The sequence below is a fragment of the Antechinus flavipes genome, chromosome 4 (genome assembly GCF_016432865.1).
Source record: "Antechinus flavipes isolate AdamAnt ecotype Samford, QLD, Australia chromosome 4, AdamAnt_v2, whole genome shotgun sequence".
NCBI lineage: Eukaryota > Metazoa > Chordata > Mammalia > Dasyuromorphia > Dasyuridae > Antechinus > Antechinus flavipes.
This window is the reverse complement of record NC_067401.1, coordinates 49,845,427-49,966,540: the sequence shown is the minus strand read 5'-3', so window position 1 is coordinate 49,966,540 and position 121,114 is coordinate 49,845,427. Positions and strand designations below refer to the sequence as shown.

The 121,114-nt window shown below is 36.9% G+C and overlaps 2 protein-coding genes across 6 annotated transcripts; both read right to left on the bottom strand.

The window, feature by feature from the left end:
* Positions 1 to 16,662: 16,662 nt before the first annotated feature.
* Positions 16,663 to 67,343, bottom strand: PHTF1 (putative homeodomain transcription factor 1). Of its 5 annotated transcripts, none has more exons than XM_051992992.1 (18): positions 67,220 to 67,343; positions 66,138 to 66,194; positions 57,790 to 57,859; positions 55,608 to 55,766; positions 53,585 to 53,741; positions 51,950 to 52,087; positions 49,235 to 49,394; positions 48,458 to 48,634; positions 48,102 to 48,194; positions 45,830 to 46,045; positions 38,246 to 38,374; positions 35,766 to 36,038; positions 34,456 to 34,587; positions 33,444 to 33,530; positions 32,123 to 32,278; positions 27,447 to 27,542; positions 18,207 to 18,332; positions 16,663 to 17,199 (listed from the first exon to the last, which is right to left on the bottom strand). In XM_051992992.1, the coding sequence occupies exons 1-18, from the start codon at positions 67,301 to 67,303 to the stop codon at positions 17,179 to 17,181; spliced, it is 2,331 nt and encodes a 776-aa protein (XP_051848952.1). In that variant the 5' UTR covers positions 67,304 to 67,343; the 3' UTR covers positions 16,663 to 17,178. The 5 variants fall into 5 exon arrangements, with proteins under 5 accessions (XP_051848952.1, XP_051848954.1, XP_051848953.1 ...); XM_051992994.1 differs by having other exon boundaries at positions 45,893 to 46,045; XM_051992993.1 differs by having other exon boundaries at positions 66,866 to 67,312.
* Positions 67,344 to 69,573: 2,230 nt separating this feature from the next.
* Positions 69,574 to 120,786, bottom strand: RSBN1 (round spermatid basic protein 1). The gene is made up of 7 exons (XM_051992988.1): positions 119,260 to 120,786; positions 111,698 to 112,371; positions 79,522 to 79,659; positions 79,067 to 79,209; positions 77,718 to 77,885; positions 76,752 to 76,860; positions 69,574 to 74,518 (listed from the first exon to the last, which is right to left on the bottom strand). The coding sequence occupies exons 1-7, from the start codon at positions 120,152 to 120,154 to the stop codon at positions 74,048 to 74,050; spliced, it is 2,598 nt and encodes an 865-aa protein (XP_051848948.1). The 5' UTR covers positions 120,155 to 120,786; the 3' UTR covers positions 69,574 to 74,047.
* Between the last annotated feature and the right edge of the window lie 328 nt (positions 120,787 to 121,114).

Sequence of the window (121,114 nt, the reverse complement as noted above, 5' to 3'; positions counted from 1 at the left end):
TGAATCAGTCTACATTCTGATGCCCAATGGAAGCCTCTGTTGCATTTTGAACACAGGGCATTGGGTCTTGTTCTTCCACCCTGTTTTCTCACTCTGTCTCTATGCCAACATTGAGCTTTCAGATGCCCTACTTTACCACACTGAAAGCATTGATGAGTTTGTCTGGAAGTCCCTTGCCAAAAGGGACCCTGTCTTCCCATGTTCAGATCTTGAGAAGTCCGCATCATAGCCAGGCTATAAAAAGCATTTGTGCCCACTATGGCACAATGTCTTATGATCTCCTCTAAAGGAGCATCCTTGCGTAGTCCTAGTATAATTCTTCTACAAACCTTATTAGCATTGTCTTTAGCCAGCTGCCTTATCATAATTTCTGTTGCTGCATTTTCACCATTAGTTCGTATGACATCTGTCTGCAAACATCCCATAAAGTCAGCAAAGGGTTCATTTGGTCCTTGTGCAATTTTTGTGAAGGCTTCTCCCTTGTCATTATTATTGCGGAGAAAAGCCCATGCTTTGATAGCAGCAGCAGCAATTTGCTCATATGCTGCTATGGGGTAATTAATCTACCCCTGCATAAGAAATTTCTGCATAAGAACCTACACCTGTTAGTTGGTCACAGGTGATTGGAGCATTAACTCCACGTTGACTATTTTGTTGGGCTTGTATCTACAGATCTCACTATATTCAGAAAGCCACAACAAGTTTTGGTCAGGTTCTAAGCAAATCTTTGCTATAGATTTCTAGTCCCTAGGGGTAAGACTTAATAAGCCAAATTCTGTAATAACATCTTAACGTAAGTTGATGTAGCCCCATAAAAAGTGCAAGCCTTTTTCAGGTCTTTGAGGATTTCTATATCAAAAGGAGCATATCTTCTACTTTCTTGACTGAAGAGTTCAACTGTTGAATCACAGGATACATTCCTATTTTCAAATCAGCTAAATCCTGCCCTTCTTCTGAGGCTTTAAGTACTGCCTTTTGCAATCTACTCATAGGAGGGGGTAATTGCTGGGGGGTGGGGGGGGGAGGGGAGGAAGGTGCTGGTGGTATCACTGCCCCTCGCACTACCCCTCCTCCCTCTGTCCCAGAAGGTGGAGTTGATGGGAGCGTGTCAATGACCTGCTCCATAGGCAGGATTGAAGCTGCCTTGTGAGAGTGAGAATCACCACACCCTTCACCACGCCCTTCAACATCACTTAAGTCCTCATGCCCTCTGGTGATATTGCTATTGATCTGTTCTTTGTCTTCCTTTTTTTCCTCACACTTCCTCATCTCGCTGTTCTGAAAACTTTTCTTTTTTCTATAACTTGCAGGATTTTTTAAGGCCAGTTGTATTATATTGTATATATAGAATGTTTCCTTGAAAACTGAACCAGAACCTTTATCTTTGTAGTATTCACATAGTTGATATTCTACTAGTTTCCAATTATCTGCCCCTATATCTTCTTCCTTTAAGAACCAAAGGGACATGAGTTCTAATGTACCCAAGAGTCCAGCAACCTGCTCCCAAGTTACAATTAAGCCTTGTCCCTTGATCAACTTGAGTATCTTTCTATAGTGCCCCCTCAGGGTGGGAGTGGGGGTGGAGCAGGGGATGGGGGAGAATCTTTTCCTAACATCTGCCCCATTCCAGCTAGAAAAGGTTACTAATTTAGCCCTTAGCAAAGTAAGTTCCCTGTTTGTCTATTAAAATATTCACCCTATTTCCTGGTCACCAGGGGCTTCTTTAGTGAAATTAGGGTCCTTGGTCCACACCTTGGGCACCAAATGTGAAGTCTGGGCTATCACCCTGGATGCCTTAGAATCAGCCTCAGGATAAGCAAAAGTCCTTGGTCTTTAGGGGGAGAAGTGAAGAGGATGGAAACAATCTCTCCACAACCTCCTTTCTCTTCGTCCACTGCCAAAGTGATTCTGGCTTGTCTTACTCCACCCCCTAATCCTTCCCACAATTCTCTGTACACACCAATTATCGAGCCAGCACAGAATAGTGGCAAGGGCCATTTCCCAAGTATATGCTTATAGAGTATTGTCCAGTCAGTAATTAGCCTTAAGTGCTCAGTTGTCTGATTCCAGTGCACCTACTCAGAGTTTCAGCCCTTTACATAGCTCCATCACCAATAGCCCAGTTCAGTTACTTCTATCTTCTTCCAACCTTCTCAAGAATAGAAAGAGAAATACTATTTCACCTTCTGAACAGAATAGACAAAGCACAATGTGGCTTCAGTTCCTTAACACAATAATTTCCAGAAAAGCTAGAGACCCCAGCTCGGTATGTACAAAAATGACCCAGGAACCAGATGAAACCTGGAACTCTGAATCTTGTGGAACAGTGGTGGGCAGAGATCTCAGAACCCTCCATCTTCTTCCTCTTGAGTCCAGGGTATGAGAGGGTTCAGACTGGTGATCCTCAGGGTCAGCACCCCAATGGGAAGGGCACCAACAACAACACTCTCCCAGTTCCACATGGCAATTACAGTTACAATAATAGTCATTATAGTATAGTAGCAGTATCCTTTTCTCATTATGACATATGATTGAGTTATAAAACACCAGTCTATGAAAAATTAAACTTGAAGGTCATTCAAAGAACAACACTGAATGGGTATGAATAGATTGCAGCATATTCCTAAAAATTGTGAAAGAGAAACAAAATAAGTGACATCATCAAAGACATGTATGATTGAAAAAGGTACCCATCCCATCATGTAGTGAGAGTAAGAGAAAATCCCGCAACTGTTCCTCATCATCCATACAAAGAGATTTAGAGGAGAGGATTTGTGGGAGAACATGGATTGTAATCTGTACCACTGATGGGCATAGCTGCATTAATGAGCTTATGGAACCTAAGAAGTATCAGAATAAGTTTCTACTGAATAAAATAGTTGTGTGTGTGTGTGTGTGTGTGTGTGTGTGTGTGTGTGTTTTCAAAACTCCAGTCAGAATTAGTAGTTTGGAATCTGGACAGCACCCATTTGGCCATTGTGGATTACTACATATGGGCCATGATATATGTTTAAAAAAAAAAACACACATATGAGGCATATGAGGCATTTCCTTAAAACAAAGTATCATGAAGTAGGGTAATACAGGTATTTCCCCATTTCCCCCATTTTATCAGGAAGGAAATTGAAGATAGACACACGACTCTGTTTACACAGCTAGTAAGTGATACAAACAAATTCAAAGTTATATCTTCCTTCAGTGATTTAAATAAAGTTATCAATGACATGCTCATTACATATGCAGATAATACAAAGTTGGGAGGGATAGCCAACACAATTAATCGATAATCACGAAGTGCCTACCATACCATGGGCTGGGAGGTGTGCTAAGAGCTGGGGATACAAAAAGAGGCAAAAGGCAGTCCTGCCCTCAAGTGGCTCATGATCTAACTGGATAAACAACATGCAAAAAAATATAAACATAGCAATACAGGATAAAAAGGAATCCTTGTCAAAGAGAAGGAATTGGAATTAAGAACAGGAAAGACTTCCTGTAGAAGGTGAAATTTCATTTCTAAGGAATCCAGTAATTGGATCGAAGGAGGGAGAGCATTTCAGGCATTGGAGATGGACAATGAGGTCCAGAGCCAAGAGGGACTTCTTTGTAGAACAACCAAGACACCAGTGTCATTGGGTTGAAGAGCATGTGTAAGAGGTAGCCTGGAAAGGGGTTAGGTTATGAAAGTCTCTGAATCCCAGAATAATTTGTATTTGCTCCTGGAGGAAAGCTCTTGGAGTTTATTATATAAAGGGATGATATGATCAGATTTGCATTTTAGGAAAATCACTTTAGCGGCTGAATGAAGGACAGATTACGGTAGGGAGAGAATTGTGGCAGGCAGACCCACCAGCGAGCTATTGCAATAATCTTGACCGATTACAACATTTTAGCTTAATAGAATTAAGATGAAATTTAACAAAGATACATGTAAAATCTTATACTTGGGTTCAAAAAGATCAACTTCATGAGTATGAGAGGTGAGATAGTTTTTACATGGCAATTTAATTGAAAAAGATATAGGGGTTTTAGTGGAATATGTACAAACAACATGATATATAACATACAAAAAAGGCTGTTAGGTTACACTAAGAAATATCTTCTCAACATGAAGGATAGTCCTGATATCATCTGCCCCGGGGCATAAAACATCTGGCTAATTTATGTTCACTTATTTAAAGAATGACATTTATGTTAGCATAGAGAGGTCAACTCAGACGGTAAAGGGGCCTTCACTTCATGCTCTATGAGGTAAAGAATTAGGGATGGTTAGCCTAAAGAAGGAGTGATTTAGGGGTCAATGATACCAGAATTGAGATGCCTGAAGGGATTTCACTTGTTCGGCTCCTGGGGGCAGAATAAAAAACAACTGGAAGTTGCAAGAGGAAATTTTCAAACTTCTAAAGATCAGATCCAGCCCAAAGTGGAGTGAATGTCTGGCTGCCTTGAGGACGGAAGATCTCCAATATCTCTCGACTTTCAACTTCCCAACCTTCAAATGCTCCCGCTCTGTCACCTGCCTCCTCAGTTTGTTGCCAAATCTAAGACATCTTTCGCATCTGACCCCTGCTCACCACTCTGGTCCAGTCCAGGTGAGCCACAATTCCCCTACCGGTCCTCCTGCTCTGTCTCCTCTCACTCCAAATCTCGCTTCATGCAGCTGGCAAAGGGACTTTTCCTGACCATGTCATTCAAACTCTGGTGACTTCCCCTGACCTTCAAGAGAAAACAGAATCCTCTGGATCCCTCAAACCCGGCCCCAAGGCCCTTTCTTTCCTAGCATCCTATGAACTCCATAGTCAAGCTGGACTAGCTCCTAGCCTTCCTCCCCATAGCACTGCATCCTGGCCATCCCCTCTCCCCTCTTCCTCAAAGAACCCCCCCTTACTGCTTTTAAGGCTCAAGGGCCATCTTTTCTATGAAGTCTTTGCTCCCCTCCCTCCCCAACCCTCCCAGATGCTGCTGCTTCCCCTCCCCAAATTACTTCGCATTTGTTTTGTATTGATTCTATTTATATTGTTTCTCCCCCAACAGGTCCCTGAGAGACAACGTGGGATGGGAGAAAGAGGCCTTATAGAGTGATGACCTGGACTGAAATGTCCAGCTCCTCTGCTGAATAAGCTGTGACAGACAGTTGGCTCATCTGTAAAATGAAGGCTGGAACTAAAATCAGGGGTCTCTAAACTTAATTTGTGTCACTGATCTTTTTTTTTCCCTTCACTGAGGCAGTTGGAATTAAATAACTTGCCCAGGGTCACACACAAGGAAGTGTTAAGTGTCTGAGATCACATTTGAACTCAGGGTCTCCTGACTTCAGCTCCACTGCACTATCTAGCTACCCCTGTGTCACTGAGCTTTTTGCCAGTGGATTAAGCCAAAGAGAAGTTAAAATGACGGTTCCAGGTTCACACAACTATGAGTATCTGAGACTGGATTTGAACTTGAGACTTTGCCCCTCCAAGTCATAAACTCCATCTGATACTCCATTTACCTGCCTTAACAAATGGTTAAGGTCTGTGTCAGATGGCCACTGACATGCCAACTCTGAAATTCTGTATATTCTGTATTTTAAAGTTGAGTGATTTTTCCCATTCTCCCCAGAAGTGTACTGGAGCCAGCTTGTACGTGATGGCCAATGGTTATATTTTCAGGAATTCTGGGTGCTAGCTATTACACACAAGCAATATGTAATTCAATAAGCTCCTCTGTTTCATTACATTAAAAGAGTTGCTGACAGCCACAGCAGGGTATTCTTTTCAAAATGTTAGTCGAAGCTAAATGACTGTGGTTTTAATAATGAATATCTGAAAGAGAACTTAATTGCATTATATTCTAATAGTGCTGATGCAGAGCTGGGAAGAAAGTCTGGAATAGCTAGCAAGCTGTTAGAAAATTTTCCTAAAATCACCATTTGATGCTGTTTAAATTGTTAATTGTAATTATTATTTGATGATTCAATATAAGCAATAAAACAAGTTAATCATTTTTAAATTTCAGGATAAAATGCATTCTACTTATAATTAATCTAATAAAAATCCAACTGAACTAGAAAATGCAACTAAAGAACTCAAAAATGAAATAATGAAAATCGGCAAATTCTTGGGGCTTAGGTAGGTAGCGTGTAGTTTACAAAATGCTACTTTTTTATAATTTGTCTATATCCTGCATTATATATGCATTTTTCTCATTCTAGTTTGGCAGAGATTTGTTAATATTAATTTCTTGCAAGGTCTTGGAAAATTGACCAATTTAATAATTGACATTCTTAAAGAATTTTCATTCTTTTCAACTGCATTGCAATCAAGGTCATCTAACATTCAGAAAGCACAAAAATTAATGAAAACATCACAAAAACTTTGGAAAATTTAGACAGCTATTGAAAAGCATGAATCTCAAGGTGAAGATTTGATTACAATATATATGTTTAAAAACATTACAGTGAATAAAAATAATAAATTTAAAACCATTCCTAGAAATATATTATTAGAAAATGGGATTCAATCCATGAATTTGTCTATCAGTCAGAAACAACAATGAAAGCATGTTAAGTTATTTTGAATAGAACTCTGTTTTTATGAAGAAATTCACTCTCATGGAGAGCTAGTAAAAATAATGTATCAGGGGGGCAGTTAGTTGGTATAGTAGACAGAGCACCAGTCCTGAAGTCAGGAGGACCTGAGTTCAAATCTGATCTCAGACACTTTATACTGCTGGCTGTGTGACCCTGGGCAAGTCACTTAGCCCCAACTGCTTCAGGGGGAAAAAAAGTGTCATTTAAGCAAAATTTTAAAACCTGATAATGATTTAAATGCTATTTGTAATTTTTGTAGATAATAATGTGGAACCAAATAATATTCCAATCCTGCAACTCTACAAAAAAATCTAAAAGATTTCACCATCGTGCTAAGTAGTGCTAAAACTGCAGAAGGTTTCACATTAATGAATATAATTTTGTCAGGGCTGAGGGGATGCTAAGTGGTGAAGTGGACTATATGATCCTGGCCAAGTCACTTCACCTTATTTGCCTCAGTTTCTTCGTCTGTCAAATGAGCTGGAGAAGGAAATGGCGAAGCCCTCCAGGATCTCTGCCAAAAAACTCCAAATGGGATCAGGAAAAGTCGGAAAAGGAGAAGTAGTTTAACAAGGTTTAGCACAACACATTTAATGATAAATTTATTGGAGAAAGCGTAGCAGATGGAACTCCATTTGTCAAAACAGGGTTGAACCGGGTTGCCCGTTGGCTACAGATACAAGAATTCAGCAAAAATCATTAAGTGCATCCTGTGAGGATCAAATGGTTATGTGGAATTTATAATAGTGATGCATTTAATGTCTGTAAATATATGATGTGAATCCTTTCTATCCGAATTTACACTAAACGTATGTAAATTATACATATGTGTCCTTCATCCCCTCCCGAGAACCAGCTATTACCCATTTCTCACCACACCGCTGACTGTACCATGTTGTCTACAGTTCCCTAAGAATTTTAGAAAGCCTTCATTTGTCAAGGGAACACAGTGTGGCTTCACACGAGCATGTAATGAGAGGGAGCGGGGAAGTGTCATAAAGGAGGGAACTTGGGGGCTGAGTCAGTTAGAAAACCGGGGGAGAGAAGAGGCTGGGAGGACGTTCATAGGTAGGAACAGTGTGACTACAGGGAAAGGGGAGTGTGGTTCTGTGTAGACTTGAACATCCACGAGTGGGGGGAAGAGAAAGAAAATGGGAAATTCACTTGATTTTGTACAAAACTCTCGAGGCGCTCAGCGAGCTCTAGGATTAAACACCGTCGCTCAGGACACGTTCTAACGACTCTTCGGTTTTCAGCAGTCCGACCTCTAATAGGGAGAGACACATCTGGGGGGGTGGCAGCGGGGCGAGGAAGTATCTGGAGAGCCACAGTAAGGACTGGAGCTGTAGTCAACATCAAAGAGCCAGAGGTGGAAAGGCGGCTGCTCCGCCACCAGTCCCGGCATTCTTACTTGGCACCTCTTTTGTTGGGCTTTTTCTAAATACACGCGGATCGTTCTGGACCTTGATGCTGCCAAACTTGGTGTTCCAAATTTTTGCCTCCCCCTCTCCCTCTGCCCCCTTCCCTTTAGATGGCAAGTGATCCAATAGATGTTAAACACGGGCGATTCTTCTGCACACATTTCTACAGCTTACCTTGCTGCACGAGAAGTCGGGTAACAAGGGAAAAAATGAGAAAGAAAACAATGCAAGCAAACAGCCACAAACACAGCCTGGTGACCCACCCCCACCCACGTTCTCGCCCTCTGGGTCCCAAGGGCCGCCTCACTCACTGCGGCCAAGGTTGGCAGCTGTTTTTACACAAAGGCAGCGTGGACAGAGATGGGCTGGCGGCCGGTTCGAGGCTGGCCGGGGGCACGCACTGCGTCAGTGCTGTCGGAAGCCTCCGGGCGACCAAGCCCTTCCCTGCTGGGGTGGGGGAGGGGTTCTTTATTGGCAGCCCCTCCCCCGGCTGCGGTCCATATTTTGTGTACCTGTCATCTTCCTCCCGGTTCGGCAGCTTTTTGGCGGCAGCGGCTCTTTCACTTTTGACGCCCGAAACCCAGGCCGCCTCTAAAGCCGCCCCTTGTGGAGGAGGAGCCCAGCTGATGCGGGGTGGTCCCTTTAAGAATTGATCATTCCTTTCTTTGGGATTCCCATCCCCTCCGGGTTGATGCATTATCAGTCCAGGACCTTTTGATTCACAAATGCTGGTCCCTTAGAATTCCAGTAGAGGATGGGGGCCTGTCCCAGCCCCAGCCGGATCTGAGCCAACCTGGGACTCCACCCACAGGCCCCTTGAGCTAAATCTCCCATTATAAAAGAGTTAAACTGGAACCCTCTCTTTGCAGAGGTCCCAAACATGGCAGCCTTAGGTCCGGCATGCCAGGACCCTCTGTCCACTGGAACCCTGTTTCCGGTGTTCTCTTATCTCTACCTTAACTAGACTTTAACCTTACTTCCAAACCCCATAATAAATCTTTTTTATCTTTCTCTTTTATCAATCTAGCTTTTCGGGCCAATAAATTCCTTTCTTGGGAACTCTCATGTGGTTTCTAGACCTCATTTAACTCGAGTCCAAAGGGGTTGCAGGGGAACTGTTTGACTCCCTGTATCCCAACTAGACCTCAATTAGACCCTAATTTCATTTAGGTACCCCATATTTAGACCTCATCGGATCTGCATTAAGATTGAGGGAAAGGGAGAAAGGAATAAGCCTTTCAGAGCACCTACTGTGTGCCAGCCGCCATGCTAATTCAGTTATCTCATTTGATTCTCCCACCAACCCTAGAAGGTAGGTACTATTGTTACCCCCATTTTAGAGGTCAGGAAACTGAGTCAGAAATTAAGTGATTTTGTCACGGGTCAGTCAGTAAAGGTTCTGAGGCTGAATTAGAACTCGGTCTTCCAGCCTTCTGGCCCAGCCTCCGGTTCTGGCAAAGTCCCTTTCCTCACTTGGGAATTGCTAAACTGGTCCCTAAGCCCGTTATTCCAGATTAATGAAATCTGTGCAGTTTCCCCCAATAAATAAAAGGTCTCTGAGGGCCCAGATCTTTGGGTTCTGGTGTGCCGGGGCGCCCAGAACATGCAGAGCACGGCACTTCGTATATAGTGTTCAATTGTCAAATGCCTGAGTAAAATCTGAATTCCTCTAGGCATTCCTCTGAAAGGAGATGAGGTCGATCTGGAATGATCCGGTTTTGATAAAGACTCCTTGGGGTTCCCACATCCTAGTGAGCTCTGAATCTGGAGGCCATGATGGACCAGACTCTAGGCCGGAGACCAGCTTATTATGAATATCACAAACATAAACATAGGAATGTTAAGTGATTTTTAGACACTTTTCGTTAGTAATTTTCATAAGCTGGTCTCCGGCCCAGGGTCAGGGCCTGCTGGTGTTCTCCACTAACACATTCTAGAATTTTACCAGGAATCAGTCAATTTCATTGATTTTTTTCAGACTTTATTGTCTTCCCTTTTTTGAAAATTGACCTAATATTTGTCCTTTCCCCATCTTGTGTTTCCCCTCTTTTGTCCTCCATGATTGGGGGGAGGGGAAACACACTGGGAAAAACTGACATGGCAACTGTCAGCATGTCCATTAGGGTGGTGGGTGAGACTGGATTCTCCTGGACTTTCCTATTTTTCACTTAAAACCAACTTACCTTCTCTCCCTCCCACTCTCAGTTTAACATAAAAAAGATAAAACCACACCCTGGTAACATACAAGTCTACACAAATTCCCACACTGACCACGCCCAACGGGGTCTCCTGAACTCACCCCATCGTCCGAAGGAAAGCCTGGCGGAGGCTGGAGCTGAGGAAAGGCCTTCCAAAGCTGTCTTCACCAGGCTGTTCTGCTCTCCCTCTGCCTCTTTACCATGATACCGTCCTCCTGATGGGCACCCTCTGGTTTTCAGGTCTTGCTGTTTTCCGAGATCTTTCAAAGATTGCTGTGACATCCCCCCTCTGAATTTCCATAATCGGTTGTATTTTTGTTTCAGATCTCATTTCCCCAACCACTAACTCGGCCATCATGTTCCCTGGTTCCTTAATTGCCCAGCGCTGACGTTAAACTGGACCTCCTGGCACAAATACATCCAAGGCAGCCGGATGGTCTCTTCAGGGATAATATCGCATCTCTCTATGCAATTTTTATTTTGTCCTGTCTGATTTAAAAATAATTTAGCTCGGCAGGGAAAACAGAAGTAAAATAAGAGAACAAGCGCTTTTTCTCCTTTGAAGGAGACATTTGAAAAGAGTTTAGCAGAGTGACCAGCACACAGTCGGCACTTAATAAATGCTTGTTCCCTTCTCCTTCCTCCATCCACTATCCTGTTCACAACAAGCACGTGGGGCCGCCAGGTGGCGCCATAGCACACAGTGCCAAGAAGATCCCTTCTTGTTAGCGTCTATAAAGGGAACCAGACCAGGATCTTTGCGAAGAAAACCTCAAACTGGGTCAATTACAGCGAGCCCTAACTAGCCAACTGATCCTCTCCCACAACAGAGCCAAAATAAGGAGGGTTAGACACACCCACTCTGGTGCTTACCGCCTACCCTTGCGCGTCATTTCCGGTCCCGTCATTTCCGGTTCCGGCGTTCTGGCTTGGCGCAGTTCCTTTTCCCGCCTTCGCTGTCTCTGACAGAGCTGGCTGGAGAGTTCCTTCCGCGGCCATGTTGGTCTCTTTGAAGCTGTAGACTTTCCGTCCCTACTGGACAGACTTCCTCCTGAGAGTTGGAGGTTCCGGGATCTCCTCCTTTCTCAAAACCTTTTGAAATCGCGGAAACCTGGCGAGCATGTTCAGTTGGCTCCAGCTTTTCTCCACTCTCCTGTGTCCTTCCGGACGGAATGAGCATTTCTCCAAGCTGCTGCCATTCCCAATCCCAGCGAGTAGTTTCTCTTGTTGGAGAGAACCAAATCCGGAAGCCCATTTTCCCCATTATTGGTTTCCTCACTTTTTAAAGAACTACATTAAGGCAAGTCAGTAATGTTTATCTAGTCTGCTTTTAGAATAGAGAGAGCTTCCGCAAATTCACGGCATCATTTAAGATGACATTAAAAACATTTTGTAGTTCTATGCTAGGCTTGTGCTCTTTCCTCCTATACCTAATCATTTTAATTTCAACAACAATATCACCCATCTTTTTTACTCTCCATCTATCTTCATCCAAAAGCTTTGGCCCTGGATCCAATTTCTGATTTTGTCTTTTTAAATATTTATTTTGGGGGGATTACATTTGAGTTCCAAGTCTCTTTTCCAACCCCATACTAGAGAAGGCTAACATTTGACCCAGATATATTTATGAAACTATATAATATATAGTTCCTAATATCAATTCTTCCTTCATAGGTCCTTTGTAGCTAATTTGAATATTCATACAATTCAATGGCTTAAGTCATTCAAATTTACTCTTTCTTTGAGCAAAATATTGTTCTTGTTTGTAATGTTCTCTGGTTCTGCTCATATCACTATTATTTCATGTTAAGACTTTCCATGTTTTCATAAAATCAACCTGCTTTTCATTTCTTACACCATAGGGGCATTCCACCACAACCAAGTCCCACAAAACGGGTTCAGCTATTCCCCAGTTGAAAGGCATTGCCTCAGTTTCCAGTTCTGTGCCATCAAAAAAAAAGCTGCAATAGAAACTAGGCATGGACCCACACCTTCACTGAACAACAAGATCAAAATGGGTTCATGATCTAGGCGTAAAGAACAAGATTATAAATAAAAGAACATAGGATAGTTTACCGCTCAGACTTGTGGAGGAGGAAGGAATTTATGACCAAAGAAGAACTAGAGATCATTATTGAACACAAAATAGAAAATTTTGATTATATCAAATTAAAAAGTTTTTGTACAAGTAAAACTAATGCAGACAAGATTAGAAGGGAAGCAACAAACTGGGAAAACATTTTTACCGTTAAAGGTTCTGATAAAGGCCTCATTTCCAAAATATATAGAGAATTGACTCCAATTTATAAGAAATCAAGCCATTCTCCAATTGATAAATGGTCAAAGGATATGAACAGACAATTTTCAGATGATGAAACTGAAACTATCACCACTCATATGAAAGAGTGTTCCAGATCATTATTAATCAGAGAAATGCAAATTAAGACAATTCTGAGATACCACTACACACCTGTCAGATTGGCTAAGATGACAGGAAAAGATAATGATGAATGTTGGAGGGGATGCGGGAAAACTGGGACACTGATACATTGTTGGTGGAGAGCAATTTGAAATTATGCTCAAAAAGTTATCAAACTGTGCATACCCTTTGACCCAGCAGTGTTTCTACTGGGCTTATACTCCAAAGAGATACTAAAGAAGGGAAAAGGACCTGTATGTGCCAACATGTTTGTGGCAGCCCTGTTTGTAGTGGGGCTAGATACCAGAAACTGAGTGATGCCCATCAATTGGAGAATGGCTGGATAAGTTGTGGTATATGAATATTATGGAATATTATTGTTCTGTAAGAAATGACCAGCAGGATGAATACAGAGAGGCCTGGAGAGACTTACATGAACTGATGCTGAGTGAAATGAGCAGAACCAGGAGAGCATTATACATGGCAACAAGAAGACCAAACCACGATCAATTCTGATGGAAGTGGATTTCTTTGACAAAGAGAAGATCCGATTCAGTTCCAATTGATCAGTGATGAACAGAACCAGCTACACCCAGCTACACTGAGAAATGAATGTGGAGTGCTTGCATTTTTGTTTTTTCTTCCCAGGTTATTTTTACCTTTCTAAATTCGATCTTTCTTGTGCAACAAGAGAACTGTATAAATATGTACACATATATTCTATTTAAAATAGACTTTAACATGTTTAACATGTTAAACTGCCATCTGGGGTGGGGGTGGAGGGAAGGAAGGGAAAAATTGGAACAGAAGTGATGGCAAGGGTCAATGTTGAAAAATTACCCATGCATATGTTCTGTCCATAAAAAGCTGTAATAAAAAAAAAAGAAAGCTGCTGTAAACATTTTAGAACATATATGTATATATTTTTTCTTTTTCTTTGATCACCTTGGGAAACAGGATTAATAATGATATTGCTGGGGTAGCTAGGTGGCACAGTGGGTAGAGCACCAGCCCTGAAGTCAGGAGGACCTGAATTCAAATGTGGTTTCAGACACTTAACACATCCTAGCTGTGTGATCTGGGCAAGTCACTTAACTACAATTGCCTTGGCACAAAATAATAATAATGATATGATGAGTCAAAGAATAGATAGTTTTATGGCCTTTTGCCCTTAATTCCAGATTGCTTTCCACAATGGTTAGACAATTCTACCAAGTCTATTAGTGTCTCAATTTTCCCACATTCCCTCCAACATTTATCGTTTACCCTTTTATCATTTTAGCCAATCTGATAGATGTGAGATGGTATTTCAAAGTCATTTTAATTTGCATTTCTCTAAATCAGTAATGACATAGAGCATTTTTCATGTGTCTACATATAGCTTTGATTTCTTCCAAAACTGCCAGTTCTCATCTATCAAATGGGGAATGACTTAGATAGTCTTAAAAATTTGACAAAGTTCTCTATACATTTAAGTTATGAGATCTTTATCTGAAAAACTTAAGTTTATAAAAATGTCCCCCAATCGTCTGTTTTCTTTCTAATCTTAGCTAAATTGGTTTCATTTGTACAAAATCTTTTTAATTAAATGTAATCAAAATTATCCAGTTAACATTTTACAATCCTCCATTTATTCATAAAATCTTCTATCCATAAATCTGATATTTATATGTTTCATGTTCTATTTTACTCCTATCTTTATGTCTAAATCACGTATCCATTTTGACTATCTTAGCAAATGGTGTAAGATATTAGTCTTTACCTCATTTCTGCCCAGTTTTCCAAATATTTTTATCAGAGTGAATTTTTTCCCCCAAAGCTTAAATCTTTATATGTTCTACTTTCCATTGCATAAACTACTCCTTTCCACTGATGCATCATTTTATTTCCTAGCCAGCACCAAGTAGTATTAATTAATAATTACAGCTTTAGAATATAGTTTTTAAGATCTAGCACTGCTAGGCCTCCTTTTACATTTTTTTTCATGAATTCCTTTGATATTCTTGTTTTTTTGTTCTTCCAAATGAGTTGTTACTATTTTTTCTAGTTCAATAAAGTAATATTTTTGGTCATTTCACTGGGCTAGAATTGAACTGAGTAGATTAACTTAGGTGGAATTCTCATTTTTATTACATTGGTTCAGCCACTTTATGATCAATGAATATTTCTCCAATTATTTAAATCTGATTTTATTTATATAAATAATATTTTACAATTAGGTTTACAGAGTTCCTAGGTTTGTCTTGGCAGGCATTATATATTTTTTGCCATTATTTTAAATGAACTATCCTTTACTATTCTTGCAGAGCTCTGTTGGTGATATATAGTTGATCTTTTATGTGCATGTACTTTATATCCTGCTATTTTCTAAAATTATTGTTTCAATTAGCTTTTTAGTTGAACCTCTAGGATTTTTCAAGTAAAAACTATTATACTGTCTGCAAAGAGATAGTTTTATTGCCACAATTTCTTTTTATTCTCTTATTGCTACTGCTAGCATCTCTAAAGTAAGATTGAATATGATAGCACTCTTTCTTTCAAAGGCAACTATGTGACACAATGGAGAGATTGCCAAGCGTGAAGTCAGGAAGACTCATCCTTCTGAGTTCAAATCTGACCTCCAACACTTACTAGCTGTGTGATCTTGAGCAAATCATTTAACCTTTTCTCAGTTCCTCAACTGCAAAATGAGCTGAGAAGGTAATAGCCATTTCAGTATCTTCCCTAAGATGACCTCCAAAAGGGTCACAGACATGATTGAAAAATGACTGAACATGATACTGAGTATGATATATCATTTGATTATTAATTTGTAATATGCCCTTTCCACCAATCTTGACCTCTACCTTTTTTTGGGGGGAGGGGATCTATCCACTGTACCCTCTCGCTGTCCTCAAATCCCATCTTTTAGACTATAAGAGAATCCTCTTCCAGTCTGGAACTAGCTAAAGAGGAAGACAGCTACAGACTAGTCCAAAGGCAGCTGCTTTGCTGGTCCCATAAACAGAAGTCAGTTGGGGTTAAGATCACCACTCAGGGGGTCGTTCTCATTAAGATTTGGAATGACCTGGTTTCTCTGGCATTCTCAGAGAGGGCATGAACAGTCATATCTGAAGGTCTTGTCCACCTCCGACCAGGATTGCCTTACATTTGCCAGGGCAAGTCGAAATGATGTATTCTTAGGCCAATCAGAAGGAAGACACACTCAGCTCTGGATCTGTGCATGAAGCTGCCATAAAGACTTGACCTCCTGTTATTGCTACTCCACCATGATCATAATGCCCTCTCCGTTTCTACAGCATCCATCATCAGCAGGATCAGCATCTCTAATTGTTTCATTTATGCATGCACATACGTACAAATGGCTTATTTTCCCAACCAAACTGCAAAGGACAAAGACCACATCATACTTCTTCTGTAATCTATCTCTGTGAGGTACCAAGTACAAACAGGTGTTTAATAAATGCTTTCCTTGAGTGATGGCACAAGCCTTTCTTTATAATACAGACAAGATTCTGCTCAATCTCAAATCTTAATACCTGTTTAAATGGTTTGGGCTTCCAGTTCACCCCGATTTGGCTTTTCAAAACACAACAAAATGAGCTACATAGTTAGAGCCTGAGATTAGTCACTTTTTCTTAATTCTATTGCTGTGGGAGGTACTTACTACGCAGTAGTATTTGAGTCACGAGAGATATTAAGAGCTGTTTGGCAGATGAAATGGCGAAGACCTGGAATAACTCTTGCAAGGACTCAGCTTGTTAGCTGCCAGAGACAAGCCACCATTTCCTTACAAACTCAGAGACATCACAGGAACAAATTTTTAATGCTCCTATATTTTACACTAAGACCATGTTTCATGTAAAAAGATATGAATAAATACTACCTGGTGTTTCATTCTCTCAACAATAGCCACGATGATTGTTAGGATTAACTCTAAAAGCATACAGGCTCTATAAACTCAGTCTTTCTTATAGTCTATCAGAAACTTGAAGTTAAAAGTGTCAGTTTTGTTTTATTTATTTATTTTTCATAAGAAAAGCCAAGAAACTGAAATTCTCCGATAAGGTTCTTTTATTGGATTCAACCTAAAATAGTTTCAATTTGATCTCTTTGCTATAGAATGGAAATCTCCAATTCCATAGATTATAATGGAAGAGAACTGAATTCACATTTTTTCAGGAAATCAAATGTGCTTCACACTTTGGGCATTTACCAGTCACTTAGAAGGCTACTTCCATGTAAAAATTGTAACTGTCAAAGCATTGAAATGCCCAGAATAAATTTCCTAACCTGGGAAATTATTCAGTGTAATATGGTAACACAGGAGAGGCATTAGTTTTCCAACGCTTCACATTGTTTCAAAACTGTAAAAATGAAGTCTTTAGCATACACACGGTTGTGTGCCAACTCTTGATTCCCAGGAAAAAAATCATTCACAGATCTGTCATAGATGAGAGCACCTCTGCATGCAAAAAAGTGGAAGGCTGTCTCACTTGTTCCTGCAGTTGTTCATCAAATGGTTAAGTACCGATACCAGCAAGGATTTATGGTCCAAATCCACCACTCAGCTCATGGCTTAATTTTCCACAGCTAAGGAAAGAAAACATCCACCAGAATGACTTTAGCATTAAAAAAATCAGCTTTGATGTAATTCAATTAGTGATCTGAAGGCACACCTACATAACAGCAAACTAGGGAAACATTTTTTTGCTTTGTACATGGACACAGGAATGAATTATGGGCTATAAGCTTGACCCATCCTGGGCAAAGTGTCTAATGAAACTTTCTAGTATTAAATATTGACAACCTCCCTGTTTATTTTTTTTGTTTGTTTTAGTCATGCAGTATTTATGCCATTGTCTAAAAGGGAAGAGGCAACTACTGTGGAAGAGAGGGTCTTGGATTGAGAATCAAATCCGGATTCAAGAGCAGGTTTTGCAACTTACTAGCTATATGACATTATTAGCTGCATGATCTTGGCCAAGTCCTTTAACCCTGCCTGCCTCAGTTTCCTCATATGTAAAATGAGCTGGAGAAGGAAACAGCAAATCCCTCCAATATCTTTGCCAAGAAACACCACGTAGGGTCACAAAGAGTCAGACATGACTGAAAAACGAATGCTATGTGACCTGAAGAAAATTATTTAACTTCTCCAAATCTCAGTCTGTTTGCCTATAAAATGAGGATTGTAATTCCTATACTGTAACCCATCCTCATAGGGCTGTTAATATGGAAAAGCAATTGATCAACTTTAAAATGCTCAAGAAATAAGATCGTATCTTTCCATTCTGTTAAAGTGAAATGAAATCTTGAAACTTGCTTGGGCCTACTTTATCTAGTCTTCAAAATAGGAAAGGAATGGAATAGACTGATACTGTCAGATTTAGAGTTAGTAATGTTAGCCATATATAGTGAACAATAAGGGATGAGAACCCAGAAGCCTGACACTGTACTGACAACAAGAGCAAACAATTATTTTCATCGGAATCACTCCCTCTTCACACAGAAAAGTATAAAGAGAAAATATAAAGCATTTTGATAAAGAAACGACCTCAAAGAGGGCAACACAAATGAAAGACATTTTCAGACATACTTACTCTTATATTAAATCCTAGTAGATCACTTATAACCCCCGAGACAGCTGAAAGGATAACCACTCGAGTTATATTGTAGATTAGGGGATTCATGGTAAGGCCATAGAGTCTAAATGGTGTGTCCAGCTCCTATGACAAACATAAGGAAATTGAAAAAAGAAGAAATCAGGCATTCAGAATGGCATCAATGGAGGGCATAATTAGCTTTCTGAAGGCCTATGTCACAGTGACTTATGTCTACTTGAGGAGAATGTGATTCAGTTCCCTAAAATACTCAGGAATTAATAGTGTTAAAAGCCACCTTCCAAAAACCTATAATGAACATCATCACTACTTTCCCCAGCTGGATTGTGTAAACTATCTCATCTTCCTCAAGTTAAAATGGAGGGTTAAAAAATTCAAACTATATATAGAACCAATCTAAAGAAATAAGGGTTCAAGATGACTTGACCAAGATGACCTGCTGATAATGCAAATTCTGCCCCTCCACTAGGCTCCAGGGCAGAAATTCTTAACTTAAGAGCCACAGAATGGATCCATTTCAGAGTTGGTGAATTTTAATGAGAAAAAATTACATCTTCATTTTCACTAACCTCTGAAATTTATTACTTCTTCAATTATGAATTTTTTTTTAAAGGGAAAGAAATATTCTGAGGAATCTCCAGCCTTCACCCAATTGCCAAAAGCGATCCATGACACAAAACAAGAGTTAAAAACTCTTTGTCTAAAAAAATTGTTGGGAAAACTAGAAAACAATATAGCAAAAACTAGGCATATATCAACATCCTACTCCCTCTACCAAGATAAGGTCAAAATGGATTCATGATTTAGATAAAGGGTGATACTGTAAACAAATTAGGAGAGCACGTATATTTTACCCGTCAGATCTTTGGAGAAAGGAGGAATTTATGACCAAACAAGAAAAAGCTAACATTACAAAATGCAAAAGGGATCACTTTGATTACATCACAATAAAAAGTTATTGTACCAAAAAACCATGCAGCCAAGATTAGAAGGGAAGCAGGAAGATGGGAAACAGTTTTTTCACAGTTAGTGTTTCTGATAAAGATCTCATTTTTTAAATATAGAGAGAATAAATCAAATTTATAAGAATACAAGGATATGAACAATTTTCAGACAGAAACTTAAAGCCATCTACAGTCATGAAAAAAAATGCTCTTAATCATTATTGATTAGAAAAATGCAAATTAAAACACTCTTGAGATATCACCTCATATCTCTCAAATTGGCTAAGATGATAGGAAAAGATAAATGTTGGAGGGGATGTGGGAAAACTGGGGCACTATTGCATTGTTGGGAGAGTTGTGAACTGATCCAGCTATCCTGGAGTTGCTGGAGAGCAACTCAGAACTGTGCCCAAAGGGCCATCAAACTCTACATACTCTTTGATCCAGCAGTGTTTCCTGGGCCTGAATCCAAAAGAGATCATAAAAGAGAGGAAAAGACCCACATTTTGTAACAATTCTTTTTGTGGTGGCAATAAACTGAAAATTGAGTGCATGACCATCAACTGGGGAATGACTGAATAAGTTAGGATATATAAAGGTAATGGAATATTATTGTTCTCTAAGAAATGATGAGCAGGCTGATTTCACAAAAGCTTGAAGAAAATTACATGAAACAATGCTAAATGAAGTGAAGAGAATTAAGAGATCATTGTACACAGTAACATCAAGATTATGTGATGACCAACTATGACAGACTTAATCATACAATGATCCAAGAAAATTCCAATAGACTTGGGACAGAAAATGCCATCCGCATTCAGAGAGAGAACTCTAAGAACTCTAGAGACTGAATGTATATTGAAGCATACTATTTTCACCTTTGTTTTTTGTTGGTTTGTTTGCCGATTTTTCTTTCATAATATGACTAATATGGAAATATGTTTAATATGATTGCTCATGGATAACCTATATTAGACACTTACTGTCTTGAAGAAGTTAGAAATAAAGGAGGAAGAAAAAATTGGAACTCAAAATTTTACAAAACTGAATGTCAAAAGCTATCTTAACATGTAATTTGAAAAAAAAAAAATTACAGGGAAAAAAAGAATTCTTGGTCTAGTCTAGCACCATGCTTCTTAAACTGTGGAGTCTTCTTAAACACCATATGGAGTCATGTAACTGAATGTGCAGGGAGGCAATGAAAAAATTGACAATAAAAAGTATCAAATATTCCATCAAGATTTAATTGGTTATGTAAAAATAAACGATAGCACATCCATTTCATTAGTATGCAAATTTGCTTTCAACTTTAATAAATGGCAAAATTATATGCACAACAAAGAATTATTTTAAAATAAATTTTTTCATGATTTGTTATCAGTAAATGTTTGGTTTGTATACCTACTTTTATATACCTATATACCCAGAGATATGTCAAGATTTCTTGGGTGAAAGCGGGTCACAAGTAGAAAAAGTTAAAAAATCCCTGTTCTAGGAGAACCAGGTGTCTTCCTGAAGCAGTGGGCCGTAATTCCAGCCATGTAAATTCCTCTCACAGAGTGTGGGTGGGAGCATGGGGGGAGGGGGACCCACAGTCTGTAGGATCACTTAACCTTCCACCCTCCCTTCCAGCACCGGTTCATGGTAAAGAAGCTCTGAAACAGAAGAGGAGGGGACCTGAGAACACCCACAGAAAAACCACATGCTCAGGTCCCCCTTTAAGCTCCTGGGCCTCCCTGGGCTGACTCTACACTGCCTCTCACTCTTTTCTTTCTCACTCCCAACACCTAAACTCCAGACTCACCTACCATTAACCTTAAGAGAGCAGAGGGATTTGAATGTGGAAAAGGAGAGCAGTATGGCGGAAGAAGGAAAAGTCGATGGAGACCTTCTTCCCTTCCCCCACTGGCATCTGCAGAATTCAGTGGCCCCTGGTTGTCAAGAACAGCTCTTTTAAAATAGGAGGCAGTTTGCCTATCTCCTTGCCTATTTGCCTCTCCTCCTTTTCACTGTCAAATTTCCAGGAAGTTTTCCACATTGCCTGCTTCATTTCCTCTCCTCCTATTCACTTCTTAACAATCTACAGTTTGGTTCTGGATCTCACCACAACTAAAACTACTTCTCAGTTATTCAAGCCCTCAAGTACCGAGTTCAAGCCTTTCCTCACTTTTTTTTCCCTTCTTGATACTCTGCAGCTATGGACCCCAGTAACTTACCTTTTCATCTGGACAAGCCTCCCTTCCCTGGGTTTTGGCCATGGTGCTCCCTCTTGGGCCTGCTCCTCAGTTACCAGCCATGGCCTACTAGTGGGTGTACCTCAAGCTTTTGTCCTATACCCTAGTCTCTTCTGCCTGAATTCCCTCTCTCAACAGCTCCCATGGGCTTAATTATCATCTCTATACAAGTGACTCCTATTTCTGTGCATCCCTACCTAATTTTTCTTCTTCTATGCTACAATGACTAGTTCAATTGTGCCCTGATGTCTAACTGTGTAGACATTTCCACGGCCTTCCCAAATTTAAGAATCCAAAAGAGCATTCCTAACTCCCTTACCCTTCCCACCTTTCCATTTCTGTCAGGGTTCCTTCAAGCACTCGTGGCTTGCAGCTTCAGCAGCAACCAGGAATGCTTCCCTTTTTCCCAACCCTCTATCCAATTAGTTGTCAAGGCTGATGATTCTCCCTCTGTGAGGTGTCTCATCTGTGTCTCTTCTTCATTCAGTCACCGTGCTAATTATCACTTCTCATTCTAATTATTAATGCAGCTTCTAATTCAAAACCATCTCCCCACACAGCTGCCCAAGGAAGCACAAGTCTATCCAGCTCTCTCCCCAATTCAATAACTCTCTGTGGGTCATTATTAACAACAGTTCCTCAATCTGGCATTTGAAGCCGATTCCTGGGCTTGCTCCAGTCTTCCCACTATACTTAATAACCAGTCAACAACCCAGCCAGACTGTGCCCTTGCACAGCCCATCATTAAGCTGGGAATGCCTCCCCTTCCCCTTTGCTTTGTAGGATCTTCAGCTTCCTTCAAAGTTCAGCTCATATACTTCCTGCCATAAAAAACACTTCCTGACTCCCCTATTGTTAGCATTCTCTCCCTCCTCAAGTACTACCGTATTTACATAGTTAAATATCATAATCCCTTTATAAATTAGACAAGATAACAAAATTAATTTGGAATAGTTCTAAATTCTCAAGAGAAATAATCAAAAGAAGCAGAAATAGAGTGGGAATAGCATTGCCATAGGAATCATGAAAACTGTTTAGTATTGATTAAAATACAAAGTTTGCAAAGTAGAACACAAGAAATAAGGAAAAATCTGTATCAAATACACTCAACTGACTTGTTCAATAAATCCAAGAATGTAAATTACTTACAGAGGAACTCTCTATTTGAAAAGAACTGCTGAAAAAACCAAACTAGTTTGGAAGAAATGATTTTAAACCATACTACCAATAATTTCAAAATGGATATACAACTTGAATATCAAATTAGGACAAACCATAAAAAATTTACAAGAGAGCCAGATTGGGTACTTTTCACAAGTATGGTTATTGACAGAATTCTTAACCAAATGAGAGGCAATGACAAATGATAAGATACAATTACAATTACACAAACCTGAAGAATTTATGCACTGACAGAATTGAGACAGTGGGATAAAAAGGGAAGCAGTCAAATGGAAGAAAAAACAATTTGCATCAAATATCTCCAATAGGGGTCTCATATCCAAGATATATAGAGAATTAACAAAACTTTACAAAACCAAAACCCAATTCCCCATGGGAACAAATGGTTCTCAAAATAATAACAATGTACTATTAATAACCTCGTGAAAGATTGTCCTGAGTCATTAATAGGGAAAATGAAAATCAAAACAATATAGAAATTTCACTCCATATATTTAGAAAATTAACAGAAATGAGAAATGTTAATGTTGGAGAGTCTTATGGAAAGACAAACGGGTACATACCACATTGGCAGTAGAGTCTATCACAGTGGTTCAACCACTCTGAAAAGCAATGTGTTTCTTTCCCTCCTTTGTAAAAGGAAGAATAAGAGGAGAAGCGGACAACTATAGATGTGGGAACAAGCCAAATACCAGAGCTGATATCCTGATCGGCTTTCTCCCTCTTTTATTTTTATTCTTTATTGTAAAGAATTGCTCTCTGGGTGGAGAAAAGGAAGGGATAGATTGGGAAATGAAAGTGATGTAAAACACCAGCTATCAATAAACAATTAGCTTTTAAAATTGAATTTTATTTTTTTAATTAAGCAAAATTCTTTTTTCCCCTTCCTATCTTCCTCAATTGAGAATGAAAAAAAAAACAAAATCCTCGTTGCAAACATGTAAAGTCAAGCAAAATCATATATACATGTAACGTGTATATATTACACAATATACAGGAGCATTTGTATTGCACACACATGTATGTACACGTACATATGTTCATACACACATGTATGTACACGTACATATGTTCGTGCATACATGTACTGTTTTCACTGAGTCTTTCGCCTTTGTCAGGAAGTTGAGTAGTATATTTCATCATTCATTAGTCCTCTATAATTATGGCTGGTCATTGTGCTGGATCAGAATTCCTAATTCATTAAATATATAAATGACTCTCTCAGTTCTGTTCATTTTCCTCTGCATCATACAAATCTCCCCAAATTTCTCTGAACCTATTATCATCATTTTGTATAGCAAAACAGTATTCCATAACATAATTATAACTTAACTTGTAGGTATATCTTCAAATTCCCTTCTTTTCTGCCTTAAAAAACTATGTATTTTTGTTCTTATATTTGAGTTTGCTTAGAACAAAACTTCCCTTTTTTTCTATCTACCCTCCTTTTCCTTCTTTCTTCTCTTTCCCTCTTCAATGAAATGTATTCCTTGTGTCCTACAGTATGTGTATTCTTCCCTCCTTTGACCAGGTCAGATGAAAATAAGATTCAAAGAGCTGTTTGTCTGCTCTTCCTTATTGTCTCTAAAAACTTCTCCTTGTACACTTTAATGATGTGAGATACTTTCTCCTAATCTTTCTTTTCTTTCCCCTCCTAGTGTACTTTTCTTCCCCCCTCTTAGCATTACTCTTTTAAGATCATCAAGACATAACAGAACCACTCCTCAGACCTTGTAACTCCCTCTAGAGCCTTGATTGATTAGCGTTTGGAGGGGACACAATTATCATCTTCCTATATTAGAATATAAACAGCTTATCCTTGTTTAGTCCTTTATGAGAGTTCTAGATAATCTTTTAATGTTTCCCTTCACTCTTCTGTTTGTACTGCAAAGTTTCTCTGCAGCTCTAGTTTTTTCATCAGAATGCTTGAAGTTTTCTCTTTTTTCAATAGAGGTTCATTTTTTCCCAATAGGATTATTTTTAATTCTGCTGAGTAAATTATTCTTGATTGCAAGCTCCCATACTTTGTCTTCTGGAATATCATATATCATGCTCTCTACTTCCTCAAAATAATAGTTGCTTAATTTTGTGTGATTCTGACTCCTCCGTTTGTAAATTCTTACTTTCTGGATGCTTGCAGTATTTTTTCTTGGATGTGGACATTCTGGACTTTGGCTATATAAATTGTTCCTGAAAATTTCCTCTTTGCATTTTCTTTCAGGAGGTGACTAATGGATTATTTCTATTTCTACTTTGCTCTCTGGTTATAACAGATCTGAGAAGTTTTAATATTTCTTGAAATATGTAGAACTCTTTTTCTTTTTTGGTCATAGCTTTCAGATAGTCCAATGATTCTTAATTTTTTTGTTTCCCATCTGTTTTCAAAGTCAGTTGGTTTTGCTGAGATACTTTAAACATCCAATCTTTTGATTGTTTTTTTTTTTTTATTAAAGCTTTTTATTTACAAAACATATGCATGGGTAATTTTTCAATACTGACCCACGCGAAACCTTCTGTTCCAAATTTTCCCCTTCTTCCCCCGACTCCCTCTCCTAAATAAAAGGTAGTCCAACACATGTTAAATATGTTAAAAATATGTATACATATTTATACAGTTATCTTGCTGCACAAGAAAAATCGAATCAAGAAGGAAAAAAAAACTAAGAAAACAAAAAGCAAACAACAACAGAAAGAGTGAAAATGCTATGTTGTGGTCCACAGTCCTCTCTCTGGGTGTAGATGACTCTCTTTATCACTGAACAATTGGAACTGGTTTGAATCATCGCATTATTGAAGAGAGCCACAACCATCAGAATTGATCATCATATAGTCTTATTGTTGTTGTGTATAATGATTTCCTGGTTCTGCTCATTTCACTCAGTATCAATTCATGTAAATCTTTCCAGACCTCTCTGAAATCATATTGATGGTCCTTTCTTACAGAACTTGATTCTGTTTTAATATTTTTTTCTCATGTAGTTAATTGGCTTCTAGTCTAGTTTTCTGGAATCTTGTGGTTTCAACAAGGATTTGTATTTCTTATGCAAACTTAATTTCCTTTCTAATCTCTTCTTTCATAGTTGCCATTTTATTTGAATTTTTTTCAAGCACTCATTTCATTTACAAAAACATTTTAAACTCTTAAAAAAAAAAAAACCCAACAAACTCTCACTTCATGTCTTCTAAGGATTTTAGTTGAATTTGTGCCCAATCTGCATTTTCCTTTGATGCTTTGTTTGTGAATATTTCAGTCACTCTTTTTCTATGTGTTTTAATTTACTTTTGTCTTGAGCATCCATTACCTAATTATTTTTTTATTGCTGGAATTCTTTTTTTTGCCCATTCTTCCAGCCTACTTCTGACTTCAGACTTGATAAGAAAGCCAGACTCCACACATGTCTGGAGGAAAGGTCTGGGTTAGTTCCACTAATGCTTCATTTACATATTAAGTGTTATGTTATTCAAGGTTTTCAGGGACAGTTCAGGCTAAGGACCAGTAAACTTCCAATCCTCCAGCAGGATAAAATTTTTAGGGCAAAATTGCTGCTCTTCTGGTCTGCAGATTCTTGACCTGGATTTGGGTCTAAATAACACTAGACTTCTGGTATCAATCCCTAGCAGCCATCTGGGAAACTCTGATGGTTCAGGGGACAGAACTATGGGCTTCTCTGTGGTCTGGGATTCCTGCCCTAGTTATTCATCTGCCATTCTTCAGAAATTTGACCTAAGACCCCACTCTGCTCAGAGCTACCCTGCTGCTGTTGGCTTCTCAACCTGCTCCCTTCTCAATACACTGTTCAGGACCTGCAACTATGCCTTCTCTTGGAAAGCTAAACCTAGATGCAGGATCCTCCTCTCTGGTCCTGGATGTGTGACTCAGAACTTGACAGGGAGTGACAAAGCTCCCATACCATGCCCAAGGCTGAGGGTCCGGGTCTGGGTCTGTGACCTTGTCTTGATCCAGTGCACAGCTCCGCAAGGCACACTGTCGGTCTCTCACACTGCCACTCCCAGTCTCTACAGACTTCTCTTTCTTCCTTTAGTTACCTGGCTCGAAAAATGACTCACTGTGACTTTTTCTTCAATTTTCCTTTCAGGAGTCAACCTGAGATGCTTTTTAGATCAATTTGGAAGACTTTTGTTGGGGGAGGATTTCCCTGTATTTCTTCCAACTACTACTCTGCCACTTTTACAAAGTTGTATTCTTTGGTATAGCTTAAGCTCCTTGAGTGCATGAAGTTTTTCTTGTTATTTTCTCCCCAGTGGCTAGACAGGTGGCCACTTACATTTATTAAGTTCATACTGTGGGTCAAGCATTATAATATGTGCTAGGGATAGAAATATAATGAAAAATAAGAACAACTCCGGCCTTCAACAAGTTTACTTTCTAATGAGGGAAGAAACATGGCAAGAAGTTGGAAGGGAAAGTGACCAAGGAGTTGAGAGAAGTTCCAGGGGACAAAGAAAAGGATTAGTGCCTGCACAGAATAAGTGTTGAATCAATACGCACTGGATAGAATTGAAAGTCACCACAGATATTCCACAGATGTGAGCTTCTTCCCCTGTCCCCTCAGGTCCTTTCCATTCCTCCCACATACCTCCAACGATGCCCTTCCTCTCTTTGCCTCAGGTGCAAAAATTTTCTGCAAAAAACAGCAGTAACAAAGCCCATGCTCCTCAATTTGCAACATGATATTGGCTTAGAAATGACAAACCCAGAATGTTCCCTCCCCAAGTTTTCAGGTGTCATGGGCAGTAGATGCTCTAAAAATTTCATACTCTCTGTACTCGTTCTCTAGGACAAACTTGCTGATTTTGTTTTAACAAAGGTAATAGAAACATTGTCAGATAACACTCACTTTTAATAACTTGGTTGACAGCTTTAGCACGTTGTTAACTAGAGTAAGCTGTTCTTTTTTATTTGGCTTCTTTTCCATTTTGAGATATAAGTTGATCTAAGGGAAAAAAATAAGTTAACTGAATAAATACCACAATAAAATGATTCCCATTAGAAAAATTGGCAGATTCTCTAAAACATTTGTAGAGAAAAAAATACTCATAAGCAATTTTTATAAAACTACTACTAAGTCACATAATTAATTCCCAACCTAGGGAACAAATTCTGCCTTTAGGAAGGGAAGTACTTGAGAGGAAAAATGTATTTTTTATCTGTCAATGAAGCTATATTCAATAACAACAAAGTTTGTTAAAAGGTAATAATTACAACTATATTAATGATAAAATAACATTCAGGTGTTGTCATTCTGAGTATTGAACAAAACCATATTTATATTAAACTAGAGGAATGTATTAAACTCTCATTCATAAAATTCAATCTAGTTACACTATAGGTTTCAATTTAATCCTAAATTGGTAACTTTAATTTACCAAAAAATCCCATACTTCCATACAATTAACAAATTATTAAACATTTATTAAGCACCTATTATGTGGCAGGGTAGGTGGCAAGTGATAGATAGTGCCAGGCTTGGAGTCAAGACCACCCAAATTCAAATCTGCCCTTCATTTGGCTTTTAACTCCACTACTCAACTGCTCCCTCCAAAGTTAGAAATGATCTTTATAACCTTTTATCCTTCAACTTGTCTGCAGCTTTGAGTGTTTCTGGCCCAGTCCCTCATTATCAGCTCTCCTCTTACCTGACTGGCCTCTTCCTTTGTTATGCTGGAATATCACTTTCCTCCTGCACTCTCAGCAGGTGTCCCTGGGGACATCTCCCCTTCTCTCTATACATACTTTTTAAACATTAGCTTTTAAAAAATAGCTCCAAGTTTATTTATTAACTCAATGGTTATTTTGCTTTTAATTTATTAATCTATTCTTTAATTTTCAAAATTACTGTTTTGTTGCTTATGTGGAGGCAAAACTGCATTTTTCTTTGAGACTTTGGCTTACACATGTTGTAGTGGTATTCTCTTCGGCGGCTCTACATAGTTCTGGAGGGAAGATTAGAGCCTTATTTGGACCCAAGCTGTATTCTGTGAAGTCCCAACCCTGCTTCTCCAGGCATTTTTCAAGGATGCTAAAACAAACTAAGACCAGACAACTTTCAGGTCTCCCTACGTGTTCTCCTCTGAACAACACAACTTCAGGCTTGCCTCTCACTGAAGCTCCAATAGACAGCTGCTAGCCCCAGCCCTCAAGTAGCTGGAAAAATGTGCAGATTCTGAGAAATACAACAGCAAGTTGGTCCCTGGTGTTTCTGTCGCCATTGGGCTTAGTCGGCTGCAGGCTTACGAACTCGATCATAATCTTGCTCCAGGCTAGACTCCTCTTGGTCCCCACAGCCTGTCCTGGTACACAGATTCAGGGCCTAGTCGTCTTCTCTCCATACTGCTCAGTGGTCACAGGGACACAGCTTCAGGCCCCAAATGCACTCCATCTGTGGACTTCTACTGTCTCCAGCTATCTCCCCGTGTAGGGAAAAACGGCCTTCTGCAAGGTAGTGCCCAAAACACTTCCTTGTCCTTGTTGGAAAAATTGTGGGAGAGAGTAGAGTTCTATGTTTCTTTTTATACTGCCATCTTTGCTAGTCGTCTTATTTTTATTATTTTGATGAAAATCTAAAACTTAATTCTAAAATTAAGCTAGCAGAGGATTTGTGTGCAAACAGAAGATTTCAAATGGAATTGAATTTTTTCCTAAGAATAACAAATTTTTTATTTGATATTTGATAAAGTTCTATGGACTGTCTTCCTGACACCCCTGAGGCAGCACTGTCATCCTTATTTAATAAGTTAGGGAACTGAGGTACCAAGGACCTTAAGTGACTTGGTCAGAGTCACATAGTTCAAAGGTGGGACAGCCAGAATCCAAACCCACGGCTCTCTGGACTCCCAGAGCCACTGTTCTTTTTTGTCACTCCAGGCTGTGTTGAATCACACAATCAGAGGCCACTGTGACATATAATTGTCTTGGTTAAATGGGGCTTTGGGAAAGTCCTTTTTTGGTTTTTGTATCTTTTGGTATATTTAGTTTTTTCTCTCCTCTCTGCTTTTTGGTATGTTTATTTTTCTGTCTCCTTTCTGCTCTTATAAAGCTGTTCACATTTTGTTTCAAATGTCTATAAAATAAACATTTTAGGATGTGACCTGAGTGACATCTATTTTGACTGCTCTCAGACCCTTCTGTATTTTCTTTTTCTTGGTTAGGGTCTGGATAGCTTAAGGTTATTGACTAAAGTCAATAAGCAAGGTACTTTACTACAGGAATCTACTGTTTGGAATTGTACTGGCTATTCCCCATGCCCCACTAGTCCAGCAGCGCCATTACTGAGTCTGTTTTTCAAGGTAATCATAGAGAAATGGACCAAAATGTACAAAAATGTTTGTAGCAGCTCTCTTTGTGGAGTAAAGAGAAGGAAAATGAGTAGAGGCCCATCAACTGGGGAATGGCTAAATAATTTGTGGTATATGAAGGTAATGGAATTTTACTGTTTTATAAAAAAATGATGGACAAGCTGATTTTAGAAAGGCCTGAAAAGATTTACACAAACTGATGCTGAGCAAAAGAAGCAAAACCAGAAATACATTGTGCACAGTAACACAGTAATAGTGTGCGATGATCAACTATGCAAGACTTGGTTCTTGTCAGTGGTTCAGTGATCCAAAGCAATCCCAATAAACTCTGAATAGAAAACATCTGCATCCAGAGAGAGAACTGCAGAGACTCAATCTAGATCAACACACGCTATTGTTTTTTTCTTTTTCTTCTTTGTTTTTCCTTTTGTGGTTTTTCTTTTTTGTTCTGATTTTTTCTCTCCCAACATGATTCATTAAGAAATATGTATCTTAAAAAAATTAATGTACATATATAACCAGAGAAATAAAGAATATTAAAAAAAAAAAAAAGCTGTTTCTCTTCACAAGTTTGGAGTGGCATCCATACACCCATGGAAGCAAGAGACATATGGACACACACCTTTCTCAGCTCCTGGATAATGGGAAAAAGGCGATCATTTTCTGTGGATGTATTGGTCACAAGAAATCTCATTTGTTCAATGTTGTTCTGCAACTTCTCAATTCTCTCCATCAGCTTTGCCTCCTTGGAAATGGTTTCTAGCAGAAAGCAATCTTCTCTGTTCTCTCCATCAAATGTGGCCCACTTACTTTGCTATGACATTCTGCTAATGCCTCTTTTGGTTGATACAGTTCCACCCCATGAGACTCCCATTCTGTTTCCAAAGCCCCATAACTTCTTTTTCACATCAGCATTTTCTTTGAACACTGCCAGGCCATAGGTTGGGGACTTTCTCCTGGATTGTCTTCTGCAGCTCGCTAGATAACCATTCCACTTCTGCTCTCAGATCCTTTCCTGTTCCAGAGGGGTTGAGCTGGGCCCCTGCCTTTTCACAAGAGCCTCTGAACGTCAGACCAAAAGGAACTGCATGGATGCTTTTTTCTGGGGTTAAGATTTCCAACTTGCACCCAGACAGATATGGATGGACCAACGGGACAGTCACAGGCACAGCCACCTGGACCCAGTCTCCCATACTTTTTCTTAAAGATCTTACTGGATTCAAGTTAACACCTCTGTGCAAATAACTACTAATCAATAGTCAGCTCCCATAGCTCTCTTGAGCTCATCAGACATTTCTCCCTGGAATGTCCAGGAGATATCTCAAACTCAACATGGCCATGAAAGAACTCATTATGTTCCATGCAAACCTGCCTCTTCTTCACATTTTACTGCTCCTTCTGGTATTTTGTAACCTCAGTCATCTCCTTTCCCTCCCCTCTAACAGCCCATCCTATTGTTCCTCCCTTTACTACACCTCTCCTGTCCCCCTTCCCTTCTGTCCACCTTTGGCCACAAAATACTCATTCTGGCCCTCCTCCTCTCTTGCCTAAACCACCCTGAGAGCTTCTAAATTAGTTCTCCTGTTCCCCTCTCCTATCTAACCCTCCACATGGCTGCCAAGAAGATCTTCCTGTGTCCACTGTGCTCAAAAACTTTCAGTGACTCAGCCACTGTATCTGTATCTATATGGTAAAATTCCAAATTCCTTGACTTGGCATTGAAAGCTTTCCACAATCCTTTCCATCTACCTGGCCTTTCTTATTTATATGCAACTTGCCTTTGTGCACTCTGTTGTTTTAGCCAAATTACACTATAAACTATTTTATGAACCTGATAACTCTGTATGCCATCTCTAGAATCACACATTTCATGCCTGAAAATCGGGTTAGCTCCTCCATAAACTCTTCTTTAAAATCTTACACCCACTACCCCCTTGAAAAAATTATCAGTCTCTCACCTCCCTTTTCTTCATATTGGAGGAACTTAATTCAAGTAAATGTTGAATCCCTCTAATAGAATGTAGGTTCCTTAAGGAACGTGTTCCTCTTGCTCCATTTTTGTCTCTGTATGCCCAAGGCCTAGTACACAGTAGGTGCTTAACAAATATTTGCTGAATTGAATGACACTCTGCACAGTAGCAGAGATTAAAAGCAGCAACATCATCCCTAAAGTACATCATCAACTGTAAGCCAGATGAGTCAAGTACACATGTGTTACCTGCTCCGTAAGCAGTACTGAAATATTACTGTATTTCTTATTGGTTTCAGACCCCAGCGAGGCAAGGCGCAATAAGAAGAGCAGTAGAGCTGTTTCCCAAATCAGGAACTCCCAATTGTAAGCGTCATCCAGAAAAGTTTTATGACCTTGGAGAACCTACAGAAATGACACACAGAGATTTTAAAATCATGGCAGCTCAGAAGATTCCCTTAGTCTTCACATTAGTCTGTTTCCCACAGTGCCCCAAAAAACAAGGGTTTCACATGTCCCCAGCATCTCTGGAAGGTTCCTTCTCCCCAGAAAAGTTACTGAGCAGGGATAAGGTGAGCAGCCTTGTGCTGTAGGACAATTACTGACAGCTGAATGGAGGACAGAGTAGAGTGGGGAGAGATTTAAGCCCAACTTAAAGGCTCCTGACAGGAGAGGAAGGCCTGACTAGATAGGCAAGTGTGAGAGCTGAGAGGGGGATGTCTGAGAGATGCTACAAAGGTGGGAATGACCAGGCGTGACTGGAGTGATACAGAGAAGTGGAGGAGAAGAATTGAGAAAAGACCTTTATAGATTTGTCAATTTACAGATCATATAAGAATAACATGACTGTATGATTTTGCTAAAATGTTGGTAACTATGTTTATATCTATTAAGCTGTGAGCTCCTTGAGCTCAGAGGATGTCTTTTGCCTTTCTTTGTATTCTCAGAGCTTAGCACAATGCCTGGCACATAGGAGGAGCTTAATAAGATGCTCGTTGAGTGACATTCTGTGACATTTCCATAGCAATATAGTAACCCTGTCCAAAAAGGAAATGGGGTTAGTCTGGCATTATATGTTTTTGATGAAACCATTGTGAAACTGTGATTCCCATTGCCTTTTCTAGATGTTCTACTAACTATCCCTTTAATAACTTTCTTGATTAGGACTCATATTTTCACTGATGCAGAGAATGAGGAAATTTCCTCTATCAATGTAGATGAGCAATATAGAGGTTCTATAACTTTCAGTTTTAGAGAAGTGCCTGGGATACTAAGAGGTTAAGTGACTTGCCCAGGATCACAGACTAGTACAAGTCAAAGGCTGAACTGGAAGCCAATTCTTTTTAAATATAAGGCCTGTCTATGCATGGCATCACAATGGGAAAAAATTAGACTTCAAAATTTTAAATTTCAGATCACAAAGGATTCAAAAACAGTAACAAATAAATACAAAGACATTTTTCAAATGTAACATACCTTAAAATTAAAACAGTAAGGCACAGAGGATAAACCTGGGATTTTAAATAGGCAACATACAATAGCATTTTCAATTCTTCTGTGAAATTCTTACCTGAGCACAGCAAATAAAAGCAATTGAAAGTGTCAGTAAAAATACTGAGGACACAACCACATCAACTGAGCGCTGTGGACCCCGTCTCTGTAGAATGAGATATAATAAGCTAATTTATCAGACTGGAAAGTTTAAAATATTCAATTCTAGATATTACAAAAAACTAATGCTTTTAAAAGCTAAAGGTTTCAAAATATAGGAAGTTAATGGTGTAGGACCTGAAATAAACAAAACAAAACAAAAAACAACAACAAAAAACTTCAACCCCCAATTCAAAGTTACTAGTTTATTGAGAAGGAGGGCATTCTAAAATCTACCCCCTTTCTAAATAAGGCAGTAATTTGCCTGGGGTAGGGCGTGTGTGTGTGTGTGTGTGTATGCAAGTATGTCCCAGAAGCAAAGGAAAATCATAGTATTCTAATAATATATTATTCACACTCTAAGAAATTTAATTTTCTTTTTTCCTATCTAAATTCATCTCTCAGAGTCTTAAATTTCTATGAGTAAGTAATGGCACCTATCTATAAACTTCATTCTTGTTGGCTACTGAAGTCTCTTCTTTGCTGGAATCCAGCAACAATGTGTAAGCATTTATGATAATAAACATTGATACAGCACTTTAAAGTTTACAAAGGGCTTTCCTCACAACAACCCTGTATAGTGTGGGTAGATCAAATTTTACTTGAAAAGGAAATTGAGGAATAAAAGAAGATGAGATCATAGATTTAGGGATTTTAAAGACTGACTCCATCATTTTATAGATGAGGAAATTTTTTTTTTGATTTGGTTTTTGTTTTTTCAGAAGGTTAAGAAGCTTGTTCAAGGGGAACAGGAAGTAAGTGGAAGAGTAAGGACTAATTTTCAGGTCTTCTGCTTCTAAAACCAACCCTCATTCCAATACATTTTGCTATCTTCCCAAAATAAATACATGCAAACTACATTTTGGTGGTAAAGTATCATAATGTCTCTGTAAATTCTAAGTCTCTCCATATAATGTTAAGTTAAAGTTTACCTTTAAATAAGAACGTAGTGATAGCCATATCTTAATGTTCTCCACCTTTTTGAGTCTGAAATGGGGGATTTCATATTTTCTAGCTTTTCTGGCAGAAGTAATATGACTAAAAAGTTTTGCAAATAAAAATCGCTAAGGAAAAGAAAAACATAAAAAGAGAAACAATGTAAATCATCTGTCAACCTCTGTTACTGCCAATTCCCCCTGGGGTGGGGGGAAAAAGAAAGAAACAGCATGAAATTTTACTCTACACTATGACATGACTAAATTTGTTTAAATGAAATTACCTTGGTAAAACAAATTCAAAATGATATATACAACTAGTTGCAATCACTCTTATTAAGTGGTTTTGCTTAATTGTTCTAAAGGAATATATTTGGTCAGGGAAAGGCTGATTAAGATTTTTGTTGGAAAATATCTGTTATGTCAAAAACAAGTATCACAAAATAATTTATTACTCAAAACTGAAAAGAGATAAAGACAAAATTGATCAAATGAAAACCTATTCCATTTCTCAACAGGGTGATCAGAGAGGATTCCCTGTCTGTCCCAAAGAGCAGGCCCTACCGGGCAATGCTTGCTCATCTAGAAATAAAAACAAATTCACCTTCCACCAAAGACTTTCTAGTACTTTTAGAGTTCTTTAATCTCCTTTTTCTTCACTATCTAAAGTGAAGATAGAGAACTAATTCTGTGCCATAGAATGCTAAAGAAATGTTCAAAAAAAAGACATTAGCTAAGTACAGAATATTTATTCTTATGAAGTAGAGAAACCCAGTTCAATAAGGGCAGAATAGGTTTCTAAACTCTTTTTTATACACAAGAATTCTTACGCTAAGAAAAGCCATGGATAGAATATTATCTCCTATTTCTCCAGTTAATTTTACAGATACATGATAAATTCATTTCCAATTAAAATTTTTCAAAACCTCAAGAATATGTTAAGAACTAAGCTATATAATGAAATACACTCTCCCAAATTTTTAAAAAATGTCTTAGAATTCATATGGTATTGTGAAAGAAACATTATCTTTTCCATGGCCAGAAAGAACTTGATCTATGCAGCTGAAAAGGTACACAATTCACTGAATACACTAAAAATAAAAGGAATGATGTTTAAAATTTACGTAATTTTTCAGATTTACAGCAGAAGTTCCTTGGTCATCCCACATTCTTAAATAATAACACACATGTGGGTTACACATGTACTAACAATGTTTCAGAGATATTAACTTTTGTACAGAGGAGAAATGATGAGAGCGGTCCTGCTGCAACAAGACACAGGAAGACTCGGTGAGGCTGCCACTGACCTGCTTGTATGTTCTCTCTGCCACACACATCATAAAAAAGAACATCCAGGTCAGACACAAGCGCTCAAGAAAACTGATCATTGCCAGAATGATGACTGATATCGAAGGCGGTGCTCCACAAAAGAGAGTCAGGAGCTCCTCAGCCGAGATAGATCGTATTTGGTCGAGGTTCTTCTCGTGAAAAAGTCGGTGTAAGAAAGGGAAAAAGGCTAAACCGGCAGTTACAATATTTCCCAGCATCTGGTAACCTACGCCCTGCTGATATGCATTAACCTGGAGATTAATGGAAAGTCACCATCAAATAAGGATTTACAAAGGTCTTATTTATCAAAAAAATCTTTGAAAAACATATTACACCTGTTTTCCACAAATGGATCTAGCGATAGAACAATGTAACATTTCATATACACTCTGCTGAGCTTTTTTTTTTTTAGTTGGAAATTTGAATAAACATTTAGTAAGCATCTATATATTATGTGTTAGGGATATAAAGGGAAAAAGGCTTTGTCCTTAAGATCACATTCTAATACAGGGACAGATTAAATATAGAAACACAATTCAAGGGAAATTGAGAAAAAGAGAATTAACTGGGCAATCATTGACTGCTTCACTAAGCTTATTCATAAAGTAGTCCAGGATCCTGAGAACTGGAGATGAGGAAGTGCATGTCAAACCCAGGGGAAATGACGTGTAAAGATATAGAGGTGGGAGACAAGTTTCTTAATAGCTACTAGTCTAGTCTGGCTGAAATATAGACTTCATGAAGGGGATGAATATGAAATAAGGCCAGAAGCATAAGTACAAGTCCAATGCACAAGGCCTTAGATGTTAGCAGTGGGAGTTTATATTTTATAGTTTTCTTTTTTCCCCAGCACATTTAGGTTGCATTAAACCTTTGTGTAACTTATTTTTGATATATTTTTCTCCTTTCAAAAAGTTCTTCTATCAACTCATATTGAAATCCAGACAGGCAGCCTGGGGCATGAGCTCTGCCTTGTGACTAGGAAGATCCAGGACCAAGTCCTGTCCCTGACATTCTGAACAAGACTCTTTCTAAACCTTTGAGGCTGCAAAGAATGTACTGACTTCCTTAAGCACAGGAAGTTTTCTCACCCTGAAGTTCTCCAATGAACTCTAATGATATCAAAGACCTAATCTCAATCCATTTAAGTCTAATGCTCAAATCCATGGACATTCAACAATGAATTTGGGAGCATAAAATATAGGAAAAAGAGAGCTAGGAAAATTTTGACAAAAAAGAGAGGAAATTATGCTGTTAGTCTTCCAGACTAAACACACTTTCCTCTAATTGTAATACTTCAAAAGAGTTTTAGTTACACTGTCACAGGTATTCCCTCCACTGACACAGATCACAATAGTTCCATGTTTTAGTTTTGGGGTTTTAGCAGCCAAAATGACATTCCATCAATTGGAGACCAATTTTATTTCTAAAGACCTTCCTGGGGAAATTGAAGAATTAGTTTGATTTCCAACTTTGATTATCAGGGAAGCTTTCATAGAAGGGATGACATTTGGAAGGACAGGTCTTTCTTTCAAGATAAATCCCACTTCCTCCATGATGCCCTCCCTGACACTCCATTCCCCTCCCAATCCAATCTAAGTGGTTTATGGTAGATCTTTGGAATTATATTTTTTAATATACAAGTTCCTAGGAATAGGGACAGTTAAATTTGTAGACAACATTTTAAAGTTTAAATGCACATGGCAGAAGCAATAGATAGCCACAATAAAATTAGATGACTGTGACCTTGCAAATAAATAAAATAGATTTTTTTAAAAAGACCTAGGTCCTCAGATATAAAATCTGTGGTTGGGTTTATGCTTGAAGATTTTTGATCTTTTAAAAAACCAAACAGAGCTTATATTCTAAACTGGTCTTCAAGAACTCAGTCATCCCAAGCCATTACGAAGTAGAGCAAGGGAAGCATTTTTATAACAAATTTCATATTTAACATTTAGAAGGAAAAAGATCACTAATACCAAGATTATCACATAACTCTTACTTCACACAAAACTCTAGGGTCCCAAGGACCACAATTTGGGAAATATTGGAATAAAAAAATTGGAAAAAATTGGAATAAAAAATGGAAAATTTGACTTAAGATTATTAAACCTTTCTCATTAAAGATTAATCTTAAAGTTGGAAATAAATATACATAAATAATAACAGCATTAGTTGTTCATATACAACATATAAGGCATAGGCAAACACCAGCAGCCCTCCCCTGGAAGCTGCCCTCGTTGGTGACACAGGACAAACCGGGGGAGGAAGGACACAAAGCACTGAGAGATAACTCTTCTTCCAGACTGCACAGTATCAGAAAATCAATAAAATATGAACATTTTGAAAAATGAATTTCTGAAAACAGATACAGGACTATTTCAAAATAGCAAACAGAGCCTACCATGTGGAATGTGTGTGAATAATTTCAAGATTAAAAAAAAAAAGACAAACTTACCCTACTCATGATGATGCCACTGATTTCCAAAACAGACATATCCATTTTTTTGCATTCATTACCTTCCCAAATTATTGCACTCACTCGTTCAGAGGCAGGGCTTGTATTTTGAAGCCAAAACAAATGGTTCTAAAAGTAAAAATAAAGCAAGGTTTCTTACCAAGTTTTCTCAGTCTCCTCTGCTAGCACTTCTTCCTCACTCTGTCCCGAGGACATTTACCAATGCACAGGACTCACCTTCAGTAAATATCTCTCTACAAATCCTTCCCCAGAACTGGAATTGGGGTTGGAGAACCACCGTGGATAATAAAGAAAAGATTCCTGAACACTGGGTGACAAAGCATGCTTGCTGATTTTTAAGATGTTGGATTTCTAGCTGACTCTTAGATGATTCTACCTAGATTCCCTACCACCATTTCAAACGTAAAGGAGAAAGGAAAATGATACATTAAATTAGGAGATGGGAAACCTAAATGTTGCCCATGATTTTGCTATCATATAATAAACTTGACAAGTCACAATCTTTCTGGCTATCAGTTTCCTCATATGTGGAACTGCACAAGATCTAAAGTTATTTAAGTATATAATTCTATGAATAAAATTAAACTTTAATCATAGCCACCACTCTCATCAAGGATATCCCAACCTCTAATTTCTATCTCCTCTTCCAATTCAGCCTATTTACTGCAGTCAAACTGATTTTCCCCAAATACACTTCCCTCATACCATTCTCCTCATCAAGGAACTTTCAATATTCTTGACAATACAATTTAGACTACAAGTTTAAATTAAGTGTGATTTTCAAGGTCCTTCATAATGTAACCTTACTAAATCTAAGTTATTAATCTCACTTGCAATATTCTTTAACACAAATAAAGCAATCCTTGAAAACATACTATATATATATATATATTTTAACAACTCCAAAACTTCACCCGTGTTACTTTTCCTGTAACAGAAATACATTCTGGTTCCCATCTCCTAATTATTCCCATTCCCTAAGGTTCAGCTCAGATCTTGTGTACTAAAGTCATCCTTGACAATTCTAGTTCTTATTCAATTCTCTTCAGTTTTTTAACCAAAGAAAGCAAAATTTCATTACACAAAATCTTTAAATATCTTCTACCATCACAATAAAGAGTTTTCACAATAAACAAAATAATATACATAAAATATATTAAAATAAATAAAATAAAACGCTGACAAAGGAAACATGTATAGGAAGTAACAAAATTCCAAGGGTCCAAGGTATACATTCTCAAGATATCTGAAAGAGGGAGGAAGACACTGAAATTGGAAGGAGGGGGACGACCTTGATGATATTAGAATAACCAACGCATCTCTACTTTCTCACCTCTACAAAATTTTTATGAGCACAATCTATATATCCAATGAACATTATCCTTGATGAAAATAAAACTGTTGTTTTTGCAAATAATTTTATCCATCAAATCTTTAATTATACCAACTGATGTTACTTTTCAAAAAGCAAAATGAATCCTTAAAAGCATTAAGGTTTCATCTCCCAAAAAGCGTCTTTCTCTTGCAATTATTAATATCATGCATGATTCCTTTATAGATGTAACAAAAGACAAAACTGTTAGCACTATCAAGTAAATCATCAAACCAAGAAATATTTGGCAAAGGTACTTTCCACACATGAAAAGCAAGCTCAAATGGAAGAGAAATTTCCTAAAAATGGAGCATTACTGCAAATGTTTCTGTTTATAGATGAACTTTGTTGATTGCACCAATCCTTGGAAAAACATAATATCTCTTTAATGATACTCATGGCCACTTAAGGAAAAGTAAAGTGGTTTAAGAATGCTTAAAAATTGGACAAAATATGATATACAGATGAATGGGAAAATTTATTGCACATTCATATGTACAATTTCCATAGGTACTGTAGATGAACAGTGAGTTGAGCCCAGAAATTAAACCAAAAAAAAAATGGATTGGATTATATCTGTGGCCTCCAAGAACATCGTTACACAAGAGGCTGGGGAGTTGAAGACTATATCAAAACTTAAAGCAGTGGTTCTTAACCTGGAGTCCATGGACAGATTTCAGGGGGTCCAAGTATTGAACTTGGATGGCAAATACACACACACACACACACACACACACACACACACACACACACTTGCACTGAAACAAAAAAAGTTAAGAATTCCCAATTTTAATTGGGTCAATTTTAAAGCTTCCAATCATCTACTTCATTAGTGAACTCATGTTTCAATGTCTGGACATATTTCCCATTAATCAACTACCCAAATACAAAGCCTTCTCCCCAATCTCAGTTGGCTGCTCTCTTATTCCCACTGATCTCAATCCCATTCCAGATCCTCCTGTCCTTCCTACTGGATCCTCTGTAACACTTGCTTTATTAATTAGCAAATTTCCTCTCATTTTTTACATCACTTCCACTCTTGTTCCTTCCTTCTTCTGGTACTTGTTGAGTTTTGGACCTTCCTGATGATGACTCCCTGGCTATATTTGCCAGTACTGGTACTTTCACTCTTCATGCACTCACTGCTTATGATGGACTCTCCCTATGCCGTCATCATTCAAGAGACCTTTCTTCCCTTGTGGTTCATAAAATCTAAATTTGTCACCTAATCTGGATTTGGGTAGCTATTATCTACTAGCCCCCAAATATTCTCCCTTATTTCTAAATTTAGAAGTCAGAGCCCAGCCCACAAAATTTCTCTTAGAACTCTAACCTAACTTCATTTTGGAAGCTTCAGTATGTGTGTTGAGATTTCCTCAAATATTCTAACTTCCCAGTTCCTGAATATATTTAACTCCTTGGTCCAGTTTTCCATGCCACTTCCATGACAATCACCAATGATACCTTTCACTCTCCCTGCCCCTTACACTTCTTCCTCTACTTAATCTTCATTCTCTGAGTATGACTCACACACAGCATGACTGTCCCCTGACTGACTACACAGAACTTTCTGCCCTATTTTGATCCTTTGATAAGCCAACTAAACATTACATATTATCCTTTCTCCTTCTGACTTGGTCTCCTTCTCTTGCTCAGACTAAAAACACAAAAGCTATTCCCAGGACTGATCCTACTACTAACACAGAGCTCTGGCCTACTCCTGGTCTAGTAGGTCCCTTCTTAGGTAACCCTGCCTCCAGCTGCTAAAATACTGATGCCAGACTTAGACCTGATTCCCAACTGGTTTAAGAAACAGCAGCCCGGCTTCCCTAGCTTAGGGGATCCACCATCCTCAGCCTCCCCAACTACCACGGTCACAGCCATAGCCATATTTTGAATCCTTTGTTCCCCTCCATCACCATCCACTCTTCTTCGCCAAATCCCTCCACCATCTCCATTGTGATTATACCACAGACTCCTTAACAGAAGGGGAGGAAATCCTGAAGGCAGGCTGGCCATAATTAGGTTAACATTCATTCAGAGAACACACCACGTGTGGCAGCCAATGCTCCTTCCCTTTCCTCCCCTCCCTTCCTCCTATTCTCTGCAGTTTGGCTTCTGAGCTCATCGCTCCTGAAACTGCTCCCTCCAAAATTACCAATAGCTACCAAATCTGAAGGCTTTGTTTCACCCTCACACTCCTCAGCCTACCTGCAGATCACCTTTTCTCCTGGATAATCTCCTCTCTGGGTTTTCCTCCTACCTGACTAATTGCTCTACCTCAGTCTCCTTGGTTAAATCTAACATCCATGTCATACTATATTGTACCACAGCATATTTTTTTTTCTATTTTTGATCTTTTTGTTTTCTGATCAGCTCCCAGAAGCCTTTCATTGGATCTCCAGGACTTAATATAGTGCCTAGCACATAGTAAGTGTTTAATAAACATTTTTCATTGACTGAAGGAAACCAGGGATTTCAAGAAGTAGATAAGGAGAGAGAGAAAACAAGCCAAATACAGGAATCAGCTAGTACAAAAGAGAAAGAAATTGGAGGGTCACCTGTGGAAAATAACAAGACGGCCCAAACCTGTACCCCAAATGGATTTGAAGCTGAAATTTTAGAAACAGGGTCTGAGTATAAATCAATTACAATATCCCAGCCTGAATAAGGATGGAGACCATACTAGTAAAGAAAAGAGGATTGATTTGTGAAAACACTGTCAAAGTAGCACCAATCTGACATAGGCTGTCTGAGAGTCCAGAAGACTCCAAAAGGATTACCAATGTCTCAAAAAAAAAAAAAAAAAAAAAAAAACAGCAAAGAGTAAAAAAGATTGTTACTTTACTTGCATATATGTTAAGTTGAAGGTACTAGTAAGTGGTAGTTAAATGTGAGCTAGAGATGTGAGACTAGAGTTTGAGAGAGATTATCAAACAACAAACAAACAAAAATTTATCAAGCACCTATAAGGTATGCTGGACATTGATGAGGAGTCATACTGAAGATGAAAAATAGGTCCTGGAGAAGTTAAGAGATGGAAGAAAAGATTATTACCAGGAAGGGAAATTTCAGAGTTCAAAATCATAGATAAAAGTGACACAGTTATAAATGGTAAGAACCAAGGCATGATCTCATGTGGATAACTGAGCTAAGACAGGACACTCTGGATAACCTGTGGATAATTGAAGCAAAGTAAAGATGCACTTATATCCTTCATGGTACTTAATAGTGCTGAGCACATAATAGGTAGTTGATAAATATTTGTAAATTGATTTTCTGACTGGTTTTGTTCTTTCTCTTCTTCTTTCTCATACCCTTTCTCTCAATTACTAGTTTCCATAGATTGAATTGTCATCTCTATACAGGCAACTCCCAAATGTACTTAAGAAGCCCCCATCTCTCCACTTATCTCCAGATTCCCATCACCAACTGCTGCCAGAATCTCCATCTGGATATTCCACTGGCATTTCAATCACAGCAAAAACAGAATTTAATGTGTTTCTCCTCCAAAAATTCCTACTGGCTTGTTCTATGAGAAGCTGTAAAAGCTACAGAAGGAGGCACTGTGACCACATTAAAAAAAACAAACAACCCTCAGTTTAATTAAGTGGCAATTATAGAGTAAAGTTTACCATGTACTTTCAATACTACCTTTTTGGATCCTAAATAAATATTCTTTGTTCAATTTTAAATATTAGTAATTTTCAAATCCAGATGACATAATTAATTTTAACTAATTAAATTAATTAGTGTCTTATTATGATCTACTAAATGAAGTTCAAACCAGGAATCAAAACCCTTTCCAATTTAGAACCAAACTCCATTTATAATTTTATCTCCTACCTACTTCATCATCTATTCTTTTATCAAACTGAAACTTTCTCACAAACATACCAACTGCTTTCTTGTTCAATATTTTTGTAAATAAGTTTCCTAAACCTAGAAGGTCCCTTTTCAGCTTACTAAAATCTTTTAAGACATATCTCTTCCATACATTTTCCTTGTCCCATTCTTGGTAAAAAAATTATCTTTTCCTCTTCAAAATTCTTATAAAATTTTCTCTGTATCACTCATACACAATAATATTCTATTTTCTCTTATTTATTTCTATGTATGAATTATTTAGTTCCTTGTGGCTAGGGACCATACTTTATTTAACTTTTGCTTCTCTTTTAGGAGTTACGTAGGAGTTACATAAAGCAGGCATTTTAAACATGTGTTAAATGTTGTTGTTGAATGAATTTGACTTATATTATCATATTCCAACTTCCTTAAAAATGCATATGCAAGACACTTAATGAAAGGCAGATTCAACAACTCCTCTGTAGGCCTCCAAAGAAATCCAAAGCCTAAATACTCACTTTCTTACATCTGGAAAAGTAATCTGATCACATCAAAATACTAAGATTCTTAATTCTCTCTCAAATTCTGGACTGAATTAAATGCAAATTCTCAGCAGGTTCTACTGAGAAAACAGGTTATGACCATCAATTCATGTTGCACTGACTCCACAGTTTAGGGAATCTAGTCACACAGCACTGTACATGCAAGCAGGAGGTCTATATCCCCTTCTCCTCCAAACTCTAGACCCTCTTCTAATCATCACGCCACTTTCTTAATCCATTTTCAAATTCCTATCTAGTTTATTTCTGGGGTCAGGTTACAGAGGATTTTAAATGTCAAACAGAGGAGGCAGAACTTGAGAGAATGACTTGGAAGTCAGATGATGACTACCAGCAGGGACCACTGCTTTGCTTAGCCTCAAAACAACAACAACAACAACAACAAAAAACAAGTAGGGCAGCTAGATGGTGCAATATAAACATCTTTTCTCAGGCACTTCACCAAGGCTCTGCACCCAGTGGACATTTAGTAAATGTTTGCTGTAGGGCACCACTATAAAAGAAATGGTGAGGCAGAGGGAGAAATCACTGATAAACCTGGCTGCTGCTAAAGCGATAAATGCAAAGCACTCGGGCCAGATGTATCAAAATCCCTCTGAGCTTTTCCTCAGGTCCTTTAAGAACCATTCTTCTGAAGACCTTCAATGAACCTTATTTGGGTCTGAACCCAAGGTTACTTCACATTAATTCTCATTTTTCCTTTTGTTTCTCTTTCCTTGAAAGCTGAAAAATGTATCTCCCTCTTGCGACATATTTAAATAGGACCCTGTTTTATTCCAATCAGTATTAGTTTGATATGATTCCATAGGGATCCTGATAATTCCTGGAAATTAGGCTCCAGAGTTATGAATTGTAGTTTGTAAGGTCACTTGTTTAATCATAAGAAACTAATCAGAGAACTTCCACCCTTGCTTTTCTTTTCTTTTTTTTTCTTTTGGGGGGTTATGGTGACCAAACCCAGTTATATCAGTATAGATACTTCAATTACATGGAAAGCCCCCCAGCTTTTTGTTGTCCTTCTATCCCTTCTCATCCCTCTATTGCCCAACATGGGAAGATGGCCCTGCGTGCCTGGCAATTCAGGTTGCTGGACTACAACCTGCCTTTCTATCAGCCCATTGGCCCATGTAGATGTTATGACATCCACTCACCAGCCCAACTCCATGAGCTATTCAGTGATTTTGGCAGGATCTCATGGAAAGTCAAGAGGTCTATTTAAGGTCTGTACACTAGCCCATTTGTCAACTATGGGATTTTGCAGAATTGAAGGGGTAAGGACAAGGTCTATCTTACATTCAGACTATACTTTTGGCCTGCTCTGCTTATATTGTCCAGGTACCAAACACTGTAGAGATGAGGCCCTGAAGGAGGTGGACATCTCAGATTGTGAGGAAAATTTGAGTTCCACTTCATTAGAGGGAACCATAGACCATTTAATAAATGCCACTGGCTCAGAGATGTATCTTAGTAGGTTTTTTTTTTTTTCTTGCAGAGAGACAATTCTGAAAATCCTAAATAACAAATATGTGGTGCCTCGGGCCCCTGAAAGTCCCTCTTGAATCCAGGAAGATAAAATCACAAACACCAATTTTCACATAGTTTTCTCTATGAATTTACAAGTATAGCAAAGTTTATAAAGATATGAAACAGAGTAAAGTTCCAAACAATCTAGGGTCTATAAATCAAGGGTCATACTAAAGAACATCAAAAGAAAAAAGTAAGAGAAAAACGTCCACCCTCTTGCCAGTCCCTACCCCCAAGAAGGATGACAATTTCTGCACACACCTGCTGGAAAACGTCCTCTTTTGGATCCCGCTTGGTGCCCGGGGGCAGGGTCTTCACATTTACCTCCTCACTGTCGCTTGTGGCTGATGAGCGGCACTCGGGCCCATGCAGAAGATCATCCCACAGCATGTCCTCTGTTTCTGAGTCATGGCGGGTGCTTTCCGAGTCCCTCCGACTACAGCTTCTAGAACCACCACTGATACCAGACCGAGACTCCTTCATATCAAAGAAGAAAAAGCATTCACGTTTTCAAAAATGTCGCCAAATCTTTCTCTATTCATTCTACTCTGATGTCTCACCTGCCAGCCACACACTTTCATATTCAAAATGTCATTCCCCACAACATTCCCTCATGACAAGGGGCTACTCTGAACAACTGCCCCATCCTACCCCAAACTTCTCATCCTTAGAAGCATCGGCAGGCTTCCGGGGTCTCAGCATGACAAGGACCTTGTGTAGCTTTCCAACGCATATCCAGAGGCTCCATATGACCAGCCTTGCTAAATCAGGCAGCTGTAGCAGTAAAAAATAAATCCCAAGGACATGGAATTTCCTTTAAGGGCCCCCAACATAGTTGGCAAAAGATATTTTAAGAGGACTCCACTGGCTTTTGATCAGCCCTCATTCCTAATGCCTGTTTCCTATAACACTGGGCCACATTCCTCCCTTTAATAAATATTCTCTCCTTCCTTGGCTTTCATGACATAATTCTCTCCAGGCTCTTCACACCTGTCTTAGCCATTCTTTTTCAGTTTCATCTATTGAGTAATTATCTAAGTATTTGGGAGGGGGTCCCAAAACAATGTCCTGGGCCCTTTTCTTTTTCATACCCTTTCTAGTCTGGGTCAGGAACCTTCATGGATTCACTTATTCCTATGTGATTCTAAATGTATATAAGCAACCTCCATCTTTTCCCTGGAATCCAGACTTATCACCAACTGTCCATGGAAACAGCCAGGTGGATGGCCCATTAGCATTTCAAAACCAAACTTCTCTTCTTCCCAACCTTCAGATATCCCTGATTATGATGAAGATGCCCTCAACCTTCAGGGCACCAGCTGATGACTCTGTCTCCTTTAACCCCCACATGCAATCAGTTGATCAGTCTTGTCAATGAGATCTCCAAAACAGCTCTCGCCTCTCCAGTTACATGCTCACCACACCGGTTCAGGCCTTCATCACTTCTCACCTGCACTAGCACAATCACTGGACTCTCTTGCCTTCATGTTTTCCCTCCCTACACTTCAACTTTCACACATTTACCAAAAAAAAAAATCTGTCTGTCTCACCTCCCTATGACTGTCTTCAGTCTCTCCATGATAAAACACAAATTTCTTAATGTCCTTCACAAGAGAGCTCCAATCCACCTGTCCCAACTTATTTCTTTTCACTTCCCTTTACCATCTCCATGTTTCAGCCAAAATAACTGATGTGGCCTGCCAGCCCTGGCTTCTGTGACCTTGGACATATGGAAACACCTTCCCTCCTCACCTTCACCCCTTGGAATCTTCAAGTGCCATTTCTCATGGGAAGCATTTTCTGGTTCCCTTGGTGTTCAGCACTACTCCTCTCCTCAAATTCTACAATATTTATATCTGTTTATATATATCTTCCAACATAAGACTCCTAAAAAGTGATGAATTTAAGTTTTGCTGTCATATCCCTAGTGCTCAGTATAAACTGCTCACATAATTAAGTGATTAATAAATGTTGAATTATTGAACAGCAAGGCAGTAGCAGACTCATATATCCAAACTCATATGAAAATCCTTCTGTAATGCCAGCTGGTTAGGATATGGCCTGCCCACAGTCTACCCTCCAATGTCTTAAGTGTCATAATACTGAAAAAATAATCTTTTCTGCCACCTTCAAAAGTTTCAAAAATCATATGCTACTGATCTTCAACAAGTTACAATGTAATGATTAATCTACAGACAAGAAAATGACAACGAATGCTACAATTTCAGATACTTTGGCAAAGAAATGTACTCACCTGAAATAACTTTTTATATGTAGAATAACTTATTACTACTTGAGTGACTTTTAATCATCATCATTATCATAAATACTTTTCAAGGTAACAGTATCACAAAGTTACTAATTAAATAACTAAAAACTATCTTAAAATGTCCAAATGGTGACCAGATAGAAAGTGCTAGTTTAATTTTAAATTATTAAACTCTTGATATTACTGCTTTGGAGCAGTTAAAGAAGATGGATAGAATGTAAAAGATATTTAATCCTTACTATTTATGTCTAATGAATACTTTACCTGACTAAAGGCAGCTGACTCAAGCTCTGATTCAGCCAGGCTATCTGAATCTCGGATCATTCGACACCACCTTGAAGTGGAACTTTTCTTTACCTGACCATAAAAATAAAATATAAAAGTAAAAATACTGGAAACACAGATTGAAGACATGTATAATATTCAAATTATAAGGAATTACTATTTTTATTTCTGCTTTTTAAAATTCAATTTTATTCCATTAATAGCTCCAAATTCTTTCTTTCCTACCTTCCCATTCCTCTTCTTTTCTTGAGAAAGCAAGATTATAAACTATAAAAATATAGTCAAGAAAAAAAGGCCCTAAATTGGCTGTACAAGAAGTGATAAATTGAGATTACCTGAGTGCCTTCATGTTTTGAAGAACTCAGCGGCTTCTCGTTCTTGATTTCATAGCCATTGTCACTTGAGGCCCCCTCCACACTTCTGCGCAATAAGATCATCTGCGTTTGCTCTTCACCGTCATCCTCACTCGACAGCTCATCCGAAACTCCGTTTCCTAAACGTCTAAAACCTTCCTGGAAAGGGGACAAAAACACCCTCAACAGGGACAGCACATACTGAACTTTAATGAGTAGATGCTGAGGCACACTCTGAGGTGAATATCAAAATACAATGAAGCCAGAAATAAGAGTCACTCTTTTATGCCAACAGAGAACTGCCTTAGTTAATATACTGAAAAAAACAAACCAAAAAAATCCTAGTAAACAAATATGCTAAAGTTGATTTTAATTATTACTAAGGTCTAAGAAATGCAAAGCTATTTCCTTTGAAACTATACATTAAATTTTCAGTTTTAAAATGTCTTCTAGTTAAGTGATGTCCCTAAAATATTCATCAACCTATATACAATTTTCTATTAAAAAAAAGATAGAAATTTCCCTTTGCCAACTGTCTGTATATTGTGGTTAAATAAATGGGATCAAGAACTCTTTTTAATCCTTAGAATAGTTTGCTTTTACATTTATTATGGCTTCCAGGTTTAGTTTATTTGATAAAAAAATTATGTAAAAAATTATCAATAATCTATTTCTTGTGAATTTCTAACATAGTACAAAATTGGAATCAATGACTGGAAAGAGAAGATTTTAAGAATATATTTCTCATTTAAATTTTACCTGAGTCTTTTCCCCATCTGAAAGTTTTGCTTTCTCTCTTCCCTGCCATATTCTCATTTCTGATCGGGGATGTTTTTTCTTTGTACTGAGATTCAAACAAGTTGGAGCACTTTCAGTTTCAATGCCTTTGTCAGTTAGTAATTTTACTCTTTTCGTCCGACTGAAGAAAATGGAAAAGAAATAACCATAAACTGCAAAGTTTCTAAAAAATATTTATCTTCTAAACCTACTCTTTTCTACTGGCTACATATCAAATTATATGTTTTCAGCTACACAGACATGTGTTTAAGTGACTCTATGTAACCCCTAAATGTAAACCTAAGAGACAAGAAGGCAATATTCACTCATATCAAAAGAGAGGAAGGTTTGTAATTTCCAATCATCTTCAAATGCCATACCAATTTCTGTTTCCGTACTTTTGATGTCATGTCCCCTGTCTAAAATTCCTTGTTTTCCCCTCTACCCCAATGCCTTCCTAAATATTATATAACATTCAAAGCTCAAATCAACCCTTACCTGTTCTATGAAGTCTTCTCTTAGTATTGTAATCCACATCAATTTCCCCTATCAATTCCTATGGCCTTTAAATAGTACCACCCAATATATTGTCTTGGGTTATCCTTCTCTGAATGTGTCATATGCATTAATTTTCCTGACATTGTCATAATTGAAAATCCTCCAGAAAAGCTTCCATGATATATTTCCTTTGTAGCCATTCCCCAATAGTATTAAACATAGTGGCTAGCACTCAAGTACTAATGGATTCAATAATTTTAGTTTAACACATATTTATTAAATACTACCATGTGCTAAATACTAAAGATGCAAATATGAAAAATGTTACAGAGGTGAAATAAATATACAAAAATTAAAAACAATACTATCTGTGTTCTTGAGGAATCTAATGATGGAAGGGGAGTGACTGAATATATATATAAATACACATGCAAATAAATGATTAACAAAGCAAAGTATAATAACAAAACAAAACAAAACAAAAAAAGGCTGGCAAAATATTTAGAGAAATTTGAAGGAAATAAAGATCGCTTTTAGCGGGAAGTGAGAAATGTGATAAAGTGAGGCAATGGAGACAGAACAGAGAAAAATGTCATAGAGCAAAGTGGAGTTAAGCCCAGAAAGGAGAGAAACCTCAACAGATGGAAATGAGGGTGAGAATCTATTCCAAATATGGGAAATGCCCTGGATAAAGGAACCAAAATGAAAGCGCCATATTACCAGAGAAAAGCAAAGTCAACTAACATGGTTCTAAATCCTGGTTCTGGTATTTTGTCCCTATGTGACTTTGAGCAAATCACATAAACTTTATGCACCCCATATTCCTTGTGAGAAAAATAAAGGGGTTAACTTAAATCCTGCTCTAATCAGTGATTCTCTTATGGAGATATGGAAAGAGCTCCAAGTTGGCTGAAGCAATCAGTAAAGGGGAATAATACAAATGAAAGATGGACAGGCAGGCTGATGCCAGCATGCTGAGGGCCTTGTATGCCAGAGTCAGGAGTTTATTCTGCAGAAATCTAACATTCAAAGAGTTTTGAATCAAAAGCAATCATAGTAATCTACTAAGAAGTTTAGTGGAACATTACTATACTGGAGAGAGGTTAAAAGACAATTGATTAGGAGTCAATTATAACAGTTTAGATGACAGATCAGGGTCTAAATTAGAGTGTGGAGGCTGGGTCAGATGTGTGAAAGTCTAAATATCTAAGAGATCACAGAGACATTAATCAAAGTAGAGAAATTAGGGTAAAGAGAAGGTGGATAGAGGAGTTAGTTAGCAAACAATTCAGGTACTACTACCCAGAAGAGAGGATGAAATTCTATGAAGATAATGAATCATCTGCATGGAGAGGCTGCTAAAGTCATGCAAAAAGGTGAATTCACTAAGAGCAACATGTAGGCCGACAGGAAAATGTATCTGGAACAAGACCTTGGGAGGAAGGTAATGAAGTAGCAAAGAGGGCAGAAAGAACAGTCAGTTTCCCTAATTCTATGAGAATATCAACTGATGAATATAAAATATGTATAAAATATATAAAAAAATGCCAATAACAGACAAGTTATTTTTATTACTAAATCATCAAGACAGTAAAATAAGCAATTTTTAAAGTCAAAGACCTAAGGCAAACTGATCCTATGTCCCATTCCTCCTAAGGTTTACTCTCCCCTACACTACTTACAATAGAAGGCATTCTAGTTTCTTTTAATCTTTTCCAAAATTGTGAGTTAAAATAAATTATGGTTTTAATACTCTCAAGGATATTTGCACTTTAATAGAAGGCTTCTGAAAACTTAAGGCCTTTAAAACACAAAGAAATCAGTCCAGGTTCCAAGATAGCCATTGGAAGAAACATTAAGGGGCAAAAAGGTCTTTAATCCTTTAAATTATAACACAAAGTCTACTTAGAGGACTAAACAGAGTTAGAAGACCTGGCTTCAAGAGCTGGCTCCACTTCCTACTAGCATTAAAAGAAGTCTGCTTCACCTCTCGGAGTTTCAATATCTTCCATAAAATGATAATATAGCCTTAGTTATTGTAAGGATTAAATGTGAATATAAATGAGATGCTTTATAACTGTAAAGTAGCATATAAAAGTAAACTGTAATTTAAAAACCAACTCTGATTGTGTAGCTATTACAATCTAAATATGGACAAAAATATGAAATCAAACAAAATTCCAATGTAAGACTTCCCACCTGTTGCAAAAGAGAGTCCCCCAAAAACCACCATTTAGGGATGCAGATTCCGAAGATTCTACTCCTCTGACTTTATCAGAGCAGCTATAACTTCCACATTCTCTGCTCCCATCACCATTTACAGTTTTGCGTAATTTTCTACAAAAGAACATTTCAACAACTTCAGATTATTCAAACCTTTCTCTCTTCTGCCACATTGAACACCCAAATACGCAAGATTATATGCAAAAAACACAGCTATACACACTTTAAATCTGCCATCTTCCTGACATCATGTACAATCAAACCTACATAGCAAAGGAAGATGACACACCAAAAACACATGAGATTTAAACAGTGTGGTGAGGAAACTATTGGCAATATAGTCCCAAATCCAAAGCCCTATGGAAGTGGGTGGCCAAAGATATCATTTATTTAATCACAAAATAATCACTATTGAGAAATATCCTTAGTAACAACTGTAGACCAAAGTTGTCTTCACACATGTATAAGAGTCTCTTCAAGCACATTAATGGACAGCACTAGCATCAACAGCCATTAACTTCAAATGGATGATCAAAACAAAACAAAACAAAATCCAGCCCCAGTGAAGCCTAGGCAAAAGAAATTTGTCCCAGCATTAACAGACTGGAGCTAAAAAACAGATATAATAATGGCCATAGATGGCATCCTATATACATGGATGAAACAAGCAGTAAATACTAATAATAGAAATACAGCACTTCGTTTTCATAAAAGCTTATCAACTTGTTTAGCTGTGATAAAATTTAATTCTTTTCTGAATAAAAACAAAACTGACAACATTCAAAAATAAGCACATACAGATACTCAGTACAAATAAACAGAAAACAACTTATAAGATGATGTGGAGAATAAAATTATACATATTAAGTGGAAAAATAAGATAAACATTTAGCTATAAAAGAAACATGCCTTTTACTATGACTAAAATACAGATATACCTTGAAATCTGTAAAACTATAACTTGAATTTCAATTAAATGTAAAAAAAATCAAATTAAATCAACTTCTGTTAATGTTTTAGAAATTATGTATAAAAGTATCAAAGAAGGGAAATTGGCAGACTTAAAGCATGGTTGAATGCATACAAAAACATACTCAATTTTTAATTATACTGAATTTTCACCCACTTTTGGTTGGGAAGTTGGATTTGAGAAAAGAAAGCTTGCATGCACAATTATGAAAAAACAAAATGTCATTCACAGTTTCATTAACGGCTTGTAATATGTATCATCCAAATATCAATCTAAGCTAAGCTCTGCTGAGATCATCATTATATTTACCAGTGTGTGTTGAATATTTTGGTCAGAGATACTATTAAAGATGGTTTACCAAGTCAAATAAAAGGCAGAGAAGGTACACATAGTGAATACCACTACATTTAATTTTTAAAAGAATCATTAGAATGAAAGAATCTCAACTCCAAATAAGCTAAGATTCATAAGCAAATTGGAATGCAAGGATAATTTTTATTACCATTCATTTCTATAAATCATAAAAAACAGTTGGAAAGAAGCACAACAAAATGCACAATTTTCAACCATGAATTTTAAAACATGTACATAAAATATCTTTCTAGAAAATATGTAATTATAAATATAATTTTGCATTTTACCTCCTTCTCCGGTTTCCATTGGTTCCTGAAGGTTTAGCAATCTGAGTGGAGACTATTTGACAGTGGACAGTTCCCATCAATAGCATAAGGCACATTGGACCAATCACTTCACTTACATTCACAACAGGCATTACGAAATACAATACAAATGCTATAACTGAAAAGGAGAAGTTTCAGAATGTGAAAAGCTATACTAAGGAGTACCTTTGATTCCTATTCTGAAATAACTTTACAATATTTATCATTTTACTAAAGTTTCAAAGTACATATATGTAATTTTATCTTACTTCACATAGAAATTTATTTACCTTTGTCAATAAAATTCTGTGAAAAACTGTATGAATGAGGTCCAAAGATTGTATTTTTTTGGTACTATGAACAATTTTTCCTTTTGAAAAGGATAAACTATGATATCTACAAGCAATTCATTAGAATTAATTCAACTAGTTAAGATTTAAGAGTTTTGCAAAATTGAGAGGCAAATTCAGGTTCTAAAAAAGGACTACAATAATTTACATCCAACAGACACTGAAGATGGAAGTTTATCTCCTCTTTAAAGAGTTAGTCCAACAGGGTGAATAGAATGACAGATCTGAAGTCAAAAATACCCAGGTTCAAAATCTGCCTCAATCTCAGACATTAATTGTGTGACGCTGGGTAACTCACTTTACCTTCATGGGTCTCAGTTACTTCATATGTAAAATGAAGGGGTCAGAATCAATGACCAGTTAGATCCTAGGATCTTTTCAAAGAAATCTTAATCAAAACTCAAAGGAATACTAGAAATTCCACTAAATAGTAAGACAGAACCCATACAGAATCTTCATTGAGAGATATCATGAAAATAAAAGAAAAATGTCATCAAATTTATGAGATCAAATTAAGAAATGATAGTAAAATCCACTGTTTAAAAAGCAAGACCGTAGCAAAGATATGATACCATAGGTATTTCAGCAAGGTTACATAGATAGTACTTGTAGACCAAATGTGGGACCAAGACAACTTAAAAAAGATTTCTAGTTCAGTTTAAGTAAATTTATGTTATAAGATCTCTTTCTTGGGGATCTTACTATTCATAAAGATAAATACCAAGGCTATATATATTAGATGTTGCCCTGAGTAGAAAACAACAATGGACAGAAAACATTTTGACAGTTTCCATCATTTGAAATCAATTACTTGAAATGATTTTGATTATTCCAGCAATTAGTCAATATTAAACGTCTACTATGTGCCTAGAACTGTGCTAAACAAAAGGATGGTAACAGAATATTCCCAAATATGGGTTAATAACATGTTAAAGTGATCCCCTGAAAAGTAACATCATATGGGTACTATAACTGATTCTGTATGTAACTTGATCTCCAACAAATAAGTCATCTACTATGTTGAGGCACAATAATGTATGCTAGGAATACAGAGATCAAAAACAATGCTAACTTTGCCCTCAAGAAACTTATAGACTAATGCAAGGGTTATCCTCTATACAATAAGTGTGATACCAGGAAGAATGTAATGGGTACAAAAGAGGGAAGTCTAAGAAGGCCCAAAATCCTTTCAGATAGGGAGAGAAAGAGAGTAATTTGGGGAAGAGAGGGACAATTTCCTTAAAAAAAGTGGTACTTGAGAGGACTGGACCCAATGAAATAAAAGAATAAGTATTTACTTTGTACCTATTTTATATATACTTAAGTAAATACATGTTATTTTCCTCAATAGAATTTAAATTTTCTGAGAGCAAGAACCTCTTCATTTTTGTGTTTGCACATCTAATGCCTAGCCAAGCAGTGGGTGGCACACAATAGGTGGCACACAATAGGTATTTAATAAATGCTTATCAATTGATTGAAGAAGTAGTGTGTTCCTGACAAAAGATAGAGTGGAAAAAAAACATGAAATGAACAGATAAAGTGTACAATAAGTATGAATATAGGTCTTTATTAAACAATATCAAATGAGTGGAATGGCAAAATGTGAAACAGCATAAATAGTCACACAAGAGTTGTTCAATACTTTTAGTTACCTTGCATAAGGTAAAGCAGTAGCAGCCAAATAAAGATTCGTAAAGAGGTAACCTGAATCCACCATTTGCTGAACAGTGGAAAACAAATAACCCGAACAATTCCTTTCCGAGTTAGTGATGTCCATGGAATTTCAGGTTTGGCTTTGGCAAATGTTGAGCCTTCAAACAAACAAAGCAATATACATTTTAATTTGTCATTTTAACCACACATATTTTATTGGTTTATTATACATTTAAATTAATATGGAAAGTATGATAGAGAGGAAAAATCAAGGCTAAGCAGCACAGTTCCAAGCAGCTTTAGAGTTAATGAAGCATCTGTACTACACAAGGCAAAGGAAGCAAGTACTATTATCCTCATTTTTCCACTGGTGAAAAAGCCTCCAAGGGTAAGTGACTGAATGGTTAGTATTAAGAGCAGAACTTGAACTCAGGTTTTCCCTGAATATAAATCTTGTGCTCATTCCAATCTATGAAAAAAGACTGGAGACAATGTAGCCAATAATGCGTGACATTAAATCGCTTCACCTTTATGGGCCACTGATTTTTGATGTATTTTTACTTAAAAGAGAAGAAAGAGTTTACATAAGTAGTTTTATTTGAGGAAACCTTGAAAGAGGTATAAAATTTCAACAGATGAATGACAATACTTTTGGAATCGGAAGATAAAAGCAAAAATACAGAGTTAGGAAAGTACAGATATGTTTGAAGAATGATGATCTGTTTGATTTGGGCTGGAACACAGGCTATGTAAGGGCAGTATTGTGAGACAAAGATGGAGAGGTAGAATGAAGCCAGATGGTGGAAGGCCTTGAGTGTCAAGTTAAGGAGGCTTTATTTTATTTTAGAGGAAATGTTTAACAACAGCAGACAGAAGAAATTTTATTTTTGAAAATGGGGAAACAATCAAAATTATGCATCAAAGATATTCATCTGGTAATAATGTAGGTCAGGAGTTCTTAATCTTTTTTGAGTTATGTCCTATAGGATCATCTTCTCAGAATAAAAGTCTATAAATGTATAATAAAACACATTAAGACTATTAAGAAAACAAATTATATTAGTTATCACAATTTTTTTTTTTTTTTTTTTTTTTTTTTACAAATTCCTAGACACCTCCCCCCCTCCAAGTTAATAATCCCTGGTGTAAATGATGGATGAAAATGAGGAAGAAATGAAGACAGAAAAACTTCTTAGGAGACTATTCTAGTATAGATGAAAAGTAGTTTGAGCCTAAATTAAGGCAAAAGAAATGAGAATGAAAAGAAAAGGATGAATGAGGGTGACAAGGGAAAAGAAAAAAATAAAAAAGAAAAAGTTCAACTGGGTGAGTAGAAAAATGATGGCGCTATGAACAGAAAAGGAAAAGCTAGAAGAAATTAAAGGCTGAAGGAAGAGAGAGGATGGTTTGATTTTGAACATGCTGAATTGAAGGTGTCAGTAAAACAGACAAGATTAAAAGATAAACTAGTGTGAAACACAGGTAGCTTGAGGTGGGTCAGGATTAGAGATATAGGTCTGATGCTTATATTTATAATTTTATCACTCTAATATCAATTAGTTGTAAGTTAAAGACCAAATCAGAAAACTTTTAAAGTTGGTCCAAAGGAAAAGTCTTACAAATTCTCTATTTCTAATCTTAGTTCTCACCCTTCTGAGCCTGACAATCTCAAAGAGTCCTAATACATTCTCTTTTCAATCATTTCGAAAACTAATATTATTCTATGATGGATGGATTTAGAAGAAATTTTTAATGTTTACTCCTCCAGATTTATAGCATTATTTATTTATTTGTTTGTTTTGGCTGAAGCAATTGGGGTTAAGTGACTTGCCCAGAGTCGCACACAGCTAGGAAATGTTAAGTGTTTAAGTGTCTGAGGCCAGATTTGATCTAAGGTCCTTCTGACTTCAGGACTGGTGCTCTATCTGCTGCATCAACTAGCTGCCCCTATAGCATAATTTTTAACAAGATAGGATCAAGAAAAAGAAAAATGTCTTAAGACACACGTTATAAAAATAATGAACTATTATGATTACTTATATTTCTGCAAGAAACAGAAGAAAAGGAATTTTGTAAATTAAAAAAATATATCTTGTTTTCATAAGGACAATATATTGCCAACAATTTTAATCTAATAAAAGCTTAGAACAGATTAAGAATTGGACTGATTTTAGAACCCACCTCTGATCAAGTCGACATCAATCAAGTCCGGCTTTATGTGACCTGTCTTTTTTGGTTTGTTTTTGAAGCCCTAGGATTTTAAAACACAAAGAACCATTTATATTTCTATTTCTTTGCATTGTTTGGTTCACAGAAAGAACTTTAATACTTTTAAAATTCTTCCAAAGCAACAGTCTATTTTTCATTTTTCCAGTAAAATCTTTTGAAAGCTATGTTTTCTCTAACAGTTTATCTTAAAGAACTCTATCAATAGTAGTCATCTTATAAAATTAGTTACTAAATACCATAAATTTTTTGTTCCCTAAAAATACTACTATGTAAGAGATCTTCAAGGAACATCTTTTGTATCCCAAAACTTCTATCAAAAAAAAATTTTTTTCATTCATCCAGAATGGTAGCAGTCCTATTATAACTATCTACATACAGAGATGAGAAATCTAGGGCAGTGAACAGTAGCTGTAATGGAGGTAGAAAGACCTAAGTACAAGTCCCACCATTGATACATACAGAGGTAATCTGAGAGAAATCAATTAATCTCATCCTGTTCTAAGCAATATTTTAAAAGATTACAAATTTCAGAGGTCTTGACTTGCATTAGTAAAGGAAAACAAAATCACAGGTCTTGTTCCTATTTCTAACAAATCTTACAAAGAAATTCCAAATTGTCTAAATGTCATTATGCTCTTAGTGGTTAAATATATTCAAGTATATATTTATGTCATTTGTAACATATATAGGAAAAATAAGCAGCATATCCATGATATATTCCATCTTTTCATCCAGTTGTCATTTTGCCAATTTCTGCCTCCCTGCTGAAAATCAGTACATTAAAATGACTGAATCTGAATTTCAATGTGGGAAACATGATCTGATAGCACTTTCACGTGGAAACACTCTGGATCAAGACATGAAGGAAGATTAAAAGATTTAATTTTTTGAAGCAGAATATAAAGATACCTAGCATTTCCATTCTGTTGCAGTCAATATTTAATTCTACTTAACTAAAAAGATACAGAGAAAAGTTGGCTGTTAAAAAAGTTTTATAAAAGACATAATTTGTTATATAGTAGAAAACATTTTGGCCAAAATGCAATAAAATTTCAATTAAGGTGGTGCCAAATTTTATCTTATTTTCTTTAATAGTATATTTTTCCAAATACGTGTAAAGATAGTTTTCAACATTCAATTTTACAAAACCTTCTTTTCAAAATTTTTCTCCCTCTCCTTCTCTTTTCCCTCCAGTAAGTGATCCAATATAGATTTAGCATCAAATTTTAAAGTCACTTTTTTAAAAAAAGGAACACTCTAAAAAGATTCTAAAATCTCTTAGTAATCAATGCAAAAATTTGACAATAAAGCATTAATGACAATATTGTAATATACTGAAAATCAGGAACAAAACTAAAAATGCTGAAAAGTAAAAATATAGTATAGTATCAGAAATTGACTATATGATCTTTTACCTCAATATTATTTTGCTAAGGCTTCTCAAGCTGCCTTTACACTCCTAGCTTTATGATCAACATAATTATTTTACTTTTTGTTAAACCTTACTGGAATACTAAGCTAGTAATACTTATGAAGTATTCTTCATATTTATACAGTTTAGAAATGTTCAGAAATCACACAATATTTCTTATATAGAGAGTATTGCATAAGCATGGTGATACATCAATGAAATAAGAAGTCTATCTCCCTAAAGAGCTTGCATGCTAAGGGTAACAGGGATAAGAAATATCTTTATATGTGGGCTATGATAATTCTGAGATAGAAGGGAAGAAGTGAGATGGTGGCACCAGTTAAGTACTGGAAAAAGGAAGGATAGTAACTGGCAGAGATAAGGACACTTCGAAGTACATTCCAAAACAGAGAACAGTAAAGACAAAGGCAATAATAGGAAAGGCAAGATGAAAACAGAGGAAGCTGGAGGTCAGAGGGCTGGTAGTCCAATTTGTCTGAAGAAGATCTTAAGAAAGATAAGTGGTGATATGACTTAAAAGGCCAAATTATATAGGACCTAAATACCGGGATAAGAGGTTTCTATTTACTCAGTAGCTGTGAAGAGTAGTAATAATTACTTCTTACATTTATGAATATATAGTATTTGTCTTACATGCAGTAGGTATTTATAAATGTTTAATAATTTAACTGAATATAAGAGATTTTAAAGTTTACAAAGCAGTTTCCTTACAACCTTGTAAAATAGACAGTAGTATAATAGACTAAGAAGTTTACATAAACAACATTGTGAAGAATGGATTGGAAATAGGAGAAAACAAAAGAATACTGGTTAAAAGACCATCATAACAGAGTGTCAGAACTAGGGTGGTTTGTAGTAAGAGTGTAAAGAAGGGCCAATAGGAGACATGTGCCAACCAACTGCATCTAGAGGAAGAGCACAAAAAATTAGAAATGACTACAAAATTTCAAGCACAGGTAACTTGGAAGAGGCAATGCTGTCAAAAAGAGAAAAGGGGAAAAAACAAGTTTGGGGAGAGTAACATAATAAGCTTCTTCTTTACCATGTTGAGTTCTTAATGCTGTTGGGACACCTTAACTAAAAATAACAGCTGACAATCATTTTTGGCAAAGCATTTTAGAAACACCGTTTCATCTGAATGTAACAATAACTTTGAAATAGATACTAGAGGGAAGAAGCATTTTTATATAGGATCTACTGACACTTGAAAAAAATATAATCTGCTTTATTAAAATAGGTGTTAATTCTATTTTAGAGGAAGATGTTTGAGATCAAAAGTCTTGTTCATTGTCTATGGTATCTTTTAGTAAGATACAGTTTCCTTTCTTATCTCTTATTAGATCTATTTTTGCTTTTGCTTGATCTGAGATTTGGATCGCTACCCTTGCGTTTTTTTAACCTCACCTGAAGCATAATAGATTCTGCTCCAGTCTTTTACCTTTACTCTAAATGTATCACTCTGTTTTAAATGTGTTTCTTGTAAACAACATATTGTAGGATTCTGGTTTTTAATTCAGTCTGTCATCTGCTTCCATTTTATGGGAGAGTACATCCCATTCACAGTTAAAATGACTAATTCTGTATTTCCTGCCATCATATTTACTCCAAGTTATGCTTTTCTTTTTCCTTTTCTTCCTCACCAGTATTTTGCTTAAGGCCACCCCTCAAAAAGCCTTCCCCATTTGTTATATCTTTCCTGAGTTTTCTATTAGCCTCTCCCTTTCCTTTCTCTTTTCCCCTCTCACTTCCCTATAAAGTAAGAAAAATTTCTTTGTGAAACCAATTATGTTCGATATTATCTCTTTGAGCCTCATCTAATGAGAATAAGATGCACAGAAAATTCATCCCCCTCCCTTTTTTCCCTCAATTATTTTCCTCTTTTTCCCTGTATAATCTGTGAAGCGCCTTGGATACCTTAAAATCAGCCAGAGTCAGGATAAGCAAAAGTCCTTGGTCTTTATTCTTGGTCTTTAGGGGTAGAAGTGAAGGGAATGGACACAGGATCTCTGCGACCATCCTTTTCCACCTCCACCGCCCAAGTGACTCTGGCTTATCTTACTCCCCCCCTAATCCTTCCCACAATTCTCTGTATACACCAAAAGATTAAACCAGCACAGAATAGTGGGAAGGGTCATTTTCCAAGCATTTGCTAATAGAGTATTGTCCAATGAATAGTTAGCCTTAAGTGCTTGGTTGTCCGAACTCAGTGCATCAACTCAACAGTTTCAGCCCTTTACAACAATCCCCTTTCTAGCTCTCATTTCTTTTTTATATTATCACAATAAAATCAAATTTTACCTGAACTCTGTAAGTATACCCATAACAGAGATATAGTTCTCAAGTGTTCTTTCCTTTTTACCTTTTTATGCTTCTCTTGAATTCTGTATATGGAGATCAAATTTTTTGTTCAGCTCTGGTCTTTTCATTAGAAATAAATGAAATTCACCTGTACCAATAAATGTCCATCTTCTTCCCTGAAAGATAATGCTCAATTTAGCTGGATAGTTGATTCTTGGCTGCAATGCAAGTTCCTTTGCCTTTCAGAATATCAGATTCCAGGCCCTTTGATCCTTTAAAGTGGAAACTGCTAGGTCCAGGGTAATCCTGATTGTGGCTCCTCAATATTTGGATTGTTTCTTTCCAGCTGCTTGCGGTATTTTGTCATTGGTCCAATAATTCTGAAATTTAGCTACACTATTCCTTGCAGTTTTCATTTTGGGGTCTCATTTAGGAGGTGAGCAGTGAATTCTTCCAATGGCTATTTTACCTTCGAATTCTAGGATATCAGGGCAGTTTTCCTTGATGATTCCTGAAAGATAATGTCTAGGTTCTTTTCTTTTTTCATCATGGTTTTTAGGAAATCCAATCATTTTTAGATTCTCTCTCTTAGGTCTATTTTCCAGGTCAGTTATTTTTCCAATGAGGTCATTTACATTTCTCTCTATTTTTTCTTTTTTTTTTTTTTTGGGTTTTGTTTGATTGATTCTTGATGTCTCATTACGTCATTCATTTCCATTTGCTCAGTTCTAATTTTTAGTTAATTATTTTCTTCAGTTACCTTTTTAAATTCCTTCTGTATTTAGCCAATTGAATTTTTAAGTGAGTTATTTTGTTCTATGAATTTTTTTTTCCATTCCACATATTCTGCTTTTTAGGGAGTTGTTTTCTTTTTCCATTTACAAATTCTGTTTTTCAAGTTGTTTTCTTTTTCCATTTCACAAATTCTGTTTTTCAAGGAGTTGTTATCTTTTTCCCTTTTGTTAAATCTATTTTGTAAATTTTTCCATTTCACTAAATCTTTTATAAGGAGTTTTCTTCAGATAATTTCTGTATTTCCTTTTCCAAACTGTCTTGCAAAGTTTCCTTTCCCCATTTTTCTTTAACTCTTTTTTAAGATCCCTTTTGAATTCTTCCAAGAGAGCCTTATGAGATGGGGACCAATTCATATTACCCTCTGGGGGTTCATCTAGAGTCAATCTGCTTTCAGTGTCCTTAGGGTTTATGTCCTCAAATTCGAAATCTGTTCTTTTCTTTCTCCAGAAAAACTATCTGTGATCAGAGTTCTTTTTGATTTTTTGCTCATTTTTTTTAAAGGTTGAGATCTGCTTTTAAGGCAAAGGGGAGATTGTATACGCTTCCCCTACAAGAGACAACAGCTGAACTTGATTGGACTATGCTCCGGGTCTGGGTGGACATGGCCAGGTCCTGCAATATTCTGGGGTTTAAGGGCTCACTATTTGCTTTTTGTATTTGCATTGGATATCTTACAGCTAATCTGCTGATATACTGGCTTGCAACCAGGATAGAGTAGCCAACATTGCTACAGATTCCTCCTGGTAGATTTCCCCGCTATCAGGATGCCACACGGCCCTGGGTCTCTGCACTGCCTACACTCAGGAGCCTGAGCTCAGCTGCCTGTTCTTGGCCTGCCACCCTCTGTACCAAATTGAAACAGACTTTTTCTGAAGATTTTCTAAATTATCTTCTACTGGAATTTGTTACACTACAAATATTGGTGGGTTTTGTCACTCCAAAACCAGTTCAGAGGCTTGATTTGCTATTAATCTGAGGAACATCAGAGAGAGCTCAGCAAAAAGATGTCTCCTCTCTGTCATCTTGGCTCTGCCCCATAACTTGTCCATTGTCATAAGATACGGGATTTTGTTTTTGTTTTTTAGAATATGAGAAAATTTAAATATGTCTGTACAATGAAGCAAAGATGCCAGTGGAGAGAGACTGAAGATATATTAGAGAGGGAGAATTGATGGAATAAGATATAAGATATCTTATAAATAGGGATAAAATAGGGATAGGATCCTGGGCATAGATAGAAAGGCTATTCTTAGAAAGGAAAATAGTCACTTTTTGTCTTAAGTTAAAGAAGAAAGAATGGGGACAGTAGGTGGTGCAGTGGATACAGCACCACCCCTGAAGTCAGGAGGACCTGAGTTCAAATTTGACTACAAACACTTAATACTTCCTGGCTGTGTGACCCTGGGCAAGTCACTTAACCCCAATTGTCTGAAAGAAAGAAAGAAAGAAAGAAAGAAAGAAAAAAAGAAAAGAAAGAAAGAAAGAAAGAAAGAAAGAAAGAAAGAAAAGAAAGAAAAGAAAGAAAAGAAAAGAAAAGAAAAGAAAAGAAAAGAAAAGAAAAGAATAAGTGAGAACACAGATCTGTAAAGAAATGGAATTGAGAGATGAAGAATTGCTCCATTTCACTTTGGATAGTCTTAATTTTCTTGGGAAGTTCAGTAAGTTCTTCACAGAGAATGTGACTTACTTCTAAAGTCTTTGAAGTCTGAAATTATATTAAATTAATTTTTGTGGAATGAAATTAATCATAACCATGCGTTATAATAAATCACAGGATCACAGGACAAAGGGAATCTTAGAGGCCATCATCAAGTTAAGTCTCATTTGTCTACACTTTGCTCGATATAACTTTTCACTACAAAACAGAAATAGTACAATACTCAAATTAAATCAATATTTATTAAATACCTAATGTGTGCATGACATATGTTAAGTTTAGGGATAACAAAAAAAATCTATCACACCCTTAAGGACTTTATTCATGCACACAAATAAATAAACACAAAGAAATACAGTAGGCTTTGGAGTTACACAGAACATTGATAATTAAGGAAGGATACCTGGGAGAAATGCTACCTGACCTAAAATTTGAGATAAATCAGCAAGCCTTCATTGAGTATCTCTGACATATGCAGAGCATTGTGCTAGGTACTAAGGATTCAAAGACAAAATTCAAATAGTCCCTCCCTCAAGGAACTTACATTCAATTGGATACTGTACCATATACAAAGTAAACATAAGGTAAGTTCAAGAAGGATGCACCAGCAGCTCTTCCATAAGAGGGAGCCTCAATGTAAGAAGTGGTTAAAGTTGAGTGTGAAGGAAACAAAGAATTCTAAGAGGTAAAGATGATGACACAAGAGTACATTTCAGGCATGTGGGCCTGATAGTTTGGGCAAAGGCACACAGATGGAAGAAATATCATAGAAGAAGAAAAGCAAGACATCCACTTTGGCTAGATAGAACTAAAACAAGAGTGAGAGCAATGTGTAATAAATCTGGAGAAGGAGGTGGGAGTCAAATTATACAAGGTTTCACGTTGCACTAAGGAGCCAATGAAGTTTCTCAAGCAAGAGGATAACACAATTGGATCTATGCTTTAGGAATATCACTTTGGCAACTGTGCAGAGTATGGCTAAGATTAAAGGAAGAGAGAACAATGTGAACAACTGTAACAATTAAGGAAAGAGGAATTGAGTTAGAGTGATGAGAGTCACTAGAGCAGTGGCCAGCTAAGTGGAAAAGAGGGGACAGCTACCAGAGATGATGTAGAAATAGAATCAAAAAGATCTGGCAATTTCTTTGTCAGGGAGAGTAAGTAATCAAGGAAAGCTCTGAGATCACAAACTTGGGTGACTGGGAGAATGATGGTACCTTATACAAATAAAGTTAATTCAGAAAAAGGTCAGGTATAGACAGAGATGAAAAGAGTACATTCCAGGTATAAGGGATTACCTGCACAAATGCAGAAAGGCAGACTATAATGAAATACCCAGTTTAAGAAATCAGCTAGTAATCAAATTTACCCTGTACATAAAGAGTACCAGAAAATAGTACTGGTATACTACTAATAGTGGTGAAGTAATTCAGTGGAAGGAATGTGGGCCTAGAATCAGTTCAAATCTGGCCTCAAATACTAACTAATTCTGGGGCCCTGCTTGCCTCAGTTTCCTCATCTGTAAATAAGCTGGAGAAGGAAATAGCAAACCACTTCAGGGTCTTTGCCAAGAAATCCCCATATTGGGTCATCAAGAGTCAAGCATGATAGAAGTGACACAACAACAACAAAAGTATTCGATATAACTAGAAAGGTAGGCTAGAACTAGATTTATCAGGTTTTAACTGCTGGGGCAGGGAAGTATTTATATTTTATGATAGAAGCAATAGGGAGCCACTCAAAAGTTTTTAAGCAGGAGGGTAATTCTATTAACATTAATCTTTTAGAAAAATTCTTTTAGAGACATGGAATCTAGGTTGAAGAGGAAAGATAATGAGAACAGGAAGGTCAATTAGATTGCCACTACAATAATCTAGGACAGACAATAAGGGTGGTAGTATTATCAGCAAGGGGGGAGCAGATTTCCACTATGTTACAGAGTTAGAACTTATGACTTGGGTGGACAATAATCCAAAGTTCTGGAGAAGGAGAGTTTAAAGGGGAAGAAAATGCATTCATTTTTTAACACCATGAATCTGAGATACCAATTGGACACCCCACATTAAGCACTAGAAAACTAAACTATGGCTAGAGGTAGGATCAAGAGAACTAGCTTACCTTTATCTGGGTCTGTTCAATAGATTTTTCCCATATCTGCTGATCATATGCTCCAATCTGTAATAGATAACAGGTTGTTCAAATGACCTATAGTAAATAATTAAATTTAAACCAAATCCTAAAAAAGTTATGAAAACTAGTGAAAAGGTTATTTTTTTAAATTTCCTAGAAAATAACTATGCTTCCTTGGATTATAGAGAACCATTATGCCCAAGGATCATATTCTTCACAATGCCCTAATGACTGTTTTTTAAAGGAAGGGTCAGATTGTATACATATTGAGCTTTGATTAGATATTCCAATTTCTTAAGAAAATGACCAATGAGGAGCTGGAGGAAAGCAACAGATAAGGGCTTATTATAAAGAGACGGACTGTAAATACAGCATAGGAGGAAGAGGAGAACCGTTGTGAGAAAAGAACTGAGATTTCCACGAGGTGGCTTGGATTGGGGGAGTGACTGGGCAGAGGATGAATCCTCGAGTGCACCCGTCTGGGCGGAAGAAGATAACGGCTTCTCCGGCCGAGGATCCCGACATCCCTGCAGGGATGGGAATCGGCCCCCTCCTAAGGGCGTGCGGGGGCAGGGAGGGTGAGTAGAGCCGGCCCCGGCTGCGGGGGCAGGGGACGTAACCAGAAGGCCGGGGGTGCTACGAGAGGCGCAGTCCGCGGAGGCCCCGCCCGAGCCGCAGGCGCCCCTCCCCCCGGGGTGGGGGAGGGGCGCGCTCACCTTCTTCTGGTACCACGATATGGCATCTCTCTCATTTGCGTCCATCTGTGTGTCTCCAGAGAATGGGATTTCACGGAGAGCTAGGGAAAACGCGTGAGCGGGGACGGGCGGTTGCCGGGCTCGGGCTCGGCCTCGGAGGCCGCCTCTCCCTCCCCGGGCCTTTCCCGGGGCCTTGGTGTGAGGCGGCGGCCGCGGCGGCGGCGGCAGCAGCGACGGCGGCGGCGGCGGCGGCGGCGGCAGCGACGCGCGGGGATGCCCCGGGGGAGGTGGGGGACGAGGGCCGGCTGCCGGGGCTCACCGTCTCCCCGGACCGCCTCGCCTCACCCCCACCCTCTCCGACAGTAGCGCTCTCACCTGGTGCCGGTTGCCCCTCAGTTCGGCGGCCGGGACCGCTTTTTTCAGTGGTCCCGGCCCGGCCGCAGGGCCCGCAGGCCACATCTTCCCCCAGAGGAGGAGACACCCGCGGGGGCGGTTACCATGGAGACCGCGCCGGCCGCGCCGCCCTGCCGCCAGCCGGCCAGCCACGGCGGCTGCGCCGTGCGTGCTTCCGCCGGCGGCCGCCGTTCTGTGTGCTCGCGGGGAGGGGCTGAAGAGTCGGGGGGGGGGGATAAGGGGGGAAGAGGGAAACAGCGGGTTCGGGAGGCCAAGGGGCAGAAGGCCGGAAAGCGGAGCGGACGCTTGCTCCCTGGACACAGGTGCTCGGCTCCGGGCCTCCGGCCTTTCCCTTGCGTTTCCGGAGCGGGAAACCTGCCCTGACCCTTGACGGTCAGAGGCCTCCGGCCCCTCCCCGGAGATGTTAGGAAATGCTTGCGATACGGAGAATTTCCACACCCCCATCGTATTGAAATCACCCTTTCTTCCCCCCACCCCAACACACGTTAAGGAACTTAAAAAAAAAAAAAAAATCTGATTTAATATGTAGAGCTACGTAAAGAACTCCCGCTTTAGTATTTAATTGGGGAGAGGAAAAGATGTTTTAGGTCCCTTGGAGTAGAGCCCTCTTCCCGTCTCCACTTAAGGTTCCCCCACCTCACCCTGCGCTGGCTGGCAACCGAAGGAGGAGTAAATGAGTTGATTTAATTCCATTAATTCCAAGACCTGGAATTAATCATATGTCGATGCAAAACTTGTTCAGGGTGATAGCTTTTAATTATTTATATATTTTTCCTATTTTTCTATATATGTGCCCACAATAGCCGAATTAATTTGTCAATTAATCTGAGCCAGGCCTAGCGGCTAAACCTCAGGTTTAGAAGCACACCTGCAACTTTGGCATTCGGTTCTGAAAAAGAAAATCTCGTTACTTTGAATAACCAAAGATTCAGTCCCAATACCTGGTCATTTTAAATTTTAATGTTTAACTTTTAATTTTGAAGAAATTTGTGTTTTTATTATGAATTCAGCTTAATGTTAAAAAAAATTAACTGTGTGCAGTCTGGCAGAACTCAGAGATTAATTAAAGTCCAAATTCTGACAAATATTGAGGCAGTATAGGCAAGCCACCCTTAGTAGTATTGTAAGAAACTAAGACCAGGTTGCAGAGAAGGCAACCTGCAATGTTACTTTCCTCATCCAAGGATTTTCCTCTCTCAATAAAGACACAGGTGTCCAGTACCTTCTCCCGACCTTATAGAGGGCATTCCTGTCAAGTCCTGGTTATAAAAATAAGAAAAATAAGAGCCTTCCATTCTATTCACAGTGACAAATCAGAGAAGCAGCAAGCATAACCAAATACATGTAACCAAATTAAATTTTTCTCCTGGAAAATTACCTTGTTGGTGAAATGCAACTAGTTGACATATGGGAATTTTCAGATACCTGACAGCTTCTCTTGCACAGAACAGCTGTTTTGTCTCCAAGTTGTTGTTTTCGAAGAGGACCAAGATGTCAGCAAGGTGATACCATCACATGCAAGTGACTGGATTTGAGGGGAGGGCTAGGCAAGGTCACCCAACCCTACTTTCTCCTGCAGAACTGTCTGGGTCCAGTGGACAGATACAGATCAGGTTGATTGGTTATGGCCCTGGATGTAGTAGACCACCTGACCACTTTAAGCTAAGGTATTTAAGCAGGACTCAGTTTGACTGAAGCAAAGACCTTAATCAATGATTAAGGCTGGGGAAGAAATGAGACAGAGAATGGGCTCTTTTACCTGGTCAAAATCTTTCAGTATTGCTATTTACATTTACTCTGAATCAATTAAGGTCCAAACAATAACCAAGTGGGGCTTGACCTGGAACGAGCCAGTGTAATTTGGGTTTAAGACATGGTCCTAGCCCATAAACCCCAAGATATGTTGCAAGATTTCATTTAATCAAAATTTATACTCCCTTAGGCTGAGCACTGGCAGGTAAAAGTATGATATCCCTATAAAGAGAGAAGGGAAGAGAATGAAGAGAGGAAATTGTGGTCATTTCTAGTTGGGTCCCTAGTTGGCCCAAGCTCCTTCTCAGAGTTTGTTTTTTGGTGTGTGTGTGTGTTTTGCTGAAACAATTGGAGTTAAGTGATTTGCTCAGGGTTACACAGCTAGGAAGTGTTAAGTGTTTAAGGTCAGATTTAAACTCAGGTCCTCCTGACTTCAGGGTTGGTGCTCTATCCACCTAACTTCCCCATGAGGTTTTGTATAGCTCCAGAGTAAACCCCAAAGTGATGTCAACTATAAGGAGATACTACATTTCCAAGATTCATATTCATTTGAATTTATCCAATTTATGGCATGAATGAGACTTTATTAAAGGACAAATCAGACTTTGTTTATTAAAAAAATACTTTACAGGAAAAAAACCTCTATGCATTCCATTGTACTATTTTACAAAGAAATAGCTTAAACGATTTAACACGCTTAGACAGTCAGCTACAAAAAGAAATGCACTGTTAAAGGATTATTATTCACATAGATTTAGGTTTAGACTATTCATTAAAAACCTCTTTAAAACACTTTTTAATGTCAATAAACATACTAAGGCCGTACAATGCAAACAGTCCTCCAGGCAAATTATAATTTCATCTATATGCAAAGACCTCAGATAAATTAAAGCCACAGAAAAAAAAAATCTTAGCTGCCGATCAAAATGGAGTTTTAGTCACAGAAAACACTATTACACGAAACTTTACAACATGTGATAGAAGTAGTACTAAAGTATTTCTTTAGAGAGAATTGAAAAGTGCTATATTAAGAGGAGATATTCTCCTCAATTACATGCACAAGTGGATCCTAAAAAGTTTATGAACAATATGGAAGGCCATAATATTTATGGAGAGATATTTGCTCTTAAAGCAATGTAAATTTTAATCTGCAACATGAACTTTCAGAATAATAAAAGGTCCTCTTGGTGCTGAAGAAAAACATTTACCTTATGCCTTTCCTCTACCTACTATAGGACCGTTATGGCTGCAATCTGTGTTTATAAAAATAAAATTCAGCACAAATGTGAACTTGAAACTAGTGGTATGTGCCAGTGAAGGTTAATTTTTTTTTTATTTTTTGAAAAAAATCCTTGTGGCATTAACAAAACAATTTATTGGAGACATGGACTAGATTTTTCTATAGGTGAGAATGCAAACAGACCTTTCAGTGGCCAAATGTGGAAGAAAATTTAAAGCCCACTGTTGTTATTGTCAAGAATGCATTCACCAAGTATGTGTTTGCAGAGTTTTGGGTCCTGTCCTAACACAAGGTAGCCTGTAAGTTATAAAACATTCTGTTTTAAAAGGAAAGAAAATTCAGAAGGATAGAAAAGGACTTAATAAGCAATATTTTCTCCAACCACTACTAAATTTGGATTGTAAACCTAATAGTGATTAAAATTCTTTACTAAAGTAAAATACATTCCCAAAGATAAAGTAGGGCTAGTTTTTCTTGTGTGCAATATTCTTTAGATGATATCACTCTGTTTCTAATTGTAGGAAGACCATTTTTTGATTAAGTAAAACAAATTTAGGGGCATTTGAACTGAGTTAAGTATTTAGATAAGCACCCTCAAATTCACAGTTAACTTAAAAATGTGTGTCTATTGGTTATTTGGGACACCTCCTTCCATACAAAACACTCTCTTCTCACACACCCATACATACACACCTACACCTCCGTAATGATAATCCATATAACTTCTACACTTGAATAATCACTAAATATCCTTTTTTTAAAAATTGTAAATAGTAATGGTCATGGAGAGATCATATACATGTAATCTTTCCCTTACATAGATTTACCCTTTAACTACATGAATTTACACTTTGAAATATACTTGTGTAAGTTGTACTTTCACTCCTAGCATATTACTTATGATTATAAAACTGGTGAGGAGGGGAAAGATAAGGTTTAATGCATTTGCGGTGTTTTGTTATTGTTGTTTTAATGGATACCACAGAGCCAACCATCACACTGGTCAAAGGGTGCCTTAAAGTCAGTAGGGTTAAGAATATTCATTTATTAGGCCCTTTATACAAGGACATTTCTGCCATCCCTCTGCTTCAAAAGAATTTTACATCTTATACCTATACTCTCTGCAAGAGATATAATCTCTAAAAGAGTTGGCACATTGGATTTATACAGAAGAGGAAGATCAGCTTAATTCCACTTAAAAGTTCAAAATTGCCATCACTATTTTACAAATCAAAGTACATGGAATTGCTCCATGCCTAAAACCACCAAAACCAAATAATTTAATTATTTAGAAAAGTTTCAATTGTTTATTTCACTAACCTAGGATACAGCTTTGAAAGCAGTATGAAACTCAAGCTTGCCTGCTTTTATATTCATCAGTCTTAAAAATCATGCTATTAAAATCTAATACTCACGTAGGACATTCAGGAGTTTCCAGATACATATTACAAGCTAATGGTTTTTCCCCCTTCCCATTCTACTGCAATTCTAAAATACAATGAATTTATTACTACATGATATAAAAGGTTTATACCTTTTTAAATGTTTATATTGGAGGTGAGGGTAAAATGTCTTAAACGATAAAAATGGAGTTTTGCTTTTGATTGTAAAGTCTTTGCAGATTTGCTGGTTCCTGAGTAAATATACACAGTGCTGGCTGTCAGGAGACAGTCTCCTTGTTTGTTAGCAATGACCAGCTTAGATGACAAATGGCATCTGCTGGATGGCAAGTAGGAGATGGGGGAGATGGGATCTTGGAAGACAAAAGTGAATGAAGAGGAATCGAAAAACAATATTCCTGTTAATAACCTTGCTCTTCATGATTTTTATAAATATCAAAACTGCACTGAAGCAAAATGTTGCCTGAGAAGAATTTTACTTTGTACAGCCTGGTAAAGCTCTATGAAATTCTTCTGGACAAAATTTAAAAAAAAATTGATAAAAGCCAAAAAAACTCAGGGCAGATCTCTAAACTAGCCTTGATGAACTAGAATTTTTACCCTAGAATTTTTACCCAAGATTTAAAAACACCCCTGCATGAATCATATTACCTTTCATAAAACCTTTCCACGCTAACACCTTATTTACACAGATTACTAAACATTCACCATCACTTCCAATTTGTAAATGGTTTAAATTGAAATGTTTCTCTATTTGTCTTCATTCTTTGTAACAAAGAATACATACATATACATATATATATATAAGGAATAATACAGATTCTAACCTAATCACTGCAGTATTTTCTGATGGTTACTTTTCTATCAGTTTAAACAGTGACCCCTATACTGTGCTAATATGCATATAACTACACAACAATATTGCACAAAGTAATATTTATATAACAGATTTAACCTATTTCAGAAACTTTTAGAGAAAATTCATAATTGATATTTCAAAAGATACAGCTGAGTTTTCATGGTGACAGACATAATGAAGCTGCATCTTTTTTGCCTATGTTAATATAAGTTTTCCAAATCTCACCTATTCCAGAAAGGAAAAGAACCAAACTCCAAATTGCACCATAACCAAGTAAATATGCCAAGTCTGGTCTTTAGGTGGGGGAGACTCTTTCTTCTAATAAACAAAGGCCTATTGGCATTATTAAGAACTAAGAGAAAGTGAGATGCACATCACATTAACATTCGCAAATAACAAAATGTTCAGACTACGTAAACTAGATGAACTGTGCCCGTTTTAATAATAAAAATAAAAATAAAAGCATCCAGGCACTATTGCATCAGGCTACCTGAAAACTCTAGGGTGAAAAGTCTAGTGCAACTATTCCTAACTAGGAAATAGCAACACAACAACAGTGAATAAACTCAGGTATGCACCAGTTACAATTGTGAATTTAAGTGCATTAGTAATACTAGATTTTTATCATGAAGAGATTGAAGCCAGCTGACGTCAAGCAGAGTCTTACCCAAAGTTGATGCTCAAAAATATGGCAGCCTCATCAGCAGAATGGAGAGCAGTTTCTAATTCTGAGACTACTGATGAGTTTAGGAAGCAAAGTATCCACACCAAAGGCGGAGGTGTTGGGTAGAGCATCCCAGTTATCATATCAACTCTACATTTAACTAGAACATCTTCTACAGTTGATCTTGAACTTTCAAATAATGAGCCAAAAATAATGACTAGGGATAACTTGTTTGTAGATTTACTGAAGTTCTCCTCTGGGCTTTCAAGAACAGATACAAAGAAGACCTTGTGATCATTCAAAGTGCTGTGCTTTCTCTTTCACTAAGAAACTGGAGAGTCACCTAAACATCCACAGAAGTCACTTGTTCTTTGTAGTTGGAACTTAAATGCCACACTTGCCAGGAAACAGGATGCAGGAACACCATCCTACAGCCAATGCCATCTTTACTGCAGAAATTGTACCTGTGCAATAAAGGACACAGGCACTAAGCTACAGATCTTACTTTATAAAAGGAGCAAATATGGCAAGAGACAAGATGAAACAAGGGAGTGATCAATTTACCAAATTAGAATCTGTAACTCCAGGGAGTTCCTATTTTGATTTGAAGAGCAACTGAACTGTTACCTCACACCTTAAACAGAAAGTAGCAGCAGACCCACTATTACATACTGTACTAACGGGATAAGATACAACTCTTAACTTTGCATAATCTGTGTAAAAAAGATATGCTTGACATTTTTGGAATGTCATTTCTCTTTATAGAATTATAGGCAAGATTTCTCCAATAAAACTTAACTTAAGCCAGTTATAAAACTATAACTTCACATCAAAATTTAAAAAAGTTAAAAAAATGTGTTTGAATATATACATATCACACAGGAGTGCTTGGATGATCCTGTGGATCGTGTGGTTGGTCAGATTCCAGGCTGGGTTCCAGCTTTATAGTTGGAAGGAGCTGAGCCCCCTGATCTTGCTGTACAAGTCCCGATGGAGTTGAGAAAGATGAAGAGGCAGTTGTCAAAAGCTGCATCTCTGCACTTGTTCCTTCAGACTCAGTTTTTATACTCACACATTGAGAGTTAGCTTCTGATTCTGACTTTCCAGTGATATCAAAATCTATGTTGGAATTACTTTCAGCATTCTGAGGGCCTTCCACAACAGGGTGGTACTGCTTAAGCCTTATGTGCCAGGCTAAACTGCATACCGCAGACACGGTTTTAAACTGATGGATGACATTCCTTGGGATGAAGTAGATATCATTATCACACAACTGGATTCTAGCATAACGAATGCCTTCTCGCCTCATTTGGTTTAGTTTAGCTTCATCCACCCACTGAACACACTAAACAAAGGAAAGAAAAGTTATAGTTTGGTGTTAATTTAAAAAAAAAACAAAAAAAAACTACACATCTTTTAATACATTTTAAGGATTGTAAACTTAAGCCTCTTTGTAGGTAGATCAGGAGACCAAAGTGAAGAAGAGGGACTTATAAAACTCTTAATTAAACCAAAACTGATACTTTTATACGAAGGAGGGATTATCTTTTGAAAATCTCCAATACCAGATCACAGTGCCACCTTCATATAAGAAATAAGACTTTACAGTACTTAATTGCACTTAGATATATTCTCATTTAAGCTAGTGTTAGGAACACTGCTGTAGAAGTGATGTTACCTAAAACAAGCTAAAAAAAGGAATGATGATTTTATGCAAAGGCCTAGATGTATTCAAATTGCAGTGAAATATTTGCTTTATTCCACACAGGGAAGAATGAATGCTCAGCTCTTTACATCTTTGACATAAGCCAAACATGATTCTTCCTACAAACAATCAACAAATGACACGATTCTTATTCTGTTTTTGTGTTTTCTGCCAAGGATAATGATTTTTGACTGGAAAGAATTATCAACAATAACAAAAGGTTAAGAGAAAGCTTTCCACAAGTAAGTAAAAAGATAATATGGTTGAGTCATCAAATCCAACTAAGTGACATTTGAGACAACTACTGAATACCAGTAACCCTTCAAAGACTACAAAATAGAGGAGGGTTCCATAGATTCAAGATGGAAAAATATTATCCCAGATTTTAAAGAAAAAAAGACTGAAATCTTTAACCAACAGGCCAACAAGCTTGACTTTGACTCATAGAAGAAATTTAAAATTCATTATGAAATGAATTTTAAATTCAGTGGAATCTAAAAACAGTGATCTAAAAATGCTAACAAACCAACAACAGTTCATACCATATTTAACCTTATTTCTATTGTCAAACACATCCCCAGACTGCTAGATAAACAGAATGCTATAGCTACGAGCTATATCTTGGTTTTTACGAGATACACTACACCCACACCCACACACCCACCCACACACACATACAGTATTGCATACAACTCTTGTGGAAAAGAGATGTGAGCTAGACATTTAAACATTTGGAGAAATGCAACTAAAAGGAGATTCTCCACTGGTCTTCTCCAGGGATCTGTGCTTGGTTCTACCAATTTTAACATTTTCATCAATAACTTGGATAAAAGTATAGATGGTTTACCAAACTTCAGATAACACAAAGCCAGGAGACATAGCTATAATATTAGATGACAGAATTAGGATTCAAAAGAAGTAGCTAGCATGTTAGGTTAAATATAGGAAGATGAAATTTAAGAGCTAAATGTAAATGCTTATACTTGGGTTGAAAAAGTCAACTTCACAAGACAAGTGGGAAAGAAAAGGATATTAAAGAAAAAGATAGAAATTACTCTAAAAACAAAAGCTAGGGAGAGAGAGGGTATTGTCTTCAAGTTATTTGTAGGACAAGTTTAAGAATAGTGAAAGGAATCTGCCAAATGACAGAGTTGGTTAGGTTCAATTCAACAAAAAGTTTCAAAGAGTCAGAACTATCTCAAAGTAGGACTAAGCTTCCACAAAGGACATTACAAGACTTCAAAGACCAGTGGACCAGGTATTTATTAGCAAAGATTTAAGTCAGGCATGAGATGAACTCCAGCCTCCAGAGGTCCCTCTGAACTTAAGATTCTGTGATTAAACCACGTCAAGATTCCAGTCATTCAAATACAACATAAAAAATAAAGTAAAGATGAGCTCTCCCCCATTCTGTTTCTGTCCAATTTCTACTCTGATCTTTTTATGACACCCCACCCACCTCTTGTTATTCTGCCATAGTCTTTCAGTATAAGTAATTCCTTTTCACTGAAATGGCCTGATTTAACCATTCCCCAAAGAATAGAAATTTATTTATTTATTTGGAGCCAGTACATACAGATCCTCAACACACTTGACTTTGCTGGGTTTCCATCAACTGTAGCCAGAGTTTTTATGGTTTTTGTGTTTTGTTTTTTTTTGGGGGGGGAAGATGGGAGGGATATATTTAATCACTATTTTTAGCTCTTTTCTCCTAAAGTATATCATATTTAGAAAGTTTATTTTCAATCATTCCTAACTAGTCTCTTTCCCTGTAAACCAGAAGAAATTGCTTCTATAATTTTCCCTACTAGTTTTTAGAAATGGTTATTTCAATTAAAAAAAAAATCAGTCAATAAAAAAGCAAATTCAGTACCTGTGACACTGGAGGTTCATGAAGGTCTAACTGAAGTCTCTGCACAACATCAGTAAAGTCCTCAGCATGAAAACAAATCACATCTTTGGTTATTCGAGGTTGGTTACTCCTAAATGGACAAGTAAACATGGAGAAGTATGTCACAAAGAGAATTTGGCAAGTCATTTCAACTATAACTATGGCTCCAAAAGAACAAGTATTCATTTGCTTCCTTTAAAACTTAAAAACAAAACAAAACAACAACAAAAAAAAAAAAACTTAAAAACAAAAACAAAACAAAAAACCTTCATATGATTTTAATCCAGAAAAATTCAAAACAATCAGGATCAAAGAATTCTTCCTCTCCCTTCTTCTCTCCCTCTCCCCACCCCTTTCATTCTCCTTTTCCCTCCCTCTCTGTCTCTTTAATTTTTTTTCTTGAGGGTTTTTATTTTCATTAGAGTAGGAGATCTTTGGGGTTCTCCCCCACAACTTGGCTTTTATGGAAATGCTTTGCATATCTTCACAAGTAGTTTCTTAATGGTCAGTAAGGGAAAGTACCTAGAACTCTAAAATTAAAAAAAAATGAATTGTTTTGAATGTAACTGGGGAAAAATATTAATAAAAATAAGACAGAAAAACATCTCAGGCTTTTGTGTGCCATAATCATTTCAATTCAACATGTACTCATCAAGAGACTACAAACAAGATACTGTGCTCCAGAACTCAAGATAGAAAAGAAAACATGCCCAACCCTACCAGCATCATCCTTAAAGGGTTTAATGGTGGGAACACTAAATCTCATTTAGTCTTTGGGGGAAAAAATTCCTGGTAAAACAAAACATTGAAATAAGAAAAAACAAAAATGTATGCACAACAGAAATTGAGGTATCCTTCAGTAACTGTATACCAACCATTCTGAATTTGAGTTTCCCCCTTTTCTAGAGGGAATAACACAAACAACTGAAGCTGCATGCTATGACTTACCATTCACTAAACTGTACAGCTTTCAAAACCCCCACAGCAGCCGTACTCTGCCAGTCAAACCCCTGACCCACATGATCAGCATGGGCTCTCGTTCTATCTTCAAAGAGAACCTCTCTGGGCTCACTGGTCCGAGGCAGGTACTGGAGGTTTTTAATTTCATTCATTGATCTAAAATTAATTTGATTGTGGAGCAACAGGGAGGGAAGAGAAGAGAGAAATAACATTATATTGATAGCAACAACTCATATCTAATGTATTATTCTACAAAGCACTTTCCTCATAGCAACCTTCTGAGGTTGGTATTATAGGTATTCCCACTTTGTTCCCATTTTACAGAAGAAGAAATTAAGACTCAGGAAGTTTGAGATTAAGGCTTGTCCACAATTATATTCAGTACATATCTGAATTTTAATGCACATCAAATTCAAAATCCAGTGTTCATTTCACTGGACCATTCTCTGGACATTGAAACCTTCTGCAATTCTAACAAGCAGCTTCTGACGACCATTAAAATATCTGTTAAAATAAACTTTAAAAAATTTACAGAGGATTTTAAGGTTTTGCAGGGAGCTTTCCTTGTGAAAACTTCAAAGGGTTGCTAGCATTTAAATATTAGGTCTGCTTTTGCATACAGAAAATAGAGGCTCCAAGATACTAAGTAATTAGTCATGGTTATAAACCCAAGTAAGTGACTTGTTTAGTCACTCAGTCAGCATTTATTAAGCACCTACTATGAGTCGGGCACTATGCTAGATGCTGGAGATAGGAAAAAAGGCAAATGACAGACTTTGCTATAAAAGAGCTCAGAATCTGAAGTATTTATTGTATTTAAATATTTATAATTTTGACTCCCTCCAATCCTCATTCTTAATAACTCAGAATACTCCACTAGTTTCATGACTCCAAAGGCCATACTCCTAGAGAGCATCTGGCATGCTACTTTTTAAAAAAAAATTTTTTTTTTTTACAGAAAACATGCAAAGTAAGCTAAAAATTATCTGGTACATTCACCAAAAAGAAAATATGGGGAAAAAAAATTCACTTAAATCCTTTTAATTTTTCCATCATAACTCATAACTATCAATTTAATCTTAAGTGTATTTATATTTATGAACTGATCTGGTTAATTCAAATGGTTCAGTTAATAAAAAATATCATATAGAAAACAACCAGATTATCAAATGTGGATCGAGATCACATACCATTCTATTACAAGACTTGGTTTGTCAAAAGCTATTCTGCGTAAGTGATATAGTTAGATCCTATCTCATAATACCATACTGCACAGGGTCACTTGGAAAAAGTATAATTAATTTTTTGCATTTTTGGAAGGGGAACAAAATATTTACCGGCGTCTTTTGAAGGGTGACTTTGGCATATCTGCTGTAGGGATCATCTGTTCTCCAGGTCTCACCCACATTATGGGGCCATCATCACTCTGAGACCTACACTGGAGTCGGAGACTGGAGAGTGTGCCCCAGGGCAAAGTCATCTAAAAATAAGATTAAGTCAATACAGAGATTTAAAATAAAAAAGATTTACAATTTAATAAAAAGCAAGGTCTTATAAGAAATAAATACCATGTCATTCAGTGGATCTAAGAAAATAATTTTAATTGAAAATTCAATGCCAATATCTTTTCAGTATACTTATAGAGGACAATCATATAGATGTTTGTTTGTTTGGTTTTTTAAGTCAGTCAAATTGAATTACCTTAGGGGTGTGTGTGTGTGTGTGTGTGTGTGTGTGTGTATTTCAAATAGGTAATCTGAACTAAAAATTAACAATCTGGATTAACACTCACTTTTAGAAATGGTGATTCTTCTAACATATCAAGGAATTCTGGGAAATAATCACCAACTTCTTCATCTACTGCTCCAACAAGACTTATCTGCCGCATAGGACCTGCGCGGTAGGTTCCACAGCAGTATGTCCTGTTGACCTGAGATTAAGCAGAGGGAAAAAAATAAGGACTAAAGCACACTATTCTGCAATAAAAGGAGCAGGATATCATTTCCAAATTTGCTATTTCTTCTATATGCTAAACAGTCACTTGTCAGCACCTTGGATAAAGGAAGGCAATAGTTATAAAGACATTTCTACTCAACTACCACAAGTGGCAAATTATATACACAAGTAAGGCCTAATTAAATCAATGCCCAATCAACTATAAGTCTATTTCTTTATTATAAACTAAGCCAGCACACTAAAGATTGGCTATATGACATATATAAAGCTTGTGATATGTGACTAATCAAAAAATTTTATTATCTCAAACTAGTGTGAATATTTCAAAATACTTCAGATTGCCACCCACTCAAAACAATCTTTGAAGTCGATATATAAAAAAGGCATTTTAACATACAAAGGTAAAAAAGGGATTCATCTAACTAACAGAACAATAAAATTAGCAGGGATAGTGTATGTATGTATGTGTGTATATATATATATATATATATATAGCTTATATACATAGCATATACATACTTCCTTAAGCAGTTTTCTTTACCATTCTTTTACATAGAAAAAACTATTCTTTTTCTTGTTGACCCGATCAAATAATAAATACTTAAAGATTTTCAACAAACTAGTTATACATCTGATCTTTTCCTACTTCAAATCAAATCTTGTGGTCTCTAGAGAAGATGATCTCCACAAATTAAGGTCCTTGCCTAGGATGGATCATCACTACAGATCTAAATCCTCTCTGTTCTTCAGGGCTCTTAAGTGCTGCCTAGAAAGGTGTTACCTTCTCTGGCTACATGGTCTTTTCCATTTCTGTATTCCTAGAGTACTCAAGGGTTGGTGGGAATATGCATTTAGTTTCCTTAATGAGCTAAGTTTTCTTGAAGTCTTATACTTCTTTAGTTTCCCCCCGCTCCCTCAAATAATATATAGCACAGTGCTGTAAAAAGTACTCAAATTTTAAAAATTTATTTGGCATTATACTAACATTATTCTTTAACCTCATGGTTATCAAACTATTTTAAAATTCAGTGGAACTTTACTATAGTAAAGTATTTACATCTTTAAAAAATATCAACTATACCAAATGAGTTTGATTTTTAAAAATATTTCTCAATCAAACAAAGCCCAAAACTACTAACAAAACAACTTATTCAGTAGAGAAGGGAAAAAGTTATGATGGGTAATTGTTCATTATCACTTATTATTTTATAACCACAAGATATCAGGAGAAAGTGAGAAAGATCTTAAGTATATATTTGGTGGCCTCTTTAATGACAAAACTGAGGGAGGATGGGACAAGAGTCATATAGGATAAGCAACCAGGCTTTAATCTACAAATTAATATTCAGATTAATGAGGTCACAAATCTATTTAAGATGTTTCACAATAACTTAAATTTTCCCCTTTACTTACATTAACCAGTATTTCTGTACATGGGATTATTGTAGTTTATCACATTCTGATTTCAAGAATTTTGTTTTTAAATTTATAAATCTGCCAACATCTTTGCTATTATACCAAAACCACAAAACTATTACTTAAAGATTTGGTTAAACACATACTGTTTTATCAAGATCACTAGAAATAAACCCAAATTGGAGACTGCTACAGTTAGATCCATGGCTTTTGATTGTTTTTTGTTTTCATAACTAGATTTGGTATGCTAAATTCAAAGATATTTGTTTAATCAGTTTTGGCTGTCTTCCGTTCTTTAATTATACCTAATGGACACTAATATAAAAATATTTTTAGTTTAAAAAGTCTTGAAAAAACATAATTAGCTACCAATTATTTTATATGGTTTATCATTACTTCTTTAAACTAGATAAAAATCATTTCAGTAGGTACACATTACTGGGCACAATCAATAACCAATCCACATCAATGATGCTAACTTTTAGTTATACAATCTAATAATCTCTGAATGGGCTGAAGACACACCATGCAAGAAACTGAAAAACAAAACAAAACAAAACCTCCCCAGAAAATTAGTGATCTTTTGTCATGCTTATCTATCATCATTAATTACCACATTTTTTCTTTGAAACAAATTTGGACAGCTTCCTGATCCTTGGGGTTCTAAAATAGAACTTAAGAACTATTGTAGTCATTTTCTGGCTACTCTTATTATTTCTTCATAAGTTTCCCAAGGGTGGGAAGCAAGTCTTATGTGTCAGGCACAGAGGAATGTATGGGTTCAAAACTTCAGAGTTCTTAAGATTTTAAAACTGACCCAACTTGGCAAGTATAAAACAGGTCTGCAACTGTTCCTATCACCTTCATATGATAAGTTGGGCAGAAGTTTTTTCATCCTAACAGCAAGATGCAAGAAAACAATTAATTTCATCTGGGATCATTATCTATACTTTCTCTAATTTTAAAAAAGTTAAATACATAAGATCATGATATGTACAAAATGCTATTATAATGGGGATAGAGAAACAGCTCCCAAACTTTAAACTAAATCTGACACATTTAATGATATATACAATCATCATGTAGTAATTTGGGATAGAAGTAGTATTTTTTTTTATATCCCTAAAGCAAATTTTTCATTTCTATTAAAATTAAATAATTCTTAAATTTTTACTATCTGCAACTTGCCTCAAGCCATACTTCAATGATTAGATTCTCAAAGGTGATACAGAAATCAAACCCCAGCAGGTTCTACCGTAATGAAAAGACTTCAAGAATGACCTTGGTGAAACTCTATTTGCTACACAAGGACCCATCTAGCTAAATAAAAAAATTAAAAAAAAAAAAAGAAGGGGGGCTCACAATCACTAAACTGATCAAAAGCTCAGTTGGGTCACAGGAATCTATAAAACATACAAAATAGTTCTGTATGAGTAGCCTCAGTCTACTTTGGTACATCAGTGACACAAGGGCAGAAAAGGAGGTAGGTAACTATATATTACTTAGGTAATTCCCTAGATAAAACAGTTTATAATTTTAGCTCACCTAGAACATTAGCTTACATATGTCAAGATAAAAAAACTGGAAGATAAAAAGAAGCTAAATGGAAAGATGGAGTATATAGTCTCAATTAAGAGTTAACTAAAGGAACTAGAGAGGTATGCTTTATTTATTGTATCTTTGTATTACAAGTAACAATTTCATAGGACATTTAGTTATCACTTATTCAAGGAAGGTAACTTAAGCTTATAAACAAAGATCCTGCTGCAGTGGATGTGTTAGAAAAATTTTATAGATAACTAATAACATCCTCCAAATTAAAATAAATGTATACTTTGAAAAGTGGTAAATTACAAAGGTGGAGTAAAGGTGATTATGCCAAAAAATGCAGGAAGTTTTATGTCTAAGAAATAAAAGAACAAAATTTCTATATTATTCAGAATCCTTACACCTTTATGTCATGAAAAAAAAATTACTTCAAATACAAAATCAGAAGCCAATGGATAACCCCAAATATCACAAAAGATTATTTTTATTAGTTACTGATGTGAAAGATGCAATAAAATAAGACATACAAATATCTTCGAGCCATTTACTAACAGAAAAGGTCAAAAATCAACATAAAATTCGAAGAAAGGATGAAAATGAAATAGAATAACTATTAAGAACGTCACAAGACAGAGATAGTGGCCAATGTCAACATTTATTTGTAACACATAAAGAGGAAGATGGCAAAAAAAAAAAAATTATCCACAGTATCACCTCAAAACAAGAAATCGCTAAGGCAAAAAAACATACTGAAAGCTTAGCATGAGATTCAACTAAGTCTTATCATTCAAAGAATAGTCACAGTTGCAACTAGAAAGGCAAAAACCAAAACGGCATAATTAATAATTTGTTTTCCTCATCAATGACACTGGAACCACAAACTTTTGGAACTTAAAAACAGCATCTAATGTGCTATATATGAATGAAGAAATGGTACTTATAAAGAGAAACTGAACCAGATAGATACAGAATGAGAGCTGTGCTAGTAGTGACACTCTTTAAGAGATTTGACTATACTTTACAAAATCATAGAGAGATGGTATCAAAAAGACAAGAGGGAAATGACACACGATAATAACAACAAAAAACCAAGGCACATCAAAAATGAACTATGTCTACATTCTTATCTCAATTGAAACTGTATACCTTCTGTTCAAATAATTTGAAGGTATTGGGTCTAAGCCCAACTTCCACCTCACCACTCTCAAACAGCAAGAAATCAGCCAAAGAAAATAAAAAGATTAATAATAAAAGGAAGAGAAACCAAAAAGAACAGGAAGGAGGGGCCCACATTAACTACATCTCATCACTCTTTCCCAACTGGGTAACTCTAATATTCCCATTTCACAATCTATACAGTGGAGACAGAACAAAAGATTAGAAAAAATCACCACAGGTGTGATGGATCCCCACCAAGAATCTCCCAATCTGTGTCACTATTTTTCAAACACCCCTACCTTGTCAATGATTCAACAAGTTTCCTCCATTTCTTAGCAAATGGAAGTTTGTTAGCCTAAAGTCAATGATTTGGGCAAGAGAGCAATATTATGAAAGGGAGCAAGTACAGAAATTGCTCCAAGGACAGGTATAAAAGGCACTCCTTATAAGGTCAAAATAAAATGGCTTGCATCCAACAATAACCATTTTATAATACTGAATATATTACCCTCAAAGAGGGGAAAATGATTTTTAAAAGAATAATTTCTAAGCATTTGTGCTAACTGGGATGCTTGCTACAAGTCACTCAAAAAAAAAAGGTCTAGCAGGTGGAGAGGAAGAAAGAAATTACATGAATTTATCTCACATTTACACTAAGAGAAAAAAATTAAAATATCAAAGATGGCAAAAAAGAAGCCAAGAAGATGCCTGAGCTCTACTCATTTTCCTTCAGAAACAACCTGAAATCAAGTTTCTGAACAGATTCTGGAGCAAAAGGATCTACAAAGAGACAGAATGAAACAATTTTCCAGCTCAAGATAGCTTGGAAGGACTTTAAGAAAGATCAGGTGAAAGGGGAACACAGTCCAGCACAGTATACAGGCAAGTCAGTGGGAGGATCGTGGCTACAGCTCAGATCAGCAACTCGAAACTCTTGTACCTGTCTCAACAAGCCAGTAATATGACAGATCTATGGGGCACCCTTCAGTTCTAAGGCAAAAGGCAAAGTGCCAGCTCGGAAACCAGGCAACAGCCACCAGGACTTGTTTTGGCTAACCCAGTGCTGAGAGCATGTCAAACACCTAACCCTCAAAACCAAAGCTCAAAGCTGCACAAGAAGCTTGGGGACAGTGTTCCTAAAACACTAACTCAGAAGATGGCAAAATGCATACATATGAAACCTCAAAGGGGGATATAAATTGGTCTGAAGTCCAAAGAATCTTCTTGGAGGAACTCAAAAAGGATTTTAAAAGTCAAAGAAAAGAGGTAGAAGAAAAAGTGGAAAAAGAAGTGAGAGTTATGCAAGAGACAGCCATCAGTTTAGAACAGAAAGGACAAAAATTGACTTTAGAAAACACCTTTAAAAGAAGAATTAGCTAAATGGGAAAGAAGATACAAATGTTAACTGAAGAAAACACATTAGAATTGGGCAAATGAAAACTAATGACTTTATAAGGCATTAAGATTCAATCAAACAAAATAATAAGAATGAAAAAATAAAAAGAAAATGTAAAATACCTCAATGGAAAAACAATATACCTGGAAAATAGATCCAAGAAAGATAACTTAACAAATATTGGACTTCCTGAACGACATGATCAAAAAGAGTCTGGACAGCATCTTCCAAGAAATCATCAATGAAAACTGTCCTGATCACAACATAACATTCCAACTCTTTTTGTTGTTTGCTTGCATTTTGTTTTCTTACTCATTTTCTTTCCTTTTTGATCTGATTTTTCTTATGCAGCAAGATAATTGTATAAATATGTTAACACATATGTTAAATCTAATATGTGTTTAACATGTATAACATATATTGGACTGCTTGCCATTTAGGGAAGGGAGTAGAGGGAAGGAGGAGAAAAATTGGAAAACAAGGCTACGCAAGGATCAATGTTGAAAAATTACCTGTCCATATGTTTTGAAAATAAAGAATTCTTTCTAATCAAAAGAAACAAAGTAAAAAACCTGCCCTGATATCCTACAACCAGTGAGCAAAATAGTCATTGAAAGAATCCATCAATCATCTCTTGAAAGAGATCCTACAAAGAAAACTCCAAGAAATATTGTACTTAAATTTCAGAATTATATGGTCAAGGAGAAAATACAGCAAGCTGTCAGAAAGAAACAATTCAAGTATCTAGGAGCCACTATTGGGCTTGTCCAGGATTTAGCAGCTTCCACTTTAAAAATTAGAGGGTCTGGAATATGATATTCTGGAAGACAAAGGAACTTGGATTACAACCAAGAATCAAGTACCTAGGAAAATTGAGCACAATCTTTCAAGAGAAGAGATGGACTTTCAATCATTTCTGATGAAAAGACTATAATAACTAAAAAGAAAATTTGATTTTCAAATACAAAACTCAAAAGAAGCATAAAAAAGTGAACAAGAAAGAAAAAAAAGTCAAAATAAAAAGTACAATAAAATTAACAGGAGACTGGGACAGTGGGTAAAGGGGCTAAAAATACTGCTCTATTAGAAAAGTGGGGAAAATGGTGATTTGGATCTGAGTCAGGAGAAAAAGGATCCCTTCTCTATCCTACTCCCACTCAACTGCGAAGGCAATCCCTTGCTTATGTTTCCAAAATTTTTAAAACTTGAAATTCTTAATAACAGGAAAAAAAAAAAAAAACAGAAAAGTTCAGCAAAACCCCAAACATTGACTGGAAGTAAACATGCTGTCTCTTCTTCAGCAATAGAAAAGAAACATTTTTTCAAGTCTTCAGGTCCAGGCTTCTTAACCTGACATCACCTTTTGGTCTTTCCAAACTGTGATGTGGTATTTGCACATACTGTTTTTCTTATTCTACTTACCCTACCTACATTTGTCCCTTAACATTGTAGTAACATCCCATTATATTCTTGTCCCATGAGCATTTGGACTTGCTGCATAGGATTTGATGTCTTGGACCTCCTTAGTATGTGCTTAACCTTGGATCTCTGAGTCAAAAGGGTAAGGACCTTTTGATTATATTTTTAATGCCCAACTGTTGGATGAATTCATTGTTCTATCAATAGCACATTATCTTTACAAGTTGATAAGTATAAGAGTTAAAGTGGATAAGAGCTAAAACTAGAGAGGTTTTGATGGGTAATTCTTATATAATTTATTTAGGGCAATCATTTATGTAGAGATTATTTGTTCATATCTGATTATTAATGCCCTGGAAAATGCTGCTTAGTCTTATACACGTGTAATTTCCAAGACATCGCAAAGGTGGAATTACTTGTTAAGAGTATATAGCGGCAGACAGTTGGCACAGTGCACAAAGCTTAGGACTTGTGTTCAAATCTAATCTCACACACTCTAGGTATGTGATCTTGGATAAATCACTTCACCTGCTCAAGTTCTCCCAACTGTAAAATGAATATAATAGCACTCATCTCCTCAAACTGTTGTGATCAATGAGATATTATATTTAAAGTTTTTAGCACAGTGCCTAGCATATGTACAGCCAAATACTTAAATATTTATTCCTTTTCTTCCTAGTAACAAGCAGTAATTCTGATCATTTTATTTTGTGACAGCAACAGCCATGCATATGTATCTCTAATAACACTGAGCTGACTTAAGATCAGCTGACCAGATGAAACTAGATTTAGTGGGTTTACACACACACACACACACACACACACACACACACACACACACACACACAAAACATATCAAGACACCAAAGTATTAAGTTATTAGTAAAGAATCTACATCGATATATTTAAAAATTATTAGAAGCTTTGACAAAATATCATTTATGTTGAAAACATTAAAATTATGTGAATAAAAGAACTTTTCCTTAATATACTAAACAATAGAATTAGCATTATTTGTCATAAGAAGCCACAGTAAGCTTTTCCAAAAAAAGATCAGAGACAAAACCAGAATGTCTATTGTCTGCTATTATTTAATATAATACTAAAAATACATTAAGAAAGGACATTGATGGAATAAACAGAGGCAATAACAACACCAACTCACCTCTACATACAGGCAACACAATCCTATATTCCTTAAGAATTCCAGGAAATGAATGAAAAAAATTGATAAAACTAATAGTTCATTATATATGGTGGGATACAGAAATCAGTCTTTAGTTAGAAGCACACAATTTATTGATTGATTGAATAGGAAAAACAAAGAGGAAGAACAGAATGTCTATTTACAACTACAGAATGGATTAATTACCTAGTATTGAGAGAGGAGACAAAGGTAAAATGAGTATGATCTAGTCCACGAGTAAACAATGAAGAACAGTAACTTCCATAATCACTCTCAACAGGAAAAAGGGCTACAGAAAAATGGGAGGTATGGCAGAAAGGAAGGATTGAAACAGGAGGAATGAAAGGGGGAGATCTCAATCCTGTAGAAGAAGGAGATCCTACTTCAAAGCACTCACATGAGAGGAGAGGCATAGTATATCTGCAATGGAAAAGAGAGGAGAGGTTTCATAATGGTTTATCAGGAGAAAACTACCCTTTCTATATCTTGTGCCTACAGAAAATGTGGCAGGAAATAAACAGTAAAAAAACTGGAAACATTAGAAGAGGCTAAGTTGTATGTAAAGGACTTTAAATTTCATAGAATTTTATAATTGATCCTGGCAGTGAAAAGGAGCTTCTAGGATTAACTGAGAGGAAGAAAGGTGAAATGTTCAGATCTGAACATTCCAACTCTACTGCAAAGAGCACAATTCCATTGGGCTGGCCACATTATTTGAATGCCAAATGTACGCTGGCCAAAAAGATTTTATAGAGTCACAAGATGGTCAGAAAAAGTGATACAAGGATACTCTCAAGGTTTGTCTTGAGAACTTTAGAATGGATTGCATGACGTGGGAGACCCTAGCGTGCCCTCATCAGAGAAGCGGCTGCTGCACTCTGTGAGCAAAGCAGAATAGAGTGAGCTCCGAAGAAATGTGAGATGCACAAAATTAGAGAAGCCCCACCAAATGTCCATAGGGACTATTTGTGTCCGACCTGGGGCAGAGCATCCCGAGTTCGTCTTGTCCGATCTGCCCCAGTCGGACTCACACTAACTTGACTCTGACATGATGTCATTTTGGTTCTTTTCCAGAATGGAAACACCAACCAATGATGGGAGATGAACTGGAGAAGAGTGAGAAATGAGGCAGGAAGACAAACTAGAAAGTTGGTCTTTTGGCCTCTTACCTTAAGTATGACTGCTGACTGACACAATAGTTGACTTCAAATATTTAAATAGAACTACAACAAAAGGACAGAAATGTCTGGAAGCTTGATCAGATAGGAAAGCACATTCCATCATGAAGGGCTACTGTGGCGTTTTGGGTCACAAGACCAACAAGACATAGTATTAGTCAATTTTTGCAATCCTTACAACTACTCAAATCTCTCCAAAAAAAAAATTATATGCAAACAATTTCAACTGTTTTCATAGTCCAAAACACCAATAATCTTAACAAAATCAAAGACCAATGAATAGCAGAGAAGTTAATTCCTAACCCCAAATGTGCTCATTCCATAGCATCCAATAGCAGAACTAATCATGGTTACTAAAAGCTACTCATGGACTTGCAACCAAATTCTACTCTCTCTATTTCTTCCTGACACCAAAGAAAATCAAAAGGCAAAACTTTGCTCTATCTAGAACTGTATCATTTTGTTTTTGATAGTGTTCAGAGGGAACTAAAGTAGAACTCCAGAGTAAACATTCACTAGGCTTGCCTAAAAGCAAAGGGCTCAGAATCCTTCTGAAGTTAATTCTGTCCCCCAAAAGGCCTTTTGGGGCAAAGACTGAGGTCAGTTAAACATGAACTAACCAGGTTGGCAAGAAGCTGAGATAACTGAAGTTCAGTCCTCAAGAAAACTACAATCAAAGGGGAAGGGGTCAGAAAGTGAGCAACAAGGGAATAAAAGGATAAAGGATTGGTCTTAGGGGGAGAGAAGAGTCATACTTTATGATAACCACAGCAGGGAGCCAGTGATCAACCACAGTTCCTTGTTTTTGCTATAGCAACTGCCTACCTCAAGTAACACCTACAGATTATCATTATTCTAGGGAACAAGAGGCTTTGTCTTCTTTAAGGAGAATCTGACATACTATAAACATACAAATCTCTCCCATAAAACCATGTGGCACACTTTGCTATGTAAATACTAGTTACTGGTGTGGATTGCCCTCTAGCATTTCTAATATTTCTCTTTGGAATATCTGTTCTTTAATTCTAAGAAATAATTCATTTACCTTAATAAGCCCAAGAGAATAGCTTTTCCCTTATCTTTCTGCTTATTTTTTTCTTCTACTAGAGTTTTCAGCTTAGTAATAGCATACAAAATTGTCAGCTATCCAGGAACAGCACAATCCCTCCGGCCAGTGGAATAGTTCTCTCTCCCAAATTACTCTCCTGTGCATGCCTAGTCACCAAAAGTTACTGAATAAATAGTTTTGGCTCCTCTTCATACTGTAGGTTACCCATTAGAAAAACATTAACTATTAGCACTTTCCTTGCTAATGCTTGATACAAATACAGTACTTTCCCTGTAGTGGATTTGGTGAAAAGACCTAAATTAGAATTCTATTCTTCCTATCTGTGTGATAACTTCTTTGAGGAAGTTATCAACTGTCCTGGTCTTGATTTCCTTCCTCCTGACTTCTGAGGTCCCCTTTTTTTCTCTACATTCTATGACTTAGGACAGCAAAAAGAAACAATAGCTATAATCTTGGTAGGTTGACTGCTTTATGGTGTTGATATACTGACTTATAAAAACATCAAAGTGTAATTCTCTTTCCAAGTCTCTTCCTTTTTTCTCCTTTTCATATTTGTCAAAAACTGATGTCCAAAACCTAAATGTTACATATTTCTGGCATGAAAAAATTTTGTCTCTGTGTGTGGAATACTAATTTTGTATATTTATATAAACAAGAACAACATATGTGACCCTTTAGGAAGTTTACCTTATAAAGTCACCAACTTCTGAATAAAGAGTGAGTTAAGAATAGCTCCAGCAGTAACAGCACAATAGGCCTCTAATAAAAAAAAAAGTTTAGTCAGAAAGGTAAACAAAATATTAGGAGAATAATTCTATGGGGAAAGCTTTTAATTTTACACACACACACACACACACACACACACACACACACACACACACTTACTTTATTCCCAAAGAAAAAGCTCTTTTCTAGGAGGTAAGCTGTTTAAGTGCATGACTACAAGCTTGTAGCATTGTGGCTAAGGGGTAGGAAACCTTGTAATTATAAATGAGCTATAGAAACAACTGTCACAAGGTAGTCTGAAAGTTGTTTAAATTAAGTCTGTTACAAGTTGAGGCAATATGCTACTTATGTTTATATTTCCTTCTCTTTTCTTGTTCCACATTGATAAAGTGAACTACTTCAGATTTTTTCCCCCTTAAATCAATACTGATATTGCAGTTCCTCAATTTTCTTTATAGTTAGCATCCTAAAGTCCAACCTAAAAACACTCTTAATTGAGCCTGTGACTCACTCATATACCTGTTTGCTTTTCGTATTTCAATGTTTCTCTTGAAACTAGTCATTCATTTCTAGTACAACACAACAGAGGCCTAGCAAATAATAAGAGCTTAATGTGTGACTTAATATATGACAATTGCAGAAAGAATTTATGCCTAGCTTTTAGCCCTTTGCTTCTATCCAAAGTATGAGAGCTTTAATTTCTGGTTTTTACTTCTCTTTTAAATTTGCATTTTGTGACAACATAGCAGTTGTTAAGTATATTTCCTCTAGATATTCAGTGTTGTTATTTTATAACTTGTTTTCCTAATTATGCTCATTTTATTCTGTTATTTTTATGAGTCTTCAAAATTGTCCACTTTTATAATATTATAATATAGTTTTTCTAGTTCTGTTAATTCACTCTATCAGTTCACCCAACTTTTTCCTCATTTCTTATAGCACAGTAATATTCAGTTTTTTGCCACTATAAAAAGAACGCTTTAAATATTTTTTGTGCATATGAGATCTTTCCCTCATTCTTCAGTCTTCAGATTACAGGACTAGCAAGCTATAACTAGGTCAAAGGGCATGCATTCTTTAGTAACTTTCTGTACACAATTCCAAATTGTTTTCCAGAATGGTGAGACCATTCACAGTTTTGCCTCATCACTGTGCCTAATTTTTTTCTCACAGTTCCTCTAACACCTGTCATTTTCTTTTGGTCATCTTTGCTATTCTAATGGATGAGATGGAACCTCAAAATAACTTTAATTTGCATTTCTGTAATTATTAAAGATTTAGAGCAATTTTTCATTTGACTACAGATGTGGATCTCTTCACTTGAGAACTCTGCCTGTTGGTATCCTTTAAGTCATTTACCATTTGGGGAAGGATTATTATTCTTATAAATTTGTATCAGTTTCTTAGCATATATTAGAAATTGAAACCTCTTATTAGAGACACTTTTTGAAGACTACCTGCTTCTCTCTCAATCTTAGCTTTAGTAGATCTGTTTCTATTAAAAACTTTTTAATTTTTTTTAACCAGTATGATTTAGTTTATCTTCTGGGATCCTTCTGGGACAGCTCTTAGTCAGACATGAACTTTTTCCAAACTATAGCTTTGATAGATAAATTAGGTAATGGAGCCATTTTTTAAATAGTTAATAGCTTGTTATTCTCTTTAAAACTGCTTGTTCATATCTTTTGTTTATTCATTCATGGGATAAATGATTCTTGATAAGACTCATATTTTCATAAATATTCCCCTTAGGAAAGGAGCTGGTAGTTAAGGAGAGACTAAAAATGAAACAACAAAAATGGTCAGAACTCCCAGAGGAGATAAGAGCAGATGGGATCAAGGGCATATTTACCTAAATTGGCTTTGGCAAGAACGATCCAGGACAAAGCAGGAGAGAATCAAAAGGGAAATACTGAGGTGTGGAATAAATAGAGAAGTAACTCATCGGATGGTCTTGACCTTTCTTAGTAAAGCAGGTGAAAAACAGAATTAGTCAATTAAATAGTTATGAGTGTGAAAAGAAGACAAGGTTGGATGTTGTGATCAGAGACTTCAGAGCTCAGAATCCCTGAGGCAACAGAAATATGGGTAAAGGTAAAATCCAGGTGAGAGTACTTTCCTGGGGGATGAGGTGAAGCTATAGGCAGTTTTGAAGTTTACCAAAAGTAAGAGGATATCAACATGTATATTAAAGATCTTCCATGAGAGCTGGTTTGATAAGGAAGGCTGAGTGCCCAATAGTTCACTATCTGAGAAAGGAGGTCCGGAAGACAATAAATAACTACAATGAAGATAAAGATGAAGTAAACTTCAAAAACTGCTGCTGGGTGGAGGTGGGGAAAGGATCTGGAAATGGCAGTGAGAAAGAACGAATGGGCTTCCTTCTTGCCGTGGCTCATTTTATCAGGGACATGGATATCTGAGCAGTATGACAGAGGGAACAGGGAGACAGTTTTTCATGTTACTAAATATACTGTCTTTCCAGCTTGGTAGAACCTGCTAGAAGTTAAGTTCCCCTGGTGACTGCCTGTCTTGGAGAAAGCAGAGTCAACTCTACCACTAGGTGAAGCACTGTAGTATGATTTTTATAAAGATATATAAAAATATAGGTTAAATATGAATAGTGCATAGCCACTAAATTATAATACTTATCATGTAGCTTTCTTTTTAAATATTAGACCCCTTGTTCCCAGTTCAGGAACACTTAGGATAAATTGTATGTTTTCCTTGCAATAGGAGAAAAAAACTACTTACAGCAATGTGATTTGTGTACTGGATTTCATATTACTACCATTATATGAAATCATACCAATTATTTCCTTTTTTTATTTCTTTTTAATTTTTTTACTAATTATTTCTAGAATTATAAACGGGAGCCTTAATTCTCATTTTTATTTAAATTCTCTATGTATGGAACACATAGTAGAGCTGCAATTCAGAATGTAATTTGAAATTTTTATTCACAGTGGGAAGAAGGACCTTTTTTTTCCTTTGGGGATGGGGGAGATTTAGGAATGAGGGTACTTTTCTTATTACCAAAGAGGAGAAAGGAAAAAAAAAGCTCTGCATACTCATAGCAAAATGTGCACAGAAGAATCCACAGGAGATTGTGAATCTCCACTTGATACTGCTGGCTTTAAAGTTGCCCTACATAACTGAGCTCCCTTCTGAACTTCTTTTCTGTGCATTTTTAAAATGTTACAACGGCCTTCCTTTATTTGCCATGACTAATTACATTTTGTGTCCCATCAAGCCGAGAGAAAGAGGAAAAAATTCTTTACCAAAATTAACAAAAGCATATAGTAAAACAAAATAAATCCTAACAGTGATCATGTTCCCAAGTTTTTGTCACTGTACCTTGTACCTGTTATTTCTGCTAAAAGGTGATTCCATTATAGGTCCAGAGTTGTTAAGCAAGTCAAAGTTGTTTCTCTTGGTTCTTATATCTATATCCTGTCATACTATTCAATATTTTCTCAAAAATCTCTATTCTGTCATTTCTTGGGATACAATGACATTCCATTACATTAATTTACTACAATTTGTACAACTATTCTCTAATTGTCTAAGAAGCAAAGGTACTTGAGATAACCCTTGAATTCCAATTTTTTGCTTTGTTTTTCTACATTTTATATCTGAGGCAACTGGGGCTAAATGACTTGCCCAAGATCACACAGCTAATATTAGCTAATATTAAGTGCCTGAGGCTGGATTTGAACTCAGGTCTTCCTGACTTCAGGGATGATGCTCTATTTACTGCACCATCTAACTACCCCCTTTCCTCTATTTTTAATCTACTCTACATCATCAGAAAGTTTGTGACTTTTTTTTTCTGGTATTATCTTTCCTCTTAATCCTGCTTTAATGTATTCCTTCCCTTCTCTTTACAAAAAAAAAAAAAAAATTAGTTTAATGTCTCTTCACACAAGATTCTATATGTTTGTATTCAACCCTCCTTTGTCTTTCTCAGATGAGTCTCTCTCCTCTCATCACTTTCTCCAGGCTTGCACATATTCTTGCCACTATTTGATACGTTTAAGTTTGCAAAGCACTTCACAAACATCATCTCATTTAATCCTTACAACACACTAAGACAGCTGCCATTTTACAAAGTGAAATCTAAGATAGACAAAGGCTAATAAGCTGTCTAGGCCCACACATAGCTAAGTAAGTGTCTCCGGTGAGATTTGAATTTAGTTTTCTTGACTCTAAACCAGGGCACTCTTCACTGAGTGACCTGGCTGCTTTTTCTTCCTTTTTTTTTTTTTTTTTTTTTAAAACATTAGGCTGCTTCTTTTCCACCTTCCCTTCTGTTTTCATTCTTTAAGCCCCTCCTTATAATAAAACCAATCCATCCCTAGAACCCCTCCTTTTCAAACTTTTGTCCCTCAGAAGCCTTTGGAAGGAGAGGGGGGCCCAACATGGGATGTAGCCAAAGTCTTTAATGCTAGAACATTAAAGGTTCGATTTGATGCTCATGGTTATGAAGGGACATTTCTCCCATTAACGTTAGAATCATCAATTGTAAATCATCAAATCACTCCGTCCTGTTGTTCAAATAAATTTAAATTTTTAGATGCTTGTGTTTTTATTTTAAAGTTCCTACAGGAAATCCGGGTTACACAAGCAATAAGATGAAGGAACAAAAAAAACTTAAACTCTCAAACTTCTCCCAAATTATATGCCAAAAATAAACCAACTTCAACAGTCTCCATTGTCTAAAGCATCCAAAAGAAGTTTTTTAAAAACCTGCAAAACCTTATGAACTTATTGACCTGAAGCTTACTAAGCACTCCACCTCCATCAATCACAGTTAGAATGCACTAGCAGATCCAAAGACCTAACATATTTTTAAAACCCGTTCCCCTACTCCAGCAGTCACCCTTCTCCCCCTTTTGCAATACACCATGGAGACCTCAGATTCATGTTCTGAGACCACAGTTCTTCAAAGGAAAAAAAATCTCTTGGGACCCAGCTTTGCATCCCAGAACTGGAGCCTGAGCTGACAACCCAGTATCCGAAGAACCAGAACAGAAAACACTTGGCACCTGTGCTACAATTTTTAGAATTGAAAACTAAGGGGCAGAAGGAACTGGATAGAATACCCTGCATGGAAGGGAAATGAGCTGCACTCCACTAAGCCTGCATCCAAGTAAAGCCAGTTCTGACCATCCAAAAGTCACTAGGGGCAGAAACGGAAGCTGGTAAATCATGAATTGTTCATCATGGGAAGAGGCACTTCAATCCCCAAGAAAACCATCATCAGGAGATACAGAATTAGAAAGTGAACAGGAAAAAATTAAGGGGCAAAAAGTGCTAAAATTATTAAAGATTTCAGGAAGTAGAAAACACAAAGTCTTTGAAAATAAGAAAACAACAAGAAAAAATATGGTCTCCAGATCTATTAAACAAGTTTAGACATCTACAGTTAAATATTGTAAAACAAAAATGATCCAATACTTGATGAAAATTATGGGGAAGAAATTTTAACACCATAATGAATGAAATAATAGGCAAGAACAGACTGGAATTTTTGAACACAGTAAAAGGAATGCCAACTGAAAGAATTCTGAGATCATCACCAGAAAAAATACTCAAGACTACAAACTCAATAGTCTTATACTATGATTAAATTTAACAATTCCACCTAGAAACAAGTTCCACAAGTTATCAGGAGAAAATCTTTCAAATATAAAAGAAAGGAAACTCAAATAACACAAGATTATTCTCAAGTTACCAGAAAACACAAAAAGGAATGGAACAATGTGTTTTGAAAAGAAATGGAGCTCAGGATGACCTACTTTGCAAATATGAACTTTACCATATGTGAAATACATTTTCAATAATAATTTCTTGAAACACTAAAACTAAAGAGTTCTATTCAAAAAAAAAAAAAAAAAACCACAACCAACACTTAAATAATGTCTCATAAACACTCAAATAACAAATCCAGGAGGACTGAATAAATGCAGCAACCAAGAACATTAAAAGCAAGAGTTAATAGCAAGGAAACCAATAAAAAGCTTCTAAATGTAAATGTAAAGGGAGGCAAAAGTGAAGGCAGAAATCTAGGGGAGCTAACCATGAAGTTATGGGTAAGCCATGAGGCATTCTGGGGGTGGGGGAGAGAGGAGCCCAGTGATGACTTTTCAAGTGAATCTTTTGTTTTGTTTTGGTGGGAGGGTACATGAAAAAAGTAGAAGGTAGCTGAAGAAAGGCGTATGTGATGTGCTAGAATCAAATTGAGGGCTAGCAATGAGGAGAAGGTGACCGCTCTGGTTCCAGAAAGAGAAGAGTCTGCAAGGAAGCAAATCAGATGCAAGGACTGAAAAGAGGCCTTGCCTTGGTGGATGGAGATGATTCCACTGATGAATGCCCCTGTGGGTGAAGAGATTGGGATCTTGCACAGGATGTGGCCTGGGGGAACATCTGCAAAGTCTATTCATCTACAATATGAGCTGAAAGTCTTAAGGCTAACTGGAACCTGGGGAAGTAGAAGAGCATGAATCCAGGGAGAATAAGGAAAATGGCCAATTTACATAATCAGGGATGCCATATTACATGGCAGTGTCCTTTCTGATACAAGAAATAACTGGCATTGTCCTGGGAGTGAGAAATTATAGAAAAGGAAAATCCAAGGGGCAATTCTACAAGGTAGTGGCAGAAACTGTCTAGAGGAAATGCTTAGAATGGATACCTTTTTAGCTTTGATTGAATGAAGAATACACAGAGAAATGAGAGACTTATGATCATGAATCAGAGAACACAGGTCTAGACAAAGAAAGGATATAGTTACAAAAGAGATTATTTTTGAAAAGAAGTGCCAAAAAAAATAAAATTTAAAAAGTAATGAATAATACAAGGTAAAAGGAAAAAGGGGAAATCTATTTGAGCGCCAAAAAAAAAAAAAAAAAAAAGGTTGGGGGAGAGGGGAGAAGAGAGAAAAATCATATAACATCAGTTAAAAGCAGGAGAGAGAAAGGAACTAATAAAACCCTAAAGAGAAAGAGGTAACACAAGGAAAAATTAAGAGTGAGGGGAAGAGAGCCAGTGGGAACAGGATTTCTTAGAAAAGATTAAGGCAAGAGAATATAATAGTCTGTTTACAGCAGAAGATGGGAGAGAGAAGGAATCATAAAGGGGAAAAAACAGACATAGATGGACAGAGATGACTACAAATCTAATATTCAACTTTAAATGTGAATGGATTAAACAATCCAACAAAACAAAAAAAAATGGCAGATTGGTTAAGAAAACACTCTTACCATCTGTTCCAAAAAACAAATTTTATAAACAAAGGCATGTGCAAAATATAAATAACATTTACTATTATACATCAAGTGAATTTTTAAAAAGCAGGAGTTACGATCAGAATGTTTCTTTGCACCACATGGAAACAAAAATTGACCATGTATTATGGCACAAAGATATTGCAAACAAGTATTTTAAAAAGTAGATATGATTTAATATATCCTTTATAGACTAATGCAATACAAACCAAAATGGAAACTTAACAATGAAATCCTAAGTCAAGAGTGGGTTAAAGGACAAATCAGGAAAATAACTATATAAAAGAAAATAAGGATAAACTATGCCAAAATTTCTGGAATTCAGTTAAAGCAGTACTAATTGGAAAAATCATACCCTTTCAAATACATATTAACAAAATAGAATAAGAAGATTCATGAACTAAACAAACTTTAAAAATGTATAAAGTCAACAAATAAGCAAACCTCAAATATATGCAAAGGAGGAGATATTTTAAAATTACAGGAAATAAATTAAATATAAAACCCTAAAGAAAGGGTAAACAAAACTAAAAGGTAGTTTTCCAAAATGATCAATAAAACTGATGTCCTTAATTAGCCTGACTAAAAGGAAAGCAGAAAATAAGAAGCAAATAGAAAAATTAATAAAACAGTAAATGAGCAAGGTGAAATCAAAACAAAACCAGAATAATTAGACTATATTAAGAATATTCAGGCTATATTAGGCACAATTATATGCTAATGAAATTAAGATACAAAAGAAATGGAGGAATATCTTCTAAAAACAAAATATCAAAACTATCAGAAGACCAGACAAAGATCTTTGGCAAAGTTCAGAAAAGGAAACAGATCTATATTTAAAAATAATTACCAAAGCAAAAAACTCCCGGTACCAAAGGGTTCACAGAATACTATCACTTTTAAAGAAAAGTTAATATTCACACTTCACACATTACTCTTAAAAACTGAAAAAGAATTTTAACAGAATCCTCTAGTACAAATTAGTACAAACATAGTACTAATACCTAAACCAGGTAAAGCTAAAACACAGAAAAACAAAAACAAAACATGTAAGATCCCCCCCCCAAAAAAAGTATAGGATACTACCATTAATGACCACTAACACTTGAAAATTTTAAACAAAATCCTATCAAATAAACTAGTGACCTATCCAAGAAATTATTCATTATTACCAAGTGAGATTTATAACAGGAATGCAAGGATGACTCAACATCATAAAGCAATATAATTAATCATATTAAAAAGCAAGACATCCAAAAACCCTATCAATCCAAGAGATGAAGAGTCTTTGACAAAATATATTACTCTTGTGCTAAAAATTCTACAGTAAAAGACACAGAATAGCATTAAACAACAACAAACTGTCTAAAATTAAAAGCAAATATCAATGGAGGTATACTAGACCATTTTCTAATAAACAAAAGAATGGAGCAAGTCTCCCCATTACTATTTGATATAGTTCTGGCCTTTTAAGCTAAGGTATTTAAACAGGACTCAGTTTGATGGAGGTAACACCTAATCAATGATTAAGGCTGGGGAAGAAATATGAGGCAGAGAATGGGCTCTTTTTCCTAGTCAAAAATTTTTTAAATCAATCTGGGAAGGGGTAAGATCCTCATGGTTACTGCCCAAAACAGAAAATTGCTATTTACATATACTCTAAGATAGTCAGGGCACAAGGGCCTGGGACTTATGAGTCAGTCAATAAAAGCCATGGTCTTGTGTGGTTTCAATAATCAAAATTTATATTACTTAGGGCAGAGCATCTACAGGAAAAGGAAGGGGGAGGGGAAGAGAAAATTAAAGGGAAAAAAACGAAGATGCCTAACTGGTCAGTTGGGTCCTCCATGAGGCAACTCTTACTTAAAAGAGGTTGTTGTTTGTCCTTTGTTCTCAAAGAAAACCATGATATTAGGGAGATGATGCCAGGCCATGCAAATAAATTGGATTTAAATGAGAAAAGGCTATGGAAAATCACTAGCTTCCTTTCTCCTCTGGAGCCATTTGGGTCTACAGTAGCAAGATACAGTAATGATCAAAGCTGACCTCAAAGAAGAGATAAGAAAATGTACCAATTTCTTAGCAGAGGTTGAATACTCTGGGTGTGAAATACTGGATATACTATCAGTCTTAGATGATGATAATGCATTGATTAGTTTTGCCAAACTGACTTTTCTTCTTATTGTCTGAAAGACTTTGGATGTGAAATTAAAAAGTGCTAGGTCTGTACTTGTAGGAGCTTAAACAAGTTATCATCTTTCAACCCCCCTCCCCCACCTTTTCTCATTCATAAGGCAATGAAATAATGATCTGTATCTCAAACTTACCATACTAAGATAGTATTCGTTATATCCCTTCCTAAACATGCTCTTCCTCCAAACTTCCTTTTTTCCTCCTTGTCAATAAAGTCTACAATTCCAGATTAACTCTTAACTCTTTCCTCTTCTTCATTGCTCCTATCCACTCCCTACCTTATCAATTAACAAGTCTACTTTACTCACAAGGTCACTATTTTAGTTCAGAGCTCCATCACTTTCCTCCTGGACTATTTCAATAATTAGTGATCTTCCCTTTTGATCTCTCCCCTCTCCAACATATCATATAAATAGCTGCCAAAGATTTTAAAGCACAGGTCTGGCTACATCACTCTCCTCAAAATGTTTTAAGGACTCACCATTACATTTAAAAGCAAAGTATATAGCATAGTATTTAAAAGGCTTCACAAAAGGGAAAGTTTATTGTTGTTTTTAAAACAGAGTAAACATGTTTAACCTATATTGGATTATTTGTGTCTAGGGGAGAGGGGAGAAGGAAGAGGAAGTGAGAAAAATTTAGAACACAAAATTTTGTAAGAGTGAATGCTGAAAACTATCTTTGCATGTATCTTGAAAAATAAAAAGCTATTATAAAAAATAAAACAGAACAAAGAGAAGGAATTATTAGGATCAAAATTTGTATGCTTAACTACATTAAAATTTTTCAATTCTGAAAAAATAAGAAAAAAAATTGATACAACTATCTACTGCAGACATAAGTAAAACCTGACATCTAAAATACATAATAAACCAAATCAAAAAGAAATTACAAACTTGTAGGCCCAAGTAGATAAATTCTGTTTTCAAAAGAGACCAAGTTTAAATTCCTTTAATCATAACCTTATATCTTTTCCTTAATCTTACAGGCCTTTTTCCTGTACGTCAGTAGTACAATGACTTCTCCATTTTTGGTTGTCTCCCAGACCATCATTACTTTATGGGGTAGAGTAATAATCTCCTTGCCCTATTTTTCAACCACCTGGTCAATCAGTTCAACTCCACATGGACTTCTACAATTGAAATTCTTGCCTTTTATCTATTTGTGATCATGCCTTTCTAAATCCCAATGTTCCAATTTCCCACCACTTATCACTTTCAACCCCTACTCATGAATGGAACAACGTGGGGGTGAAGCAAAGAGAAAAATTAAGAAACAGGTTGACTGGGTACACTATGAATGTAAATTATATCTCAACAGGGATACCTCATTATCAGGACAAAATCCTTTTTATACCTCCCTAAGATATTTGCTTTCCCACTCAATGAAACTTTTTTTCATCGCTCCAAAAAGCCTCATATAGCATCTTCTATCCTCTTTCAGCTGGGGATATCTCATGTTTTCTCTTAAAGGATATTTATTAAGAGCTCCCCCCTTTCACCTTCCTCATCTCACATAATTCCGACATCTCTCCTGTCCCTTATGAAGAGGATAGCTCTCTTATTGCCAAAGTAAATTACTTTACATACATACATTGATGTTACCATTTCATCTTCTCCAGTATATTGCCCACTCTAGCATCATCTTTCTAACTGCCAATCTCTCCCTATCTACTCACTCCTGTTGTCTACACTCACCTGTCTCCCCCATCCTTAAAAACCCTTCCTTGAAAAATCTTCACTTCCCATTCATTCTAAATTGTCTGCAGGGTGGCTCCTAAATTCATTACACAACTCAAACTGCTTTCTTCCAAGTGACAAATGACCTTTTAACTGCTAAATCTAACAGCCTTTTCTCAATTCCCAGTTCTCTTGACTTCTGAGCAGCCACTGGAACGGCTGAGCTCCCCTCTTCTTGATTCTTTCTCCCAGGTTTTTATGCATTGCTCTCTCTGGCTCTCCTGACTGGCTGTTCTCTTTTTGGTCATCTTGGTCAGACTTTCAAACAATTTACCCCAAACCAACCAGGGTGTTTTCCAAAACGCTCTCCTGGGCCTTCTTGTCTTCTTATTCTATAATAATTTCATTTGATGATCTCTTTAACTCCTATGAATTCAGCAATCATTTCTAGGCAGATTATTCACAGCTCTTTATATTCAGTCTTCTCTTCAAGCTCCAGTTTCACAATTACTAACTGCCTTTTGGATATTTCAAATTAGATGTCTCACAGGTACTACAAACTCAACATGTCTAAAACAGAGCTATTTTCCCCTCCCAAACTTACCCCTCTCCTCAGCTGTACTATTACTGTCAAGGGTACCTTATCTTTGCAGTAATCTAAGCTCAGAACCTATCAGCTTTGACTCCTTCAAAATCACTCTCCATACCAACCTTCTCATGCATATGCTTTTTCTCCCCTTCCACACTAAAACTACCCTTATATATAGACCCTTGACCACTTCATGTCAGGGCTACTACAAAAGCTTCAGACTGGTCTTCCTGCACTGTCTTTCCTCATTCAAATTCATTCTCCACCCAGCTGTCAAAGTAAGCTTCCTAAATGCTCAGGTTTGCATGTCACTGTTACACCCTGCTCCCCCACCAAACTCATTCCCCATTATCCTCAGAATTAAACATAAAATTCTCTATTTTATATTCAAAGCCTTTTACCACCTGGCCTTTTCCAAACTTCTTACATTTCATTCCCCATTCTCCTCTACTTACTCCATGATCCAGCTAGTTTGGACTACATGTTTCTTACATTTACTTTCTTAATCATTTCTTAATGTGCTTTTTCGCTAGCTTACCTCCTTCCCTGTAAAGTTCCCACATCTGCACCCACCCTCCTGACTTCCCTCAAGAAGATTCAGTTCAAAGACTACCTTCTGCAGGACACCTGTTTTAGTTCTCCTTCCTCCTCCAGTGCCTTTCCTTTGAGGTCACTTTTGTTTTTTTTGTTTTTGTTTTAAATAACTTTTTATTGACAGAACCCATGCCAAGGTAATTTTTTACAGCATTATCCCTTGCACTCAATTCTGTTCCGATTTTTCCCCTCCCTCCCTCTACCCCCTCCCCCAGATGGCAAGCAGTCCTTTACATGTTGAATAGGTTACAGTATATCCTAGATACAATATATGTGTGCAGAACCGAACAGTTCTCTTGTTGCACAGGGAGAATTGGATTCAGAAGGTATAAATAACCCGGGAAGAAAAACAAAAACGCAAGCAGTTTATATTCATTTCCCAGTGTTCTTTCTTTGGGTGTAGCTGCTTCTGTCCATCCTTGATCAATTGAAACTGAATTAGCTCTCTTTACCGAAGAGATCCACTTCCATCAGAATACATCCTCAAACAGTATCATTGTTGAGGTATATAATGATCTCCTTGTTCTGCTCATTTCACTCAGCATCAGTTCACGTAAGTCTCGCCAGTCCTCTCTGTATTCATCCTGCTGGTCATTTCTTACAGAACAATAATATTCCATAATGTTCATATACCACAATTTACTCAACCATTCTCCAATTGATGGGCATTCATTCATTTTCCAGCTTCTAGCCACTACAAACAGGGCTGCCACAAACATTTTGGTACATACAGGTCCCTTTCCCTTCTTTAATATCTCTGGGGTATAAGCCCAGTAGAAACACTGCTGGATCAAAGGTTATGCACAGTTTGATAACTTTTTAAGCATAGTTCCAAATTGCTCTCCAGAATGGCTGGATGTGTCCACAATTCCACCAACAATGTATCAGTGTCCACATCCTCTCCAACAGAAATTCCGCATTATCTTTCCCTGCCATTCTAGCCAATCTGACAGGTGTGTAGTGGTAACTCAGAGTTGTCTTAATTTGCATTTCTCTGATTAATAATGATTTGGAGCATATTTTCATATGGCTAGAAATAGTTTTAATTTCTTCGTCTGAGAATTGTTTGTTCATATCCTTTGACCATTTATCAATTGGAGAATGGCTTGATTTCTTATAAATTAGAGTCAATTCTCTATATATTTTGAAAATGAGGCCTTTATCAGAACCTTTGACTGTAAAAATATTTCCCCAGTTTATTGTTTCTCTTCTAATCGTCTGCATTTATTTTGTTTGTATAAAAACTTTTCAATTTGATATAATTAAATTTTTCTATTTTGTGGTCAATAGTGATCTCTAATTCTTCTTTGGTTATAAATTTGAGGTCACTTTTGTTTCGGTCTTATATGTACAGGTGTTTGCATATTGTCTTCCCTGTTGGAATACAAATCTCCTGAAAGCAGGGACATTTTTTTTTTGCCTTTGTATCTCCAATGCTTTGCATAATATCTGGAACATTAAGAAATGCTTACTGACTGACTCAATAATAATCAAATACAAATCTTTAAAAATGTGTTAACAGTTCAACTAAATTGCCACATGTGATGAAAAGTAAAAAGAACCTCAGTAACAATATATAGTAAAATTTGCTAAAACAAATCATTTCTGTTGAGCCAATGATTCTATTATTGAAAATATATCCTGAACGTGTTTTTTTTTTAAGTTTTGCTCAAAGATTTTCACAGCAGCATCATACATAATTTTAAAAATGTTAATAAGCATGCTAAATACTCAACAAAAGGGAAATGGTTAAATATACTGCAGTACATTAATGTAATGGATTATCTTAATGCAATAAAGACCAACAAATAAAAGGAATACAAAATAGTTTGGATAGGTCTTTATGCAATAATGCCAAAAATCCAAAGTACAAACTAATAATAACCATAAAAGAAAAAAAAAAGCAATGAGAATAAGAGTTGGTATAATAGAGATAGCTGACAATTCATAAAAACCTGGATAAAAAGCTTCAACCCTGACATAACGCCTAGATGAGAAGTATGATGAGAAGATGAGTGTATGTAGCAAAACAGCTGCAAATCTGCATTAATAAGAAGGATTTTCCCCATTGGACTTGTGTTCTCCAAGGTAGGGAGGGCCATGTATGATCCTAGGGAGCCTTTATCAACCAGAGTGAGTGGAATGATTACATCCTATACTCCTAGGAATGGCCAAGTGTGAAGTTTGTCTCCTAGACAATCATCTGACCCACTTCACTAAATTTCGTCATGTTTGCAATCTCCAGCTCTTACTCTCCTTTCTATTAGCTGCCAAATCTTGTCGTTCTCTCCCCTCCATCTCTGTATCTATACCTTACTCCCAAAGCATTTTATTTCAGGGACCTCATGATGTCTTGCCGAGACTGTTGGAATAATCTCTAACTTGGTCTCTCTTGCTCAAGTCTCTTCTATCATAAACCATATTTGACAGCTCTTGCACTTCCTCAAACTTAAAGTGCTGTAGCTCCCTACAGAGCCTAGAATTAAACAAATACTTCTCTTTGTCATTTAAAGTCCGTGGAAACCAGAATCTGACCTGCCTTTTCAGAAAGAAACAAGAATCCCCTTCTAGTACTCTACAATCCACTAAATTAGCCTTCTTGTCCTTCACCCTTATACAAAACCAAATCTAAAATATCCAAACATCAATAGAAAACTCGGAAATAGGAATATCCATTAAACAGAACTGCATAAAGAGAAAAAAATTAATAATGAAAACTTTCAGCCATGTTGTAATAAAAAATAATTTACTTTTGCTTGGTTTTTTCACTGTATTATTATTGACGTAAGAACACTACTAAAAAGCTCTTATGTTTACTCATTTTTATAATATGATTTGATTACCATTTGTCACTTGATTTTTTGTATGTAAAAAAGTCATCTGGCTAGCTTTGTTGTTCAAACTGTTTACAAGATCTGCCTTATCCTATTAGGTACACACAGGAATTTTTCTAAATTATAAAGCATATTCAATCACAATGCTTACGAGCCACGATTTTTGTACTGTTAATAGAATTTATTTAAGAACTGAATATTGTTTATAATTTAATTTTTTGTTTTGTATATTTGATCAGTGTGTATATACTAGTATAACAGTAATGCATTTAATCTTAAAATATACACAAAACTTTTTGTTAAGCTGCATATATAATAAAATTGAAAATTACTGCTCTAAACTGATGAAATTAGAGTTTGTGCATTTACATACTATACATAAAACTATTACAATAAGAGGGAGCTTAAGAGTCAAGAAATCACCTATGGCAGAAAGTATTTTATCTCCTGATCAAATTGGAATATATGGTAGATAGCCATTGGCAACAATTACTTAGAATGCAGCTCAGTTGCAAAACATTACAGAGGAGCATAAATGAAAGTTAAAAGGGTATCATATCGTACAAATATATGGGCAGAAGAGGAAAAAAAAGTCAGAAAGTCTGCCCTAAGATTCAACTAAACCAGGTCATATCTGGTAATTTATACATACAACTAGAAAGATGACTAAGAAAAGTTAAAAGTAAAGATCTACTAGAAGTTCAATGGTCTATTTTTATTAATGACGATAAAATTACCACTTTTCAACTTTACCACCTTAATCAAATATGTTTGAAACAAAAATGACAACTAAGATAAAAATCCAGAATTAAAAGCATAGTTATATCTGACCAAATACACAGTAGGAGAAGCAGGAGAGGTAAAAAAAACTGTCTTAATTTTAAATTACCTTGTTATTTATTACTCCAACCACATTTCCTATTTTATTCTGCTAGAGTCTCCCAGAAAGCCATCTCTTATAATAAAGTAACAATATATAAGTTTTACAAAACTCACTTATCAAAAAACTCTGCTATTATATGAATTTGTTTCACTTCTCTAAAAAACAAGAAGTGTTTTCTCACATAAGAAGAAGCAGTTTGGGGAGTTGGTGCAGTGGATAGAACTCTAGTCTTGAAGTCAGGAAAACTTAACACTTCCTAGATATCTGATCCTGGGCAAGTCACTTAACCCCAAAGGCCTCAGCAAAAGAAGAAAGAAGAAAGAAGAAGGAAGAAGGAAGGAGGGAGGAAGGAGGAGAGAGGAGAGGAGGGAGAGGGGAAGAGGAGGAGGAAGAAGAGGAGAAGCAGTTTTAAAAATATTCAGGATCAGATCTAAAGACCTCAAAAAGTGAAAAATTGCAAAAGAATGGAAGAGATCATGGATGGCTATACCTGACTCAAAAAAAGATGACAAAAAGTCATTGATAAATACTAAACTAGATGTCTACACCATCACCTTCATGTAAATGGTAAAGTTAGGGCTCTTCTCAAAGTTTTTCCTACACACATTAATATCATACAAGATGCCTTGACAGCTATGGCCTTAGAGACAATCTATCCATAAAAATCTTCTGATCACCAATATTAGGCCAGTAATATAATCACAAATACCTATACTTACAAAAGACATTTGTTGCTGTTCTGGAATGTGTCCGAAATAAATTAAAAATTGGGTGTGATATCCTATGTATTGTGAGATTCTCTAGGGAGTCCATTAGTTGATGGCATTATGTCAATTGCAACAAGTCCCAAAACACTGTAGGGCACCTCAATGAAAGCTGTGGCCACTCAACAAGAGAAATTAAGTAGAAAGAAAAGTCTATTACCCCAAACTAGAAGAGTTGGACAGGCAGTTCACTGAGAGAAGTATATCAGTACCTACATCTTGGACAGGCAGCATACACCAAAGACCTGATGTAGAATTTAACATTGTCCAATATTTTCAATTATCCCAAATTCTCCACATCACATCATCCACATCTCCCCAACCATCCAATAGTGTTTATTAATGAGTTGCCTCCAAAACTAGCCACATCCTTACAAAACATTAAATTAAACAAAAAAAATTAAACTGTTTTAGGCCCAGTATTCACTCTGCACAACATGGCAAGCTCTGAAAAAGAGTTAAGGCCCTATTTGTAGTCATAAGCTATAGGAAGAGACAACTGCTCTAGAACAGAGAGTAAGGTTAAACTGGCTATGGTGTCCTCTGGGATAGGGAAGGAGTTTGGATTTTTTTTTTTTAATGTCTCCTGAAATATCAACTTATCTATAGGGGTTATAAAGGCTCAGTGCCCATCCTACCACCTTTTATTCTTCAAATGGCCAGAGTAAGGTCAAGATTCCTACAACCTCCCTCCCCCCTTGCCTTTTTTTTTCCAAGATCAAATCTTTCTATAATGTCCTACTGCTGAAAATAATAATCCAATCACTAACACTGAAGCCTACAACTATGCCTTATATGTAATGCAATAATAACTAAATGCAGAAAATACTAATAATCTAAAGCATTCACTTAGCACCTCTCTTTTACAAGTAGCTACATTCAGGCAGACATGTTCAAACTAAACAAAGAACTTATGCTTAAAGTCCACAAAGTGATTTCCTCTTTGCCAGTATACCTTACTCACTTTCTACCCCTAAGACACAAAAGAGATATTAATTCTGCCCAGTCAAAAAAAAAAAAACAACAACAACCAAAAACCACAGTACAGATAAATCAAGAAAGATGCAATCTGGAAACCAGAAGGAAATATGAATACTAAATCCTCAGAGGTCGCAAAGCTCTCAATAACATTAGAGAACAAAAAAGTAAAGTTTTTTACTATGGAATTGCAAGAAAGCACAGAATTAAGAAATTCCAGAATGAGTCAAAACAGAAATGAAATCCATAAAAAAAGAAATTAGGGAAAAAACAAAAGCCAGAATGTTTCATAATTGTTTTTTGTTTTGAGTCAAAATATTTCTCTCTTAAAGCATAAATAAAACTCAATTAGCAGATTAGGGAGGGAAAAAACATGATCAAGGTGGAGAATTTCTCCAAAGAAGCCAATAAAATTAACAGATTTAGAATACAGAAATACTTAAGTGGAAGATCAGAGTGGAAAACAAAAGTAAAGGTGAAAATATATGCTCTCTATTCAAAGTCACTGACCTCAAAAATAGGATGCAACAAATCAAAAAACTTGAATGTTATGATAAAGGAAATGGTATGAAAAAATTACCCAGAATTTTTAAATATAGAAAACAAAGAATTATATGAATCTACTTCTCACCTAAAGAAAAACAAAACAAAGTATGCTTCAAAAATTGCAGATGACCCAAAGAGCAATTAAAGGATAATGTGGTAAGTAAACTAGAGTAAGCTCTAGTTTATTACAAATAATGACCTATGTGTAAAGAAGTGGAATGGGAAAATATTTATCAAGCACCTGTTGTACCCAGTACTAGGGAAACAAAATGAAAAGCAGCCCCTGTTCTGAAAAGGCTCATATTCCCAATAAGGAAGACAACATACAAATCATCAAAGATATGTATGACCAGAAAAGTAAGTTAATAACAGATAAGAAGTCTCAATGTCATGCTGGTATCCACAAAATAAACCAACCTGGTTAAAATATGTAAGCATTAGAAACTAATAAAAACTAACAAAGATATAAACCCGTATCAAATCCTCATCCCCAAAACATAAAAACAAAACCAAAAACCACTAGTCTTGAGCTAAAATATATTTGCTGCTATCCCATTCTTACCACACCCAAGCATTTTCCAAGTATAAATCTGAAAACAAGTGCTTAGGACCAAGTCACTTTCATCTCTACCCGATACACTCCTGAAAAATGAAAATTCTCGGTATTAAACTAAGTTAGTAGAACCACTACAAATTACCTTTTAAACATCAGCATCCTATGTGCCCCAACATTCTCATAAAGGGAACAGTGAATAAACTATATCAAGCCTGGCAATAATCTTACCTATTCTCCCAGAAATAATCATTCTTAAACTCAAGGTAAGTTGTTGGTACAGTCATATAAATTTCAGCTCCATTTTAAAAATTGGAGGACAAAAATCAGCAGGGAATTTTAAGAGTCATTTGCTTATATTTTTAGCCTGTGTGCTGTCAGCCTGGATATAAGTATGTCCAATACAGAAGAACCTGGAAGTAAAAGTCACCCTTATAAAACCAGGACCCTTATTTTTCCAACCTTCTGGCATTTCTTAGAGCTACTTGCTGGCCTCTCCATCCAAACAGAAAGTTTGCTGCATTTTTCTAAAAAAAAAAGTGTTATATCATGTTAAATATGCTCTCAGCAACACCTTTTCTTGTTAATTAGGGACTTATGGCAGATGGGCTAATCTAGGAGTACTGATTTCCAGTCTCATCAATATTTATAAAAACTGGCTTCCTTAACCTTTATAGGGCAAAACGCCTAAAAAATAAAAAAATAAAAATAAAAATAAAACCCAAAATCTACTACAAAAGTCAGCACTTCGGTACCTGATTGTGGTAACAAGGCCAAAATCCAAGACGAAGCCCTTTATTGCACATCGTGTTCCAACGTCTTGGGCCGCCCCATCTTGCGACCTCTCCAGATTGGCTGCTCCTGCTCTCTCTACTGCAGAGAGAACTTCAATTAGAGAAATTCTGAAGCTTATGAATCTAAACTGGATACTCCCCTCATTGGAGGCAAGGACAATTAAAAAAAAAATCACTGCAAATATATACGTTAGAAGAGGTTTCAAATAGATCTAAGTGGCTTGTAAGCATCATATTAATGGCAGCTGAGAGTCTTATGTTCTACAGTCTAGATGACCCCTAAAAAAAAGTCCCCAAGGCCAATATCGGCAGCAAGGTGTTAAATAACCTGAAAAAACAGGCTACACATATGTCATAATATCAGATTCCTATGGGGGAGTTTTTCCTCCATAACAACTCGTGCAAGACTGACATTATCTAAAAGCATACCAATTCCTATTCCCTATGAGAAAAGGTAGGAGAGGGAGAAAAAAGGGGGAGATAATGCTGATTTTCCATTATGTTTAAAAAATTTAAAAATCAGTTAAAAAAAAAAAATTCAGTTTGATTAAAAGCCACTGGTTGTGAAAGGGAGAGAGGTTCCCTGCTGACTTAAGCCTAGCTGCCCAAGCAAGGCTTCGGAGTAGTTTAGATCACAAGTGTTTACAGGCAGAAGGAGCGGAGGCTATGGCGGTCTTCCTAGTGACACTTCCAAGTCACACAAATGGGGTGTATTTCTGGGATAGACTGCCAACAAGTTACTGGAAGAAATGAGACAAGGACCAGTTCAAGCCTGGCAAATAAAAAGGCCAAGACCCTTACATGTTTCATCATAAAAGTACAAGTTATTAACTAGTTTAATACCTTGGAACTACCAGACCTAATCACACCTGCTACACAATAAACCAACATGTTCCTGATTTGTGAAAGGACAGATCGGATTTCTTTCAATCTGATTCTTCCACATCTAGCACTGATATATTTATATGCAGAATTTCCAGTTTAAATTTGTTAGATTAAGTTCAAACACTCACTCCCACCCCCACCATATAAGGAGAATATCTACTCTAATAATTAAGATTTTTCAGGAAGAGGAACAAACAAACCTGAAATTTTAAACTATATTCGTGACATTAAGCTTTGTCAAAGTATTACTACACGCTGCTCAATGGCATTTTGAGGGTTATAGTGTTGCAGTAAATAAATTGTGGCTGAATAATTCATTATAACCTTTACCTTACCTGAGTATGAAAGTTTGAAATGGTTGTTGTTTCAATATCTTTCTTGCCCAGAATTTCCATTTTCACTGGAGTGTTGGGAAAATTAAAAGCAAAATAGTCCAGGAAGTCAGGCAGATAAGCAGCTGCCCCATGCACTATTGCTAATGCATAGTAAGCTGCATTTTTTTCATTTTCACTGAATGTCAGAGTAAGGAACTCTTCAGAAAATCTCTCCATCTCCATTGGAGACAAAAATGAGAGTTCATCCATGTAGGCATGAAGAACTAGAGCACCACCATTGGACTGATGCTCCTCGTGAATAAAGTTACTAAATTTAGTGCCTGTTTTTAAGAAGTTGCTACGAATAGAATGCTCCTGGTGAGTCATAAATGGTGTTTGGACTCCCTGGGGTACCCGGTATTCTTGCATGCCCAAATTCAGTCGGCACAACTGCTCATCTTTTAGATACCTGAAGGATTCCTTGTTAACTCCTGTACTGTTATTCACCTGTCCTTGGGTCAGAATCTCCTTGTTAATTCGGGTCAGGCCAGCACAGACAGTCTGTACTTCTTTGTTGTACATTTTAAGACGTCTCCCACGCATATCTTCTCGATGTTTCTTTTTCTTTTTCTTCTTTATTTTCTTCATGACAAAGTCATCAGCCCTCTGGGTTTTGCCATTTTCGTCTGGTGTTTCTGGCCATAATAATTAAAAGGAAGTCAGTTATTAGGTTTTTTATGACATCATACATATTTTTTTAAAGAAGCATTTTCTCCCTCTAAATAAAGGAATCCCATTATCATGCTGATTCGGGTCAGATTAGGTGAGCTGTTTTTTTTCCTTTTTAAAATATATCAGTGTTAGGAAACAGACTTAATGTAATAATATTCAAATGTGAAGAATAAGTAAAAACATACCTTTATAGTCTAAGAAAAAGGGTCCATGTGACTAACATAATGAAAATTAGTAGTTTACATATGTATTCTAGAACCCCAGGTCTGTTTATAAAATTTAAGCAAAGGCTAAATTAAGTGAGTATATTGATATCAGTTTACTAGAATAAAATACTTAAGACCAATCATTTCTTAAATCATTTATTAACAAAAGCTAGAAACAGGATCCTACAGCTGATTCTATAAAGTATCAGATATGGTCCTTACCAAAAAAAAAAAAAAAAATTACCAAGAAATGTGGAAGTTTAATTATGTATCTGTACTTACATACACATACACAAAACCACACATACCTTACTTCATAACAAAACACAAAAACGATCAGTTGAATGTATTCTTAAACCTGGGGTTTACTTTGAAATAATACTTAAGGAGGGAATATACATGCAATAAATTATGATCCTGATCTCAATGTAACTCTCTGTAAATATGCAAAAAGTAGATTAGAATAATAAACTTCTAAAAACCTGAAACCCATTAAGTTAAAGTATAAACCAAATACTTTGAAGACTGATAAATTATTATTTCCAATTAACAATTGTCTTTAAGAGCCTGTGAATAATATTGAATACCTGTTATCACATAACTAAAATTTAATTCAGTCTCCAGCAGTATTTAGAAAGTTAAAATATTAATAAATCCTTTTTTAGTCTTTATTTTTTATATGGCTTTTTATTTTTCAAAATGAACAAATCTTTAAGAACTAGGAACTACAACTTTTAGTATTTTAGGAAGAGAAGTTAAGCACATTCAATTTAGCTGCAAAATTAAGCACATTTACAAGATGTGCTTCTTTCAAGCCAGAAATTAATTTAACTTTTTCCTAAATACCTAAATAATTTTTAGCAGTATTCCCAAGATATTCTGTAAGTTACATAAGTTAGATTACTAATTTTAAACACAATTATCAATATTTTAGCGATTGAATAGCAAGTACACACACACACACGTACATTTTGCTGAAAGGATCCTATTACTTTAAGATTTCAGGCAGAGCTATTTGGTATGCAGAAGATGAATTGTGACCTAGATCTGCCACTGAAATTAACACCAAGAGAGAACTGTCTTGATTGTAACACATTTTCTATATTACTACCACTTGAGGGCTGGTGTTCCTAACATGTCAAAAAGCCTTAGTGGGCTTGACTATAAAACTCATTTGTATTCCCTATTTTCTTAATTTTGTTGTTCTTCTGGGGAGATTTTCTGACAAAATAGCTGTGTCTCTAAACCACTGAAAGGTCACCCTAGATTCTAAAGGACTTAAGTACTATTGAATTTTGATTTTTTTTTCACTCATACTTGACAATTAATTAGAAAATTGCACAAAAGACATACTGTCTATATTATCTATATTCCACACAAACTTTCCAACTATTCTTAGATTTTTTTTTTTTTGCTAAATGGTATCAATTTCAAATGCTATTACAGCAAAAAATGTAGCTATCTTTTGGATTCATAGGTAGAATGGCAATTTTAAAACGCTGGGTCATGGAAACATAAAAAAATTTCCTTTTTAAATTTAGAAATACTGAAAAATATTTTCCTCAAAAAAGAAGATTTTTGAGATCGATTGGTGATAAGTCAAAGACAAAAGCAAAAAGGCTTTCCTTAGGGGAACAGATTAAAGGTAGTACCAAAAATCTTATTGAAGAATCAACAGATCCGTCAACATTTATTAAACTCCTACTATATGCCAAGCCCTATTAATTTGATTATTGATCCCTCTAAAGTCAAAAACCTCTTTACAGTCAACCTAAAGGCATGGGTGGGCTAGTGCCCACCTTTCTCTCAAAAAGGTGATAAGATGAATCAATGGCTAAAATGCTAGATCTGGAATCAGGGAGACCAGTTCAAATCCAGCTTTGGATACATACTGTATGAATTTGGGCAATGCATTTAACTTCTGTCTGCTTCAGTTTCCTCAACTGTAAAATGGAGATAAATATAACACCTACCTACAGGAAATAAAATATTGTAAATATACAAATAATAACTATTATTAAGATATCAATGGGAGAGGGGAGAGTGAGAAGGAGAAGGAAGGTTGGAGGAGAAGGGTGCAAAAGGAATGAAATGATGACTTAGTTGCTTGATTCAGTAACCTAGGCTGTATTTTAAGATAGCTTTCCTTATTCAAGATTATTATAAAATTACCTGAAATTACCTTGGGCACAAATCATGTCAGATGACATAGAGATGACTCTATTACTTTAGACATCTCTGCAAACTAGAAATTTCTTATATATTAAATTAAATTCTTTGGCAGATTAGAAATGAGTTCACTGACAGAAAGTTAATACTTGCTAGATAGGGTGTGTTCAAGTACAACATCCCAAAAGTTTCAAGATGAACAGGAAGAATATACAGCAACTCAAACATGAAAAAGATAACCAAACACTTGAAAATTAACTTGATGACTGATCTAACATATTACCTTCTAATATCAGAGTTGTATAAGATAAATTCTAAAATAATATCTTTATGTCTCCCAGTATGGCAAATTTCTACTTCCTAGTTTCTCCCCTGGTTGCACTACTTCAGGATTTCTGACTGACTTCATCATGCCCTGGGGCCTAATACCTTCTTTTCCCTCTTGCCACAACTATCATTTTTTAATTCTCCTTTGCCCATAGCTTCCCCATTAGATAGTAAGCTACTTGAGGGCAGGGATAACATTTCTATTTCTTGTATTTGTTTCCTCTGCACTTAATAGTTTCTGACATGTTGTAGGTACTTAATAAATGTTTACTTTTTATAGACTACCAGTACAACTAAATTAATCATACATTTTGCTTGATTGAAAAGTTTCACCCTATATTTAAGTTACCTTCAACCTATACTTTTATTTTTATACCTAATCAAAGCTTAGAACTTAGATTATGAAGTTCTCAAAATAAAAATTATTTTCAATTTTTAAAACCATTTCATATAGATAATATCTATTCATTAAAAGACATTTTTCCTTTATGGCATTTTTAAAAATTGATTACCAATTTGAATATATTTGAATATATCCCTCTCACCCCCTCCAGATCTTGGGTTCCTCGATTATATCAAAGATGATGTTAGAATGGGGGAAGACTGTTCCATAAAACCACACATACCATGTCTGACAATATATACAATATATGAACTATTTCACAACCACAGTCCCTTGCTTCTGCAAAGAAGTGCAGAAGGTACATCCTCTGAACTATTCTCTGAGGTCAATTTTAGAGACTTATTTTTTCTGGAAGAAATTCTAGTCTAGTCCCAAAAGTTGTTTTCATGAACCAAACCTCCCCAAAAGGGGAAGAAAATGTTCTCTGGAGACCGGTTTATTATTTTCAGGTCACTAGAACAATGATTCTCAAACTTCCTGCAAATAACTATGCTTATTTACTTTTTTACAATATAGCTTTGTTCAAATAAAATAAATTTTAGCACCTATTTTTCAAAATTAAAGGGAATTAAAATTGAGCATGGGCTCTTCCCATTCATGAAATGCATGTCCTCCTTACCGTCACCTTATACACACAATCTCTTCTCTTCCTTTATGAAGCAGCTCAGACATTGCCTCCTGCATGAAGCCTTTCCAAATCTCAACTGTTACTTGCCCTCCCCTCCCATAAGTATATTTAATTTGTGTATGTCTATATTTTTAAGAGTATGTGTGTATAGAAAATTTATAAACTTTACATTTATTTATATAAACATCCTTGTTGTCTCCCTATTAAAATAGTATTTTCAAATGAGGACTGTCATTCTTTGTACTTGTATTCCCAACATTTAGTACTATATCTGGTACACAGGAGATTCACTAATAAGTACATGTTTTTATCAAATCCACTGCCTCATGGTATCATTTAGTTAAATGACAGAGAATTCAAGAATTCTAAAGGGGGAAGAGTAGTCTTTATGGATTTAAAGTGGCTAAAGTTGAATATACTTCTCCAGTGGCAACATTAATTCATTTCTTTAACACAAGGAGAACCGAGTCCACTATGGTACTTCAGAGGACTCTAGATCCCTCAGGGTATAGATTTTTGAGTCCCTGCAATTAGTTGTGTCACCTATTTTTCCTATCACACTTTGGGATGGGTAGACAAGGGGTAAAAAGGCTGAAAAGATCAACCAATGATTCTAGTGGTTACGGGGATTGTATAATTCAATTCTCGGTATGATTCTCATATACAGAGGAGATTAGTAGCTATGACTTCATTTGTTTAAGGAATTCCCAGATGAGGAAAACTCCCTCTAATGCAGGTCAGAATCTTACAAGCAACAGAGTCGTCAAGAGATGACTTCCCTGGGTCACATAGTCTAAAAGATATTTTAGATGCAGTATTTGACCTCTGGGCATGGTCCTGAGACCAGTCCTCCAGGTCATAATTCTGTCATTCCCTTCAAACATACCACCATCATCACAACCACAAATGATTAAGAGATGGCTCTATGTTTAAGTCTACTAGAAATATCTGCAGATCAGAAGAATTTTCCAATATTTTATCTGGCTCTGAGATATCTGCATAGTCTGGGCAACTGGTCAAAGATGGAAGAATGTTAGAAAGAAAGCCTGACTCACCAAGGAATGCATAAGAGTATTCTTGTCATTTAATGGCATTGATATCAGAGAGGAAAAAAGGAAGGACTTTTTATGTTTTCTCTAAAAAATTCTGTAAGCAGTATCAAATTCCCCAATTTATCTAACCAACAAAATGGAAAATAGCATTCTACTGCCTATCAATTGTGGAAATTGTTTGGGGTGGAGTCAAAAGTTAGGGAACTATTTCTGTGGTGAATTACTATTACTTAGTTGTCATTTTCTGAAAAGTTGGGCTGTCAAGCAATCCAGTTCAACAAAAAAGTTTAAATACAAAAAATTTCCATGTAATCTAGTTTTCACATGTTTATTTTTAACAAATTCAGTGAGTAATTACCACTTTCTCAAAAAGTTTTATCATCTCTCTATTAAATTTTCAGTCTATAAAGATCATTTTACCAAGTAGTTAAGACAAAATTATTGAGACAATATTATATGTCTCAATAATATATAAGACAAAATTATATGGTTTTGGGGTAAGATGTGGCCCTGTTGAATAGCAACTATTAAAAAAAATTCACCTGGAGTCCAGATTTTAATCTCTATCACTTGCCAGTTAAGAAATTATAAATTCTCAAAGATTGGTAATCAGAGCAATGGATCCAGCAAAGAAATATATTAGACTAGACTCAGAAGTGTTCTGGGTCCCAACTACTAACCTAAGAATATGGAAAGAGTAATGACTGAAAGTAACCTCACCACCAATTAGTCACTGGTTGTTGGGATTTGGACACTGGTAAAACATAAAGGGATAAAAGGAGACATTTTAAAAGTACACAGCCAGGTAATAAATAACACTTGGAGACAAAACAAAAGAGATAGCCCAGAAGATGAAAGGAACTACTTACATGGCAAAGAATGAGAATTCTAGAAACCTGGTCTGAAAGATTCATTCGCTAAGTATTTTAAGAATCTTACAGCCTGGCACTGGGGCAGATTTTAAAAGAAGTATCTTATGACCTTGAGGGCATCTCTTTATCACCTGAAACATATTCCAGAAAATAGGTGGGTACCAAAAAGTCAGTACTCTAACAGTCAAAACTCAAAAAATCAGCAGGGCAAGCCATTCGATGCTGGCTAAGTTTTGGGGAAAGGCTTACAGCAGTGAATAAAAAGATGTGAGGTTTGATCCTAGCAGCTGTAAATTTCTGTGCTTTCTGTACATACATAAGAAAGAGAAGTCGACTTATAAGAAAAAATAACCGAAAAATCCATCTTTAGCAATCAGTATATTCTCAAAAAAGCTGCAACCAGTTCATTCTATGATAATTCCGCTCAAAAACAATACATAAGGATCAAGAATAAGTTATTTTTCCACTGGGGGGAAAAAGCCTATCAAGAAAATAATAAAAACGATTACTTTCAATTCCATGGAAGAAATGCAATGAAGTGGCTCGAAATCGTCTGCTGTAGAATGGGGATGAGGAGCACACAGAAGTGTTCTCCCACGAACAAGTGCAGCATTTCCGATGAATTATTTTAAACAACTCCGGAGCCAAAAGCCCTCCTACCAATTAATAACAGACTAAGTACACGCGGGGTCTAGAAGAGGAGGGCAGGAGCTCCCAAAGACTCTAGACCCTAAACTCAGAGGGAGGGTCTGGAGGGATAACTTAGCCAACTTTGGAGCGCGTTTCGGGGACGAGTCCGTCTAAGTTTCCGAGAACTCTGCCTAGGACATCGGAAAGGGTCTCGGCTGGGTCTCCGCTGGTCACCTCCGTGCCTCGGGCCTTTGGGGGGCACCCCGGGGAGACAGAACAAAGGGTGAGCCCGGGCCGGGAGGCCCTGCCGAGGCTCAGCGCGCGATGGCCGGAGTGGGGGGAGACGGGAGGGGCACCCCAACGAGCCCTGCCTTGGGGGAGGGGAAGCGTCTGGCGTTCGAAGAGCTCCATCGGAGCCTCGGGCCGAGGGCGCTGGACAGCAGCTCGGCCTCGGGGCCTGGCCTAGGCCGGGGCGCTTCGAAGTCCCCGGGGCGGGCGGCGGGGCCTACGAAGCCGAGGACAAGAGCCCGTTCCCGGGCAGGGGGAGGGGCCGCCCCAACTCACCTCTCTTGGGAGCCTTGGCCGGAGACAGCCCGCCGCTCTGGTCACCGTTCTCCCGCTTGCCCTTGTGCTTGGGGCCGGCGACGCCCGACGAACCCGGATCGCTGCCGTGGTGATGGTGGTGCCGGTGCCTCTCGCGCTCCTTGTGGCCCTTGTGCTTGGGCCCAACCGCGCTCACCGTCAGTGGCGAGAAGGTGAAGAGCGCCGAGGCCGCCAGCGGGGCGGCCAGAGGGGGCCCCGCGGGGGCCAACGAGGGCGGCGGCGGCGGCGGCGGCAGCAGAAGTGGCTCCGAGGGGCCCGGGACGGTGGAGGCTGCAGCGGGAGGTGGCGGCGGCCCCGGTTGTTGGCGGCTGCGACGCCGCCGGTAAGGGGGAGCGGGAGGGGGTTCCTGGCTCGGCCGCCCCCGCTTTTCTCGGGGCCCCCCACTGCTCGCCCGGCGCTGCCTCTTAGTCCCTCGGGGCGAGGCCCCGGCCCGGGGCTTTTCCTTCCCCCCTTTGTCCGGCTCCTCGGGCGCCGCCACCGCCCGCACTACGCGCACCGCTCCGACCTGCGCAGCCATTTCACCCACACACACATTTAAATGGCCCGACCGCCCCCCCGTCCTCTCATCGCGCAGGCGTCGTTCGCGCGGGGCCTGCTGGACTTTGAAGTTCCTCCCGCACCCGCCTCCTCCCAGCTTTCCTTCGCCACAGACAGTGTTAGACGGAAGAGGCAGTTCCCATTCTATCTCAGTAGGGTGCCCGAGACAAGTTTCCATTGTAAAGCCTTCGGGACTGCGCGTTGCCCCCTGGGAGTGGTAGTTTTGCTGGGTAGTCTTTCCGCCCCCGCCCCTCCCCCCCGCCCCCTGAACCGCGCAGCGTATGGAGGACGAAAGGGAAGCGTGCGCCGAGTCACGCATCGTCCCCGCTCACGTTTCACATCCGCTGGATGTCGAAGGGTTGCGGCCAACGGTTGTAACGGCCTCCCGCCGTCCCGCGTACCCGCTCCCTACACGCCAACTCCTACCCGCGCCTTTCGGCCGCACCGTTCCCCTTAGTTGAATTTTACGTTCCTGGGAGGGAAAAAGATTGGGGAGGAAGCCGAAGAGAAATTGGCGCCAAAGTACCTTCCCAGGGGCGCCCCTCCCCCTCCCACTTTACGTCGAGCAGCGGGCGCCGGCCTGGGACCCGCAGAGAGGAGGCCTCGGCACCGCCGCGCCGGCGGCTCCTCTTCGAACCCAAGTGGCAGCCAGGTAACCCAAGGACTTCCGGAGGGCCGTAGACGTGGTGATGGGCACTCGTCCAGCCATTTAACAGACCCCTGAGCAGCTGAGCGAAATGGCATGCGCGGCGTCTTATTTGGGGCGTTCTGTTACAATGTGCAATCTCTTAATTTCTGAGTTTTCCCACCAAAATAAATCCCTTACTGTTATTTTGTCTTGGAAAGTTGCACCACCCCCCAAAAAAATTCAGGGCCTGGTCAAACAGCATTTCACACCCTGATGTGGATGGGATAGAGTCTCCCAGGAACCATGAGATGTTCTCATAACCACCGAAGTATCAATAAGTTGGGAATATTTCGTCCGTTAAAAATAAGATTAATGGAGGCACTTATTAAACGCCAGGCACTCTGCCAAGAGCTGGGAATACCAAAAGATAGTTCCTGCCTTCAAGAGGCTTACAATCTAATGAAAGAATAGGCTCCTCAGGGCGTAGTTCGCTGGACTTTGGGAATACCACTGTCCAGAAGGAGGGGGAAGGGCGAGCCAAGAGAGGCCATTGGCAGAAGAGGGGGCAGGTGGAGGTGAGGAGGGTGGCGGCCGGTGCCAAGGCCCGAAGGAGCTCGTGTGCTCTGCAGCGGGGTTTGAATTTGGTCCTGG

Bases quoted from the DNA above. Each gene is read 5' to 3' on its own strand.
- PHTF1 (XM_051992992.1), bottom strand. From the start codon at position 67,303: ATGTGGCCTGCGGGCCCTGCGGCCGGGCCGGGACCACTGAAAAAAGCG. The intron at 53,742-55,607 runs GTAACTAAAAGT...TCTCCTTTTCAG, and splicing joins ACTGCTTTACCTTATGCAAG to TTATAGCATTTGTATTGTAT. The intron at 49,395-51,949 runs GTGGGAAGTCTT...CATTTTCTTCAG, and splicing joins GGGACTCTCTTTTGCAACAG to TCGGACGAAAAGAGTAAAAT.
- RSBN1 (XM_051992988.1), bottom strand. From the start codon at position 120,154: ATGCGTGACTCGGCGCACGCTTCCCTTTCGTCCTCCATACGCTGCGCG. The intron at 79,210-79,521 runs GTGAGTGTTAAT...TCTTATTTTTAG, and splicing joins AAGAATCACCATTTCTAAAA to ATGACTTTGCCCTGGGGCAC. The intron at 76,861-77,717 runs GTAAGTCATAGC...TTGTCCATTTAG, and splicing joins GCTGTACAGTTTAGTGAATG to GAGTAACCAACCTCGAATAA.